Source organism: Diceros bicornis, chromosome 18 (genome assembly GCF_020826845.1).
Source record: "Diceros bicornis minor isolate mBicDic1 chromosome 18, mDicBic1.mat.cur, whole genome shotgun sequence".
Lineage (NCBI taxonomy): Eukaryota > Metazoa > Chordata > Mammalia > Perissodactyla > Rhinocerotidae > Diceros > Diceros bicornis.
Window position 1 is genome coordinate 5570428 of NC_080757.1, and position 144179 is coordinate 5714606.

General features: G+C 40.8%; 1 protein-coding gene and 1 long non-coding RNA gene across 2 annotated transcripts; one reads left to right on the forward strand and one right to left on the reverse strand.

The window, feature by feature from the left end:
- Positions 1–1696: 1696 nt before the first annotated feature.
- On the forward strand, positions 1697–94199 carry HS3ST3A1 (heparan sulfate-glucosamine 3-sulfotransferase 3A1). Its single transcript, XM_058559682.1, has 2 exons — positions 1697–3198; positions 92246–94199. Exons 1-2 carry the CDS (start codon positions 2603–2605, stop codon positions 92865–92867), a joined length of 1218 nt encoding a protein of 405 aa, XP_058415665.1. The 5' UTR covers positions 1697–2602; the 3' UTR covers positions 92868–94199.
- Positions 63297–67255, reverse strand: LOC131416899 (uncharacterized). Its single transcript, XR_009222649.1, has 2 exons — positions 67055–67255; positions 63297–63715 (listed from the first exon to the last, which is right to left on the reverse strand). It is a non-coding gene; the product is annotated as an uncharacterized LOC131416899 (long non-coding RNA).
- Positions 94200–144179: the final 49980 nt, after the last annotated feature.

A 144179-nucleotide genomic window follows, 5' to 3' on the forward strand; every position in this document is an offset into this window, starting at 1 on the left:
GATATTGTGTGAGTGATCCTGAGAACCACCATCTCCTACACAGTGTGGATTGTTAATACCCACGTAAAGGAAATACCCATGCTCGTGATTATAAATACACAATATCCTATCCTGTTGGAGCTAAAAGGGAACTTAGAGGCTGATTTTCCTGATGAGGAAACCGAGGCACGTTTGTAAGCATTTATGGGATTGCATATGCTTTCAGAATGACTTTAAAATGGTCTTTGTTTTTGTGTCTTCATTCTGCAAATCAGACTAAAATTCCTAGAGAAAAACTTTAAAATATATTAAAGCTCCAGGTAGTATTAAAGCTCAACTGGTGTGTCAATATCCAATTTTAGAACACAAAGAGGCATTAGAGCTTGGCAGGACTCACTGTCCATCCTTGTAAAAGCCAATTGCTCTACGGCATCAGAATCTAATAAGCTCTTCACTGGTTCATAGAATAGGTTGGGATTGGTACTTTGTAAACATAAAACCATGTCCCGCACTGAGTATTTATCCAGCAGGGCACAAATACACCACTTCCACCCAAGCACAGAGTTACAACCACCACTAGGTCCCCTTTGGAAGGTTAAAAGGGACTTCCCTGACTTCCCCCTCCGTGGTCAAATAGAGCGCAGGCAGGCAGGCGAGAGGAAGGTTTGGAAGTCCCAACACTGGGCAGCAGGAATTCCTCGTGAGTGTCCTGCACTGGGCCTGCCGCGGGCCCTGGTGTGCAGCCACGGTGGGCCCAGACAGCGGCCTCCACAGCTTGGAGGAGTTGGTGTGAAGCGGCCAGGCTACCGCCCACATTGCGGGGCGTCCTGCCGAGACAAGGAAGCCAAGAAATCAGGAACAAATCGGCCTGGAATAAAAAAACCACCTCACGCAGGTTCCACGGGCCACCTCCCTCCATTAAACAGCAAGGCGATATGTATCCCTTTCTAACCTGGTCTCTGAGGAGGGCACGAAGAGGATAGAGGGTCAGGGGAGGCAAGAGAAAGAGGAAAACCGCTGTTCGTGAAAGGTCATTTAACTCCGTTACCGACGCGCGCGCACACGCACGCGCGCACACACATGCACATACACTAATACAAAGAACATTTAAGAAAAAAATTACTTCTTCAGAAACTGGGCTTATGGATTTTTTTTTAATCTTAATTTCTCCCCCCTGATTTATTTATTGACTCATTTCCTAAGAGGTTGTTCCTTTTAAGGTCCTGGGGAACTCTTGATCATCCTATGCTAATACAAAGGAAAACAAAGAGGAAAAAAATACTGCTGGGGGAGAAAAGGCTTCGCGAGGGCCGGCAGTGGACAGCCGAGTAGGTGGAAGTCAAAGCCAGTGCGGAGGAAGTCCGCTCGCCCCAGACAAATGGGGGCGTGGCGCGCATCGCGCTCCTGGGAACTGCAACCCACAAAACTTCCACAGGTTCGGGCGGCGGGAGGAGGGAAAGGATGTAGCGAGGGAGGCGGGAGGGAAGCAAAGCGTAGGGGACTTGGAGCCGGTCAGGGCTGCGAAGAGCTGAGCGGAGCAGGAGAGGTTTGGAAGCCCCTAATCAAGTGAGTGGGTGGAAGTCAGGCCCCCGGGGATCCGGCCGCCCTTGCTGTCAGTCAGACAAACACGGGAGCCGCCGCAGCCCGCAGCTCGGCTCAGAGGGGGCGAGGCTGCCCGCGGGACTGTTGGGGGGAGAGGGCGGAGTGGGGAAGGGGCGTCGCCCCTGTCGCCCCCGCCCTCTCCGATGTCATTGGGCCGCCGCTGCGGGGTCCACGCCACCTTTTCTCCATCCCAGCCCGCCTGCCCAGCAGCGCTCCTCCCGGGGCTGGTGCGGCCCGGGCCGTTGACGTCACCGCCAAGTTTGCTGCCCTTGGCGCCCCACGTGTGGCGGAGGCGACGGCCCCGGAGGCGGCAGGGGAGCGCCTGCGAGCACAGTGGCCGCGGCCGCTGACAGGTCCCCCGCAGCCCGGCTCCGGCACGCCGCTCACAGGTGGGGCCCGGGAGCAGTTTGGAGCAGCCGGGCGCGCACGAAGAGGCTCCCGTTGGGGCAGAGGGACTCGGGGGGACCTCATCCCAGGGCCCGAGGTTGCGCGCAGGCTGGCAGAGGGACGGAGGAAACAGGGAAGCACTGCCTCTGGCCGCTGTCTGGAGCGCACGGAGCTCAGCAGCCCCGGAGCCGCGCGTCCCCTCCCCGGGACCGAGCGAGGGATGCACGATCGCTGAGCGGAGATCGGCGCCGAGAGGCCGCTGCGGCCGGGACTGAGACGCTCGCCTTCGCCACCGCCGCGAAGACCCCCATTCCGGGGACTCTCAGGGAACTGGGGCGCCAAGCACTCCCCCAAGACTCAGGACTTGGGCGACTCTAAGACGATGGTTTCTTAAGCACGGCACCACGTCCCCCTTCCCGCCCCCTCGACCGGAGGCAGGGATCCCGCGCGGGGCTCCGGGGGCTCCGTCTTTTCTGGGAGCCCCGGCTGCCGCCTCCCTGGGCAGCTCGCACGGCCGCAGGCACGCACGGGCGATGTGGCCTCCGTCCAGCGCGCAGGCCCTCCTGGAGGATGTCAGGGCACCTGGCAGAGCCTAGCATGGCCCGCGCGCTGCCCGACGTCGCCTCCGGCTAGGATGGCCCCTCCGGGCCCGGCCGGCGCCCACCCCACCTCGGCCGAGCCTCTGTCCCGCAGCATCTTCCGGAAGTTCTTGCTGATGCTCTGCTCCCTGCTCACATCCCTTTACGTTTTCTACTGCCTGGCCGAGCGCTGCCAGACCCTGTCGGGCCCCGTCGTGGGGCTGTCCGGCGGCGGCGAGGAGGCGGGGACCCCGGGTCGGGGCGTCCTGGCCGGAGGCCCGAGGGAGCTGGCGGTGTGGCCCGCGGCGGCGCAGAGAAAGCGCCTCCTGCAGCTGCAGCAGTGGCGGAGGCGCCGGCCGCCCGCGCCCCGCGGCGACGGCGAGGAGGCCGCCTGGGAAGAGACCCCCGGCCTGGCCGGGGGTCCCGGCGGCTCCGGGGCCGGGAGCAGCGTGGCCGAGGCCCCGCCGGGGACCCTGGCCCTGCTGCTGGACGAAGGCAGCAAGCAGCTGCCGCAGGCCATCATCATCGGCGTGAAGAAGGGCGGCACGCGGGCGCTGCTGGAGTTCCTGCGCGTGCACCCCGACGTGCGCGCCGTGGGCGCCGAGCCCCACTTCTTCGACCGCAGCTACCACAAGGGCCTCACCTGGTACCGGTGAGCTGGCGCGGGGCGCAGGCGGGGCAGCCAGAGCGCAGGGGCGGTGGGGGCGGGTTAGGTCGGAGGTGGGCTTGAGAGAGCCGGTGATGACCCCCAGTTCACCTCCCGCCGCATTTCATGCAGAAGGCCAAAGGTCGTCAGTAGTTGTCCTCAAGTTTAGGGGTCTCATGCCCCGCCGTGCCTTCTCCTTCCAGGGAAGTGGATGTTGAGGGAAGGAGTGGGGTGGAAACTGTGGCCTTAATTTTTTCTTTAGTCCTTGGGATTCCCTTTCCCCCGCATGGCCGCTCTCGTCTTTTTCTCCTGCTCTGTGAAAGTATTCATGTGGTTAGCCAAAGAAAAAAAAAAAAGTACCTCCTAAGTTAGAAACCTGTTCAATTCTTAGGTTTGTAACCTAGTCGATCCCTCTCCCAAGGAAGCCTGTTTTCATGTCTCCTTGATCTTCTGGGCAACTCCCTGTGGTTAATGCAGTCTTTGCCATCAGGTATTTATTTACCTTGACCCTCTGCCAGATAATTGTCCTAGGTGGTAAGTGATATAGAGACTTAGTAAAAGTGTCAAGAACCAGTGGGGAAATATATGTCCAAGCAAGTGCCGGCAACCAGTCACCGTGTTTGAAAGAAGGCTTCCTTGGTAATAACTTTTGTTTGGGGCCAGGAGTGAGTTTTGTAAAGTGCTTTGTTTATTTATAGGGAAGAGTACCTTTTGTCTCTGGCCTGGCAGAAACTTCTAAAGATCTTCAAACAATTCTCTTTACAAGTGAGGTAGCCAATTTTTTTTTTAAAGGAAGAAAAACGGAAAAAAATAAATAGGGACACTGGTTACATTGTAAAAAACTCCCTCCTAATACTGTTAGGAAACAAGTCTGATTTAGATCTTAATTTTGAATTTGCCAGTCTTCTCAAATTCAGACCACCTTTAATAATAGAATCAGCCAAACTCTAATAAATCCTAGCGTCACCTGGATTTTGTTTGTCATATATCATTTGCCTTTTTTCTTTTCTCCAAGAACAAGGAAAAATCATGTTGCCAGAATTTTCCATTTTATAAAGTTTTGTCTTGTTCATTAAATATGCATTCTCCTTGTTGTTTTAAGTGAAATAATATTACAAAAGTTACAACACCATTTAGATGTATTTCAAAAGCCCACTAAATTAACCATTCATCCCCGAAACAGAAATGGACGTGCTTTGACAAGTTTATTTACTTGAGAGGTCAAGCACACCCTCAGATTAATTTCAGGAGCCAAATTCACAGTAACGTAACTCATGAGAAAACATTTCGTCCTAAAAGTCAAATTCCAACATGAAACTCTTTTAAAACAGTAACTTTCCATTTGTGGGAAAGAAAAACAAACAACCTTCCCTTAATATAGAATATATATCATTTAAAATCATCAGCCACTTAAAAAATTCCCTTGTGTTTCTGTCATTTATGTTGTATCCTCTGGGAAGTTCTTATAAAAATGACCTGTTGAATCTGGAAACAACAGGTCCTTCTTTTTAGCACAAAGGCAGCTCTGTTTTTTCCATCAAGGACACAAAAAAGAAGTGATTAAAGACCCCTCCCTAAAACTCTTATCTAGAGCAGTTTGCGTTGAATTCGGCCTGGTACGGTGCTATAAGTGAACACATTTCAAGCTGGCTGCCCAAAACATCTAAGACAATGTTGGGCTCTGAGGTGCAATTAAATATGGTGAAATATTTAGTACTAAAACTCTTTATTTTCGTTTTGCCATATAGATTTTCTTTCCACAAAGTGGGATTGTTTCTTCTTATTCCAGAAATGAGTATTTGAGGGCACAGTATATCTACAGACCTGGGTCTTATTTTCCGTGGACCTTTCTGAGCTCATGTAAGAGAAGGAAGGTTTCGAGGTAACTAGAAACACAAGTATTAAAAAAAAGAAAAAGAAAGAAAGAAAAGAAAAGAGAAAAGAAAGAGTCATAAACTTTTGGGCCATTCTCTCGTTTAGAAACTGGATGCACGCTGTAAAGTAAATCTCTCCCTGGATTGTTTACTCCAGCAAAGGACTTCCATAAAGCAATTTATGGCGGTTACAAAAATCATTGCACAGTAGACTTCATGGTTTGGTGAATTTAATTTTCTAAGTGTTGGGGCAATGTCTTTGTTTTACCATTTGCAATGGTTTTTTATTGGATGCGTAAATTTAAGTTTAACTCAATTACATAGAAAACCCTTATTAAAAAAAAATCCAATTTATGGAGCCTGGATTATGTGATTATTTAATGAAATTTTGCCACAGTTCACTTTCATCTTGGCTCTGAACTTGGAGTTTGATGTGTGTGAGAATGACTGAAAACTGAAAAAAACCTCTCCCACACAGAATGCCACTTAACTATTAAGTGCATTTTAGCTGCTTGTATTTGTCCAGTATTTTAGAGTAAGGGATTCGGTTAGACCTTCTTGAGTCAGCCCCAAATTTGTAATATAGGATTTCTGCCACACACTTATGACCACACACACACACACACACACACACACACACACACATACACGAACAGGAAAAAAATCCCAGTATTTGCACCCAGAAGTAAATTATGGAAGAGAAAAATCTTTATAATATTTTTAAGATGCTCACTGACATGAGAGAATCATAAATGTCTAGTCCTGTTCTTTTGCCCGACGAAATCTCTCTGTTTGCCATAATAGTTTGTTGTGGCAGCGCCCCCTACTGTCCTGACAAAGAAAGTAATCTTGCTATTAGGAAGTTGGAAGAAAATCCCTTGGAGAATGAGTTTGAGAGTTAGAAATGCCTGTTACTAGGATGTTTCAATAAATTTCTCTCACTAGGAAAATAATAAAGTGATTTATAAAATGCATCCCAAGAATGGTGTAATTGACAGTTTCTGCGGTTGAACAAATTTGTAGCAGTAAAGGCAAAGAAAATGAATTTATCAAAATCTCTATGAAGGAAATTGTCCCTATTGATTTAAGATGTCTAATATTACTCTAAAATAAGTAAAACAAAGGCAAATTTTAAAATGCCAGGAAATTTGTTAATGATAATTTAGGATGCTTCGGTGGAGTCTTCTGGGTGTGGAACGCCGCCCTGATGGAGTTTAAAAAACATTCCACGACTTAATTTAGCAGCCGTGGTATCAGCACAACAAATGTCTGTGGCTTGCATGTCATGGGAAAGCAGTCCTTTGCGATGAATAGTCTCCATTTCCATCGTACGTGTGGTGGTTTCTTAAAGGAAAGCAGGGAATTGTTTCATTAGCTTCAAAACTTTGGGATCCTTTCTAGAAGTCAAAATCAAATGCCTCCACTGTAGTTCGAGAGCAGGTGAGCTTAGAATTTAATAAAAAGGCCCCTCTCTGCCTGTGTATATCTGTGCCAACTAGAAGGTGTGGTTTTTTTTCCTCCTAAAACAAAAGATACCTATTTATAAAGTAAAGATATGTGTGCATTTATATATGTATTTATATATGTGTGTGTATATATATGTGTGTGTATATAAATGTTTGGTTTTTGTAATACTTTAATCCTGTATTTTGGGACAAGATAGTAAGTATTCATCATCCAGTCTCTTATACTAGCACATCTACTTTCTATGCTTGATTCGTTTTCTTTAGTAAGCCTGGACAATTTTAGCAGAGCTCAATATCACTTAAATTATTTTACTCTACAGCACCCAGGAAGATCAAAGATTACTCAACTTGGAGTTTAGGAGTTAGTTCTCCCCTGACTTCATCAGAATTTGAAGTTTTCTGGCCTCTAGTGACCATCGCCTGTTTTTCAAGTCCCCCAGAGAGGCAAACCGAACAGAGGAACTTTCGGTTCCTATCAGGAGACACCGGCATTTCGGAGCAGCTGGGAGCAGCTGCAGAGTACGTCCCTGTGCCGTTTCCCACCCTCCTGAGCCACAAGGCCCTTCTGCCTGAAGGGTTGGAAATGAAATTCGAGCCAAGGGAGCTGCAGAGTCTGGCCACCCATGCAAGGTCATATGGACTGGAGTCCAGAAAGGCTCCTCTGTCCTTACAGCAGAGTTAAGGACATTGGGAAGGGACGAGGGGTGGGAGGAAAGTGGGAAGAAGTTGCTTTGGACTCAGTCTAGGGTACGTGTCTACAGGGGGAGAGGGGACAATTTCTTTCATACGTGTACTTCCCAGGAGGTCTCAGTGACTGGACACTCTCCATTCACTGAGAGGTTGCAAGTAGTCCCTTAAAAAAGCCACAGTGCTGTCATTTTGTTCCCTGAATGTCTGAGCTCTGGGCTTATCCCCCCAGTAGACTGCTCTAGCAATCCAAGTCAAATAGCTGAGTGCCTGTGTGTACGTGCACATGTGCACACCCACACGCATGTGTGTGCAAGAGCAGACACCCAGTAGGTGGGGAAAGTGATGGAATTTATAAGAGGAAAGTTGTTAAGTGGTTGGGGGAACTTCTGAGTAATATCAGACACCCAGGGTATGGAACAGGCTTTGGGACTCTTGAGTCCAGGCATTAACAACAGCAACAACAACAACCGCATTTGGTATAGCCTGGAATTGGAACAGCTCTTGTGAGTGAATATTCCTTTATAATGATGAGATTTATAATGTGCTGATATATTTTACGTGAAATGCATAGCCATCTATGAGTGAAAATCCCCCACAATATGGTAATCTCCTGCCCTCCCTATAAAAAAGAAAACACTCTGGCCAAAATTTTTGTCTCATATAAATAAGTCTGTTGATTGGCCGGGAAAGAATATGTGCCAAATTTGTATTTTGGAGGGGTCATGGGAATGAAATAAGCCTGTGCAATTAATGACAACAGGAGCTAACCTTACACAGACCAGATGCTCACATCGTGAGAAGAGTGTTGCAGAGCAAACAAACCGACTTGACATAAACAACGAAAGGCCTCATATCTCTAAGGGATGCATTTGGACAACTGCAAATTGCAATTAACATCAGTCGAATTGCTGGGCCTGGTCGGGAACTTTCTATACTTAGCACTTCTCCACAGGGGGACATCTTCCTTCACCAAGTAATAGTAACTTGGCTGATAAAGAGTGTCGTTTCTTGGCATGTTTCCTGATGGTATTAGACTCTTAGATTTTTGAAAATTTGTTTCTGCTTAAGCGATGAGTTACAATTGTGAAAATGAGGTTTCTTATTAAAATATATGCCTTTAATATATAATCAGAGGAAATTGCACCTAAGTAATATTTTAGCTCCCTAGTCTTTGCATTTATAAGAATGTCTTAAAAATGCTTGCCAGGGCTTTAAAACTTTTGCTAATTTGATACAGTTTAAAAATCTCTGTGTGGGATATTGATATAGTTAATAAATAAACTTATGTGAAACCAGAACTTAGAAATTGAGGAAATGCTGAGTTAGTGAATTGTAGCATCTTCCTAGTCGCTTGCCTCCCATGATGCAACTCCTGACTTTTTGCATTGCTCATGTGGTCGTGACTGTCAGGCTCTAACATTTACGTGTCCTATGGTCACTTGAGGACTGTATTCCCGAAGTTCAGATTTGACCCTGTTTCAGAAGTTGTCAGATGACAGTAAATGTAGAAAAGAAAAGGGGAAATGTTTATTAAGAATGAAGTTTAGTACTTAGCGTTAGACGTGTGATCTTCTTGCGAAGGTTAAAAAAAAAATGCTACGCCCTGACTCTTGAGAACAGCCCACTTTGAATGTGACGCGTAGCGCCACCTAGTGGGAAGGAGAATCAGCAAGGAACCCGAACGGCTGAACTTTGAAAACCCCATCATAATCAGTATATTTGCAGTCTCAATTTAAAAAAGGGGAGGAAAAGTCGTGTTAGGTAGCACTCATAGAAAGTATGATCTGCTGAGCCTGGCTGAGCTGCACTTTGCCTCTCTGCCTGAGCTCACTTCTTTTAAGCAGGGCGTTTATTCTTTGGAGAGAAATAAAAGAGACTTGCCTTCACAATAAACCTGAGAAACAAGATATAAATGATTAGGAGATTTATATTAGAAATGCACATGACTGAAAGGAATGCCATATGCCCCAGATTAGTTTTGTTAGTGTGTTTTGCCTCTGTTTCTGAAAGCCGGCTTCAAATGAAAATACTTCCAGATGATTTTATTTCAACGTCAGTACTGCAGCCTCTTTCCTTCCCCTGTGTCCTGTGTACAGGCTCTGGAGGAGGGTCCCCTGATTCGGAACAGGCAGCACACAGAAGCCTGTTTAACCCTCAGTGCACCAGAGACACACTATTGAAGATCCTGCCCGCCTGGGACAGTTTCACAGGAAGGTGCTTCCAGAGTTCCAACAGGAGAGGCCCTCCTGGGACTGCAGTCCAGTGCCAGGGAGGCTTGGGGGAACAGGGTGGTGATCAGGTTAAAAGTAAGACGGGAGGAAAAGGAAAAATAGGACCTTTACAGTGGAGGCCCCTGGCAGACCCCACTGTAACCAAGTGGAAAGGTTAACATGTGGAGATTATGTGCCCTCTGGTGTAAGGCAGTGAGGGGGGCACTTCACTTGTGGGGTGTTCTACCCCCAAATCCACACCCCAGTCTCATCCTGAGAAAATGTTAGAGCAACCCAAATAGAGAGCAGCTACAAAATACCTCCCAATGTTGTTCAAAAACGTCAAGATCATAAAAACAAAGTAAGATGGATAAACTGTCCTAGATGAAAGTAGAGAGAAGGGACTGGTCACTAATGAGTAAAAGCAGTGTGGTACCCTTGACTGGATCCTGGAACAGAACAAGGGCATTCATGGAAAAGCTGGGGAAATGTGAATTATGTGTGTAGTTTAGTTAATAGTGTTATATACCAAGCTCAATTTCTTGGTTTTGATCATTATACTAGGGTTATCTAAGATGATAACCTTGGGGGAATCTGGGTGAAGGGGTATATGAGAATTCTCTGTACTTTTTTTTTTACAATTTTAATATCTAAAATTCTTCCACAACAAAAGGAAAAGCCGCAACATCGACTATGAAGGCAGGAGATGCCTCACGGCGTCGAGGGATGAGGGCTCGTACTGAAACGCTCCTCTGCGCCAGCTCCCTCTCAGCCCACGTTGCTTCTTTCCTTTCCTTCCGAAGGCCCCCGGCCCAGGCCTGCCAGCTTCCCCTCCGCTGCCAGCACCTGTTGCTTCCAGACATGCTGACTTTCCCTCAGCTTATTTCATAATAAAATTGGCTCATGGCTCCCCTCCTACTCTCTTGTCCTTGAAACAAGCACAGAGACCGTTTCATTTTTCTTTCTTTCTCTCTGTTACGGCTGGCAAATGTAAAGTGAGGAAGGTAGCAAACATTGCTCGCCCTTAACTGAATCCTTCTTGTGCTGGAGAGCAAAAACTTGGATGTAAATGACAGGTTTTTGAGAACACGAAGAAGTGAAGCAGGGGTGAGAGGGAAATCAGACTTGGGCACCTGGCTTTTTTACTACAAACAGCGGAAGAACAGTTGTCAGGGGTTGGGAAGCTGGTTTCTGGGTAAAGATATGGGGCCATGGCTGTGGACACTTCGTATGGCCAAGATGGCTACACAGTCCAGATTTTCTGCGCCAGCTTAAATATTCTATCTGCCCTGGGGCTTTGACTTTTGGTTTAAACGCTATGGCTTATGAGGACAAGCCATGGGAGCAAAACAGACCCAGAACAATCGCGGTGTTCAACGACGAGGGAGGAAGAGAGAAAATCTGCCTTCAGAGCACTGGAGGACCGGGACCTGGTGTCCTGGGTGGGTCTTCCTGCTGGGACTGTTAAGCCTGGGATGCCAGGGTTATCAGACTCAGAGTTCCTGTCTAGGTGGCGTGCTGGCATTTTCTGCTTCTGTTTTTAAACACACAGTTGTGCATCTGAAATTCTGGTTTAGTAGAGTAATGAAAATCTGCCTCAAAACATTTCCTTTGATATTTTTAACAACTGTAAAAATAGACTTATCCATATTACATTTTCACTTAAGCAAAACAAAACAACACTGGCTACATGTTGAGACTCAAAGTTAACAGCATTTCCTCCTAATGGTTGATTCACTTATCTTTTTTGATCCGTTTTATAAACCTGTTTCATGCAAAGCATGAAACAGTCTACTAATGCTCATGTAGAAAAAATAATTTCTGTGATTTAATACCATTCCCTACCTGTTGTTTGGCATTTTTCCATCTTAGTTGCTATAAACTTTTCTTCATGTATTTTGAAGCTTTTTTAAGACAGCAAAATATTTGAACCCTGAAATGTACATTTGATGAAATCTATCCGTTTAGTCTCTGTTTCATTTATTTCTGCTCTGATATTTGTTATTTTCTTCTTTCTACTAACTTTGGGCTTATATTGTTCTTTTTCTAGTTCCTTGAGATGTAAAGTTAGGTTTGTTCATTTGAGATCTTTCTTTTTTCTTAATGTAGGCATTTGTCACTGTAAACTTCCCTCTTACAACTGCTTTTGATGCATCTTATAAGTTTTGGTATGTTGTGTTTCCATTTTCATTTGTTTCAAGATATTTTTTCATTTCCTTTCTGATTTCTTTTTTGATTTATTGGTTTGTGAATTTTCCGGTTTCTTCTCTTTACTGATTTCTAGTGTCCTAGCACTGTGGTTGGAAAAGATACTTGATATGATTTCAGTCTTCTTAAATTTGTTACTACCTGTTTTGTGGCCCAGTGTATGATCTACGTTGAAGAATGTTCTGTGTATTTTGAGAAGAATGTGTATTCTGCTGCTATTGGATGGAATGTTCTGCGTATGTGTGTTACGTCCATCTGGTCTAAAGTATAGTTCAAGTCCGATGTTTCCTTATTGGTTTTCTGTCTAGAGGATCTATCTATCATTTTAGACATAAGGTAATAATACTTTTGGTGACCCCTCACTATGTGCTGGATGATGCTGAATGACCTGCTGCATGTAGTCTGGATATTTTATTAATGAGATTAATATTCTTAGGTAGGTTCTATCACTTTCTGCCCTCTATAGATCAGGAAACAGAGACTCAGAAAGGTCAAGTAACTTGTCCAAGGTCCTATAGCCAAGGAAAGGGTAGAACTGGTGCTGGACCCAGGTCCACCCGCCTCCAGCACGCCAACACTTCACCACTAGGATATTCTGTCACGTTCTCAGATAGAATTGCCCATGTGTGGTTCCTGCCCAAACAGCAAGCCATCAGTGGCTCAGAGATTGTGGGGACTGAAAGATTGCCCCATGTGATTGGACATGTTTGTTTCTGGTCTTGGACCTTTAGTTAGAAAACTGGGCAACATATCAACATATCGTTGAAAAAATGAATTTCTAAAGGTGTTTAAATATCCTTGTGAGTCTGTGTGCCTATAGGGAATAAGTAAAGCTGCTTCTGTTTTTTATCAACTTCTCTTTTATTTTTTTAGAAGTAATCTGATCACAGAATTCATCCTATAGAGCGTATGTGAAACACTGAGTCATTCAATTGATTTTTCTCTCCTATCCATTAAAAAATAGCAAGAACCATGAAAAAAACTCTTAACTATTAGTGGTCCAAATGAGCAAGATTCCTCCTTCTAAACTGCTGAATGGGAAAGCCAAAATATTGTCAGAAATGCAATCAGAAGACTGCTCACTGCTCCTGGCATTGGGCCAAGGTGAGTTGGCCCATTATTAGTGCCAAGCTCCCTTTTGACAAGGAATCCGCCAGCTGGGCACTCCCCCTGACATGGCTGAGTCATTGCCAAAGTCCATCTTTCTCACTCTTTACTGTATTTGCATCTTTTGATTGACACTCCTTTTTTCATTCTCTAGATTTATTAATACTCCCAATCAGGGCACAGCCCAGTTGTCACCCCCAAGCACTATCCGGTCTATCTTCACTATTATTATTATTAATTTTCATCTAATTAATTTCTTGCAAGCTGGTCGTTATTAGTGCCAAGCCCTTTACTATAATGGTCATTTCATTGCCACATAAGACATGGCTGTTGATTTGAATTTCCTTTGGCTCTAGCCAGACAGAATCATAACTGTAAAGGATGTTGGAGTTAGAAGATATCTTAGAGATAAAGATTGTCTTTTGCTTATGAAGAAACCGAGATGCCTTGCCCAAGGTTAAGCTAAAAGACAAGAACTCAGCCTTCTAATTCCCAGGGTATGATTCTGGAGAATACAACTGGGAAACAATTGCATGCTCCAAATGATGTAAATTTTGTTTTGGAGGGTTTGCAACAGTAACAAAAATGTTCCACAGAAGGGAACAAGATGTAGCATTATTTTTTCTCCTCCTAGAGTGGGTGAATTAAAGCAGTGAATTGAATTGAGTCAGCGGTCAATTCATCTTTAAATTTCTGGTTTCCATGTCAGGTGTTTTCCCCAATATTTGGATGTGTCTAGATTTTGGAACCCGGCTGTCATTATTAGCCTATGGATCCTTGTATGAAATTTGTATGTTATGGTCGTTGCCTTCTTGTACAACGTTAGTGGGAGAAATCCAAGTACACACAGGAAGAAGTTTGCTTTTTCTCTCTTGAGTGTTCAGGGTAGGAAGTAATCAATCACATTATGGGAATAAAATGCCTTTTCCCTTTTTCAGAGTTCTTACTTGGATTAGATCTCTCCTTTCAATTGGAAATATCAAAGTTGCCAGGCTGGTTTGAATGACAAAGTCAAAAACAATGTGTTTGTTACGGTCATAAATCTTTGCAGATTCTCATTAAGAAGTTCAGGTATTTAAAAAGGAAACTAGATTAAGCAGCAACTGAAGTTACATTCCCAGAGCTAACCGTTCCCCTCATCACCTTTCTTAACTGAAGCCATGTTTGCTCCAACGAGAGGTTTTGAAAAGTCCTGGCAGTAGGAAAACACTGCAGGGATGAAGTGATTTCATTTCACAAATAAAGCTTTTGAGTAAACAAAAACTGGCATCTGTTTTTTGTTTTTTTTTTTTTAATTTCCTGGTGGACTGTAATTATTCTTGTAGTTTCTTTCATCAAATGTTGTAGGTGTTTTTTTTTTTTTTTTAAGGAAATAAAAGCCACTTGTTTTTCTTTCTAATGAGGCCTTACTCTTTCCTTTTGGTGTAGGAGGACTGGGGATTACAACAGTATCTGTTAAAAAGGCTTTTCCCAAAGCCAGAGGGTCTACCGGAATGCGCCGCTAGGCTTTAATGATGGAAAGAAAACAAATTGGATCTGTTTTATATTTATGTGGGGGGAGGTCATGGGGAGCTAATGCTTGTGATAAAAATTCTTGGGATTTTCAGGTGCGTTTGCCCTGTGGGGAAGGGTGGCAAGTAGGAAGCAAACATTGGAGAAACTATTTCTCAGCCCCAGATGATGGTCACCAAGTAAGAAAGTGGACTCGTTATTGCCGGGCCCTCTGATTTTTCAAAAGAATCTTGGAATACTGATTTTTTAAACATATTAAGAAAGAATTCACCTATTAAAAACCAAAACCAAAACTAAAACAAAATTCTGCATGGATGAAACAAGTCAATCTCATTTGAAGGTAAATGGTTGCTAGTTTGTAACCTATGGTTTATGGTGAAGACCGGAAATAGATAATGAATAGCTGGGGTGCGCTAAGAGTTTTTCAATCTGTGACTCACAAGATGTTAATGTATAATAAAATCAATTCTTTTTTAAGCGGAAGGGAATATAGTAGGATAAAATGGGAGAGTGAATCTCATGTAGTAAGCAAAACAAATACTATCTTGACAAACTTGGTTCAGTTATGCACATATATAGAGAAGCATGTGCAGAAAGAGTTGGATGTAAACGGTATTTGTTATAATGGATCAATAGAAAACAGTTTGAAGAACACTGGCTAGTGTGAACAGAAGTCCTGTTTGAAAAGACTAAAATGAATGTGCTTCAGGATCCCTTGAGAAACTAAGTGTGAGCATTCTAGGCTATGGATTCTAAACCTCCGTCTTTTTCAGCCTTGTAACCCCAGGGCCTGGCACTGTATCTGTCACATAATAGATTTACTATTTGTTTAATTAAAAAAAAAGAAAAAAAAATGACCCATTAGGCCAGAGGTCAGCAATTTTTTTCTGGAAAGGGCTAGATAGTAAATATTTTAGGCTTTGTGGGCCATATGGTCTCCGTCACAACTATTCAACTCTGCTTTTATAGCAGGAAAGCAGCGTTAGACAGTATGTTAATGAATGGGCATGGCCATGTTCCAATAAAACTTCACTTACCGAAACAGGCCTTTGGCCCACTGGCTATAGTTCGCAGACTTCTAGGGCAGGCTAAAGGCTTCAGATACCTCGGTCACCTACTCTTGCCTTTCTTAACTTATCGTGTTACTCTCAGATGAGTAGCCACCACTAACATTCATGGAGGTGCTGTGAATGCATGATGATTAACTCCCCACTGGAGATACAACTCAGAAATAGCAGAGCTCTTGCCCTCTCTGCATGGCAGTGACCTATAGAACTTTGTGTTCCGAATGATGGCATTCCACGTAATCATGTAGAGATGATTACATGCTCCACCACAAATATTCTGTTTTGGAAGAGACGTCATATAAACACAAACAAGGCAGTCTTTGGTCATTTTTAAAAAAAGCTTAATAATCCATTTTGATGTTTCCTTGACTCTGTACTTGAGTGCGTGTGTAATTTATACATTTCCCCCTACTTTTCCATTTTTCCTTTTGTCTTTTGGACTCCTGGCATCCTGTGAAGCATTTGGAAGGTGGGTATTAGGGGACACAATAGGTAATACTTCATCACCTGACCTCTGTTCTGAGAAGCAATCCCACCATGCAGTTTAATTCAACATTGGGTCTTTGCAGGTGGGGAGCGAGACATCAAGTTGAGATCAAAGTGTGGGGAAAGATCTCTGAGGATTATTAAATGGCATGTTTAGGGAATTTGGACTTTGTTCTAGATCATCATTGTCCAAAAGAAATGAAATGGAAACCACACATGTCATTGAAACTTTCTAGTAGCCACCTCAAAAAAGTAAGAATGAAGAGGTGAAATTCATTTTAATAATATTTTTATTCAACCCAATATGTCCAAGATATTATAATTTCAACATGTAATCAAAAATAAAACATTATCGGGGCCGGCCTAGTGGTGCAAGCGATTAAGTGCGTGCACTCCACTGCGGCAGCCCGCGGTTTGCCGGTTGGGATCCCGGGCGCGCACCGACGCACTGCTTGTCGAGCCATGCTGTGGCGGTGTCCCATATAAAGTGGAGGAAGATGGGCACGGGTGTTAGCCCAGGGCCAGTCTTCCTCAGCAAAAAGAGGAGGATTGGCAGATGTTAGCACAGGGCTGATCTTCCTCACAAAAAGTAAAATAATAATAAAATAAAATAAAACATTATCAATGAGACATTTTGCATTTTTCATATGAATTCTTCCAAATCTAGTGTGCATTTTATGCTTGCAGCACATCTCAGTTCTGACTAGCCACATTTCAAGTGTTCAGTAGCCCCACGAGGCCAGTGGCTACCGTATTAGACAGCACAGCTCTAGAGGCAGGGGCAGGGGAACGGGTCTTCAAGGCTTTCAGTAGAGGACTGATTCCACAGATCTCCTCTGGTTCTGCTGTGGAAGCTTAATCCTAGGTGGCATATGAAGGGTAGAGGATGCTTGCTACACTGAGTGGCTGTTGAGGAATCTAAAGGACAGAGATGGGGGCTTGAACCAGAGCAGCACAGTGGGCATGGGAAGTGGGGGAAAGATTTGCTAGATGTTTGGGTAGTAGGAATTACAAAACTTGGTGTGGAATGCTAGCAGTGAGCAAAGGGTGAGAAATTGGAGAATATATGAACATTTCTAGCTCAGGTGTATTTATTAGTAACTGTGGCTGTGATAGGGCACACAGAAGGAAATAACAGGTATCAAGGAGAACAGACCGCTTTGTTTCAGACACATGAAGTGGAAAGTGTGTCTGGGTAAGCTGGAGCTCACAAATAAGGTCAGACTCGGGAGCCATCACGAGGCCTGGTTGTTGAGGTTGTGCCAGCCGTCACCACAGCCGAGATGTGGAAGTGTGTAGCAGAACACAAGGAGATGGTGGAAAGAGAGCAGCACAAAGACAACACGTTTCTATTCTTGCCCCAAAGGGAGACAGTTTCTGTAGTTTGTGCTTGCAGAAGTGTTTAGAGGAACTGTACTGATGTCTATAATTTACTTTGAAACTCATTAAAAGTGGTAAGATGAATTGATGGATGGATAGAGGGATGGAGAGATATGCAATAATGAAAGTATAGAAAAACATATATTTAGAATTTAGTTGGTGGGTAAATGGGTGTTTATTGTACAATTCTTTCTTATGTTTAACATTTTCATAATAAATGTTGGCGGTAGTGAGGAGGAGAGAGTTTCAAGGCCAGTGGTATCAGACGCTGCAGAAGGGGTGAATAGAGGTCTGAGACAAAAGAATGTCTCCTCAGTTAGGATGTCATTGGCGACCCTGAGACCAGGTGGGCCATTGAGTTGTGACAGAAGCCAGCTGGCAGTGTGTTGATGAGTAAATGGAACTGTGTCAGAAGAGACAGAGAAGGTAATGAACTTCACCCATGTGTCTGTCTGATCTCTGCTGTCTCCCCCTTCTTTCCTGGGCTTCAGTTGACCAGTGGGGTCATCATACTTGCTTTGTGACCATGATGGCTAGTCATCCATGTAAATAAAACTTCCCTATATGAAAGGAGGGTTTAAAATGTGTTGAGTGTGTTGTTGTCCTGGTTGCTGCCTTCGTATGTCCTGTTTTCTGCACTGATGTGGTTACTTATACATGGTGGCTTGGTCAACGGTTTCCTCATCAGAAGGTTTTAGCCAGATTTTTTTTTTAATTGCAGATGGTGCTTTTTGGATGGATGCGTAAGGTTTCCAGTGTTAATTATTGAACACAAGTGGCATCTGATATGCCTATTTCATTTTCTCAAAAATTTTGGTAAAAGCATAGTGGCTATTTTTCAGGGCAGTGCTGCACCAGTGTATTCTAAACTCCATTGTAAGTGTGGAAAGAAAAATAAACTTGCCGTAAGAATCTCCATCTTGGGGCTGGCCCGGTGACATAGTGGTTAAGTTCTCGTGGTCCGCTTCGGCGGCCCAGGGTTCGCCGGTTCGGATCCTGGGCGCCGACCTACTCACCAGTCACCAAGCTATGCTGAGGCAGCGTCCCACACAGAGGAACTACAAAGACCTACAACTAGGATATACAACTATGTACTGGGGCTTTGAGGAGAAAAAAGAAAAAGAAGAAGATGGGCAACAGATGTTAGCTCAGGGCCAATCTTCCTCAAAAAAAAAAAAAAAAGGGGAGTGAGATGGAATTATTGTTAAAAAAAAAAAACTCCCTCTTTTTGAACACTCCCTTGCAAGTTCCACGCGATAATGAAGAAATTTAAATGCTTTGTGTTTTTTCTCACAAACATTGAAATTTTTTTAAAGTTTCAACCATCAGATATTCTTTCATCAGTGACATATTCTTATTTCTTCTCTGTGAATGCCAAATATCAGACATTCTTTGTTAATGCTCCTCATACTTTCCTTTCTCTTCTCTGGAAATGTTGGTGATGATGAGAAAGCATTAAAAAAAGAAGAAAAGAAAGAAAACCCTGAGAAAACCAAACCAATTTATTCCTTTACTGTCTGACTCAAAAATTTATTGCTCATGGCAAAAAAAAAAAAAATTTTTTAATGTTTTGTTTATTATTTAGTGGATAGTGACTGTTTATCTCCAATTCATAGAGGCTCATAGAGAAAGGAGTTAGAGGACATTTCAAGCTGAAAATTGCTTAAAATAAGGAGACTCGCTGTATCTGAATTTGAAAAACTCTCTTCATGGCGTCTCTCTAGATTTAGTATTAGAGTATCGCAAATAATTCATCTATTTTACCATCAGTCTCCTTTCCAGCCCACTCAGAAATGTAAGAGTAGCCCTTTAGCAGCATGGTGACAGATTAAGGGGGATTTATCTGGAGAGGATGAGGAGGGAGGGAAGAGAGGAGACTGTAGGGAGTCCAGAGAACTGAAGCATTAGAAAGCTAGTGGCTTAAGTTTAAACACATATCTGCATGAAATCTTAATTCATCTAATATCCTGATGAAAATGAAGCCAGCTGCCATGTTGCCCTCTGGGTATGTGTTAAAAAACTTGAAGAAATTTCATTGCGTGATCAGAAACCCTACATAATTGGGGCAGAGGAGAAAGTAGCAAACTAGAAGGAAAAAAAAAGACTAGAAAGAGAAAGCAGTGAGAGCAAGTGCTTTGGAGGGCCACCAATAAAGGGGCAAGAAGACCCACATGAAGGGGAATGCCATATGAAAGCAATTTCAGATCTTGTTCGTGGTCAACCCTATGTTTGGGGCAGATACCTCTGAAGGCTTTCGTGAGTTCTGAAATTCTCAGATGTGGGAATGTTGGTACCTGCTCTTCTGCATCTGTCTCCCCTGTCACATGCTTCTCTATGGCCATGGGTTTTCAGTTAATTTCCTCAGACCCTAAATTTATTGCCTTTTCAGTTCCTGCCATAATTTTTGTTCACTTGGTGGTGTTTCTAAAAGAATCATTTCCCCCCATTTCTGGAGACTGAATATTGTCTTCACAGCAATTCAAATTTTCTGCCTCTACAAAATTAACAAACAGCTGATCTCATAAACTGTGCAGTCTCCTTACACATTATCAAAGTGTGTGCGGGGGTTACTCTATATGGCAATGCTAGTTAAAAGAATAAGGCATTCGGAAAGACATGACAGTATTTCAAATATGGTTTCTTATAATAGATTATTGATTTCTCAGGGAAAGGAAGCATGAAAATCATTAATCAAATGATCTAATGTATGATCAGTGCTACGTAATATTATTATGAAATGCTTAGAAAGCCATTGGACATTAAATGTCTCATTCCATGTGCACCCCCCAATTGTTTAGCAAACTACATCAATGGATACATTATATTTTGACTCTATTCTTGCAAGCATGTTGCCCCTTCATTTATAAAAAAGCAAATAAATAATAGTTTATCTAAACAGCTTTATTAATATATTGGCTTGAACATGTGACTTATATATGCCTATTATAAGTCATATTATCATAATATACCAGTACAGTTTTAAAGGTTTGGGTGAAATTATTGCCCTTCAAAACAGGAAGTTCTTAAAAATCAAGTAATAATTAGATATGTAAGCAGTTTCAGTATATTGATTTGGACATCTGACTTATGTGTGCCTATTATCAGAGTTTTGTAGAGTATGCTAGCAGTTTCGAAAGCCTGAGCAAAGTCATCTTCCTTGAAAACAGAAAGTTCTTTTTCTTCCTCCCCAAGGCCTCTAAAAACCTGAACTGTTGAACTCAGATTTGAGTAATGATGTACTATGCTTTGCCAAATGACTCGTTTCCCCTTTTATAACATCCATCAGAAAAAAGGAAGTGTTCATTTGGACAAACTGTTTCCCAAGAAAAGTTTTCTTTTGTATTTGTTTGCTTAAGTCGAGGTAGTTTTAAAATCAGAGGAAAACTTCATATTGTTCTCGGGTGACATTTAAGAAATAAAAAGGTTTGAGTCTGTGGTTATATTCTTTTGGCACAGAAATGCTAAGACAGTAGTTAAAGGAAATAGTGTCTTCCATAATCATAAGGAAGTAATGTAGACTACTTAACGACATATGTTCATATAAAAATGACAGAAATAAGACATATTTCACATATTTGCAGTTTTTTAGACACAACCACAACAAAATATAAAATGTATTTTAAACATTTTTTTTTGAAAGTTTGAAATATTTAGGCTCAGAATGGTGTGACTGGATTTACTTTTATTATATTCAATTTGAAATTCATGGGCTTTCTACCAAAGCTCAGCCCTCTGGGGACTGAACTTGTTTACTCTTATCCAAAAATAAAGTGCCTTATTATTAAGAAAAAAGTACACTATCATAAAATCTCGTTATTAGGATTGGAAATGACCTCCCGGTCATCTAGTCCAATACTTATCTGATAGACCAAAGTTTATTAAAACAGTTCCATAGCTATTCTAGTCATCAAATAATGCTTTTGAGATATGTCTCCAAAACACTGATATAACATAACTTATTTGAAGAGTGAAATATTTAGTCAGTCCATTGCATCTTTTGCCTACTGGTTGCCGAGCAGATTCACATCTGTTTATCGTTTATTCATGTGACTAGTTGTTTTGAGACAGTGTGGAGTGTGTAGACAACTTTAGAAATATGGTTTTATTAGCTCATATTAAAGTTTATTTATTTATTAGGAAGATAATACAGCCAGTTCTGCTATAACACTTGTTTTGAAAACGTGAATTTGTTCCAGTGGAATTAATATAGTAGGAAACCATTTGAATATAATGCCCATTTTGCATTTGCTTAAGCACATTTTTGTCCACAAGAAACACTAGATGAATGCACAAAACTGCACTCAGCTGAATTCAGCCACGCAAGAATACATACACACACACGCCTCGGATATCTACCAGCTCCGTCAGCTTATGCAGGCTATGAGTCACACCCGTCCAGGTCCGGTGTACAGCTTTAGGTCCCATTTTATTTTATTTTTATTTTTGTGAGGAAGATCAGCCCTGAGCTAACATTCGATGCCAATCCTCCTCTTTATGCTGAGGAAGACTGGCCCTGGGCTAACATCGGTGCCCATCTTCCTCTACTTTGTATGAGCCGCCGCCGCAGCGGAGCGCGTGCACTTAACCGCTGCGCCACAGGGCCGGCCCCTTTAGGTCCCATTTTAGATAACCCTCCTTCCACCACTTCACAATAACTCACAAGCTGCCAGCCTTCCAATGCCCGCTTCCACAAGAAAACCTCAGGGCTTTGTCAAGGTGAAGTGTCGTATTTATTGTAGTATTATTAATTTCGTAACCATTGGTAAAACTGTGCTACCATTGTTAATAGGTTCCTACCTTTTTTTTTAATGTGCCACTGGTAAAGTTTTGGAGTGTTGTACTTTAACTCCATTTTCCCCATAAGCCTGGTGGTTTTTGTTGTATAATTTTATACAGTGCCATGATCTTAGGAATGCATATGTTGGAGTTACAGCACAATGGACTATATATGCTCACCCATTACAGAAAATGTAGCAAATGCAGTAAAGACTATCCTTGTAACCAATTTGATGTATCTTCTCCCAGGCGTTTTACTAGGTATCACATATTTTAAAAAATTGTTAACCTACTTAGGCTCAGGGCATATGTACAATTTCTTATAATTTTATCATTTAGGACTGTAGTATAAATACTTTCTAACTATATTGTTTTAGGCCTTTTATAAATATTGTAATAACTTCTGAATCCCCTTTTAAGAATATATCATAATTTACTTATCATTTAACCTTGAAGTACTTTTTAATTTGGGGCTATTATAAACAGTACTTTGACGGATATCTTTGTTTGTAATGCTATTTTTCATACTGAGCACAAGTTGCTTAGAATGTACTCTCAGAAATAGAATCATAAGGTCAAAGGCTATGAACATTTGACACAGATTGCTAAATTGATTTACAAAATAGTTGTATGAATTTTTACTCCCAACAGCATTGTACAGGTAGAAATGTGATAAAGTTTCTATGTTTCCTAAAACAGAGAGAAAATTTCATTTGAATGGAAAAATGTGTTCAATTATACAAATGTTTTAATTTCTTTAAAAAAAAAAGATACACAGTGCTAGGCATCTGGATTTTTTGAAATATATCGTTGTGTGTTACGGTCAAAGAATCTCTGGCTTATCTAGCATTAAAATGTTTTTCTGGGGATTTAGACATGTTGCTCATACATTTTATGTATTTAATGCAAATGGCAAATTTGAGAATCATAATGATGGAAAATCAATTTCTATTTTTAACAAGTGAAATAATTTAAATTTAAATAATTGCCATACTTGCAAATAATTATTCACATTGACATGGTATCTGTAATTCCTCTTACCTGAGTAAGACTTCGTTATTAAGGTGCTCTGGTGTCACACTGAGAATCCAGTTGTCACTCCTTAAATATTAGCAAGTCGCTTTCCCATGCCAATCACTGTAATGGGTACTGGATCTGTGTGGGAGGAGAGACCTTGGGGCCCAGGCTCCAGATTGGATTGAATTAAGGCCTTGGGTGAGGAAGGCATAGCTCTGCAAATACCACTGTGCAAGACCCTGACTTTTAAAGATTTCAAAGATGTTTCACTGATCGCGTGGGTTCAGTGGTCTGGATGTGCCATTGGTCACCTAAGCACTCCTTATTGTTTAATGTCTACTTGATTCCAGTATTTCCCTCTGACAAACAAAACGGTGGTGGACTTCTTGTAACTAAATCTTGAATGCTCACCCATGATTATTTTCTTAGGATAACTTCCTAGAAGAAAAATGTTGGGTAAAATAGCATATACATTTTTTTCAAGGTTTTTGATAGATATTGCAAAATTGCCCTTTGGAAAAGTTATGCCAAATACTCCCACTAGCGGTGTGAGAGGGTACCTTTCATTGGCTTCTAGATTAACAGCCATTAGGTGAAGTCTTTCTCAGTACATACATAACAAAAGGTATTATCAACATTTCTCTTGATCCATAAAATAGTCATCAGACATAAAAGTTGAGTTGGGGCGTGCCTGAACTTGATGCAAATGATAATCATATTGACTGTTTGTAGAAAAGCACTTTCTAGTAGAGAAGCCTGGGATCTCATCCTGGCTTTGTTGTTACTTAGTTAGTGAACTTATACCAGGCACTTGACTTCCCTGTGACTGAGTTCTTTCATCTGCAAAATAAGAATGTCAAATTAAGTGATTTCTGTTCATTCCCTCGGAGACTAAAATTGTACCATTCTATATGTATCCTGTACTATGCTATATAAATATAGACTAAGGAAAGCTTGTGGGCTTTACTATCATGATGAATATTCTCAAGCTCTCACCTTTCCTATCTCCTCGGAGGTATGGTTAGCTTTGCTGGTTCCCTCCACAGCCCGACCTAAAGGCTCTTCAGGGTGGAAGGTCGTGGGGAAGGCAGGCCCTCTGCAGTGAGGCAGCTAGGAAGCAACCCCATGGACCCACTGGAAACTGAGAATCCATAATAGCTTAGAGGCAAGATCTCGTCCAGTCCAGACAAGGCAGAATCAGGGTGAAGTAAACCTTAGTTTCCTGAGTTAATGGCATGCTAGCTAGGCCATCCTACCAAGCAAATGCCTGTTCTGTCATCCAGTTCTAGACTTGAAAATTGTGATTAATTGCACTAATAAGTTTACTGCCAAAAAAAATTTGAGTAGTTGCTTGATCTAGGAATAACTAATTAATTCTTAGGATGTCTCTTGATCTCACATGCTGGTGAGATCTTAATTAAAATGAGATGCTATATGCTACTTTTAAGGGTTGTGGACACCCCCAACACTGCAGTGGTGGTTTGGAAGATATGTCCACAAATTCTTTGATACTCCTTCCTTCAAGAAGTGGAGCTCAATCCTCCTCCTCTTGAGTGTGAGCTGGGCCTAGTGACTCATATCAAAGAGAATACGGCAGAAGTGATAGAATGCTACTTCCAGGATTTGATTATAAAAAGACTGTGCTTTCCAACTTGCGTGTGTTCTTTGTCTTGGATGATTTGACACAGGGAAGTTAGTCACCATGCTTTGTGAGCAGCCCCATAGAGGGGCCCACATGGCGAGAAACTGAAGTCTCCTGCCAACAACCACATTAGTGAGTTTAAAATGGATCTTCCAGCCTGGTCAAGCCTCCATGTGACCGCAACCCCAGCTGACAACTCGATTGCAATCTCAAGAGATACCCAGAGCAAGAACCACCCAGATAAGCTGCTCCAGGATTCCTGACCCTCAGAAGCTCTGTGAGATAATCGATATCTAAGTTACTAATTTCTGGAGTCATTTGTTATGTGGCAGTTGCTAGTACAACCACCAGCATCATTTGCTAAAGCAGTGCTTCTCAAATCTAAGTGGGCATCAGAATCACCTGGAGAGCTCATGAAAACACAGATTCTTGGGCCCCAGATCCTGAGAATCTGATTCAATAGGTTTAATGTGGGACCTGAGAATGTGCATTTCTAAGAAGTTCTCAAGTGTTGCTGATGCTGCCAGTTTGGGGACCATCTTTTAAGTGTGAAGGACTTTATCTGCTGCCTGGAAAACCTTGCTGTGAACATGCTTTCCACAGCAGAATAGAGCTTTTCCATGGCACTATCCTGGGAAATTTTTCTGGCCTTCCCAATCCACCTGGAGCCTCTCTTTGCTATCCAGCATTGAAGGGAATGAAGCTTAACACTTACAATGAAGGCTTTTGAGGCTTCTAAATCTGCTGGTCTGTTGCTAGCCATTCCAGCAATTAGTGTGTTTTTCAGCTCTTTCTTTCCCATTACAATTTCCTTCCTTTCTTAGCTTCTATTGGCAGACTCCTTGCTAACCCTTGGCATGGTCTTGTGCTGTCTGGGAATCTCTTAGACAAATGCAGAAGGAGCTAAATCTCTGAATAAGCTGTAAGCTGAAATGGTGGGAGTTGAAGGTTAAGAATGGTTTTCCCGTTGTTTTCTCTGACACAAGTCACCGTAATTAGAAGAAAGAGAGCAAAAACTCCCCAATTGGAACTAGGAATCAACTAGATGCAGACTCATGCTTATGTCTCTGCGGCTCTTTTCTTCAAAGCACACTCCCGCCTTTATCTGACCAGTGCAGTTTCATTTACAATGTCTTATGAATCTGGCAAATTTTGAAATCAAATGGAGGTTGGGAATTTTATTCCTTTCTGTCCTCAAGCATCATTATCCAACTTTTTTGAGCCTCTAAAAGACCCTTCTTTTCCCTTAGTGCAGGAGCTTGCAGTTTGGTGGGGGCATTGGGAAGGAATCACAGTATAAGGTAGCATGTGCAGTGCCAGGTGAGGGGTGTGGATGATAAGTATCAGAGAATTTCAGAGCTGAGAGAGCAGGAGAGACCTTTGTGTGCTGGGGCACTGGGCGAAAGCCTCCTGAAGGAGATGGGATCATAAAAAATGAATAGGAATTAGATAAACAGAGAGACATTGGAAAGAAATGCTAGGTAGGGGCAACTGCAAAGTGGGACAGAGATATTTAGGTGCTGTTGTGGGGTGGTAGTAACAGGATTAGTGTGACTAGGTGGACATTTCGTCTATGAAGAGTATTGTGAGATAAGATGAGAAAGAGAAATTAGAACCTCATTGTGGGGACTACTGAAAGTCAGTTTAAAAGTTTTGAAATTTTTTTATGGAAATAGGGAAACTTTGTGAACAGGGTAATGATATATACCCTTAAATGTTTTAGGAAGATTGACGTGGAAGTGGGTATAGACTAATTAAGTGAGTAGGTGTTGGGTGTGGGGTAAAGTGTGCTTCAGATGAGAACTCCACCAAGTGGACAACTTCTGTACGGGTAATGGAAACATGATCTGGATGAGACTGGAAAGTAAGAATCAGAGAATAAAAGGAATTAAAAATGACTCTTCCCAAATTATCATCATGGTAGTGTGGAAATGGGTGAAACTGAGAGAGTATGGATAAGGGGTTGTGGTTCTGGATGCACAGAGAGGTCAGGGGGTGAATTCCAGGTAGAACCTTCCATCAGGCAGAGGTATAACACTACAGATGTAGACTTGGAGTGATCTGCTTAGAAGTGAGAGGAGAAACTATGGATGGATTGAATTTTTAAGAGATGGAGAGCAGGAAGCTTTGGAAGAAGCCTTAGTGGGGACACTGGGCTGTGGAAGGATGTTTTAAAATGGGTTCAGAGAGGTCGGATGAGACACAGGGACACTAATGCCATGGAGGCCAGGACAACGGTCATCTTAAATGCTGAAAGGAAGGCTGCTAGGGAGAACCAAGAACACTAAAGATTGATGGATTTGGCAATGAGATGGTGAGGGTAAGCAATCTCATGGACATTCAATATTTTGACTGAAATCCAGATAAAAGGGGAAAACCTTTTTGGGGAGATGGAGTGGGTTGTACTATTTCTCCTGGACCTCCTGAACTCCGGGACTGCACGTAAAAATCCCTTTCTGCCCATTGGGATCGGGCTGTTAAAAAGCAGAGTCTTATGGTGGAAAAGGGTCATCGCTTTTCTGCAATTCAATATATAAACTTTTCACTTATTCCTTTCATGTCTCCCATATCCCTAACAGGATGGTTAGCTCCTTGAGTCTGTTTTGCTCAATTTTTTATTTTCCTGTGGTTTCTGGCCCAGTGCCTCGCACCTGGTAGAAACTCAGAAAATAGCTGTGGAATCCCCCATCTCCTTAATCCTATAAAATAAGAGAATGGGTCTGAAGATCAAGCAGGTGAAATGACCTGAGCGGATTAAAACACGGCCAGGACATCTGCCCTAGGAAGCCCAGCCTCTTAGAACAGAAGCCAGAGGGTCAGCAACAGCCAATTCAATCGTGAGCCCTGTAACAACCACAGGATCCAATAACTTGAAGCAGCTCTCACATCCCCTCTGCCAGCTAAGGGGTTGTCCTTAGCATCCTAATTTCTTTTAAACCTTCATTTAAAATTTCCAAATGCATTGGTTTCCTAGTCCTTCCAAATAAAGTTCACAAGACAGAGGTCCAACTCTTCATCCCTGGAAGGAAAGTGTACGGGACACGGTGTGATCCGGGAGACAGGAGACCTACGTTCTGCCACGCAATGCCTTGATTTGGGAGAAGTCAGTTCCCCTCTTTAGGACTCAGTTTTGTTTTCTCAAAAATGGGTTTGACTCAATGCTTTCTGAACATATTTGGTCATCTAGGGAGAAATGTTCTCAAGCAATTCATAGAGGTAAAAAAGACATGGTGAGGGGGTGAGGTGAAGAGAGATGAAAAAATCTATCCAGAAGCATTTTGTTACTGAAGAAAGCATTTTCCTGTGAAGTCTCTCTGTTTCGTTTTGTTTTTTAATGGCATTTTATGATGAAAAATTTCAATCTTTAGCATAGCTCTAAGAATTTTACAGTGAACACCCATCTACTTACCACCTGGATTCTATTAATGTTTTACTGTCCTTGTTTTATCACATATCTTTCCATCTATTTATCCTGTATGCAGTGTGGATTCTCTCCTGTTTTCATGATCCCTCAGGGCATTTTAACTCTCCTCCAACACACAGGGCTGTGGGAACATTAGGGAGAGTTGCCAATTAGCCATTGAGACAAATTGGAGTTGGCAAATTGGTAACCAGCGCCATCTTGGATACCCTCTGAGGGACATTTTCTTCCTGCAATCTTCAGAGAGTAGAACATTTGCTAAAATAATGCATCAACTGTACAATGTAAAATATGACAATAAGGAGACTGAGTTTTAAAATAAACCCACAGAATTTATAGATCCGAATGAGCAAAGTTCATCAACGCAGTCTCCAGCAGAGGCTATAAACCCATTCCAGTATTGCCATCACACAAAGTATTTTGGGGAATTTTTTCTTTTGGAATTCCCCTCAGAACTCTACAGCTTACAAGAAAACTGGCTTTATTGCTTCTGGATAAGCACACACTGATTAGACTTGTAACTGCTACTTCACAAAGCCATTCTCCATCCCACCTTTCTCTGTTTCAGCCCACCTGTGACTCTTGCTGTCACTACCCATGAGCTTGTGTGGGCTGAAGTAGCACTTGTGAGCTCCCTGGGTCTGCAGACAGCTGAGAAGAGAGCTTTGACGACAACAAGCTTCTCCTGTTTCTCTCTGTGGTGCTGAGCAACTCACCATCCAGTGCCTGCATCTCAGTTTCCTTCTCAATAAAATATGGCCAAGAATTTTTACCTTGCTCTAGTTAGCGGGTTGTTGTGATGAAAGAAAAAAAAGAAAAGAAAAAAAGAAATGGTTAGGAACCTAAAACTCCTGTAAATACATGAAAAATACATGGATTATGATTTTAATTATATTTAAATAAAAGTTGTCAGGCCAAAAAAAAAAAAGACTGAAAGGAAATACATTAAAACGCTAGCAAGCTAGAATTATGGATGAGTGATTATTTCCTCTTCTTGTTTCCAAAATTGTTTATAAGGTGATATTCCCTTTATCATGAAAAAGTGTATTGAGACTAAGCATCTCTTGTTCTTATCATTTTAAGACAAAAAAGCAAGAAATGATATTTGTAGTAGAGAGTTGAAGAAGGAAATGACCAGTCATTTGGGAGAGAAATTGAAATATTATAGAAATGAACCTTCTTTGCCTGATAACACTGACTGCAGGTTTATACCTTCCGTAGCCTAAGAACATTCTTACTTTGCATCCCTGGGTAACAACTGGAATCTCACAAATGTGTTGAGAATATTCCAATGTAGAGGATTTTATCACTTTGGAGCTATAAGAAGACTTTGAGAGGCTAGGTTAGCTGTCAGTTAACCTGCTAACTCCTGTCTTCTGCACTGTGCCACTTTCCAAGCTGGATTAGTGGTGACTCCCAGAATAGAATTTCCAGGTCACAGCGTCTGTGAGCAGGAAGGTGGGAGGAGTGTGGAATGGCTAAAGACCTATTTTAGATTCTTAGAACAGAGAATGTGAAAACCACGGAGGTTACAAGGGGAGGTATCATTGAGATTCTTTGGATGTACTATTCAGAAGGTTTATTTTGCCTTTTTTTCCTACTCTCTTTCCCAAGGGATTCAATTTACATCAGAATTTTACTTCCAGTCTAGTTTGCTGCATTAAAGTTTGAGAAGTTGATAGTTGTGAAAAATGAACATCTTAAAAATCATTACTGGTTGTGCAGAGACAAAGTGGAAGGAGCTGGCAGGGCACCGCCTGGGAACATGAGCAGTGAATCATCTGGCTCATTCTTGTCTCGTCTCGGAGCATCAGGCTCTATGGACTGATAGCATGCCAGAGCAGTCTCCACTGGAGGGCTTGTGTGGTTGTGTGCTGTGTTACACAAGCTGTAGCCGTGCTTGTGGAGGTCGGATGCTTAGCCTCTCCGCTCAGGAGGCGTGGTACCAATATAGCCTCATAATTAAAACCTTTAATTATCTCAGAAACACTTTCAGTGACGAGATGGACTGAGCTGAGGCAAGATGTGATCTACTTTGCACCTCCCTCCGCCCACGAACAATAAACACATAGGAATGTTGTATAAAATATAACCACCACCACAACAAAAACAAGTACACCCAGCCAAAGTTCAAAGAAAGGAAGTTCTGCCAGAACAGTAAGCGGAGGCTGAGGCTGCAGTGACCACAGGAGATGAGCAGGAGAGAGAATCTGCAGGCGGACGGCTGGGGCTCGGGGCTTTGGCCTGCATTGGCCAGGAGGGACAAACTGTGCCCCCTGCAGAAAGCCAGACGCCGTGACAAACCCCATGCTCCTTGACCTCGTGGCTCACTTCCTAGGCTCAGAAAAAAGTGGCGAGGAAGCTTGTCTTGTATGTAGGATTTTGGACAAAAGAAAAAAAATCACCCACAAGGAATTAAAACTGCACCTCTCTGAGCTGTATGCTTGCATGTGGTCTGAGTTTACACTTCCTGTAAAGTGTGAGAAATCAACAGAAGAACTGGTCTCAGGACCATTGAAACCCCTGTTATCTGTGGCAGAAGAAAAACTGAAACTTCTTTGGATGATTTTTCATCACTTGGTTCCCAGGGGACTCCCCCAGAATGAACAACCACAATTGAGGACGAGAGCACCATTAGCCATTTCAATCACCTGAAAAAAGAAATCAGCCTTGAGGGAGAGGCTGTAGACCCCACAAACCCCAAGACAGACCTCAAAAATATAATACTCTGTAAGATACTTAACATGCTTGTTTCAAATTATTAAAGAAATAAAAAGAAATACAAAAATCAGAATGAAAAAGTATGACAGCATAGAAAAGATTTGAAAAAGAACCAAATAGAAAGTGAAATGAAAAACAGCATTGAAATTAAAAACTCAATGGATAGGATAAATTATAGATTAAAAGTTGCAGAAAAACATAGTAATAACTAAAAGATCAATCCGATAAATTTACCCTACAGCAGAACAAAACAGCTGAAAAATATTAATAACTAAAAGATTTGATGAAATTACCAAAGATATAAAGAGATGGGGACTAGAAAAGAGTGGTTCAGAGACATGGAGAATAGACCAGTGAGGCCCAGGATCCATTTATTTAGACTTCCAGAGGAGAGAACATGGATAACTTTCAGATTAACAAAGAGAGAGTTAATTACATGCAGACTTTCACTGAAACAACTACTAAATGACATATTTAGCAAGAAAGACTGAATCCAGAAGGAAAGCATGATGTAGTAAAAGCAACGTTGAGCCAAGAAATGGGTAAGCTTGCTAGTACATCTAGATGAGCAATGACTGTAAAATTAATACAAGTAGTAAATTGGTTGGATTACTAACGAGAATGAGAGAAAAGTGAAGTGAGTGGCAGTGTTAAAGCATTTTAAAGTCTTTTTGTTGATAGCGAGAAGGATAGGGATACTAACTTTAGATTTTCCTAAATTCATCATCACGCAAAACATTTAAATGTAACCACTAAAGGAATAAAAATAACTTCAAACTGGAGAGGTGATAAAACGAATACAAATAAACTTGATCAATCCAATAGAAGTTAAGAAAGGAACAAAGAGACAGACATAGTAAACAGAAAGCATCAAATAAGAGAAAAGTTCAAATTGATAAGTAATCAACATAAATGTAAATGGATTAAACTCAAACATTGAAAGATTCTCACATTGGGTAATTTCCTCAGAAAAACAGGTCTCCATCAGCAAGAACCTGGATCTCTGGAGAAAATCCCTACTCCCTTCAAACTTCCTCCATGTACTTCACTTCTAATATCTTCTACACCAAGGGATAAAAATACATGTTGCTGTGCACAGGCCGAGTAAAGATCAATGTTTAGAAAAAATATCATTAACACATGTCCTGAGGTGCTGCTGATGGGAGAATTGCTTTTCTTGGATTAACATTAAAAACTTCCTTAAACCAATCCTAAACTCTTTAGCTTCCTACACAGCAGTGGTAATGTAGCTTTTTGGTCAATGGGATGAGTCCAAATGTTTCATTGTGTAACAGTAGATTGAGCCATTCATTCATCGATAATTAAGAAAAACTATATGCCTGGCACCAGTGCTAATAGTTGCAATTTTGTGATTTTTAGGTTGCCCTCTCACAGTTAATTAAAAGCACTTAAAAAGTTCAGAAACATATATTCAGGAAAGGAAGCAGCTCCAGCTGTGTTCTCTAGGGACAAATTTCCATAGCCAGAAAGAGAGAGAATAGCAGTCTTCAGTCCAGCATCGGGGACCCGTGTCTTGAGGGAAAGCTGTTTTCCTGTGCTCTGTTGGGCTGAAACCTTCTGGATTCCATCCACTGAGTGATTATTAGAGGCAGAGTGTCAGAGCTGGAAAGAACCTTCTGAATTTCCAATCCGTCAAGCTGCTATAGAGATGAAGAAAACTCAGTGTCCCCCCACCCTCTACTAGGATCAGCAGAATAGCTGGGCATCTCTGATATTTTCTTAGTTCTCCTAGATTCCTACTCCTACTCCTAGATTACCTACATAAATCCTACTCCAGTTGCCTTGCCACTGACGTAAGGTCCTCGTACAGGGTGGTCTGAGTGAAGCATACCTTGGTACCGACCAACACACAGACCCTCTGGGTCACTGGAAGAGCAGAGGATTCGCCATCCCCCTTCTGCGGCAGGTGGCGCTCTTCTGATCTCTCCACTCCCCTTGTACTCCAACTGTAGTTTCAATACCATTGCCCCCTGAGAAGAACGCCCGTGATTGGGACCTGCCCCAGGGTTCCGAGGGCATGTTAAAGAGCTTCATCACTTACTTTCCTCCTTTCCAAATGGGATCCACACATCCCTGGAGGATGTGGGGTCTGGGAGGTTGAGCAAAATGGGTTGCCTCCTCCTGCCTGCCATCTGCAGCATGCAGCATAACAGGTTTGCATTTTCCTCACTTTCAGTGCACCCCTGAGAATCTCCGGGGTCTTGTTTAGGGCCCCTTTTGGTCTGATTCAACTCTTTTACTCCAACAAAATGAGCAAACAACAGCTGGCTGCCTTAGCTTTTCAGGCTCTGTATCCGCTCCTGATACACAATCCCCTTGTAAAAGAAGCTAAGGCCTTCCAGGCAACTGAGGTTAGACAAAAATCATCTTTTTATGAACTGAAGTACTGTCCTGTCATGGTAAATATAAGATGCTTTACGGTCGCAGGGCACGTCGATGGGCTTCATAAACCCTGACTCCTGGAGCTCAGCTGGGTGCCTTGATATTTGACTCTCTGGATGGAGTTTGGCCCGGTGGAAATGTTTGCCAGCGATTTCCATCAATGTAGAAAAACAGGACTTGCAGCCCATAAATTCTCTGCCTGGCCAGGGTGGGGTGGGGTGGGGGTAGGTATGGTGGGGCTGGGGGAAGGGCTGAAGACAGAGGGTGGAGGATGTTAAAGGCCTTCCATCAGGATAATGTTTCTTCAGTTTTCGAATCTGTCTTTCACGCTGGACATTTTTATAGGGCCATTCAATCCCAGGATGTAAGGGAGATCAGAGAGGGCGGGAGGGGGCTGCAATGTCGGGAATTGGATAGGGTTACTGTCCCCGGCCCGCTGTTTCTCCGTGTGTGCCCCGGCCGCCACACTGGTGACAGGATGTGAAGCGTTCACAGAATGGCCTGGGATGTCTGTCTGTCCAAGGCCTCTCACAGAGCGAGTCCCCTGGATTGCTCCAGGCCACGCCTGTGCCTGACTCATCTCCTGGCCTGTGGTAGGAGCCCAGTAAACTCTTGCAGGCTGCAGGGCTCCCCTTTCCTAGAGACAGGGCCAAAGGGACTACTGGCCTATTCCAAAAAAAGGCAGGATGGTAATGGTGATGGGTAGAAGGGAAAAAAGGAGCAGAGTCAAGGCCATCATTTGTTCCCATTTTTGGGCATTTTGAGACAGCACAAACACCGGTCTTTGCCTGCGGCCTCAACTCTCTGTAAGGGACATTTGCAGCGTGCTTTGTCAGCCATGGATTTCTCCTGGAGCTGAGCTCCCTGGCCCAGTGAGAAACCCATCACCACCAAGGACTTCCCTGAGGAAGCTGCCTGCAGCTCCACCCAGACCAGCACTGCATCCTCGTTTTGCTCTTGGTGCCTCCCCTCCTTACCGCCACGATAGGGACATTTGTGACGGCAAATGCACAGCTCTGTCTTTTGGATGCTCGTGTGAGCAAAAGGGCTGCTGTTTGCTGCTGTGTCCCTCTCCGGCTAGAATTCCCCAGCGTCTCCAGCCTGGTGGGAAGTCTGTGGCCAATGCATTTGGGAATGGTTCTAGCCTGGCAGTATCTCAGGGTGAATGCTTGCAAGAAAACTGGCAGCATGGAGAGAAAAATGCAATCTAACATTACCTCCTAACACCAGAGACTTACCACTAGTAGGACGTGGACAAAAATACACAGCTGCAGCCCATGTTTAAGCTCCCATTCCTCCAGGGCATTGGGTCCGCATGATGGCTCCTTGCTAGAATCACTGGGGAGTTGTAAATACTGATGCTCTGGTCTGTCCCCAGAGACTCCTATTTAATTGGTCTGAGGTGGGCTCCAAGGAATCTTTGTGCATCTTTTAAAATTTCCCGAGATGATTCTAATGTGCGCGAGGGATGGGGGCCTCTGCTTAGATCTGTTATGAACAGAAATGAGGGAGACGGGAGTGGTTTGCTTCTGGTCTTTTCGTGGCTCTTCTACACCCACATCCCCCATAGGCTGAGCATTTTAAGGTTTCGTGCTGTGCTGGACAATATTGCTGGAATTTAAGTCTGAATTTCACCTCAGCCTGTAAACTTGAGGAATGCCACTAATTTCCCAAACTTTGGTGTCTGTCTCTCTTAAGAGAAGAAAACATTTAAAAAAGTTTTACTGAAGTACTAGCTACTTTAGTTCAAAGTCAGGTTCTTTATTAGGCACCTGTATTGCGGTTGTACTTTGAGTAAAATAGTAAAATGTTTAAATAATATTTAAACATTTAGACATATTTATTGAATAATGGAGCTGTATTGCTTTGCCCTGAAAGAGGTCAGCTCATTTTAGGATGGGCATAATCAGCAAGGGTGTCCAGACTAATGGAAACCCTGTATTCTAAACCAAAAGTCTGGACACATGTTATGACAAAAAAAAAAAAATTGTCTCAGTGGTAGACATCCTGAATGTGATAAGTGTATTATGATTACTTAGGAGGATGCTTTTGTTCTTAGGAGATGCACGCAGAAGTATTTAGGGGTGAAGTGTCACGATGCCTGCAACTAACTGGATATTATGGTTCAGCAGAAGAATATATCCCTTCGCACACACACAGAGGCAAGAGTGGCAAAAATGAACAATTGGTGATTCTAGGTGAAGAGTATATGGGCAATTCACTCTTACTGTTGTTGTAGCTTTCCTATAACTTTGAAATTTTCCAAAATAAAAATTTTCGGAATCAAAGAATTGATTGAAAAGTTGGTGGCCCAACTGTAAACTAACTCTGAAAAATGAGTATTGTTAATTGCACAATTGAAGCAAAATAAAGAAATAAATGAAATTCTATATTTGCTTATTGTTTACCAGCCTCCTCAGTTTAAGGATAATGCATGCTTACATTCTGTGCCCACAATGTGACACAAAAAATGCTAGTTGCTGCTAGCCATTCTCTGAAGCTATCTGTTAACAATGTGTTCATTTCTAGAATTTTATAAGGCGAAAGATGCCTTAAAGGTAATAAATTGCTTAAGATCTTTATGTATATAATATATATATTTATAAATTGTGTACTATATATAATATATATTTTAATCTAACTTTTAGTGTAGTCTGGAACTAAAAAGTTTGGACATACAAATGTCTGAGTTCCTGGATGTTTAGGGGCGGTATGGTCCATTAACATGAAGTGACCTTCCCCAGGTTGCCTCGGTGACAGTGCCCAGCTGAGGGCCTGGGGACTGAAGCCGTGATGGGCACTGTCACAACGAGCATCCTGGAGCAGGGCTGCAGCGCCCAAGGACTATGTGCTTTTTCAAATTTTCATCAAGGTACCGTATAATTGCAATAAAGAGGTTTTGACTCTTGCTATTAATTCAGAGCATTTGCCCTTAAACTCTGACTTACTTGCTGTTACTGTCCTACTTTAATTACTTGTTTATTAATTTTTGCTTGTTCAACTTCTTTGCCTTTAATTTTACTTTTTAAAGCCATGTGGTGCCACTTTGTTTTAGATATATCTCTTCAGAGCAACATATTGCTGCATTTTTTAAAAAGTACGTATACCAACCAATGGGGCCACCCACTTTCCTTCGTTGATGTCGCCATAAGCAATTTGTTTGGCTGATCATCACATTTCATGGGTTTTGTTGTTGTTGTTATTTATTTTTAACTTTTTTCCTTTTATTTTTCTACACAGGTTATGATTTTTATTAACTGTTTAAAAACAATTTGAATGATATTCATCATATTCTTAGTTCTGCTAATTTTATCTTTAATATTTTAAAAATTGAAAGTATGTTTCTTTTATGGTCAGGATACAGAGAGAGAGAGTACCTGTTTACTCGCCCTCTGTAACATGAACTAATATTCCTGCTTTTACTTCCTGCAACACTTTCTCCACTGGGTCCCGTTTTTTGTTATAATAATAATGCTAATAACTAATATTAATTGAGAATTCGTATGTTCCAGGCTCTGGGATGAGCGATTTGTAGTCATTGTTTTACATGATTGTTATAATTACCTAAGAGGTAGGTGTCATTACTAACCCTTGTACAAAGGGGGAAACTGTGATTCAGAGAGGCATTGCAACTTGCCTAAAGTCACACAGCCATTAGGTGCTAGAGTCAGGCTCTGAACAGAGACCAGTATTATTCCTGAGCTCAGACCTTAAACTACTGCTGTTATACCACCTGGCATTTTATTATTGCTTTTCAATAACATTGTCATTTTTTCAACAGCTACTTTTTTTTTTTTTTTTTGCTGAGGAAGACTGGCTCTGAGCTAACATCTATTGCCAATCCTCCTCCTTTTTTTCCCCCAAAGCCCCAGTACATAGTTGTATGTCATATTGCACATTCTTCTAGTTGCTGTATGTGGGACGCAGCCTCAGCATGGCCGGAGAAGTGGTACGTCATTGTGCGCCCGGGATCCAAACCCGGGCCGCCAGTAGCGGAGCTCGAACACTTAACGGCTAAGCCATGGGGCTGGCCCCAACAGCTATTATTGACATTGGCATTTTGTAAACATTTTTATGACAATTACTTAGACTTTTGTATTTAACTTATTTGATGATCAAGCCTTTTATTGTCTGATCTCTCCATTATTCAGTTCTTTTTAAAAACATATACAATATATCAAGCATACAGATAATACAAATAATCTCTCATGGACCAGACTTGACATTTTGCCATATTTCCTTCAGATGTAGGTACAGATTGATACAGACATTTTTAAAAGAAATAGACCGATGTAGTTACGTGTATGTCTCTCTGTGGCCCTTTTGAATTCTACCCCTTTACTCTCTTCCTTGAGGTAACCACCATTCTGAATCTGTTTTTTTATCATTCACTTGCATATTTTTTATTTTTATTGCTTACATACATGATAAATAATGACTGCTAGTGTTTTTAAAATTTATATAAGATATTTGAAATTTTTATTTTGTTTTATCTGTGTATTCATTGTAGTACTTTCAGTAATGTTTTCAGCATTTAATTATGATTCTTTGAATGTCCCTTTTTTTTAAATCTTCTCTTAATAAATGAAATCTTGGTGGACCATAGCTTTCCTGAGTCATAGATATTTTCCCCCAGAATTCTGCAGAATCTGATTCCCGGTCTTATGTATTGAATGCTGTGAATTACATGCCTTAGACAACTTATCTTGTCTTGCTTTGAGGTGACTTGAAGGACTCTATCTTTATTCTTAAAATTCAAAACATTTATCCAGACACATCACATGGTTGTCCCTCTTCAGTAATTTTGCCTTGTCAATGGTAAACCTTTTCTGTCTCCAGATTTAACTCTCTGAGAGTGTTTTCTGGAACGTTCCATCCCCTGCATCTTGAGGCTCTGTTCTCTGATCTCTGTATGTCTGCCCTTCTCCTTTCCTGTTCTCATCTCTCAGTAGCTTTTCTCTGCAGCCTAAGAGGAGACTTCAAGTTTGGCCTCCACAATGGTAATTAACTTCTCTACTTCTGGATGTTTAGTTTCTTTTAATGATTTCACCTATCCCTTTTCATTTCTATCTACCTCTCAAGAAGCTCCTTCTTAGCCTGTCATTACCCTCAGTAATTCACATCTCATCCCTGTTTTTATAAAGTCCATATTTACGTTTTGTAAGTGTATTGAGCAAGTATGACAAAACTTAGTTCGGGTTTTGTTGTTTGTTATACATCTTTTTTTCTCTCCAAAATGCACCTTTGTTGTCTCTTTCTATTTAGGGCTTTGTTCCTTTCCTTTAATTTTGTGGTTTCTCTTTCTAGAACTGATGTCGGTTGTTATCTGTTGACTCATACTTGAATGTTCAAGGTTTTATTCAAGCCTTTAATTTGCTCAAAAAATAGGGTGCATGATTCACTTCAGATGAACAGGAGGTCCAGTTAATGAAAAATCCATTCTAATTAAGTGATTCAGCGGCTGTGAGAAGGGGAAAAGAGGTTGCATCTCAGAGCACCCACTGGGGAAGCATTTCTGGGCTGTCCCCCGACCTCTGCTCCTTTTTGTGAATCTGCTGGTCTAGGTGGCTGCGTTCTACATGGCCTTTTGTTTGTTGGGAGTTGGTTGTTTTTGTTTGTTTTAATTTGTTTGGCCGAGCCCTCCCTCTGGGTACATGATGGACTGTGTCTGATCTGCTCCCTATGCTGCTCCCTGCTCTTTCCGGGGAAATTTCTGCTGTCCTGAGGATTTCCTGTAGGGGTGCAAGCAACGTTGCCATTGAGTTTGCGAGTGGTTCTCTGTGTATTCTATGATTTCTTCTTGCTTTCTAACTCTCCTTGAATCTAGGGAGATTCAAGGAGCTCTTCTAAGGTAGCCCTCACTTAGTGCTCATCATACTGCCGTTCTAGGAAAGGTACCCGGGTACCGCTGCCTGAGGTACCGTCCCTTCGCTTGATTCCATCTGCGTCATATCCATGGAAGTACCTCGAAGCTGAATGTGGGGATCACTCGTCACTGTTTTTCATGCTGAAGGAAGGTTTCCCACATTTTTATCTTCTTTTGGTCATTTTGCCTAAGATTGGCTGAAGGTATGAGAAGGAGGGATTTTAATGAAGTCAGAAGTATCTTTACCTTCATGATTTGTTCCTTTGCTTAGAAAACACTTCTTCAGGCGTGCCTGCATATTCATCTCTGTTTCAGGTTCTTATATATAATATAGTATCTTCATGCACACAGGTAACTCAAGACAACTGGGATTTACTTTCGTGTGTGGCTGGAAGTGCAGATGGGACTTTATTTCTCATCTCACATAGTTAAATGATTGTCCCAGCGTTTCTGCTGAATATAAATATCTTTCTAATTCTCATTACTATTTCATTAAAAAGTGCCACATTTATGTCTTAGAAGAATGATGTCTTGTTTGGATGTTAGGTCTTGAACCACACATGGAAGGCAAGTTCTTACAGACTCAAACATTGACCTGAGGATCTCTTGTAACGACATCCTTTAAACAAGGAGGGGGCGGGGTATGTTTCGTCGCCAGTTCTCGTCCCCGCCCTGCGGGAACCGTGTGGCAGGTTTATAAGAGCAAGGGCTTGGGGAAGGCTTCCCAGAGTGGATTGGCAGGAAGGTGAGCTGCAGGCAGACAGAGGGCTCTGCAAAGAGGCGTGACGGTTCCGTCTATGCTCAGGGAGCCAGGGGTGTTTCGGATCAGCAAAAATGTGGGTCACAAGCTGGGGAGGAGTGAGTGAGGTAGAGGCAGGTCGCCTGGGACTCCACTGGGGATAACTGTGAGTTCCAGACTGAATGTTCCTTCATTATTATTTGCTAATTGGCCAGGTGCCACTGAATGATTTAAGTAACATTATCCTCAGGGGGCTTAAGGAAGAGTAATTTGACAGCACCGGGATGCAGCATGGACTAGAATGAGGGGAGTCTGCCTGTGGGGAGATCACTCATGAGGGTATGGCCATAGTTTAGTTTCAAGGTAAGAAAGCAAAGTGGAGTTGGGGGTGGACGGATGGTGGAGGGAGGTGGCATCGTTACAACCTCAGGGATGCATCTTGTCCCACCGCCACAGGTTTTGAAAACTTGGATGAACTTTTCCTCTTTCTGCTTGAAAAACAAAACCTTTGCCTTATCTGTCTTTTGAAGGAAGGCTGAGCAAGATTCTAACTAGATTGCCCTCTTACAGTTGAGACTTGACAGTTCTAAGTCACCAACGCTCAGCAGGGAAGGCAGTAATGGGGCTGCGGACTGACCACGGAGCTTCCACTGCACCTCTGCCGCCTGGGGTGTCAGCACCACGCAGGGCCCCACGATCTCAAATGGCAGCTCTGGTAACCACTTGTGTCTGGGAAAACTTTGTGGATTCGCCCTTCCCCTGTGAGCACCTTTATTTCTTCCTTTTATTTTTCAATAAGCTTGATACATTATACATTGCTCATTTGCTACTAAAATTGGAACCAGTAGAGCAATAACTTGCAATTACCTCTTTGAGCACTGTGAGTTCCCTGCTACTTTCCTGCAATCAGGGGAAGGCCCAGAGCTGCTCAGACTGCCGAACGTGGGCGGTGGGCTTTGCAGCGGAGCCTGGGCCAGTAGAAGCTCTGCCTCAGTCCTGCCCGGAGCACAGGCTAGCTACTCAATAGAAACTCTCAGAAACAAAACAAAACAAAAAAACCCTAAACAATAAAACCCAAAAGTAGGATCTATCGAATGGATAAGATATCTTGTTTATGAGGCAGGAAGTCCCCAGTTCTGGTTAATTCACCAAGAATGTTCTTTTTCCTCTTGAATCTGAGTTTCCTTGGAGCCTCCAGCCTCCATACTTGCTGGTGATCATATCGGTGACACTGTTCCCCTATGTTGCTGTCTCATTTTCCTTGCAGATTCCTGCCTAGAGTTTTTATAGGAAAATTATTAGATCATCCATTGCTCTAAAGTCCCTATCTGTAAGGGGTATCAAAGGGGTAAAATTCCTTCTGGACATCATTTTAAGGGAAGTTTGATAAAGATGTGGATAGTTAGGCCATGAGCCTACTTACAGTTTTAAAAGAAAGTAACCGAAAGGGTAAGGGAAGGGAGTTAGGGATGATAAACTTAAATATATATAGTCTGAGAAACCAATACTTGTTCCTGTGCTTAGGAGAACTCTAGGAGGGTTCAGAAAGAAGTATATCAGCTGGCCAGGGGCCTCTCAGAAGAAAAGTCTTTAAACCACAGATTGGGGCAGATGGGAACTGGATTGGTTAGGCATCATCTTAGAGGTATTTAGGGAAGTTTGAACTGCTGTTTATAATTTTGGTGCATGGATAGTTTCTTTAGAAGGTAATCTGATCTGGACAAGTCTTGAGGACCCTGAAGGATCCACAGGTAGAGAAGGTCTTAGTTTTTTCAACTAAGAGAGAAAGCATAGTGTTATCTTCAAAGAAATCCTTCCTGATGCTATTGTAAAACTGCTGGTGCAATGCTGGCTGTGATGGCATCAACATTAGTGGGTGCGGCGGGGGAGAGCTACTCCATTCTGCAAGCAGCTTCTCCTGCACAGGGTCTGTGGAGGTGCCCTGCTTGGTTATCTCCATGTGGACATGGCCAGCAGCATGTTTCCTGTCCTGTGAACTTACAGCGCTCTCTACTCACTCACCTCTCCTCAGCCCTGCACTCTCAGTGCCCACGAGAAGCTGAAGGGAGGAACCGGCTCAGCTCCATACTCAGCCTTGAAGACACCATCTCATTGCCTGTTAATCAGGCTCTGGATTTTGTATGCACCTTTGGGCCACGACGATTCTTGCTTATCACGTAGACTCTGCCTCCTGAAAAACAAAAGGGAATTTAAGTTAACTTAATCCTGGAAAGACCAAGAAGCCTTAGACCCAGGGAACCAGAAGTCCAAATGACATCAAAAGGCCACTTTTCTAGGCAATCGATTGTAATTCTCCTCCCTGCTAAAAGGGAAGCAGTATTAGTCAGTAACCAAAGAGGGAACTACTTGACTGCGTTTACTCAAGGCTTGAGTTATTTGTTTGCTGTGGAGAAGGTAAGGTGTGGGAAGCCCTTCACCTAATCCTCCTTCTCAAGTACAAGGGCTGCTGATGAGGCTGCTTGAGGAAGAGTTTTAGCCGTACTTTTCTTTATCTTAATTTGCATTTGAAAGAGTCTCCCGGTCCCGGCCTGGTGGCGCAAGCGGTTAAGTGCGTGCTCCGCTGTGGTGGCCCGGGGTTTGCTGGTTCCGATCTGGAGCGTGCACGGATGCAACGCTTGTAGAGCCATGCTGTGGCCGAGTCCCATATAAAGTGGAGGAAGATGGGCACGGATGTTAGCCCAGAGCCAGTCTTCCTCAGCAAAAAGAGGAGGACTGGCATCAGATATTAGCTCAGTGCTGATCTTCCTCACCAAAAAAAAAAAAAAAAAAAAAAGTCCCCCAGCCCTGCCTAAACCGTTAATAACAAACACAGCACTCGATAATCCTGAAGTGAGATTTGGGCGCTGTCCTTCCAGCCAGCAGGCAGAGTTCTGGAGAAAAACACATTTCAGTACAGATGGAAACTCTTTTTTATAAATAAATTTACAAATGAGGTGACAGAGCCAAAGCCAACCACCTAAGAAAAGGCAGAAAGAGCCCCCTGCCCCCAACCCCATCCCCACGTTTGACACTTCCTTTCAGGATGCTTTCATGGGGAAGCTGTATTGATCAACACTGCAATCGTATTTTGCCCTGACATACCTGGTGCTTAGATTGTAAGTACCGTGGTCAGCCAAGGGAAAATTAAAGTGCTCGAGAACCAAATACAGCAATTGCCAGTCAGACAGCCGTAAACGCAGGTCTAAATCAAATCAGTAAGTGCCCCTCCATTGGCGTCTCCATGTGTGGGGATAAAACGAGGCCTGAGACGGGAGTCTTTCTTTCACAAAGCATCCAGCTTAGTTGGATGGAGTAGATTCAGACCTAAAATGTTGAATTAAATTCTTGAGTTAAATAATGTATGAAAAACATAAAAGAGGAAAAGGAAACACCACAAGGCCAATAGATCATTATGATAGAGTTGTGTGAAGGAGATAGTTGGACCTAAACTGAGAAGGGTTTGGTAGGAGAAAGAAGGTAAAGAATGAAAATTTAAGAATGAGAAACCATTTAAGCACAGCGTAAAGATAAAAGCAAATACAATTTATTCAAAAGAAAGTTTTAAAAAATTATTTTTTTTTCCAAGAACGAGACTCATTTAAGCAGGGAAAATGGTTTGGAGCCTGAGAGGGAAGGGCTCTGGCTAAGCGGTTTTCAATTATCTCGCAGCTTTGAACAGGCCGGGGATAGGATCAAAGTGGTGCTTTAGGGCAGTTCCCGGGTCGCTGTGTGCTTGTCGATGTGTGCGGTGGAAACCTCTACCACTTAGGGAAACATGGCTACTGGCGCAGATAAAGGGTGATCCTGCCTCTATTTAAAATATTGATAGTTTGTTCATGATGGATACTTTTTGCATCAATTTTGATTTTTTAAAAAATATTGCATTAAGATCTTATTTATCCTGATTACTGAAATTTTTAGTGCTCCCTTAAATTTTTCACCCGAGGAAAATATCTCATTTGTCCCACCCTAGTCCTAACCCTGAATAAATCCTCAAATTTGAGTGTCTACATGAAGAAAAGTTTAATTTTTACTCAGATAACCGGCAGTGCAGATGTTTTTGGTGAGGTGACTGGTCCACGTGGTGATTTAGGGATCCAGGTTTCTAACATAACACATGCCTTGAAGCTTGCTCTGAGGCTCACCTCCTCTCCAGCAGCCAGAAGTGGAAAACAACATACAGGACTGTGGAGGCTTGGAAGTGATGCACATCGTCTGTGCTCTCATACTGTTGGCTGGAGCTCAGTCAGAAGCCACGCCATACGGGGTGGATGGTTGGCAAATGGGTGTCACCATGTTCTCAGGAAGAAAAGGAAATAGGCTGGATGAACAGCTAGCAGACTCCTTTGTCACAAGTTTTGAAAAGAAAATTTAACTGGAAAAAAAAAAGAATATGAAATTTCAATAGTGAAAAAAAAGAAAATTTAAACTAATGCTATTCAAAGTTTGGTTCATGTGCTCTGACATTTTTTTTTAAATACTACTACTAAAAATAAATAGATTCGATTATCAAATAAACTTGTAAATGTTTCATGCTGTTGCACCCTTTGGCAGATTCATAATGCATGTTAGCATTTCAAGGCTCTAAGAATAAATGAAACAAGAGAATTTTAATTTAACCCCACATTCCACAAATATATATGTCCATGGAACCTTCTTTTCATAGAATATCTATCAGTATCCTATGACATTTTGGGAAATGGTGTGTCTGGAAGAAAGGGAACTTTAGAGGTAAATCAATAGGAAATGAATAAAAGGTCCTCTGAGTACCATTAACCATTAGCATTTCCGTTCTATTAGTTGGCAAGAATTTATGGTAGACTATGATAGGCTCATTAGGTGACATTTCTCAGTAACTTTCCCAGAGGCTAGGATGGAAAAAGCATCTGATGAGGGAGTTCCAAGTGTGACAATTGGTAGAGCAAATTGTTAAATCCGTGTGGTGGTTGAGGGGACATGTGGAAGGTAGTGTTGAAGAAGCCAACTCAGGAGCCCAACAGAGTGAGGAGCAACTACTGTCGGAGGAAGACTTTTGGTTCCTTGAAGAGGATTTGGTTTTTTGGGAGGGATCAGTGTCAGGGGGGGTTTCTCTGAGGTCAGAGCTTGTTGAGTAGTGGTGAGCAAAAGGAGTGTAGCAAGAGAAATTATCCACATAAAAGGCAGGAAGTATTTGAGAGCTCAGAGACTGAATGGTGCTGTGCAGTAGCTACGTTTGTGCCTTTGTTGGTGGGTGACAGATGTGGGGTGGAGATTGTTGTGAAGTCTTGGAAGGTGGTAAACCAAAAGTCAACATTATAGATGGTTCATTAACCTGAATATTATCTGGGATGTTAAGAGACATGGTGGATATATGCTATGGACTGAATGTACCCCCAAAATTCATATGTGATGATATTTGAAAGTGAGGCCTTTGTGAGGTGATTAGGTTTAGATAAGGTTGTGAGGGTGGAGCTCTCATGATGGGGTTAGTGCCCTTATAAGAAGAGGAAGAAACCAGAGCCATCTCTCCCTCTGCCACGTGAAGATCCATAAGAAGGTGGATATCTGCACACCAGGAAGAGAGCTCTCCCCAGACACGGTATCTACCAGCCTCCAGAACTGTGAGAAAAAAAAGTTTGTTTAAGCCCCCCAATCTGTGATAGTTTGTTACAGCAGCCTGAACTGATTAAGACAGTAAGCAATCCAGCTACAGAGTCATTAAAGACAATGGAAATGGCTACCGGAAAGCATTAGAGTATGAAAATGAGACAGGGACTTGTTAGTATAATTAAATTATGGGGACTTTAAAAGGAGAGACATGGTATTAGATGCTGAGGGGAGGGATTGAGCTGAAGACTCCTTTTCTTGCCCTGAGATGGATGCGAGTGGAGAGTGGGTCTTTATGTAAGAGACATGGTCATAGAATTTAATAGGTCATAGAATATCTGATAGAATAAGAAATTTGGTAATCATTAAGTCTACTGTGTGTCTGTGAGGAGTTCCTAGGCAACCTGCAAAACATGAATTCCACAGTTCAATATGTTTGCTAAATGTTGCATACCGTGTGATCTTGGAGTTTCATACTGCTTATTAGCACACTAGAGGGTCTGACAAGTCCTAAAGTAAAGATTATAAACACATTTATCTCAACTCTTCCCAAACTTCTTTGTCTATGAAATCCATTTTTTCATGGTACATATATTTTTTCATTCATTCCACCCATATTTACTGAACATCTACTACTTGGCACTGCGCTATGAAATGCTGGTGTTCTAGAGAATGCCGTTTGCGAAATGATCTTGTCCGATCTCTTCATTTTTCAGATGAGGAAATTAAGTCTATGAATAGTCAGTAAAGGGAGGAGGTAAAGAGAAAGAATCTCCATGGGAAAGTCAGTGGGGAAAATAGACTGCAGGATAATGGGAATTGAGAAGAGTGATATGGAGATGGTAAGAATGAAGTTTGGGAGGCAGATACTATTTTTTAAATTTCCGGGAGTGGCATATGAAGATAAAGGAATAAGACAAGATGAAAGTGCACACATCTTAGTGGTGAGGAGAGGGTCTACCTGCTAGATAGTCAATTTTATGACATTAGAGTACAAGGGCTGGAAATTAATCAGAGAAATACACATAGTAATCCCATACTCAAGCAACCCCTAAAACTGGCAAGAGGCCGTAGATAAAGATTCATCTGATACTTTTTGAGGTATTGTGCTTGATGCTCTGGGTGCCACAGACACGAGAAGGGGTGTCCCTTCCTTGGAAGAGAGGTCTCTTCCATGACCTTTTGGAAGACGTAATGCAGCCTCAGATCCAGTATCAACAATCATTCGTTTCCCAAGCACAGCTGCGTTATTTCAGAGATCACACGACCACAACCTCTAGGGCCCAGCAAAGTGTGACAGAAAATATAAAACCTCTTCCAAGCAGAGAGGTGCTTAGCTCCCAAGTATAGATAGGGAGAAGGGAGAAAAGGTTTCTCAGATGGTGGAGGCAAACCAACGGAAGAGAAAAATTGAGAAATGAAAGCTCTGCCATGGTGATAAGCAAACCCTGGGATGAGTTATTCCCGGAAGTGCTCCCTGTGGAGCGAGCAGAGCATTGATGTCTCCATTCATTGTGCACGTCCCTCTCACACGGTTGTCATTGTTTGAACACTATCTGGTGTCATTAAGATATCAGAGTTATTTAGGTATACCTGCATTGGCAGTTTAATTATGTCTGGATGAGGCTCTGTTTTTATTCATGGGTGATCTGGGGGAGTTGCCAGACACCAGCCTGGAGATAAAGACAAGGTGCTGGAAGAATGCTAATGCTCCTCAGCTTACACTTGACAAACACACGTGCCAGTTATTACCAAACTGATTATTTCGATCATTAACAACACATACATCAGCCTCCTTCACCCGAGATTGCCACACACATTCATCTTTTCATAAACAATTATCTGACAAGGGCACTGAGAATGGATGCTCTGGGGGGAATTGCCCACCTTGGGTCAGCCACTAGATGCAGCAAGCTGGACACCCTGTTAGCATCATCATTTCATTAATCAGATTAAGACAGTAACCCCTCGGGTGAGCCCTGTGTTCGTAAACAATAACCAATCAGGGTGCCTTTGTGTTGCCTGTGGCGGTGGCTGCATTTCTTTTTAGAGGATGCTGCTTTGCAGGTCCCCTTGGAAAATCTGCATCTTTGCCCATCCTATCACCCGCCCATTTATAATAATTACTCTCGTTCGGAGGAGCAGGGCTCGAGGAGGGACTCCGGAGTGGTGGAGGCGCCATCTGCTCCTTATTGCTCACCTGAGTCAGAGCCTCCTGACATCACTTCTCCACAGCAACGTGAGCCAAACTGAGCAAATTAAGAGGCTGGGGCTGTGCCAGCCGTTGCAGGGCCGGAAAAGTGATGAATGAAAGCAGTGGGAACCAGCAGACCTGCTCCCAGGCAGAGCCCTTTCCTTCAAAGGGTGACTCACAGAAAACGCAGTTTTGCCTGAATTTAGAAAGGTCGTCCCAGACCCTTATCTAACGTTTGTTTCTCTGCATCCACAGCTTGTTCAGATCACATCTCACCTGTTTGGAGAAGAGAATCCTCTGTCGGATTTCGCTTAGCTTTCTGTTGTTGTTCTCTTCTGATGTAATACAAAGTTTGAGTTTGTTTTTTTTTAATGAATCTAGATGATTGCCTTTTCAATAAGCATGCATTTCTATTTTTTAGCAAGCCCAAAGCAAGAAATATACCTATTTGTCCTTGGAATGGTTTCATTTGGTGGCACATACAGCATGGTGATAATGATGACGACTATGCTTTACCTTCCTGTAAGGCTTCACCAATACAGTCTTTTTTGATGTTCACAAAAATTGGACTTGCTTTTAAATAGAAAGGTTTTGGAAACCAAGGTTACGAGACATTATGCAACTTGCCCAAGACCATGAGCTGGTTGCTAGTAACCCTTGATGATGGTTCTCTTTAATCTTACTTTTGCAACCGTACCATCATCCCAGAGTCATAGTAGTCCAAAATTATATGTGAGGCTTCAAATTCCTGACAACAGTTATTTATGTGAGAGGATCTCAATCCCTTTTCATACATAGCTCATCCTTCTTTTGAATGGCTTTAACAGTTAATTTTTTTTTTTATAATTGAGCCAAACTCTTTACAATTTCCATCTGATTCTAGATTTCCTCCTAGGTGTACAGAGAACAAATCCGATTCTCCATGTAAATATCCTCCATGTAAATACTCTCAGATATTTAAAGACAGCCATAATATCTCCTGGAACTTTCTCTTCTTTAAACTAATTCCAGGTATCGAGGCTATGTGGTACTGTATTCATCTTCTAGGGCTGCCATAACAAAAGACCACAGACTAGTTTGCTTAAACAATAGAAATTTTATTTTCTTACAATTCTGGAGGCTGGAAGTTCAAGATCAAGGTATCAATAAGATTGGTTTCTCTTCTTTCCTTGGCCTTCTTGCTGTGTCCTCACATGGCCTTTCCTCTGTACATGTGCATCCCTGGTATCTCTCTTTCTTCTTTTTTTGTCCCTGAGCTAACATCTGTGCCAGTCTTCCTCTACTTTTTGTATATGGGATGCCACAGCATGGCTTGATGAGAAGTGTGTAGGTCCGCACCCAGGATCCAAACCCGCAAACCCTGGGCTGCCGAAGCAGAGTGCAGGAACTCAACCACTATGCCACCGGGCTGTCCCCACTCTCTCTGTCTTCTTATAAGGACAGCAGTCCTATTAGAGTAAGGCCTACTCTTATGACCTCATTTAACCTTAATTGCCTCCTAAGTGCCCTCTCTCCAAATACAGTCACATTGGGAATTAAGGCTTCAGTACATGAATTGGGGTGGGGGGAGGAGGCACAATTCAATCCATAACAGGTGCAATTAAGTCAAGGCCTCCATTTCTTCAGCATGTTTTATTACATGTACAGGAAACAGAGAAAAATCAGCACCTTTCACGGGTGGAAGAGGTATCTGGAGGTGTGTGAAGGACCTGACCTGCATCTCCTTCCTCAAATAGCCTTCAGAATTTGTGTCCACTGAATGAGCGCTATGTAAACAGCCAACAGAGGGCCATCTGGCCGTGATGCTCAAAGATTCAACCTAAATCAGCATTAAAAATGATCAAGCCTAAGGCAAGGGATATGATTCCACTAAGGAAAGAGACTTCTCAAGCAGCATGTGTCTCTTGGAACTACTTATTCTCTAGCACAGGGTGTAAAATTGGAAGAATTGCCCTCTCAATTCTCACAGAAACTGGACTCAGGCCTTGTTTTTTTATAATATGTTTGGAAAGGTGGAGAGGGTAATTATATAAACTAGCCCTTCCATTTCCAACATGTACACCAAGAGTTAGTGAGACAGTGATGAATTGCCTGGGATGAGGTTAGAATAATTTAATGAAAAGAGGTGGAAATAGGGTCTTTAATTTCTAACCTTTTGAGCTGTGGCTAAAATCCATTAATAGAACAAGGATTAAGAAGTCCAAAGTAAGATTACTCAGCATCACCCACCAGTGAATCACTCTGGCACTTGGGTCAGAATTAGCATCTGAGAATTCTTTAAAACTTTATGGCTGGAAATTTTTTTTTTCCTGGCTTGACTTCTTTTGTAGACTTAGCCTCTTTAGCCAGGGAGATAGGAAATGTTTGGCATCCATTCAAAACTCATTCAAACCACAGGGTAGAACTATAAAGAGGCCTTTGGGGATATGCAGGGTCAGTCTGAATAGTTTATATCATAGCTTTCAATAAAAAAAAAATTCTTTTACAGTATCAGTAGGGAGAATTATATCACAATATGTAAGTAGATTTAGCAAGATTTACAAATCCACATGTGTTCCCTTAAGCAGTAGTTTTCAAATATCTGATGACCTTAGAACTCTTGATTCAAATGAAATTTTACACTAAAGTAAAATTGAACAAAACTGATAAAATGGAAGTTGCTCTGTTTAAATAAGGATATGGGGTCTCAGAGACCCCTGCCTTTCCATTTCACTCTTTTGGGTATCTCCTAACAGAAATGAATGCCAAGATCTCCCAAGAAGATAGACTGAATGCTTTTTCTCTAGGAGGCTCTCATTCTACAGCATCTCCCAGTGAACCACAGAACACACTCAAGTGAGTGAAAACCAATCATTAAGTAGTAAGTCACACCTCTCCTTAAGTTTTGAAAAGTATTTTGAAAATATGTGGTCTTCCAACATAAATGTAGAGATTCAAGGAAGCAGATTTTCCCCACAGCAGGAGCATTTAAAACTCTTTGTTTAAAGCAAACTACTGGAAGAAAAGGTTTATTTTATCAATTGAGCATGCATTTTTAATCCATAGAATCATACACAGTTAAAGATGGATGGGACCCTAGAAATTGAAATCAAATGAAATAATCACATAAAAGTGCTTTGTAATCTGTAAAATATTTTGCAAGAATAAGTGTTGATGATGATGATGTTTCCCCCCTTCCTTTAACTGGAGCTGTCATATTCCTTTGACATTTAACCCCTGGACCCCTTAACTGGAGTTCAGAAAAGGGAAAAAATGTCTTGCTTGTGTCAAGCAGCTAGTCAGTGACACAGATAACACTGGAACATTATAGATTGTTGCTTGAAGATATTTTGATCAGTCATAAAAAGCCTAGTAATCAGAGGTCAATCGGAAATAAAAAAGAAGCCTTCTACTTTCTTTGTACAAAAATGTACCTGAAATGGATTCCAAGGAACTACTTTTTGTTGGAACACAAAAGATAAGTCCATCAGAGTGGACCTGTGGGTTTAAAACGTGTTCATAGAGGGAATTTAGGTTTAGTTACCTAAGCCCAAACTGGGGTGCAGAGGGGCATCCTCTCTTTATAGCTCTGCAGTGATAGTTTGGAATGTATAGAATGGATTCTCATCTTACATGGTTGGTGGTGAGCTTCTAAAATCAGTGTGGAAGGTAAAGAGTCTACAAAAATCAAAATTACCTCTGAGAATCCTTCAGACTCTTAGAAGCTCAAAGACACATCATATATTACTTTTGTCCCTGAAAATTTGGCTGAGATGTTCCTTTTCCTGTGATGTTGGAAGCTAAGATCTCTTTTGAACCGAGCAAGGCAGCATGCATATGTTATATGTTTTGTTCTCTTTGAGCTCAACTGGTTGAATATGCTGAGGAATTGACATGATCTGATTCTACTATACAAGTTTCTTACTTTACCCAAAAATTGACTCATGGTGATAGGACTGATTTGTAACTCAAATAAATTTGAAATGAGGATATAACAACAAATATGCAGTGATGTTTAAGGAAAAAGGTGTTCTTTGACAATGTTTCTAACCTGTGAAGTGAAATTACGGAGAATGGCTGTGAACTTCTCCAACTGACCTCTAGTACCTTCCTCTGAGCTAGGATCTAGGTTTGGAAGAGCATTGAGAGTGGTATGGGATTGTCTTCAATCATAGCCACCAACAATTCCTCCCATCCACATTTGTGCATTCCACTTCTCCCATCAAGTCGAATCTAATTATTTCCTCTCCCCTTGGATCTGAGCTGGCCTTGTGACTTGCAGTGGCCTGTAGAATGAGGCAGAAGCAATGCTATGCCAGTTCTAGGCTTAGCCATTTAGAGGCCCGACAACTTCTGCTTTTGCTCCCTTGGGGCCCTAAGCCACCATATCAGGAGGCCAACCACCTTGCTAGAGAGAGAGGTCAGCCAGCCCCCAGCCCGTCAGCCTCCATGGCTGAGGACCCGGACATGTGAATGAAATCATCTTGGTCCTTCTAGCCCCCGCTGAGCTCCAGGATGAATAAATGAGTCCAACTGACATCACACGGCACAGAAGAACCACTTAGCCAAGGCTTTCCTAAAATACAGAGTCATGAGCAAATACATGGTTTGTATTGTTTTACGCATTAAGTTTTGAGTGCTTTGTTAAGCAGCAGTGGATAACTGAGACAGTTGGCCAGGAGATTTCTGATAGATTTTGTTTCGTAGACTCTTCTCTGATACTTTCATTCCTCCAGAGAGACTCTTCTGCTTTTGTATCCTCTGATGCTGCCCAGACTCCTGGTGAAGAAAAGCAAAACAAAACCAAAACATCAGGAACTTCCTCAGTGGTAGACCCTGCACAATCTTCCCTTCCACCGACACAGATGATGGGGCTAGAGAGTCAGGCTCCGGTGTCTTGATGTGGCTCTCAGCTTTGTAGGAGGGGTCACCAATGAGGGTCATGGCTTCATAAATTTCACATTCCTTATTATTTTACTGGTGCTTGGTTTTCAATTCCCGTTGCAAGGGAAGACAGTGACAGGTAGCACACAGTTATTTTCTATAGGATTCAAAGCCTCAGGGAGAAGGGGACAGTGATAAGGATCAGAAATGGGAAGTTAGATAATTACAGGTTAAGGAGGTAAATGAATTTTTAGGAAAAGAAAGTGCTACCATGAAAATATCAAGAAACAACCTCAATCACTTACAGATTGGTGAGTCCACTTCTCTTGGGCTACTCAGTGACCACTCTGGATGGCTGGCAGTCAATCAGTCATTGAGCCATTTCAGTCAAATGTAAAACAAATTTGTCTTTACAAAAGGTGGAATTACCATCTGTAAACACAAAGGGTAACTTATCCATGCAGTACCACAGTGAGCCTCATTTCATGAAACAGTTGCTGGATGTCTGACGATTAAGTACTAAGATGTGTCACTTCTGTTGGATAGAAAAACACTATGAAATTGATAGGTCACTTAAAATACACAAATGTGGCACTTACAGACCGAATAGATATTTCTTGATAGAAAACACCTTTTAAACCTTGGCAGGGCAAAGCAATCTGCTATAGAATGTTTATTGTATTAGTTGAAAACGCGGTTCAATTCAGTGATGTTGTCGCCTAAGAAAATATCAAAGCCCAAATTTTAACCTTACTGAAATATTGATGGCATTAAGAGGAGGCTGATGAAATAAAGGATTCTTATTACTTTCAGTACTTTGGAATAACCTTCTACCTGTGAACTACAGGAAAATACTTCCCCACGGCCATCTTCCCCCCTCCTCCGATCCTTGTCCTGTACAAGAGATAGCTCTACCCTCAGTTGACAAGTGTCTGGTGGAAATTTTATAAGATTTTTCAGTGAGGCATCAGTTGTCTTTAATACTTGAAAGAAAATTGAAGGGAAGGATTCAATTCCTCATGTGAAAAATGAACCTTCTACCCAAGCTTTGGCCACTGCAAGTATGCTTGTTTTAAAACTGAATTATAGGTGCGATACATTTTCCAGAGACACGGGCATTAATTTTTCTTAAACCATTCAAGATTGGGAGGACAGAATAGGAGGGAGCAGAGAGAAAATAAGATAATAAGAGTTTCACGTTGATTTATTCATCTTTGTGCAAAGTAATGGGGAGAGGAGGGAGACTGTTCCGGGAGTCTGAAGGAGAGCTCGAGGAGCTATAGAGGAAAGCATTGCAGGGCAGCCTGCCAAATAGAAAGTCAGATTGTTGTTCTTAGATGATATAAAATCACTTTATTTCTCTGGCTGCTTTGTAAAAATACATATGCATAAAATATGCCACATGATGCAGCCAGAATGAGCGAACGCCACACTGTTTATCCAGGAAAGGATTGTATTCCTAACCTGCCTGTGTGGTAGCTCATTCCTTTAATAAAGATAGACTGGTTCTGTGCATAGCAGAGCTGAGGCTGTGATTCCAGTGTGTTTGAGTCTGGTAGTGCGAAAGAGATTGGCTCATAGTCAACCCTCGGCAGATGGATGGATTCTTAAGACACAAAGTTGATGCCCCACAGAAGTCTGTGTATGGGAGCTATCTCGAAGACCTAATGTTGGATCACTGCGTGTAGATGGGAGAAGCACTGGGCCAGGAATCTGGAGTCCTCCCTCAGTCACTAACTATCTCCAGGCAGGACCAGGTTCATGATTTGTGGGGCCCAGTGCAAAATGAAAATGTAGGGCTCCTTGTTAAAAATTATTGAGAATTTTAAGGCTGCAATAGCAGAGCATTAAACAGAGGGTGGGACCCTTCTAAATGTGGACCCTGTGAATCTGCACAGGTCTTATGTCCACAAAGCCCATCCTGGCTCTTTGACTTTGGGACAAGAATCTTCTCATTTGGATTGTCAGTTTGCATGTGTGAAATAAACTGATTGGACGGGATTAGCAGCTTTCACCCTACAGATGGGAAACATTGGTGGGGTCAGTTAGCAACAATACTAAGTTGTATCTTCTCTCTAATATGGAATTCAAGTCTTAATTCCAGAGAATCTCTCTCCATCCTGTTCTTCAAACCATGTATCTGTGCAGACTGGTCTATGGACCCTCTTGGGTACCCAGGAGATGGGGGCAGAAAGCTTGTGGTCATTGTCTCATAGGGCAACAGAGAACTTATGATAAAAAAGAAACAGCATATTTTCTCATATCTATCAAATCAAATCAAATCCATTCAGTTGCATTAAAAATTAGTCCTTGCCTTTCTTCTAAAACAACTTAAACCTCTTTTTGCCTCCAAACAGAAATTTTAAAAAATAGCATAAGCTCATTTATCTTGGAACCAACTTTGCAGGCAACGCTGGCAGGTTTATCTATTTGAAAAGAGACCTTGAAACCCGAGGGCCTTCTCTAAAGCTTGGGCTCTGAAGTTGAACTTCTGGGAAATGACAAATGAGAATGGGAAGAAGTATAACTTTTCTTACTTTAACCATAAAAGAATTGCTAAACCTGAGCCTACAGATTTGGTTTGTGAGTTCTGAGAAACATCACTCTGTGCCTAGCAGCTGCAGACTAACTCTGTGGTTCTCCAGGTCACTTAGGGAAGGTTCTAGAGTGGCCAGTTTCTGGTCACTCTTTTCTCAGTTCTTTCAGTTTCTGGTCTTGATGAAAGAGTGTAATATAATTCTGCAGATCTGCTCTTTTTTCCCTTTGCCTGACCCAGAGAGTAGACAATGGGACATAAAGCCATTTATTAGCATAAGGAAAGCAATTTGTCATCTACTTATCATTTTGTATGAATGGATATGTCTCTGATCTATTGATACTTTGCCTTTTTTTGTAAGAAGGGAAAATCTGATTTGGAAGAACAGAAATCCTGCAATACGTTTGGCTTACTTTTACAGGCTTTTAATTTCACTTTTTTATTCATCCATTTAATAAATACAATTGACCTTTGTTATTCACAGATTTGTATTTGCGAACCCGCCTACTTCCTAAAATTTATTTGTGATCCCCAAATTAATAGTTGCAGCACTTTCACCATCATTTGCAGACGTGCACAGGGCAACAAAAAATTTGAGTCACTCGGCATGTGTGTTCCCAGCTGAGGTCAGGCAAGGCAACGCTCTGCTGCTTTCTTTCAGCTCTCCCACTGCAAACCAGCATCCTTTTTGAGGTCTGTTGAGTGTCATGCTTTTCACATTTTGGTGCTTTTTCTTGGTGATGTTTTCCTGTTTACGGGGCCTCAAGCACAGTGCTGATGTCAGGTGTGCTTGAGCACAGGGAGCCTGCCATATGCTCTTTGGAGAAAATACGTGTGTTAGAAAGCTTTGTTCAGGCAAAGCTTTCTATAGCTGTAGAGCTATAGAACTGTTGGCCATGAGTTTAATGCTAATGAAACAACAATATATATTAAATAAGGTGTCTGTAAACAGAAACACACATAAAACAAGGTTATGTATTGATTGGTTGATGACAGTGTAGTGACCAGAGCTCATGGGAACATAGCCCTATGTTTCCCGTAGGAACAACAGTTCAGTATTCCCTAACTCACTGTTCACGGGGACTTTATAGAACATAACTACCTTGAATAAGGAGAATTGATTGTGTGCATTGAGAGCCAGCTCTGTCCAAGTGCCTTGAAGGATGCAAAGTGCAATAGAATGTATCCTATCCTCAAGGAGTGTGTTTAATGACAGTAGTGACCATTTTTGACAACTCATTATTCCAAGCACCTTAAATACAGTATGTTCTTTCATTCTCTCAGCAATACTGTAAGTTGGGCATTAAACCATCCATAAGAACAAAGACTCAAGTTGACACAGCTACTGAGTGGTACAGCCAGGATTTGACCCGATTCATTGACTCCCCAAATCATGCATTCATCCTCCCATACTCTTCTATCTATCTAGTCAAGAAGAAAACTCACATACTGTCACTATTAGGTTGAGAAAAATAAGGTACCAAAATAGATATTTCTGGTTTGTTTTCTCAAAAGCACCAAGTCCATCCTTATTTCTCCCTCTAGCTTGCTTTGAGATATCTATAAAAATATTTTCAGAGAAACTCTTCTGGAATTTACAGTCTTTCATATGTTAAGTCCTTTTTCTTCTGATTTGTTGCATTAAATATAAGGTAGGAATTTTAAACAAGCAAGAAAAGAACTTTATACTCTAGACTATCATCCTTTACTACGATAAATGTCATGCAATTTTTTTTTATTATTGCCGTGTTAAAAAAGAAAGAGCATATTTTCTCATATCTACAAAATAAAATCAAAAGCTTTAGGAAATTGTTTCCATGAAAATAACATCTTTTTATCCTGATACAATCAGATTCCTCCAATATGTATTATTTTGACTTAATGCCCTTCATTGGATTTAATCAACCTCAAATAACAGATACATATGGAGTGATTTTCTCCTGCCTTTAAAAAAATAAATTTAATAATTTTTCAGATTATGAGAGTTCTTTTATTATTTTTTTTCTTGCTTCCCTTTAAAGATCTGGGGACTCTTTTAAAGCAGGGTCTATGTTCCAGATCTTTCCCTTTCAAACAGGACTTAGGACAACGACATTTTTTTCTGGTTCCTTCAAAGTTGGAGGATAAAGTGAAATAACTTATAAAAATCACCTTAAGCGATGCCTAGATTATAGCAGGACTCATTAAATATTAGTTACTTGCCTACTTTTCTTATTAGTTTAATTTCTGGTTAGCATTCGAGGCCATTTATAAGGCTAGTGTGTAAATGAGAAAACCTAACTTGTACAGATATTACTATATATAGAAACGAGTAGAGTTGTCTACGGTTTACAGAGCCCCCTTCCCCCATCCTGGAAATATTTTATTCAATTTAATCCTTACAGCAACCCTGAGAAAAGGACAGAGCAGGGGCAATTGCCTTTTTTTGGTAAGATGATGAGACAGGGGTCTACTGGGGATGAGATTATTCAGGATAAGATCACAGATGTCACTGAAAATAACCTGTTATACTTCCTCCATTTTCATCATGAATCAAAGCAAAGATGTCACCATGTTGCTTACTAGTTGTCAATATTTCTTGGAAATATTCAAAACCACCAAGATTGTAAAACCGCCGGAATCTGGCTCCAGCTTGCTGCTTTTTGATGCTCTTATCTTCTGCTGCCCAGACTTCCCAATTCACACTTTTGTCTGAGGATGATGGAGAATGGTTGTCTTTCCCCATCTTGGGCATCTTGTCAACAGATACTGAAGAAGTCCTGAATTCTCTCTTAAACTCTGAATATCTAGATTCCTTTTCTGTGTCGATCTCTACTTTGTTCCACATTGTTGTGTGTGTGTGTGTGAGGAAGATCAGCTCTGAGCTAACATCCATGCCAATCCTCCTCTTTTTGCTGAGGAAGACTGGCCCTGGGCTAACATCCATGCCCACCTTCCTCCACTTTATGTGGGACACCGCCACAGCATGGCCTCACAAGCGGTGCGTCGGTGCGCACCCGGGATCCGAACCTGGGCCACCAGCAGCGGAGCAAACGCACTTAACTGATACGCCGCAGGGCCAGCCCGCACTTTGTTCCACTTTAATTTTGAACCCTCAGGCTTTAGATTCTCCTGGAAAACTGGTTCCCTCACCATATGCCTCTGTATCCTTGCCAGGTCTTCAGCTTGCTCCTGAAGCGCTAGGCTTCATTTCCTGATTTCTGGACCGTTGGCTGCTTCTTCTGGAACTTGACAGCTCAGGACCATTCATTTGCCAGTTTGAAGTCTGAACTTCCCAGTGGTCCACTCATGGACATGCCCGTGTTCCTCTGCTAACTAGGAGAGTCTATCTATGGCCCCCATGTCACATGACAACCAGGTCTTTTGCAAACACAATTGTAAATGAACACATGTACAGTGAGCACTTGGGAGAGCACGGGAGATCTTTCCACGTGCAGGAGACCACCATAAGTCCCAGTTCGGCAGCACACACTCCAGCCCTAGCAGCAATTGCCAGAGAAGTCACTCATTGGTGAACTGTGTCCGCAGCTTCTCTGTCTCCAAGTGGGCTGTTTCAACTCATCTGGCTGATTGTGCTTGCAAAGAGACTTGATTCTCAACTCTAATTACAGCCGCTAATTCAGGCCTGGCCTTCTGATCATTCATCTTTTAAGTGTTCAGCTTCTGAATCCCATTTGGTTCCCTGTCCCCGTCTCTTTCTTACCACCTCCCCTTGATGTGGCCAGAATAGTTAACTCAGACAATTAGTAAATGCTGAATCATTGAGTCAGTGAATGAAGCAAGTGTCTGTGTGAGGTATACAACTTCCTGAGTGGGTTTAATGGAAGCCTAAAGAGATTTTTCACAGATTCATGGGTTTTCAAAGGAGAAATTTGCATATTAATAAGAAGCTGTTCAGACTGATTCGCTTAATGTGTTTGGAGTAAGTATAATTAAATGTCAAGGGAGATATATCATGAAGTAATGAAGCCGAAGCCAATTTATCAAAAATAAGGTCTAGGGAGAGACGTTTCAAATAATAAACAGTTCTCTAACCTTCCTTTTTAAGGTGATTTGCTTAGTCTGGGCCAAGATTTACATGTTTTTTGAGACTCGGTTCAAACAAAGATGCTGGGAACAGAGTGGGGGTGGGGTAGGAGAATGGACATTTTTCCTATTCAAGTTTATAACATTCAAGGAGGTCTTTCCTGTCTGGAACACTTTTAAAGGGGACAGAACCTATTTAGCTTTTCTCTCTCAGATATTGGGATGTGGTTAGGATTAGCCCCCACTCCACTCCCACACAGACAGCTGCCATTTGCAGACTCTTGTTCTGATGAGAGGGAATGTCATATGTGAGGGCGACTAATCACTCAGGAATTGCACTTCTAACAAAAATTGCTGAAAATATAACCCCCCGTTCTGGATTTTGAAGAGTGAACTATTTACTACCAAGCATGTCTAGGGAGTTGGCCATTCTTTGAACAAATTCAAGCCATGCTTTGCTTTGAATTCACTAAGGCGAGAAGTCATGATAAAATTACACAGCCATCTTTTTATACTTTATTCCCTAACCGTTTGATTGAATTAACCAAGAAATTCAGGCTCATGCAGTAGATGGCTTCTCTTGAATTCCAGATGACGCTAAAGTGACCTCAGGAATAGTTGCTTGACCGAATCAAATGAAAACACTCAATAGCGTCTTGATTCTGTTTATCAGAGCGTGGAAGCCAGTGGGTTCATTCCTGAGCAGACTAGAGTGAACAGGACCTTCAGTGGCCCTCCTCAGAAAGATCTCAGGGGAGAAGAGGAGAGACTTGAGTCAATGCTGTAAAACCACTGGGTGGAAGGAAGGAAATGCCTACCTGCTACTTACTTATCACACTAACAAAATGGAAAGTCGTATTTACAAAACTGAGAGATGGAAGTGTTTCCGCTTGCAATGACTGTGCATCGTACTGACTGGGGCCCCTGGGAGGACTAGGCAGAGAAAGGCAGGATTCAAGCACAGACTCTTTCTGAAGCACCACTTAAATTTTGGGGGATAGCAAGTTCGGCCAAGTTCCGCAAAGCAAGCTGACCTTGAGAATCTCTGAGAACAATCTATTTTGTCCTGTATCCGAACAGATTATGTTATGTAGGGTTTTTTAAAGTTAGTCAGTTTAACGCACTGCCTCTGTATGAGCAATGCCTTTGAAATCTGCATGTCTTGGGTTCAAGTCCCAGGACTCCTCCTTATACCCTGGGTAACTTTGGACAAGCTGCGCATCCCCTCTACACTTTAGTTCTGTCGTCTGGAAAGGTAGAGATCATAACATCTGCCTTGTTTGGGTTTTGTCAGGAGTAGAAATGGTGTCTGTGAACTATCTTGTTATTATTGGTGTGATTTCTATCATTTGACACATGGCCTCATGGAGCCATCATTTTTGGATCCATCATTTGTGGACATTGTTTACACTTAAAGTGATTGGAGGGTACAATTTTCCCTTCACTTTCAAAGCTAAAAATAAGGACTATATTTTAGGTGGGATTGTGCTTGTCTAACCAGGAGGATCCTTTGGAAACTCTGTGTTGCATCTGTTCAGAGCAATGAAAAGGAGGGCATTTTTGTCCCTGGGATCAAGCCCCTCATCATCCTCCTCTTCCTAATGACAGATTTACCTTCCTGTGTGTGTGTGTGTGTGTGTGTGTGTGTGTGTAGAGAGAGATAGATTATAATTGTGGTTTCAAATGTTTGTACCAGTAGAACTCGTTCTTAAAAAAGAAAAAAAAAACTATTGCAACTCTTGCTATCTAACAGAATCTGTGCTGATAGAATGAAGGAGGGAGGGTGTCTAGAACCTACCCGCTTAGCCCACCCTCTTACTTCACTGGGTGACCCTAAAACATTTCCAAGGAGCCTGTACGGTTGTATTCGGCCTAGCTTGAATGCATAGTTCATTGGCTTGCATTTTCTCTGGCTGTACTGGACAGGTGCTTGCATCGTTGTTTTAGTGATGTGCAACTTTTATCACATCACCAAAACTTTAAGCGAACACAAGAATATTGCAGTGTGGTCACAAACACTAAGACAGTCTTGTACAAATATTCCTTAATTTTGCAGAATAGAAAGTTCTTTCTATAGATGACTGTTCAGCAACCCAGCAAACCATAGGTCTTGAACTGCTCATTTCTGCCTTCAAAGTGTGTTTCCAGCTGTGAGCTTTTCTCTTTCGACCACAGGAACAGTAAGTTGGATATTCTCCAGTCACCCTGTTCTCAGGACTCTCCACAGCATGACCAGTCAGAAGGACTATCACCTGGATGGGAACAAATCCTCTTCTTTAACTTTGTTTTGAGTTCAGAGGCAGCAAGTTCAAGAATAAGAGATGAAACTTTATGAAACTAGATGGCAATTCTTTTGCTTACTACTATCAAATTTTGATATGAAATGTTTATGAATTCCTTGAAGTCAGTCATTTGTCAAAATAAAATATATTACCTGTAATGTTACTTCCACAGTGTTCATGGGCGTTATGAAAGTAGGAGGATTTTGTGGTCAAATATGAATGGGAAATGAATTCAGCAACTTACGTGGATTTTCTTACAGTGGACTTTTAGGAGTTGTGTTTCTAAGGTTCACTGTGACAAGTCAAATGGGTTTTGCCATATGCAGTGTTTCCAATGTGACAATGACCATGGAAAGCATTTGTCATGAAAACCCATAGGACTATATATTCCTTGGAACACAGTTTGGGAAATGCTGGTTTTTCCTTTAATTAAAGCAAATTGTGATTTATAAAATGAAAACATTTTTAGGATGGATGAACTTCCCTGTTAGAATTTGATAAGTGTCTTAGGAAGTTATTTTAGGACCCCATACGCAGGTCCTTTCTCCTGAATAAGTAGATGGCAATAGGAATATTAACTGCCAATTTCTTTCCTGAAAACATGTTCTTAGAGACTGAATTTTACATGATAGATTGGTGTTGTGATATGATTGATTTTGCTGTACCATGGGACTAGCAATTCATTTTCTCTCTAACAAATAGCAGATGCTGTTCATTCAAGGAAACCACCTACATAGAAGTAAAATGTCTTTTTTTTTTTTTTTTTTAGGGCTGTCAAAAGTACTATGCTATGGAATTTTCCATGTTTTACTGTTTTAGGTAGCGCATTATTCTCCTAGGATTACCGTTTCCCTCTATCAGCGTCTACAAACCAATAGGACTATATATAGAGAGGACATTTGTGACAGCTGTATATCTTGGATCCTGTATTTTCCAGCTTTATCTCCCCAGTCTACCCTCCTGCCCTCACCACTGTATACACCCATACTCCATTCCCATGTGCTACCTCGGCCCCACATTTTGCATCTTTGTATCATCGTGCCTTTGCGCATGAGTCCATCCCTCTGCTTGAAATGCCTATTTTCTTCTTTTCTACCAAACCCCCACTCATTCCTCAAAGATTAACTCCAGTGCCACTTCCTTCATCACTTTGCTTTCTCCACTGGTTCCTCCAGTGGTTGAATTCATCACACTCTTTTCTGAGTTGCATGCCACTTTGTTTACAGCTCATTCTCTGTCACTATTTGGGTTCTCCGGGAAGCAGATCCTGAGAAGGAGTTAGGAATACAAAAGATGTTTTGGAGAGGGCCACCTGTAAAGGAAAAGGGAAGGAAGCTGGATTGGGCAGACCCGATGCAGACCTGACAGTCTCTGCTGGCTCCACCGGGAGATCTGGAGCACAGATTGCTCATCAGAGGAGTCCCAACTTGGGCAGACTGGGCTAAGCTCTTGTGCCACCACCTTGTTCAGTCATTGACCAAGAGCCGCCTGGAGCCGAGTCTGTGCTCTATAGCTGAGATGGACCTTAAGGACTCCAAGAGCTGGAACCTGTCAGCTGACCACACCTCACACAGCAAGGCTGCAAGTCCTTTCCTGAAGGGGGATCAGAGTAGCTCGTCTCTGTGTCTTCCACCTTTTTGCTGCCCATCAGAGTTTTTATTCCTTGACCTACATAACCAGAATGTTAGAACTAGAGGGCCTTTAGAGATCATGTAATGGAACCTCCACATTTTATACACAAGGAAATGGAGACATTTGTCACCCACACTGGATCATGATTTCCTTCATTGTATGATCCCTATTGAATCCCAAATCAGAATCTACCAGATCAATCCAACCATTCCCATTTCTACTCCCTCATTCCAATGACATCCAAGTAACCATTTTATCTGGCTACTCCAGGAGGCACTGCCTTTTCCTGGAGGCCAAGAGGAGTGAATGTTGATGGATGCTGCGTAAGAAAATGGGGAAATTATTAGTGATATCTGCACTAGGCCATAGTAGTTCAATTACACATAAAAAAATACCAGTATTGAGACATTAAATATTAGGCTTTTTTGACTTGAAGTCCCCAAGCAATTACAGATAATGAAGGGGAACTGAAACCCAGGAAAACAGATCAGCTGCAGCAATAGTTGGGCATCTATGAACAAACTTTTGTTTGTAGAAGGAAGAAAACCAATGAGCAGAGTGGGAGTAAGTCACAGCAGAGTGTTTGTTTTCCTTCCTGTTTATCAATCGCTCTTCATAGAAGCTGCTTGGCTCCAAGCTTGTCTTAGACGTGCTTCCCAGGACTCTGCTTTCACTGGCTGTTGGTGCTTTGTGAGTGGGCCTCCACTCTCCCGTAGAGTCTGCCCCACTCCAGCCATGACTGATAACGCCTTCATTACCAAACCCAGAGCAGGTGATGTGTGTCTTCCTGGTCCTGAGGGCTCTTGATTACTCAGCTCCCTAAAAGGAAACACTTGCCACATCAATAATTCAACAGAGCAATTAGGGGAATTTAAAAAGTGTAATTAGACAGAATCAACTCTGTGTCCCTTGAGCATTCTCTCTCTTTTTCTTCCTCACGCTCCATTCCCTCCCTCCCCTCTTCTAAAGTGTCATTTTATGGACATAGGAGGCCTCCATTCTCTGATTTTAAAGCCCAGGCAGAAAAGAAGAAAAAAATCAATTGAAAGGGATGAACATGAGAAGTGGAAGGTAAGTGCAGGCACTGCGGGTTTCAGTTCTTGGGACTCGCTGTTTTCTCCTTATAGGCAGCCTCAGCTCTTGGGGCTTGAGGAGTGGAAACGGGGCAGTTGTTTCGGGCTGGCACATGCAGTTGTGCAGGAAGACTCTGGGAATGGGGCCCCCTTCCCCAGAATAGTGAAGTGTACAGCCAGAGGCACAATGTGTGCAGCCCAGAGGGGCACCCATAGGAAATTACCCCTGCTAGTGACCTTACACTTCACTTTGATCCATCTAGTGTCCTCAGGTGAAGAGAATCCATTTTTTTCCCTACCTTGAGGAAATTAAAATCACTCACAGACTAACCAGATAATATGAAAAGTATGAAAATTAAAGATGTGTCCTAGTTCAGTATGGTAATGTGATTGTAAGTCACTCTTTCCATGTAAGTCTCCCCTTCTCCCAAATCCCCAGTAAAATGGCCAAAGAAATAGTAGCAATGAGAAAAAAGCACTCTCAGTAATGGAACAAGAACAAGTCACCATCCATGTGCGAAAAAATTCATAAAGTTCTCTAAGATATAATACAGAGAAATCTAGATTCAGGAAAGGGCAGTCATGCCAGGAGCCAGTGAAGGAAAGCTTGGCCTGGGAAGAAAGCAGAAGGGGCCATCTGGAAACCCCTAAACTCAGATCCCAGAACCTGAGGGAGGGTGGGCTGCAGGGCAGTGATGGAGGGCAGATCCCGAGTCTAGCCTGGGGAGGACCAGTGCCGGGATTGAATAAGCAGCATTCACACCTGCAGATGCAAGGTCCGGGCCTGGAGCCTTGATCCCTCCCCTCCAGCGACAGGTGGGGCTCAGCACAGCTGGTTTCAGGTCCCGGCCTCGGTGGGGTAGCTCCTGTGTTCACCCCACCGCCGCCTGGTGGACTATTTGACTTTTAATTTGACTAAGTAATCCCCAAATGGGTAACATTCCTCTTCTCCCTTCCTCTGGCCCTGACAGATTTCGACAGGAACTCAGAAAAACAGAAGCCATTTCAGCCCTAAATGTGGGCAGATATAGATTCTCCTTTGGCGCCCTGTAAGGTCAGCAGGCAGAAACATGATCAAACGTAAGTCTCAGTCGTTTGAAAGAACATAACCGATTGGAGGAATCAGAGGGAATATCCTCCCTTCCTGTCCCTCCATGATATAGAGTTTCAGTACGAAATAGGAGAAAACGGGAGAAAAATCTCTCATTTGTTTTCTCAACAAGATTTCAGTCTTCACTTGAAAAGGTTAACTGAATACCATGCAAAAGTCATGAAAATGGCCTAAATGTATCCTGATTCCAAAAGGAAAAGTTTAATCAAAGGATGAAGAAGGAAAACAAAACAAAACAAATCCTACAATCATCTAGATGCCAAAGACAGTTTCCCTCAAAAGAAGAAAAATGAGGTTAGCGTTAGATGTCTTCCTTATACTTTAAAAAGCATTAGCCTAATATTACAAGTTTTGAGGAGGAAAATTTTGTGACTTAAGGTTTAGCCTCCAAATGATCTCAAATGTTAAGGTAAAGAAAGTGAAGGCATCACAATAAAAATGAAGGAACTGAAATTATATAGTAAAAAAGGGAATTAATAATCTGTGATGGTAATTCATTGTTTACAAGAGGCATACTAAAACAGTTTGAAACAATGTTCACAAATATATGAATGGTCAAAGCTGACTTCTCCGCGGCGTGGGTGTACATACACACACACATTCAAAGAGAAAAGAAAGAAAGTAAAAGTAAACAAGCTGAGGTGACAAAAATCACATCAGACAATGTACAATTCAAGATAAAAGACTTTAAATGAAACAAAAAGATCTGTTTTTTAATAATCAAGACTATAACCTATAGCTTAATATTCGTGAACTTCATGAACCTTTATGTGCTAGATGACATAACAATTTAGCATCAAAATATATGAAGTGAAAGCTGTTAGAAATGCAGAGATTTTTTTTAAATATTTTTTTGCTTTTACTTTTTATTTTGAAATAGTTATGGATTTACAAGATTGCAAATAAATGTACAGAAAATTCCTGCGTACCCTTCACCTTCACCCAGCTTCCCTCAGTATTAACATCTTGTGTAACTATAGTGTAGTATCAAAACCAGGAAATTGACATTAATGTAATTCACAAAACAAGCAGAAATTATTTAAAATACCACAATGCGGTAGAATATTCTAATACCTCCATTTAAATCTTTGCCAGAGCAATTGGAAGAATAGGAATAAACATATGGAACTCTCAAAAATATACTTAATTTTGATTTAATAAATAGGTATCAGAAGGCTACCTATTCTACAAACAGAAAACAGGCAGTCTTTTCAAAAGTCTGTGGAACATTTATAAAAATGTTTATCTACTTGGCCAGAAAAAGCATAATAAGTTTCCTGAAAGTTTAAATAATAGTCTACTCACTTTGACTACAGGTGAAAAGTAATAATAAAAGGAAAAATAAAATTAATAACTACTGCAAAGTTAAAAACTATTTTTTTTTCAATCCTTGAATGAAAGAGGAAACAAAATCTGAAGTTGGAGATCATTTAAATAAAATTCAAATGATAACCACCTGTCACCTTGTACAGTCAGTGATGTAAGTAGAATGAATTCATGTCCTTCTATATTTTAATCTCAAGTTAGAAAAGAATGAAAATGAGTCAAGTCAATATTCAAATCCAAAAACTAGAACAGGAGCAAAATATAATAAAACAGTGAGAATAGATATGGCCAAAAATACCAAAGACATTAGAAAACGTACACTGTATAACTCTACAATGGTGAATTTATTTCAATGGTGAAATAAATTATTATCCATTGAAAGACACAAATCACCAAAACTGTCTGTAGGAAACAAAGGGGACATGAGTTATTGAAAGACAATCCAAATTACATTAAAAAAAAAAAAAAAAAGCAGACAAAAACTGTTAGCAATTTCTCCATGTAAAACTAACTTTCATTTGTTATTTGAGGCATTAAAAAAACGTGCTTTACTGTGGGGGGCACAAATTCTAGGGAGACTGTTCTTTCCAACAGCAACAACAACCTACCGGGTGGCCAAATCTACCATTCCTCACTGTCTTTACTCACGTCTTTCCCGCATTTGATAATTGACACTTGACCACTTTTTAAAAGGTTTATCCTCTGTCCTTTGCTTTTGTTTTTCATTGACACCATCCTTCTCCTTCGCTGCCTTTTTTTCCCAGTGTTTCTCCATGTGGGCCCCCAAAGTTCCAGGCTTTGTCCTACCAGTTGTTATGTCCTTTGTCTCAATTAACTGATCCCGTTTCCTTCTCAAGAAAATAACCGGTCTGGCCACATTCTTTGTCTTTTCCTTGTAATTTCACCTGCTTTCTGCATAACTACGTGACCAGATGTTGAAATCACTTTTTTGTAGAAAGGAACCATGTAAGAGGGAAATGGACAAAACTTCACTTGACGTTTTGCTTGATTCTAGAGTCTTAGATGCAGGACCCTTGAGAGCCAGTCCCTCTTCTCTCCTTTATGAACCTCCCAGCCTGTGTAACTTCTCTCTTTTGACCATACATCCTGCCTCTCGTTCCTATCTTGACCCATTTCTGTTCCCTTTCCAAACACTCAGCATTTCTAGCTCATTCCAGATGTCTATTTCAGCTTGTGAACTTGCTCTACCACTGCCTACAAAACTTCTGTGTTCTATGGTAATACAGACGAAACTAAGAGCATCATCTTCTTCTGTACTCACTTTCTTTTTTTCTGTGGTCTATGAAGCTTGACTTGAAACAGCTTTGGTGGTGTTCAACGTTATTTTACCATTATATACTTGTTTCAGTTTTTGTGAGTTTATGTTGTACATCCCTAACTGAGCAGATACCATTTCCTGTATGACTTGATATTCACCAACAAATTCTTTGTGATCTGTTTGTAAAGTGAGACTTAAATAGACATTATTTAATAGATTGTCTCCTGAAATAGATGATAAACCTTGAGATGGCAGGGTTTGGCCTCACACATTTTCCTTTAGTACATGGTGAAGACTCACTAATCTGTTGGATGACCTATGATGTTCTGTTTTAATAATTTTGTATATCTAGGGTAGAGATAAATCACCACAATTGTCTTAATAAGGCAGAAAACATTATTCGTTGAAAGAAAACCATATTAGATTGAAAATGACCAAACAAAAGCATGCAATAAATTATTGAGAAAAAATTAGAGATTTCTAAGTGGGAGACTAATACCCATCACTTAGCAGTATCACAGATAAACAATTGGTTTTTTGAGTCATGGTACATGATCAGTATTTTTCAAACTTTTGTTTTTACCATGATCCACGTTATTTATGTGCATATACATACAAACAAATAAGTATGAAACACATATTCGTGCAAGAATACTTTCTCTTATCTTATGTGATGCTCTCTAATAATATCTACCCTATCTATTTTATTTTATCTATTCTTTTCAATGCAGGTGGAAATCTTCTAAAGCAGATTCTCAACAGGGGTGATTTCTCCCCTTAAGAGACATTTGGCAATGTCTGGAGACACTTTTGGTTGTTATCATGTCCTGGGGGTGAGGGGAGGATGCTACTGGCATCTAGTGGGTAGAGGCTAGAGGTGCTGCTCAAATCCTACTATACATAGGACAGCTCCACAACAAAGAATTATCTATCCTGAAATGTCAATAATGTTGAGGTTGAGAAACTAGGATCTAAAAGGTTGTGTCCCCAGATCTAAAAACCCTACTATGCTAGGCTTACCAAGAAGAGGGAATATTGCCTATACTAATATGCCAAGTTCTTCCAAGAGGAATAATAAGAATAATTTCTGTTTTTATGGGGACCCTACAAAGTAGACTCATTTTTCCTTATTATAGTGCTTGGCATATTCTTTCTTCAAGTTCATGTCAACTTGTGAGACTTAGGTCTTAGAGGCCATAGAGGCCACTTTGAGGTTAAAACATTAATGAATGCCTCTCTAAGTGTCCATGAAAGCTGATTCAGCGCTCAGGGTGATTAGCAGTGTTGGGTTAGAACTAATGAGCTTCGGGTGCCAGTAGTTGGTATTTGAGCTTAGTGGGGCATTGAGACCCAACAGCACTCAACTTCTTTCTGACCTGCTTGGGCCTCTATTACTTCAAAACCCAGTAGTGAGAAAACTGCTGAAATGGCAGTTTATTCCCCATTAGGCTAATTACTTCTTTTCCCAAGATCAAGACTATGTTTTGAAAGGACTGAGACATCTGAAAGCAGAGAACATCCTGCCTACTGGGGCAGGGAAGCTAAGGCAGTTTTTGTGCCTCTCAAAAGAAATAGGCGATTAGCAAAGAATCTGAAAGCAGAACTTGAAGTGGAAGGATTTCTAATGTAGTCTGTAGACCAACCTAGCCAAGAAACAAGTTGTGACTAAAACTCAGAAGCGTGGTTTGGGAGGTGTGTCACCACAGACAGCTGCTGCTGGGTAGAAAGAAAGGATGGCAAAGCTCAAGGGAATGCATGTAAACGATAGCAAATTTGGAAGGAAGCGTATGCAGTTGCTTTTGGTTAGAAGGTTTGAGGTTGTCTCAGCGAGCCCTCATCAAACTCAACATGTAGGGATGTTGTCCTAATTTTTCTATGAATAAGCGATGTATTTTATTTCTCTAAATGGAAATGTTTTGCATATTATTCAGCATTCTTAGCTATAATCACTACAGACTTGTTCTACAGACATATACTGGTTGGGAAATATTTTAGGGGTTGCTCTGGCCTGGAGGGTAGGATCTTAGATTTTCGTTCCTATTTGATTAGTATAACATTGGGCAAATTATTTTATGTCTCCCAGCCAGGCTCTTCTAATTTTAATGTGTAGTTGGACCGGTATGATCTATAGTTTTGTGTCCCCTTGAACACACTATGGATTTAAGAGGACTGGATAATAATGGAACTGTTCTAAGTATAGCAGATCCTTTATATCTCCACTCGAGCAGACATTAGAAATTAAAAGCATCCTGGAGAAAGAGAAGTTAATAATGAGTTGCAACTTTTTGGTTATAAGAGGTATAGAGAGTACCCATAGCAATAGCATATCAATTCTTCATTGATCTTTTGCTAGGCTTCTTGCTACTTTGAAGGCAGAAGTAGGGAGATGGTGACAAACGATTAAATTTGATTTTTATAACAAGGGTACTTTGATTATTTGCATTAAATGGATGAGGAAACTGAGACACTGAGAAATTAAGGCACTTATGGGTCACATAGTTATTAAGAAATGCAACCAGATACTTCTAGTCCCAAAGCCTGACCCATTTTCATGCTGTTTCCCATCCTACCACCCATAAGTTCTATGCTTCATAGCAGGGGATGATCCTCTGATATTTTGGATTTCTACAGTTATTCTAAATGCCTTGCAGGCAGTTAACAATTTTTGTTGAAGCTTAATGGGGGAGAACAATCCAACCAAATCAATAATAGTTTGTAATTACTTTCTTTTTTTCTAGACTTAGTAAAAGTTAAACAATAACCATATCTTTTTTCAAACAGTTGACATGAATGAATGAAATGACTATACACATTAGTTTCCAGCTATTTATAAAATATTCCATTTATTTTAATCATCTGAAAGTCCAAACTAGATCAATTTCAATGAGTTTAAGAGATCATATGGCAGTTGGCTGTTACTGTGGCTAAAAATAAACACACCACCATCATCATCATCATCATCATCATCATCACCACCACCACCATGCTAAGCACTTTCAGCTCATTTGTACAGCATTTTGGGTAGCTTTAACAGTTTCTCATCATGGCTTTTCCCATTCATAGTAGAAACAACCATTATCTTGGTGACCCCAGCCCCAGCAGGAGGCACTTGCCTCTTTCGAAAGAAAAGTGGGCTAAAATAGAGATTAAGTGGCTCCTTCACTGATGCTCAGACTATCAGTGTTGCAGACAAGAATAAAAGTTGACTATTGTAAAACTTTTGCAAACAAAGTCAGTGTTGTAACCATTTAGACTTAATCTTAAAACCCTGGGCAGCTGGCAGGATTAGGACCTACTTTCTTATCTACTCTACTTTTGGCCTTTTAAGAACAAGTTAAAGAAGGCAAGTGAATCAAATCAGAAGTAGCAATTTTATTCTTTAGAGGGTACAGCAGTACTTTCAGTGTTTGGAAGTACAAGTCGACCAACAATTCCATTCCTTAGAGGTAACCACTGTTAGCTTGGTGTGCGTGTGTCCAGACTTTTGGTAAGCCCATGTCATATATAAATATAGCATATTTGTTATCTTTGGCTAAAATAATCTTTCGTAATATTACTACAAAACCTCAGAGACATATAGTTATTTATTTGACAAGGCTGCAGGGTTCCTCTGATCCAGGTTGATTTGAGATCTCAGCTGGCCTCACTCATGTGTCTGTGGTCAGCTGTGAGTCAACCAGATGGTTCTCCTGATCTTGTCTGGGTATGCTCACATATCTGGGGAATCAGCTGGCTGAAGGTTGATCCAGGGTGGTCTTTGCTGGGATAACTTGGGTGACTCAACCTTGTTCCATTTGTCTTTCATCCTCCAGAAGACTAGTCCCGACATGTCCTCCAATGATGGCCAGGCACAAGAGCATGAGTGGAATATACAAGAGGTTTTTCAAGCCTCTTCTTGAAATAACTGTATACTTGCTAATGTCCATTGGCCAAAGCAAGTCAGATGGCTGAACTCAGTATCAAGGAATGGGAAAATAGATTCCACTCATGATGAAAAGGATGTAAAATTCATGGCAAAGGGAAAGGATAGAAAGAGGGATGAAGAATTGAGGCCATCAACACACTCAATCTAACAATCACTGAAACGTATTTTAACACACAAGCATTGTTTTTTTATTGCCTGTTTTTACAAATATGAGATAATATCCTATCATTTTATGGCTTATACTATTTTAGATCTTTCTTAGTTTGAAACAGATGTGATTAGATCTTTTTAACATTGCAAAATGCTCCATTATGTGGATATACCAGAAGTTTTTCTCCAGTTCCCTAATGAGGGACAGTTAAGTTGTTTTCTGATTTGGAGACTTTTTTAACAGTGCTACAGTGGATGCCTATTTTCATAAATGTTGGTGCATTTACATTGCTATTTTTGTAAATTGAAGCTGTAGAAGTAGAACTGTTACCGAACCAACTGGGCTCGCCTCCTGGTAAGTTAAATAAGACTACACCAGTGGAAGTTGTCTCACAAAGTAAAGTGTATTTGCAGCAAATAGGAGGCCATGAGGAATCATTTCCAAAGTCATGGCTTCCTGAACAAAGGGAAGCAGGAACTTTTATTTGATTGGGGAATGAATATTCAAAAGGGAGAGGCAGGTATTCACTTGCACAGGCTCAGTTGGAGAACATGCTTCCATATAATGAGGCCTAAGCTCCTCCTGGAGAGATCTTTGCACTAAAAATAAGGCAAAGGTCATGAGCATAGCCCTTCTGGTGAGGCTTGGTCAGTTTCAGGATGGTTGGTGGTTACATCTCCTTAACATACAAAAGGAAAAGAAACAACTTGGAAAAACAGTTAATTGCTTCCAAACCCACCTTTGAGTTTCTCAAGGCACCTAGTTGGTAGAGAACTGTGGGATCCCTCGTACTTTATCCTCCAGCAAGACTCGGCCACTTGTAGTTTCCCTGAATGTGCCACAATCTTCTGCTCCTCCATGTTTTCAAATACTGTTTCTTCTAGAATCCTTCTCCTCCTCCTGCTTGATTCTGATAAACTATAGTGAAACCCATGATAAAGTGAATCTACGCATAACTAGTGATTGGCTCCCAGTCTCCATATCAGACTTGCTCTGTGCTATCTCAAGTTCACAGTATATGCAATTGAACTGTTTGGGAGGCCACATACAGCTCTACTCTCATTATCATTCTAATGTCCACTCAAGCACCACTGTATTTGTGAAGCCTTCTCTAAATTTTTTAGGTGGATCAGGTACTCCTCCAAATGTAACAAATATTTCCATTATAATAATTCTACCATTGAAATCCAATGCTGTTATGTCTTTCTATCAAGATGGTAAACTGATTGAGAGCAGGAACGTAGTCTTTTTATCCTTGTAGTTGCATTTTCTAAGAGAGTGCTTGGCCAAAGTAGGCACTCAATAAATGTTTGCTAAATAAAAATCTTACACTAGGGGTCAAACCTAAAAGTAGCCATATAATAACAATTCAGTAAATATTTATTGATTATGAGCAGTGAATTGGATATGTTTGAAATGATAGGATAGGGAGCATGTGAATGTGCCTTCTTGAAATGAGATGGTATTTTTAGAAGTCTGATGAAATTTCAGACTTTTCCCTCAGAAAAATGTATATATGCTCACATTCACATTTTTACATATACTTACAGTGAGTTCACTACTTCCTGATACTCATTCTTGGAATGTAGGTTAAAAACCTCTGCCTTCAGTTGATAAGAACATGGTCCTATGTCAGACTTAGCTATATGAAGGACAGATTTTAGGGACTTGCGGTTAGACCATCCATCTTGACCTACCCATCATAGTCCTTCATTCTTACCTCATGACGAGTGTGCAAGTGACCAGAGTATAGATTCTGTCATATCTATGTCTTTATCTATATTTTAGTTATCTTCTACCCCTAAAATATTTTTTAAGACTCATGTATTATTTTAGGCTATCGATAATTAAATATATACAAATAGTAACATCTACCACAAATATGTCTCATTTGACATTGCTTAACCATAATTCGTGTAAATACATAGATCTATTCAAAAAAAAATCACTGGATAGAAAATATAATTTCTGCATCTTAAAGAACATTTTAAGGTATATTTAGATTAAATGAAACATCAATATCTCATTCAAAATAGGAGCAAAAATGGAAACTATTTAGGAAAAATACCAACAAGAAGTATGCACAACTTGCCTGTAAAAAACTTTACCATGAATTCATGACCTGTGGCTAGGCAAAGAATTCTTAGACATGGTGCTAAATGCATAATCCATGAAATAAATGGATAAATTGAACTTCATCAAAATTCAAAACTTTTGCTCAGCCAAAGACACTGTCAAAAGAAAGACAAATACTGCATGGTATCACTTATGGAATCTAAAAAAAAAAAAGTCAAACTTATACAACAGAGAGTAGAAAAGTGGTTACCAAGGGCTGGAGAGTAGGTAATCTAGGGAGAGGTTGGTAAAAGGGTACAAACTCTGATTTATAGTATGAATAACGTCTGAGGATCTAATGTATAACATGGTGACTGTAGTTGATAACACTGTATTGTATAATTGAAATTTGCTAAGAGAGTAGAACTGAAATGTTCTCACCAAAAAAAACCCAAAAAGAACTGAAAAAAAAGTCCTCCAAATTTAATCATTATGGTTCAGTCTAGCAATCATTAAAAAAAAGAATGAAAAGACAAACTATAAACTGGGAAAATATTTCCAAATCTTGTATCCAACAAAAGACTTCTAGTTACAATATATAAAGAATTTTTAAAACTCAACAGTAAGAAAATAAACAACCCAATTAAAAAATGGGCAAAAAGCTTTATTTAATAAACATTTCAACAAAAAGGCAATTAAGCAAATGAAAAGATGTTCAATATCATTAGCCATTAGGAAACTGAGATACCACTACATAATTATTAGAAAGGCTAAAAAAAACAAAAACAAAAACAAAAGCTGACAATACCAAGTGCTCACAAGGATTGGAGAAAATGGAACCCTCATAAATTGCTTTGCGAATGCATATGGTATGGCCACTCTTTGAAACAGTTTGGCAGTTTCTTACAAATTTAAATACATACTTACCAAATGACCCAGCAATCCCACTCCTTGTGATTTACCCCAGAGAAAAACTTATATTCACACAAAAACCTGTACCAAATGTTTATAACAGTTCTATTCATAATTGCTGAAAACTGAAACCAACTCAACTGTCCTCCAAGACGTGAATGGATAAACAAACTGTGGTTCATCCACGCAATGGAATACTACTCAGCAAGGAAAAGGAACAAACTATTGCTGTATGCAACAGCTTCAATCAATCTCAAAGTCATTATGCTGAGTGAAAGAAGCAGTCTCAAAAGGTTATATATGATTCCATTTATATGATATTCTCAAAAAGGCAAAATTATAGTGAGAGAGAACAGATCAATGTTTGCCAGGGGTTGAAGGGAGGGTGAGATTACAAAGTGATAGCACAATATTGGAGTGATGGAAACTGTTTTATATTCTAATTGGGATCATGGTTACACATCTAGGTACATATTGAATTTCATAGAATTGTACTCCAGAAAAGTCAATTTTACTATATGTTAATTTACATAGAAAATGAAATAAAAGCTTTACTTAGGAATATAGAGGAAAATCTGTATAAATGACAGCCATATCATCTTCCTAGATTAACAGATTCGGTATGAAAGAATGTCATTTCTTCCTCAGTTAGTCCTTACGTTTTACGAAACCCCAATTCCCATGGAAGTGAGGAGAGGAAGAGGACTTGATGGAAATATTTTCTTATTCTTCAGTCCATTTGGAAGAAAACAAATTCAATAAAAATATTCAAGAATAGAATAGACAGGCAATTTCCTGTTAGATTTGAGACATATCATGAAGGTACAATAATTAAAAGAGTGTTCTACTCGTGCCAAAATAAACATAAAACAGAATGTAAAAACTTAATACACGAAATGGCAGTTACTTAGGAGTTTAGTATATGAAGTAGGTGGCATATCAGTACTGGATAAAAAGACAATTATCTGTCTTTTTTTTTTTTGAGAAGATTGGCCCTGAGCTAACATCTGTTGCCAATCTTCCTTCTTTTTTCCTTTTCTCCCCAAAGCCCCAGTAGATAGTTGCATGTCATAGTTGTATATCCTTCTAGTTGCTCTATGTGGGGTGCCACCTCAGCATGGCTTGATGAGCAGTGTGTAGGTCCACGCCCAGGATCTGAACCGGTGAACTCCAGGCCACCAAAGCAGAGCACACAACCTTGACTGCTACACCACCAGGCCGGCCCCTCTGTCATTTTTTAAAAAGAAAAGTATTTAGAATTCAACCTCAGCAGTAATTTAAAATAAATTCCAAAATGAATAAAATTAAAGTCAAAGATGGGTATTTGTTTATTTAATATTAAAATAAGAAAGATCTTACTTAGAAAACATCATAAAGGAAAAGAAAAAGCCATAAAGAAAAAGATTAATAGATTTAAAACATAAAAAATATTAAAAACCCCATAAACAAAAAAGAAATGAGAAATGATAAACAGGAATACTTGCTACTTAAAAGAAAAGGTATAAATATGATTAATATAAAGAAAATGTCTAAAATCTAAGAAAAAAGGTGCCCCAGTAGAAAATAATAGGCAAAAAAAAATACAAAACTAAGAAATGCCTTAAAAATCATATTCCTAATAAATATCTGGGAAAATGCTCACTAGTTCAAAATGTTAAGCATTAAAATATTGAAAAATCATTTTCCTTTGTTCTTGGCAGTAATTGTGCAGTATTATAATACACAGTCTTAATGAGTGCATGAAAAAATATATACTTTAATATACTGAAATAGAACTTAGATATTTAAAACAATATATTAAAATTCAAAGACAAAATTTAAATACATTCATGGAAGGCAGGTTTGCAATATGATTTAAAATATACATGCCTCCTTTCCTCTTCAAGGAAATAATTAAACATGTGAATGAAAATATTTAACTTTGGAAACAACCTAAGTATACAACAATGAGAGATTCACTAAACACTTTATGGCCATTCATATAATGGGATACTGCACAGTCATTTAAAATGAAGTCAATGTGTATTTAACATCAGGAATGATGTTGCCTATTTATTCCTAAGTGCAAAAGCAGTTTAAAATGGCGTATGTGCAAAACGGTCTCATTTTATAAATAACTTATAAAGAACTGCATAGAATAGTCTAGAAGAATATATTTTAAAATGCTACATCTGTGTGATGGGTGGGTGATTTTACTTTTTAGAATTTTGTGCTTCTCTGAATTTTGTCAGTTTTCTACAATGAACCTTTTTTACTTGTGCAATTTGTAAATTTCTTAAAAATTTAATTAATAAAGAGTCCATTTGGATAACAGCTGTTTTCTCCATGGTCTCCCCCTCGAGCCTGTGATGTGTTTTCCTCCACTGGAAAAAGAGAATCCTTCCTGTGCAGTCCCACAGATGTAGTGCAAGCACGGCTGTGGCATCTCTGTGGTGGTAGAACCACGTAGTCCATGTGAATTGCTTCATTGGAAAGTCTAATTCCTGAGAGCCCTCAGGCTTGTTTGGAACCAGAGCCTCTTCTGTCTGCCTCCTTTTTCTTTATAATGACTTCTCTGAGCCCTGGTGCATTCTCCTCAGGCCCACCCTCAACACTGTCAGGCCTCTGAACAAGAGTGCAAATGGAGACCCACATCCCGTATGTCTAAACATTTCAAAAGTGATAAAGCAAGCTAATAAACTGTTGAATGAAATATATGCTCTTCTCCTATTTTGACAAATATTCCTTCATAACAAGAAAACAGAAAAATATATTTAAATCTATTGTTTTTATATGTCTGGAAGCTTTGGCAAAATACCAAAGATGACTAGATTTGATTATTATTGCTCAGCTGGGTATTCTGTTGATGGGCCAGCAATGTTTGCATGAGTAATAAAATGAAGACATACACAAATCATGAACCGTTATGTCTTTATGCAATACAGTTCATTTCTCCTGCTTGATTTCAGCAAAATACTAATTATGTTACAATCAAGATTTTTATATTAATTTTGTTCTATTGTCAATAATGATCTAAAGCAGGGGTGGGCAAACATTTTCTGAAAAAGTCAAAATAATAAATCTTTTAGACTTTGTAGGCCATATGGTCTCTGTCACAACTGCACAACTCTGCTGCTGATGTTCAAAAGCAGCCCTAGGAGGACCTGGCGGTGTGTCCATGAAACTTTATTTACAAAGATACTTGGATTGGACCTGTGGACCAGAGTTTGGAGATCCTTGATCTAAAGGATTTTTAAAGGGCAAATGTACAAATTTGGATATATCTTGATCCAAACTGTAAATTAAAGTGTAAAATTTGAAATTATTTTCCTACGTTTTATTTTTCTAGTAAGGTATTCCAAGTTATCAAAATCCAAAGACAAAATGTAAATTATAATTTTTAAATATTAAAATTTGACACAAAAATTAAAGTTGACTTCATATTAATTTTTTTAAATTATAATTCAATCTTATTAAGCATTTTCATAAAATTAGAACTAGTTTCCATTCTAGCTTTCAATGCCCATCCAGTTGCCCAGGGAAAGAATTCAGTATCGTGCTTCACCTGTTTCACCCAGAACTACATATTTATGAGTTTTTGAGTAGCATCATTTGCTTAATAATGCAGAATGACTCTCCACCTCTGTGCACAACTGTTGTGAGTACCATGCTAATGTGTGAGTACCTCCAGGACCGTGAATTGGAATAGGAGGAGAAGCGAAGAAATGAGCACTCAGTAATACTAGCAAATGATGCTTTTATATCAAGAAGCGATTTCATGCCATCCGATATGAAACCCTCGATAAGTCACTCATCTTTTCTCTCAGCTAACTACTTCCCTCACTCAAACTTCCGGAAACCAGAAGCAGTGACCATCTCCAGTGCTGGCAGCCACACCAACCCATGTGCGTTCTCAGCATTCAGACCTGCTATTTTGAAGACATGGGGCCAGAGGTTTGGAGAAGTGTTTCCCTGGGACCTGAACAGTATTAGTCATGAGAGTGGACGTTTAGGGCTGTGGATTTCACTGTGCCAGCCCTTGAGTGACAGTTTCTTTAATAAATTTGTGTAGGTGAATATGTGGGACTTTCTACATTGGGGGTCTTTGAGCTGGGCGCTTCTTGTCTAAGGGCACTACTGCCGTTTTCACCTATGTCCCTCCTGGAGCGAGGGTTTTCTCCTTCATGGTGGCATGTGTTGCAGCTATGCTGCTGGGCTGTGTCAGTGAACACTCGATTGCTTTCCTGAGGTTTGTTTTGTCTGCATGCCTCATTTCATGATGATGTCATTATTTAGGAGGTTTGTTTTATATCATAAGAGTGAGATTATTTTGGAAGTTCTGTAAGTGAGACAGAACGTGTATCATTTTCTACCGTTCAAAACCAGGGAAGCTGATGGCAGGGTACTGATGGCAAGCTTTAGAAAGAATATCCAGGCAGTCCAAGGCCCCAGAGCATGCAAAATCATAGCTTCACATCACTTTTCCTGTTTTAAACTTAGAAGACATATTGATTTAGCACCTACTCTGTGTCCGGAACCCAACAAACAGACAAAAAAAGTCAAAGAAATTAAAACAAACAGAAAGCGCACCTTTGCCAAAATGTAACAAAGAACCTTTCTAAAATTTCAGATTTTTCCTCATCGTGCTCTCAGCGTGTCTCTCTCTCAGCTTTCCCGCTCTCCTTAAGTCGTCGATTTCCAGGCAAGGAAAGCACATTTCTTCCCTTATCTCCAGCAGCACATATGCAAAGCCCTGATAATTCCAGGCTGATGAGAGAGCCGTGCTCTGAAGCAGCTGTCCACAGTAGCACAAAAGCTGATAGCACAGCTCTCCAACTCATCATTTATAAGACTCCTGTCAGGAGCCAAGATGAGCCCAGATGGGGGTTTGCTGTGGCTGCCACCACAGAGCTGGGAGAGGTGCCTGCCCTTGGCCCATGCCCTGCCCACTTTGATCAGGAATTCCACATTCCCCTTCTAGATGGTTGATCTTATAACATGTTAAAAGTACCAGACAGGATGGAGAAAACCAATTCTCCCTTTCATCAGGGCTCCCATGTAATGTAGCTTTCCTACTGGGGGAGCTCTGCAAGGGAATCTCCCCTTCACGGCTGAACTTTATTTCTCAGGGATTTAAAACTTCAAGGTGGTCACGCCCTGTGCGTATTGTATTTCTAGAATTAGGGAAGAATGCTGTGTCATAGAAAGAACAGTGAACCAAGGGTCAGGAGACCAGAATCTCAGCCAAGCTTTGTGTCCGTGTGGCTGCGTGACTTCTCAGACCTTCCCACATCTGTGAGATGAAGGGGCTGGACTGGGGGATTTCTAAGACCCCTCCCAGTTCTAATATTCAGTGGTGCTGCTGCTTAGAGGGATACAGTCCTCCCCCTTCCCTTTCTCATTCACATTCTTTTCTTTTTTTTCACACCTTCTTGATCTCTTTGTCTCTCTGTAATCTCTCTCTCCTTCGCACACACATACACTAAGGGTTTGTAAATATTTATCAGCCTTTAGATCCTGACTAATTTAATTATAGTTTATCTCCACTATTTATAGTCATTTTTTATAACTAGATTTAGGATCATTCTGTAAGAATTATTTCTATTCTAACTGATTTCAGTTGTTCTCTCAGTTTTTTATACACTGACTTTATGCTTGAGCTTTTAATTTGGCTCTATCTCTGGTTCAACTGAAATAAAACTTCGTTTGGTTTTTTCTCACAATTACATAGACGCTAAACTTTTTGAATCATTGCGTATCTGAAAAAGTCATTTTGATATGACTTCAAATGAAACTTAGCTGAATATAAAAGTCTTTTTTCCTTTAATCCTTTACACCCTTTGGGCACATGTTGCTAAAATCTAAGGTCAACCCACCTCCATTTGTCAGTAGCCTAGTTATTGTGTTATTTTGTTTGCCTTTCATTTTGAATGCCTATGAAAGTCTTTATTCTCAAACTCTGAAGATTTGCTAATATTTTTCAAAGTGTGGATCTTTACCAGGGCTGGAAGTCGGGTGAGGCACCAGCAGTACATAAGGTAAAATATCTAGGAGAAGCTTACTCTCCGGGTAGTGCAAGTGTTGAGTTCTGCACACAGGGTTGGAAGAATAATTGTCACTCTTGAGCTTGGTACATAAAGAATGTCTTAAGTCCAGAGAGAGACCCACTGTGGAGAAGTATGACATGTTCCTCTCTTTTTCCAAGTGGTTTCTTAGGCTCTGATTGTTTTATAGATTCTGACATTATTAAGTTGTCTGTGAACTTAGTTTTTAATATGGTTAGTTGACTTTTTTTCTGGATATTCTTTGATATTTTCATAGGACATTGTGAGAAGCACATCAGTTGCCAAGAGCCAGACACCATTTAAAATAGAGTTTGGGATAATGTACACAGGGTTAGAAATGATATTTTAAATCTAAATACATGAGTTCTCCAGTGAAGTAATCTTAGAAGGAGAAATTCAGAGGGTGATGCAATGAGCCTTGTGAGATATTGGTCTATTTTTGTATTTTCTAAAAGTCAATGGATGAGATAATTTGTGGGATTACTTGGAAATCTCTAAGGTCCTACACGAACATAAAGGATTATTGCTTGAATTTATGATTCAAGATAACTCTTGCCCCTCCCCTTTCATGACTGCTCTGCTCTCTGACCTGGATACAGATATATTTTCCACCCTTTCATGAGGTTCCCCAAAATTATCAACCAAGAATCCTTGACTTTTTTCTCCTCCCCTGGAGTGCCAAGGAATGTTGTGTTGCTTTCTTGAAATAAGCTTTTCTTCCCTTTGTTATAAAGCCTGGTGAGAGTAAAAACCATCTCTTCCTCTTTCTTTGCTTCAATGTTCAGAGTTTTAGAAGGAGTCTGCTGTCAACGGCCCTGGGAAGTGTACCAGCCTTTAAGTTTGATGTTTGACGTATCTTGACGACAGTTTGGTTATTCGAATTACACATCTAGATTCGGTCAGTGTGGGAGCCAGTGCAAAAACATAAGTCTTCCTCTTCCACAGAAGCCAACTCAAACAACAGCTAAAAGGAGTTTTCTTTCCAGCTTCACAAGTCACGTTTTGAGTGCGGTCCCACATGACAACAGCAGGAAAAGAAATATCGACGTGATTGGGGCTTGGCCAGAGGGACAGCAGGCTGACAGCACCGGGGGGGGGGGGGGGGAGTGGGGGGGTTGCAGCAGCTTCCTCTGCTCCAAGATCCCGCCATCAGGGACCCATGGGAACTACCTTCAGGCCATGGCCTTGAAAAGAGCGTGTTTTTCCTAGCATTTTCTGCTGCCAGAGGCTTCCAGAAACAGACACATGGTTCTGTTTGGTTGTATAGACTAAAAAAATTGTATGTGTACATGGGCCAGATTTATTTATTCCTCAAGGTAAATTACCTTTGCATTACAATTCAGAGACTTTCCCTGGAAGCATATTCTTCATTGCAGAAGAAAGCCTTTGAAAACATGCTATGTCTTTTACGTGTTTGCAAAATACCAGACAGAATGACTTGCACTCTGAGATGAATAGGGAAGTTGTGCGTGTAGTGCTCATATGTCTTGGCAGGATGTCAAAGATGGCCACCAACAACAATGCTGTTGCCTGGGTGTTTGGGAAGGTTGAAAGAACATATGCTTTAGAGCTGAATGGACCTGGGTTTTCATCTTCTCCCTTTCACTCATTACTGCGTGTCTTTGGACAAGTCATATTACCTCTCTGAGCCTATTTCCTCATCTGTGAAATTAAGCTAATAATTCTACTTTCTGCTGTTTCTGTGAGACGCAAGAAATAACACATCAGATCTTGGTCTGTGGTAAATGCTTAATAAGTGTTCATTTGCTTCAGTCTTCGTCATGTTCTTCCTAAGACACGTGAACTTGAATTTTGCCTGCCCTGTATCTGTTATTTTTAACATAGCTCTATCCGTGAACTTCATATTCTAGCAGTGATATCTTTTTTTGATGTTTCAGACACAGAGGAAGCATGGGACAGAGATGGGTCTCCTTAGTCACTGCCTTATTGAATGCAGTGAGACCACTCAACTCACGACTTCCTGGTCTTTCTGCTGCCCCTAAGCACTGGGAAAACGCCAAGTGAGCCTTCATCTGAACCAGCCTCAGCACTTTCCCTGGGCATCAGTTATTTGAGCTGTGTTCTTTCAGACCTCATTGATTTTGAAATCAATTCTGTTGATGCAGAATTGCCCTGCTTGATGATTGATACAAATCTTTCGATTTGATTGGTGGAGTCACACTTCAGAACAGAGCAGTTCGAGGTGCAGAGCTTTCCATTTGACAGATTAATGATGAATTAAAGTCCTGCACCATCCGTGGAATCCTAGAGGTGGGAATGCTTTAGAGACACAGAAGACAATACTCTTATTTTGCTTATGAAGAAACCCAGGCCCAGAGAACTAAAGTGATTTGCTCAAGATCACACAGCTTATTAATAGAAGAATCAGGAATCCACACTCCTATTCCCAGTTTTGAGTTTCCTATAAGACTATGTTGTCTTCATGGAGACATGTGATCCATCTGTGCCATATTTTAGAATAAAGCCAATAATGTTTTGTCTCCATTTAAATTCTTAGTTAGAAATCCTAACTTTTTAAAATTATCTCCAACTCTGCTGAAGGAGAAACTTACATTTTTTTCCTTTTTGGGGGGAAGGGGGCCTACTTCTTTCTTCAAAATAACTATTTTTGGGGGGTTTTTTTAAGTAAAATTTTTATCATTTTCCACTTTTAAAACTTTGGGATCTTTTTTGAAAACTTTGACTTCGTTCCCTTCCTAAATCAGCTGTCCAGCCTCCTCAGTTCTCCCTTCAGGTTTTCTCCTGCTCTCCCCACCCCTGTCTTTCCCACTCTCAGCCCCCTAATCCAGGTCGTTAGCTCCTTAAGCTTGGATTATGTTGGAAGAGCCTCCTAAAGTGTTTAACTCCCTGCACTCTTCTTGCTCCCTTCCACCTTGTGCACTGCCCCCAATTTAGTTCATCGCTGACGGTAAACATGCCATCATCTTTTCAGTCTAATTTCATACAACTCTCCTGAGTCAAGCAGACACATTCCTTCCTCTGTATTCAATTCAGACTTTGGGTCTTTCAGGATCTTCACAGCTACCCTCTGGATAACTGTCTCATGTTTTCATGCTCTCCCTCTGTCAAATCTGCTCCATCCTTTCTCTGCTGACTTTCTCTTATCCGATGCAACAGAAGTAACCTTGCACTAGGCTTTGGGAGGACCATCACCTTCCATATGGTGACTGTGGGAACTTGTGCATGCCACTTAGCCTCTGAATCTTAGCTCCCTTGTCAGAAAAATTGGGGATCATAATACCTGCCTCCTCTCTCCTATGGCTGTGTCAAGATCCAATGAGAAAGCAATTGCTACAATGTTTTGCAAACATAACACACTCTTCAGATATCTCTGTACTCATGTCCACACTCTAGAGACACATCTACTATGATGCCGTGAACACCACCGTGCTTACAGCACTGTAAGATTCAGTGGCCCGGTGTGGGGCGGAGCCTGGGCAGCTCCTGTCCCAATAACTTACCTAGGGTGAGGAGGAAGGGGTCACGGAGAGGACCACTGATTCCTAGCTATGGGAGCTCAACTCCTTTCCCATTTCATAAAATGATCTGAATTTCCACAAATTGGAGATGTAGTTGGTTTAGCAAATGCCCTGTTTTGAAGTGCATGTTTTTCCTGGAGAATTATGGAAAATTGGTCCATTTATTTTTTTATAAGCATTGCAAACTTTTTATTGAAGTATAACAAAATTCAGAAAAGGAGACAAATCCTGGGATACAGCTCAATGACTTTTCACAAGGTGGATAAATTTGTGTAACCAGCACCCAGGTCATGGACTGGGATAGTTTCATCTTTCCAGAAGCCCCTTGTGCCTCATTCCGGTCACTAATTCCCCCAAGGGTAACCACTATCCTGACATCTAACACTATAGGTACCCGGTTTTGAACTTTTTATAAAGGAAATCATACAGTATATACATTTTGTGGTTGGCTGTGTTTGTTAATATGTGTTTATGAGATTCATTCACAGATTTTTGAGTCACTCATCCCAATGGTGTATAGTATTTCATATATATACATACATACATAAAACAAATATGTGTATATGTTATATATATACACACATATGTATCCCTCTATTTTTGATGAATGTTTGGGTAGCTTGCATTTTGGCTATTATGATTAATTATAAACATTCGTGAATGTGTCCTTTGGTGAACATATGTACAATTTCTGTTGAGTCCTGGGAATGAAATTGCTGGGCTATGGTGTATGCATATATTCGGCTTTGGTAGATAGTGCCAAAAATTTTCTAAAGTCGTTATGTCAATTGACACTCAAACCAACAGAGAGCCAATTGTTCCACACCCTCACCCACACTCAGAATTCTCTGTGGTTTTTATTCTAGCCATTCAGGTGGGTGTGTCATTGTATGGCATTGTGTGTTAATTTGCATTTTGCTGATGACTAATGAAGTTCAGCACCTTTTCATGCATTTATCTACTTTTGGATTCTGTCTTTTGTATATAGTGTCTACTCGAATCTTTTGCCCATTTTCCTTTTATGCTGTCTAGCTTTTTTAACTTACTGATTTGTAGGAACTCTTTTTATATTATGGACATGAATCTTTTGTCAGATAGATGTATTTTAAATATTTTCTCCCATTCTGAGGCTTGGCTTTTTATTCTCTTAGTGCTATCATTTGATGAATGAAAGTTTTTATTTTTAATATAGTCCAATTTGTTATTTTTTTCCTTATGCTTATTCTTTTAAGAAATTTAAGATATCTTTGCCCCTTCTGCCCAGAATCATTAAGATGTTGTCCTAGATTTCCTTCCAAGTTTTATTATGTTACCATTCATATTTATATCTGTAAGCCATCTGGAACTGATTTTTATGTGTGGTAAGAGATCAAGATTTCTTTTTCCATATGAAATATGGGAGGAATTGACTGAGTACCATTTATTAAAAATACAATGGGAAAGGGTAATTTTTGAGGAAGCAATATCTTCAGAAAGGGCCAGTAGCAGTTCTAGTGGGAGGGTGGGAGAGCAGGAAGGCAATACGAGGGCAGTGGAAATTCAGGGGAGAAATGGCCCCAGTGGATACGAAGGGTGGAGCACATGACGTGGGTTCCTTTTTAATACCTTCTTGAATGTGTTATGTGCACAATGAATATGTATTGTTGAGTGCCATCAAGGGCTACCTCTGGGTGCTGCCCCTAACCATGGAAGTGGTGGTGCAGACAGTGCTAGAGCAGTGGCCATTTTATCCCAAGGGAGACCTTGCCTTTAGGACGGTCAATGGGCACTGTCATGGAGGCAGTTCTGTTATATCAGCAGTGTGGCAGTAGGAAAGCTTTCTGGGTCATCTTAGTACTCCTACCATAAACTACTCACTTGATTCAGGGCTTGAGTAGGAAAAAACCGACTCTTTAGCAAGTCTATCATGGTTCCTGCTTGGCCATTTCTTACGCCGTACACAGCATAGGCAGCTACTCAAATAACTCTAGGCCCGTGGAGACTATTCCCAGTGTGGCTGATCAGATCCAAAATGAAATCCCCAGGACGTCGAGGTGGCACAACTTTACAAATCAGATGGAAGTGTTACCAAACAGTTTCCTTCTGGGCATAACTGTACCACACGGCATGGAAGGAAATTGATTCCCCTGAGAAACTGAGCTCATCTCTTTTACACTGTAACAAGCCAGTCCTTCCGTAGATCTTGGCTTTGCCAGTTCATAGCTTTCAACCAGGTATCCTCACTGTCTGAATGTCATACACAGGGGCCTCAAATGGACAGGTGCGTGGACGTCCCAGGAACATGCCAGAGGGTCTCTGATCTCCTCTGGACTCCAGACCCATGGGCTGCTTCTGGCAGTCAGGAGCTCCAAACACCAGGCATCACTCTCCTAAGAGCAGTTCTTGGTGTATTCACTATAGTAATGGTCATGCCGACACTCCGTTTACAGTCCAGATTTCCCAGACCGCTGCTTGACTTTTCTGGTGAGATGAATAAACTGAGATTAGAGAGGTTAAATGACTAGCTTGTGGTCACACAGCTGGCAGTGGGCAGAGACGGGCCACAAACCTCTTTTTCTAATTTCAGACAGCTCCACAAAATCTCATAAATTATTATATTCCCTTTTGGTCTAGCAAGAGGAAAGCAAAACCACAGCCTCCGTTGGTACTTTGTGCTAGTGTTTAATTATCTGCAAAAAAAGACTCCTTTGTCTAATTAAATTCTATTAATGCGACTGAAGCCCTTGTCTTCTTGGTGAGTTCTTTCTTTAATAAATTATGGTAAAATAGACATAACATAAAATTTACCATCTTAACCATTTTTAGGTGTACAGTTCAGTAGTGTTAAGTGCATTTACGTTGTTGAACAATAACTCTCCAGAGCTCTTTTCATCTCACAAAAGTAAAACTCTCTACCATTAAACAACTCCAATCCCCTCCTCCCTGCCTCTGGTAACCATCTTCCTCTTTTTGTCTCTATGAATTTGACTACTCTAGGTACCTCATATAAGTGGAATCAAATAGTATTTGTCCTTCTGTGACTGGCTTATTTCACTTAGCATAATGTCCTCAAGGTGTATCCATGTGGTAGCATGGGTCAGAATTTCCTTCCTTTTTAAGGCTGAATAATATCCCACTGTATGCATAGACCATATTTTGCTAAACCATTCATCCATCGATAGACACTTGTGTTGCTTCTACCTTTTGGCCATTGTGAATTCTCATGGCATTCTTTGGGGAGAAAGTGCAAATCTATGCAAACTGCCTTATAATAATCCTTAATTTGCTTGTGAATTCCCTTGCTATCCTTGTCCTCTAACAAGCTTCTCTAATTTTTTCTTGTAATTCTGGTTTCTACCCATTTCCCCATCCCCATACCTACAATAAATGTCTCCAAGTCCTTTTCACTATTTAGAGGCAAAGTTGGAATAGCTTAACTGTTAGCCTGGAAATGAAGGCCACCTAGGACCTACTCCTCCATCATCCAATTAGACTTCCCACTCCCCACCCCAGCTTGTTCCACCTTCAGGGGAACCTCGTGTGTCTTCTTTTTGCGTGCACCTTTCTGCTCCTGTAGCCTGTCTGGTATTTCTACAAAGCTTTCATACTACTAGGATGGCTCTTTCACTGCCTATCCAGGGCCCAAGCCCCCATACAGAGTACAGTCACGGTATATGCCTCACTCAGGTAAGAAAGGACGATTCCCAAGTTCTTTTAAATGTCAAAATACAGTATTCCAAATTACATGTGCATTTCATTTTATGTGATAGATGAGCTCTTTTTTGAATGTTAAAATTCAAATTGCAGGGGCCGGCCCAGTGGTCTAGTGATTAAGATCTCACGCACCGCTTTGGCAGCCCAGGGTTCGTAGGTTCAGATGATCCTGGGCACGGACCTACACACTGCTCATCAAGCTATGCTGTGGCAGCGTCACATATATAAATAATAGAGGAAGACTGGCACAGATGTTAGCTCAGGGACAATCTTCCTCAAGCAAAAATCTTTCTCACCAAAAAAAAAAAAAAATTCAAATTGCGATAAGAAAATGAGTAAAGAAATTAAAAAGGAGATTACTATTTAAAGACTCTTGTGTGAGTCCTTTTACAAAGCAATCGTACTTTACAATGCAAGCTTCGTCAGGATTTATTTAGACTATCACTTCTTCTTTTTTGAAAAAAGTACCTTGCAGGCAGCTTATAGTTGACTCCCCTCCAACCCCATGTAAACCAGTCCATTTTCCTCATCCTTTAGATGACAGTAATTAATGTGTTTTTCTTCTGAAATCCTATTTTAGCTGTTTCCTCTTCAAACTCCTTCTATTTTGGATAGCCCTTTCCCCTACTCTACTGAGATAATTTAAAATATGGTTTCTTTTTTCAGCCATATTAGTAGTATTTCCTCTGGCCCAGCACAATCTGCAGCTTTAATCTCTGCTGAAAGGCTGCTGGGGACCTGTGCATCCCCCAGAGACGGGAGGAAGGAAGGCTGGGATTACCAACCAGCAGCTCCCAGGTGACGGATGCTATCTCTGTTTTCCTGGCCAAAATACGAGGTTGAGTAGCTAAAAGTCAGAGATTACAGGAAAGGAGGCAGGAATGCTGACTTTTCTTTAATCAACAAATACTCCTTCTTATCACTTCAATGATATTTGATGTTTGCTTTTAGAGTCCAAAACTTTTTCACACATTTGATCAAATTTCCTTCACTGAGATATTCCAACAATTTCTGGATCGATTTGGCTCATCTTATAAAAGTGTAACCTAAGCTTCCAAAGTAGGCTGGCCTGGCCAATTTCTGAGTTCCATGGAGGGAGTTACATGGTGACGAAATCTGTGAATTCCTATCACACAGTGGCACCAGCATTGCCTAGGCGGTAATAACAATTGGTGTCTCCCTTGTGTCAACACCAAACCCTCTGGTCTCTGCTTAATCTTACCTGGACCTTAAGGTATATTTAAGGAGTGGGGGATGGGACACATTAAAAGTTCTTTTGAGAAAAGAATTGTAGATTTCTTAAAAAAGATAAAACAACAGAAATCAGATATCTAATTATCATTTCTCCCTTCCAAAAAAAAATAAAGATACCCTGACTGAAATATCAAAGAGAGCAAAAATCTGAGAAAACCTCCATCATTAAACTAAGCCAGGGTCAGTGGTTTATCACTACAAATGTTGCAGAATTTGTGCTAGATATAATGTAGATAAGAGTAGGAGTGTTTATGAACCAACTGGTGTGATGCCTGAGACAGATGTCAAAGTACAGTCATGTGCTGCATAACGACATTTCGGTCAACGACAGACTGCATATATGACGATGGTCCCCTAAGATTAGTACAATACGGCCTAGGTGTGTAGTAGGCTATACCATCCAGGTTTGTGTAAGTACACTCTATGATGTTCGCACAACAACGAAATCACCTAAGGACGTATTTCTCAGAACATGTCCCCATTATTAAGTCACCCCTGACTGTAATCCATTTGGGGTGGTGGGAGAATAGACACAGAGGGGTTATGAATGAAATGTATGAAATGAAATTGGCCACCAAGTACTAATTTCTGAAGCTGGGTGTAAGGTACATGCGATTTATGTTACAATTCTCTCTATTTTTGTGTATGTTTGGAATTGTTCGTAATACATAGTTAGTGAATAGTGTAGGTGGGACGCAATTATAGGAAGTCAACAAAGGCAAACTCATCACACAAAGTACATTCTTTTATTACAAAGGCAAACTAGAAATTAATAATGAAATTATAACAAAAACAGCAAATCAAGCATTAGAATTCAAAAATAAAAATACAAGCAATCCTAGATAATGCCTGGACCAAAAAGGAAATAAAAAGTACAAAACGCAATTGCTAAATGTTTGTGAAGTTATGACAAGGACAGCAGTACATGTCAAAACTTGTGGGATTTGACCAGGTCTGTACTTAAAGGGAAAATGTTGCCTCAAGATGCTTTTATTACTTCAGAAGAGAGATTGAAAGGTAATGAACTAAGCATTTGGTTAAATAAATTGGAAGAATGACAAAGCATAACTAGAAGATGGATAAGGGGGTATTAAAAGGTTAAAATACAAATCAGTGAATGAAAAAAATATAATCTAGGGGCCGGCCCAGTGGCGTAATGGTTAAGTTTGCACGCTCTGCTTTGGCAGCCCGAGGTTCCCGGGTTTGGATCCTGAGCGTGGACCTACGCGCCACTCGTCAGGCCATGCTGTAGTGGTGTCCCACATACAAAGTGGAGGAAGACTGGCACAGATGTTAGCTCAGGGCCAATCTTCCTCACCAAAAAAAAAAAAAAATATATATATATATATATTTATGTATATATAAAATCTAACCTAGAAAGCAGAAAGAAAGGCAGAAAAAAAATTACGGTTGAGATTGGGAATATAATTTCAACTACTCAACTGGGTGGTTTTTAGAAAAATATTAATTGCCCAAATTGGCACAAGATGAGGAAGAGTATTACAATTAAACAATAACTGTAGAAGAAACTGAAAAGCTATTTGAAGATCCTGCTGCCTTTCCTACCCTCACACCGAAAACGCCGGTATAAGATGTCCTTGTAGATGACTCCCATCAAATTTTGAAGGAATAGAAAATTATTTTGCTACTTAAACTTCTCTAGGATATAGAAAAATATGAAACATTTCTCAACTCATTTTATTTGTGGAATAATTCATTTTCTAACAATTGATTAAACTATTGATCAAAAGAAAAACTACAGGAACACCTCATTAATGCATAGGGATGAAAAATCCAAAACAAAATAATGATGAATCAGATCTACGACTATATTAAAAGAATAACATACTATGATCAAATAAAGTTTATTCCAGGAATAGAAGTGAATCCAATATAAGAATATTTATAAGTTTGATTCTTCTTATCAGTGGAACAAAGGACAAAATACATTTAGTCATTCCAATAAATCCCCCAAATACATTTATTTTAATATTGATTTGAGCAACATCTATTTCCTATAAGACTTGGAATTAGAAAAACAGTGCCTTAATATTATAAAAATATATATATATATCTCAAATAAATAATGGATTTAATGGCTGTACACTTAACTTGGAAGAGTAGTTTTCTTCTCTGCTCATCTTTTTTGACTAGCCCTGGGACGCATCAGTTCTCAGTAGGAAGGTATGCCTGAACGGGCTAGCAATGTCTGCTCCATCAAGACTTCAATGGGACTTTTTTTAACATGATAAAGTGAGTCTAACATTCATCAGGAAGAATAAAAAGACAAGAATCATCAAGGATGTTTTGAACAATAGAGAGTCAGAACTTACTTTGGTGTACATGAAAATACCCTATAGTATGATAATCACGTAACATGAGAATTAGGCCAGTGTAAAGAGGAATCAAGATAGATTATTGTAATGATGGCATTTCAGATTATTAGATAAAAGATGGATTATTTAATGTCTTGTTGGTTACAGGAAAATTCAGGAATTATAAAACGAAGTATTTTGTGTACTATGCTATGATATGAAGTTAAATATAATGGCTTTGTTTATAAGAAAACTACAGAAGAGGCTCATAGCGTTTTTAATACCATCTCATAGCAGTATAATTGTGTTTATTACAATATTCTAATTCGCCTAAAGAATCAGATCAACGTTATTTTCTTACAGCATTGTGGGTTAATAATAATAAAAAATAAAAATTATATAGCACTTATCCTGTGCCAGGCACTGTTCTAAGCTATTGAGGTATATTAACTCCCTTAATCATCACAACGACCGTATGAGATCGATATTATTATTCTTTACCATTAAATACACGAGCAACCAGAGGTGCAGAGTGTTTATGCGGCTTCTCCGCGGTCACACATCTAGTAAGTGGGCGAGTCGGCGTTGCGACTCCGGCAGTCTGGGTCCAGAATAAACATTACACTCCATCTGCTCCGAATGAGCTCTCTATGTAAATTAGGGGAAGTCGCTCATTTTTCAGGCTCTCATACGCCTTTTTGCTTTGCTCAGGGACCTGATGCCGAGAACCCTGGACGGGCAGATCACCATGGAGAAGACGCCCAGCTACTTCGTGACCCGGGAAGCGCCCGCGCGCATCTCGGCCATGTCCAGGGACACCAAGCTCATCGTGGTGGTGCGGGACCCGGTGACCAGAGCCATCTCGGACTACACGCAGACGCTCTCCAAGCGGCCCGACATCCCCACCTTCGAGAGCCTGACGTTCAGAAACAGAACCGCGGGCCTCGTGGACACGTCGTGGAGCGCCATCCAGATCGGCATCTACGCCAAGCACCTGGAGCGCTGGCTGCGCCACTTCCCGCTCGGCCAGATGCTCTTCGTGAGCGGCGAGCGGCTCATCAGCGACCCGGCCGGCGAGCTGGGCCGCGTGCAGGACTTCCTGGGCCTCAAGAGGATCATCACGGACAAGCACTTCTACTTCAACAAGACCAAGGGCTTCCCCTGCCTGAAGAAGGCCGAGGGCAGCAGCAGACCCCACTGCCTGGGCAAGACCAAGGGCCGGACCCACCCCGAGATCGACCGCGAGGTGGTGCAGCGGCTGCGCGACTTCTACCGGCCCTTCAACTTGAAGTTCTACCAGATGACCGGGCACGACTTTGGCTGGGATGGATGACAATATAATTTAAAAAGAAAAAAAAAATATCAAAATATAATATATTTTTTTACCAATCGGTAGAGAAAAGGCAGTTTAATATTTGTGCTGAAAATATTTGTTTCAGTATTTTTTTCAATGAATGTTGAGATTGTCCTCACCTCCACCCTTATCTTCATGTATAACCTACACCAAACATTTGGATCAACAAAAAAGGAAAACTTCACTCACCTAAATGCTTGCCATTTTCGGTTTTTATTTTCTGTTTTATGTATGCAATCATGAAGTGTGCACAGCAGTTGCCATTAAAACTTTTAAGAAAATCCTGAGGGTAAATCTCTCTCTCTCTTTTTTTTTTTGAACAAGGTCCAGATAAAATTGATATTTATCCTTATGTTTTTCTCCCTTTAACTTTTTTCCTGTGTCACTTTTTAAAAAAACATTTCCCAATTAATAATATTACATTAGTGGTTTGCACACCACCTCACAGTTGTCACCGTGCTTTCAAATAAAACGTCTTTTCTGATCCTTATACTACTATGTGGTATCAGAACTTGGTACCTAGAGATTATTATCCCCATTTTACAGATAAGGAAACTGAGTCTCAGGGAGACTTATCTTAAGGCCAGATGGCAGACCCTGGACAAAACCCTGCTTGTTCCTTGTTTTACGCCACTTTTTACAGGGAGAATGGGGAATAAGACATCTGTACTGCTAGAAATGATTAGCTAGTTTGGGGATGATCTGAGATGGGGCAGAGGGTTTCCTGTTGCTTTCTAAGTTCCAGGCAGCCTTCTGGACTCAGTCACATCACACAGCTGTGCTCAAGGAAACCACTCAGATCTGGACACGTCTTTTAAGAGCCAATCTTGGCTTTTAAAGTACCCTGAGATAGGGAAATGAGCTTGACTGAAGTTGACAGAAATCACTGGATTCTCGTATTGAGACCGAGATGGACAGCCACACCAGGATCAGGGCGAGATGTGGTAGGAGCACAACTTCCCTATTTGTTGTTTTGACCGTCATTTTTTTTTTTTTTAAAAAAGGAAAAATCCGGGTCTGCCCCATGGCGCAGCGGTTAAGTGCCTGCGCTCTCCGCTGCGGCAGCCCGGGGTTCACAGGTTCGCATCCCGTGCACACACTGACGCACCGCTTGTCAAGCCATGCTGTGGCGGAGTCCCATATAAAGTAGAGGAAGATGGGCACGGATGTTAGCCCAGGGCCAGTCTTCCTCAGCAAAAAGAGGAGGATAGGCATCGGATGTTAGCTCAGGGCTGATCTTCGTCACACACACACACACACACACACACACACACACACAAAAGAAAAATCCACTTCAGTCAGAGCTTACAAGTATGAATCTCATTTTTCTTTCTCTCTTTTTAACAAAGAAAATCTGCTTCCCTTTGTAATATCTCATTTCTATCCTTGGAGCTAGTAGTAAAAAAAAAATTCAGTAAACATCTCATTTGCAATGCCCTTATTTTTCACGGGTGGAGGTCTGTCACTTTGTCACTTTGTTTTTTCTCCATTTCCTCTTCATACCAATTATAACCTAATATTCATTAAAATTTGGAAAATATTCTAAGAAATGCAGATGTGGGTAAAATGGTGGTTTTTCCTTTTCTCCTATTTGTTTCTGCCCAGCACCTATTTAAATAGCTCAAATAAATCAATGGTTTATTAACGGTATTCCTTTCCTTCTCTGAGTGGGCATTAACAAGATTAGCATTAATGGGAAATAAATTGGTTTAGAGAGAAACACATAGGCACGAAATATATAAAACGTTGTAATTAGTCTGTCAGCAATATTTTATTACAGGTTTAAACCCAAGAGGAAAACGTCTCCTATCTCATGGAATTTTTCTATATCTGCCAAAATTTAAAGGACCAGACACTCTAATATTCTAAAATAATATCCTTTTTCTTCTCCAATGATGTCAATCAAAAGAAAGTAAAATTGTTTTGAAATATGCAGTACAATTGTGCGTTTGCCATAGACACTCTATCAGGTGAAGTAAATATTTCTTGACAAGCCTAACACAGGATTAAAATGAAGGAATAAAATCATTTCAATTTCTGGATAGTCCATCATTGCTCCAAATCTTTGGATTTATGTGTTAATATCCCATTTTCGGGAGTTAAGTGAGCCCCAAATCCAGGTCCTCTTCTCCAGTTGGTTTCCTTCCCTTGTGTGCCCTCAATTCTCCAATGCAACAGCCTGTTTTTTTTCTACTTGAATCGTCACTACCAGCAACAAGATACTCATTTTAAGCTCTTCTCATCTTTTCTCTTAACTCGTTTTGTTTGTGCTTCTAATTCCTTTATAAGCGTTTGCTTGGCATTATTAAAAGTGGCTTGCACAAGGAAACAAATGCATCTCACAATTGTATTTAGCAACCTTCATCTTTTTGTGTTAAGAAATAATAAAAAAAGAATTGAGTGCAAAGGACCTCATCTTGCATGTAGATTTTTTTTGTTGTTCATATTATTTTAAAAATTAATGACTATACAGCACTTCAGGAAAACCTTCTAACTCCTAAGGTTTCATAAGAGTGTTAGAAGTTATAGATCCCAGCAAAAGGTAAAAGATCTAGAGTCAGTATACTCTAAATATCCTCCTGAACAGAAATTTCCCTTTTCTGCCTCTACGTGATACTTACTCCTGCTACGCATAGACTTGGCCTCAGATTTCTTTTGTCTGTTTAGCTACATCAAATAAGAGGTTTTACTCTTGATCTGAACATCTTAGCCATCCTTCCTCCCAACTGTCTGCTCCACAGCTATGCCCACTCACCTCCTTAACTCTTCTTAGAGGTGGAGAATTATCTCTCCAGGAGAAGAACCAGACGTCTACAGCTTAATTCTGAGCAGTTTGCTTTTGAGGCCACGTCTACAGTGCATAAATTCCCTGGATAATTTAGTAACTTTTAAGGGAATTTAATTTTATTCTAATGACTGGAGATTAAGAAGCTTCTAGAGAATGGATGTTTATTATTCCAGGAGTATTAATCCCACTCTAATTTTTTTATTTTCAAAGATCTTCAAAGTTAGAAGAAACCTCAATGGTAATTTGGATCAAATCCACCTTGGGCACTCGAATCCTTTCTTTAGCTGATTATACGGGGGTTGAAAACGTTGATGTATCTGTAAATTCTTAACTCTTGATTTTGCAGTTGTAAAGAGGATAAATTTCCCCTAAACACATTTTATCCTGTTTTGTCAGCTGAGACTTGCCAAATCTAAAATATATCTAAAATTCGATGTATGAATAAATGAATATGTTTATTAAATAATAATACCTTATATTCATGTAGCAGATTATCCTTTCAAATGCATCATTTCACCTTAAACCAACAACAGCTCTTCACTGTCATTAGTTCCACTTTACAGATGAGGAAACTAACACTTAAGACAGTGGTTCTCAGCAAAAGCCGATTTTGCATCCCAGGGCAATGTCTGGAGATATTTTGGTTGTCCCAAGAGTATTTCTAGTGGGTAGATGCCAGGGATGCTGCTGAACATCTTATAATGCACAGGAGAGCCCCCATAACAAAGAATTATCCTGCCCAAAATGTCAGTGGTGCCAAGGTTCCCAGCTTAAGAAGAAATAAACCAGTCACAGCTAGTGTGGTCTGAAGCAGGTCTTAAAACCAGATTCTAATTAATGCTCGACTGATAATCTTTTCACTCACCACTCTAAGTTCTTCTCTTGAAAACCTTTCTTTCTCTCTCTAACTCTATAAGTGACTCCATTATAGTAAACAGATCAATGTTTAATGTGCTTTGCCAAGAGGAGTACTAAAGAGAAACATCACTGAACTGGGTATTTACAGCTGAGATACAGGAGCAGCTTGTAACAAATGCATAGTTGCATTTGATGAAACAGAATCAGCTTCAGGTGGGAAAATAACATTGCAATAAAACATTTCTAGAGGCTTTTCAAGTTCAAGTCTTGCAGTTTCAATTTGCCTCCACGACAGTGCTATGACAGTATTTCTTGTCACCTGACACAACCAAGTGTCAAGAGATACAAGTAAATGGCTCCACTTCTGTTAAACAGCTAAATTCAGATGGACGTGCTATGGTTTGCAAATGGCCCTGAGTTGCTGAGTAATAGCAGAGAAAGGTGAATTCTTACTGCCGCATTTTCTAGAAACCCTGGAATTTTGGATGCAATTATCACAGACTCAGGGAAGAGAAGAGCTTGTGGTTCCCAAACATAGGAGAGTATGCCTGAGATTCAGTCCAGTGAAAGTCTTTGTGTAGAAATAAAAGACTCCACCTATTCTATTGTGTCCTGTAATCATTGAGGAAGAAAGGGACTTGAAAAACTCAAAGGGGAAACATCAGCATTACTGTAGAATTGGTGGTCCTTCAATTATCTTCATCAACATGAAAACAGATTTGCTATCAGAGTCTCAGTTATGTGGATGAAAAACATTGTTAGGGAAAGTATAAACCTGTTTGTCACATCATGGAATTTTGGAAGGAGAGGCCTTCCCTTTAAAGCTTGATAAAAGGTGAATTTGGGAAAACTACAAGGCATTACACAGAGTAATAAAATAATGGATTTTCATTATGCCAGGAGGAAATAAAACTGAAAATAGAAATTGCTTCTAATATATGGATCCGTTGTGGGATATTTAGGATATTTAGTTAGTATATTTCAGGCTATAACTTTAATTTTCTAGTTCAATTTCTAACTGTTCGTTGTGTTCCTTTAATAGCTATATGCTCAACAACTCTCCCTAGTTTTACTGTCAAAATAAAAGTAACAAAGATAGGGAATATACATTCTGTTGTGAGTCCTTTTCATCCCCAAAGTCCTGGGTCTGATATTTTAGGTGCATGTGAAGGATCAGATATGATGAGAAATGGTCTCCTTTATCAGCGCTGCCTGGCTGGTACATGATTCGGCTAGATTTAGCTTGGTGCTAGCTGATAAATCCTAACGGGGCTTTAAGGTTCTTTCTGGTCTGCACATTGGCAAACCATGGTGCATGTGCTTGGTCTCTTCCAAAGTCACTTTATAGCAAACCTAGAATGTTTACCATCGCTGGAGTCTTGTTTTCATTGCAAAGAGAAGTGGTGTGTCTTTTTCCTTTCCACCTCCTATCTGCATGCTTCCTTCTCTTTCTAGTGCCTTCTCTCCCTGTCTTGCCTGTGTCTAGTGATCCCTAGTCTCCCAGCCCCTACTGGCCTAAGTTCTGCCCTCTCTTCAAATGTCCCGTACTCAATGGTGTCCACGTCCTACTTCAGATTTCTGGGGAAAATTGTGCAGTCCACTTAGGGCAACTGCTCTCAGCTTCAGCTCTAGGGAAGGTAGTCTGATTACCTGATGTAGATACCAGAACAGATGAAGGTCAGATGGGTTTAACTTTCCCCAAGAGTATTTACATTAGGAAAACAGGGCCCAAAGGAAGATGGATGAGACAGAGTATGAAAGTGCGGGGTCACGTTTTGACAGGAGATGGAGGTGTTGTTGGAAGGACACTGACCAGGTTTCCAGTGCCCCACCCCCACCACTGACCTGAAGAACCAGGGTCAGCCACTTGGCATTCCTCTTCTGAAAGCGTGTCTGCCTCTGGTCTGGGCAGGGGCATTTTTCTCCCACCTGTTTTCCCATAAAGCCTTATCTAAGCTCAGATTTCTTTATTTCAAGCCTGCAACAGCTGGTCAACCAGAGAACAGTAGGAAGCAAGAAAACTTTGCAGTCATTTCACAGCAATTTTCAGAGGAAACAAGAGTTCTTGAACAGGTACTATCAACTAGTATCTTTAGGACCAAACTAATTCTTATTTCAGACTACTTGATCTTACTCTTTGAATCCCAGATCAGTTGTTCTTTGTTATGAAAAGTCCAGCTAAATATTCTATAATGACAGTAACTTACTTTTATATAAAATGATTCAAAACATTTTTACACCCTACTTAGTTAGGCTTGAATAGTTTTTCTTTTTCCTTTCTAGATTAAAAAAAATGTTTATATAGTCTATTATAGCTCTTTCCCACTTGCAACAAACTCCACATTTCCCCTCAGCTGAATTACTTACAGACATCTTTTCAGCCTCTTTCTTTCTACCCTTCTTACATATCATTTCTCTTCTGAGTGAACTTTCACCCTTCAGTATTTTCCTGTATCAAAATCCTTATGCCAAAAGTCATCTGTTATATTTTTGTATTCCTCTTTTCTTTACAATTAGACTTTTAGCTGTTACTTTTCCTTTTGTGCAACCATCTGGCTCCAGAATTATACTTTATTCTTCATTTCAAAACTTAGCCTTATTCTTCCTTCTTTGATCTTCTGTACCTTTTCTCAGATTGTGCCTTTCCCTTTTAGGAAAATGTCTCTTTGGAGAAAAATCCCCTTTCCACAAGCCTTTGAGCATATGGCTTTTAAACTTTCTTAGGCATGTAGCTTTCTTATCCCTTCTTACCCAGTAAAATGCAAAAGTACCAAACAGCATTGGCTTCCGACTATAAAACAATTCCGTATTGAACGTGTCCAGCTCTTCTCCCATCTAGCCGTAAATCATGAGCTCTTTTTCAGACTCTTTGGCCCCTGCTTTGTGATGAGGCCATTAATAAAAAGTTCTGTATCAACGGAATGATAAACTTTACTAGCCTGAGCTGTATATAATGAATACACAGAAAAATTGGAAGCAGATCTGTTTTTACCAGCCTCATCCTGTCTTCTGACTGAAGTTGCAAATCTCCCGCATGCTAACAATGCCCAGAGTCCGTTTCTCACATCAATCCTTCAGTGTTTGTCTCTAGGTTTCTCCCCAATCTGTTCTCTGCTTTTCCGTGCCCGTTTAGTCCCACAACATTTTCATTATTTGATTGACTCTAGCTCCAATTTCTCCAGCCTGATCTTCATCATTTTTATTATCATCTCCCTTATTTCTGCTATTGCCTCTCTGATGTTTTCTAGATGTCTAAAACTGTGCTGAGTCTGCTTTTCCCTGAAACTCTATCATCTTCATGAGCACCCCTCCTTCATTTCCTACATTATTTTAAATTTTTCTCCACTCACCATTTGAGGCCAGGCATACAGCCATACTGGTAAATAATATGATTAAATATTCATTAGACTTACCTAGAGCTTCATACTTTATATGCCTTGAAAGGTATATATACCTTTATGGTTCTTCCAATCCAGTCATTTTATTGATCCTACTTTCCTTTTTTTAAAAAACATGATGTTCAGTTCCTCAGCTCTTTCTGTGCCTTAATGATGAAATCCCATGCCTTGTGGATAATTTTGTGAATGGTCTTGATCTGACCACGAATGATGAAGTCTTGCATGAATCATTCAGTACCACTGAACCTTGGTTTTCGTATTTATTAAAAAAAAAAATGCAGTGCTGCCAGATTCATTCCAACTGAAGTGTCTGGAAACGTTTTATGGTTGGGGCTCTCACTAATAATTATTTTTCTTCTGTCTCTTAAAATGATTATCATTAAGTCAATCACTTTCCCTATTTCCCATAGGCCACTGAAAACTGTGACTAAAATTTGCTGTTGTTAGTGTTATCTGGCCACCAAACCTTTCCTTCCTGTATAACTTGGTCACATTTGTCCTTGTTGGAGGAATGGTGACTGCCCTTGAATTGTGTGTTTCTTCCTACTTTCCTTGTAGGCCTGGCATTATCACTCCTCCTTGACTCTGGGGCCATATCTTTTCTGGATTCTGAAAATACTCTGTTAAAAAAAAAAAGTCCTTCAGAGAAAACTGTATTGTGGTTACCAGGGGCAATGGGGGTGGGGGGTGGGCACAAGGGGCGAAGGGACAAACAAAAATGTACAACCCAAAATTTCACAATATTATAAACTATTAAAACATCAATAAAAAAGAAAAAAAAAAGTCCTTAATAACAGTTTCTAAATTGAGGCTGTCTTAATCCATCCATTTTTGGCCCTTTAATTTACCGACTACCCCCCACCTTGAACAGTAAAATATAGCTATAAAGAAACTCATTCATTCTTGTGTTAACCATTGCTTCCATCATCACTTTGATCTGGTCCAGACAGACCGTGGTTTTCCTTTGACATGCGCTATTTTCTGTGAATTTTTATACTCTGATTTTTTTTCCACCTCCTGCACCATTCGCTGCTTTTTCAAAAGAAAGAGGTAGGAACCTTACTCTTTGAGTCCTTTGCTGCTGAGAGAATGCACCATTTATAACCATTTGGAAATGGGGCAGTGCCTCTTGCCTCTTGATCAACCACACAAATGCCTTCTGAGTCTAGAGTTTGCCCACAATTATCATCAAGTGACAGAAAAGGAATTCTCTGTTGCTTTGTGTCCTGGCCTCTATGGTCCTTACAACTAAATCCAGTCAGCTTTGATTTGTGGGCATTTACTTGGTTTCCAAGGTGTCCTTTGAACTCTCTTTTTAAAAAAGAGTCCTTTTTTATTTTGCTAAAATATACATAACATAAAATTTACTGTCTCAACCATTAAATGTATATTTCAGTGGCATTAAGTACATTCACCACATTGTCTGCAACCATCACCACTATCGATTTCCAGAACTCTTTTATCAACCCAAACAGAAAGAGTACCTATTACACAATAACTCCTCCTTCTCCCTTCTTCAGCCCCAGGTAATCTCTATTCTACTTTTTGTCTCTATAAATTGATTTCTCTGGGTACCTCATATAAGGGAATTCATACACTATTTGTCCTTTTGTGTTTGGGTTATTTCACTTATAATGTTTTTAAGGATCATCCATGTTACGGTATGTGTCAGAATTTCCTTCATTGTTAAGGCTGTATAATATTCCACTGTATGTATAGACCACACATTGTTTACCCATTCATCTGTCACTGGACAGTGGGGTTGTTTCCACCTTTTGGCTATTGTGAATATGGCTGCTATGAACATGAGTGTATAAATATCTGCTAGAGTCTTTGCTTGCAATTCTTTTGGGTATATACCTCAGAGTGGAATTCCTGGATCATTTGGTAGTTCTATGCTTAACATTTTGAACAATCGCCAAACTGTTTCGCACAGTGGCAAAGCATGAGGGTTCCAATTTCTCCACATCCTCTCCCACACTTGTTATTTTCTGTTTTTTTTTTTTTCTTTCTTTCTTTTTGGTAATAGCCATCCTAATATGTGTGAAAAAAAGGATTTTTTTTCTGTTCTTATTCCTTAACTTGATGTCTTTGTTTCTGGCTGCCCCTTTACTTCTTCTTGTAATTCTTCTAGAGGACTTTTTAAAAAAAATGATACACAGACTTGTTTCTCATTGTCCTTGCCCTTTCCTATCCTTCTTCCCCATCTCTGTCCCTCAGATACAATCAGCTTCTTCTTTTTCTTTCCACCATAGGAACCTGCTACTCCTCTACTTTCTTTGACTGCTTCCTCTGCCTTCTTTCAAACTTCCCATGCCCCGGAAACCCTCCTGATCGTCTGCCCTGAAAGCCTATGGTGGCTTCATCTGGAAGGATCCTGACTTGCCCAACTCGTTGGGCCTTTCCATCTTGGACTCTTGAGGTGACCAACCTGTACCTTTTTCCTTCTCATCACAGAAAGCACATTGTCCAGGTACCACACTCACTAGCCCCCATGCACACAGCCTTCCCCAAAGACTGTGTTCAATCTTACCTTTATTTGAAGTGTTGCCAGATTCTTGTTTTGCATGTTGAAGACACTTTTTTGATGGTATGTAACACTCAAGTGACCCCTCTGACCTACTCAGGACCTTGAATGAGTGGGCTAGGTCTTTGACTGCCGGCCATAACCACTCAAGTTCCTGATAGCAGACACCATTTCCTTCATGCCACGTTCCTTTTCCACATAAAAATTCACCAATACGATCTTCAGGCTGGCTTGTCAACCTCACCGGAATTGTAAACACAGCCCAGTGTTTCATTACTCAGTCACAATTCCTCCCTTATCCTCAAGGGATAAGCAAAACTTAAGCCTATTTACTAGGGTCACTATGAATAAAAACAAGCTGAGTCATTCTTCATTGTTTCCACTTCAAAAAAAATAAATAAAAGTATCACCACAAATGAGCAGATGTGCATGAATTCTTGCTGCTGTCGTCTTGAAAAATAGGTATCAGAAAAATGCTACCAGGAGCAAATTCAGAACCAGCCCAGGCTCAGAGAATAATCCTGTCCTTAGAAGGCACATCGATCCCTAAATTTTAAATATGCAGCCACACTCACTGAGGTCCCACCTGGCTTGACATTTTGCTCAAATTCTGATAATTAGGCTCATTTCATTTTTCTCATAACCAAGCGCCCAATCTCATAATTCCACCCGGTAGCTAAGTGTTATCTGCTACCTCTATGGCTGGGTGTTAGCCTTTCTTTCCCCAGTTACTCCAGGATCAGGAGGGCAGATGCCCATCTCTTTGACCACATTGCTGGTGTCTGCTTCCAGACCTCCCTTGCTTTATCTATGTAGGCAGGTCAGGAGGTGGGACAATGGTCTTCTGTTTGAATTTGCCCAAGCACCTCACCTGTGCCTGTAGTAATCTCTATTTATTTCATCACCTTAGCGACGTTGTTGCTGATCCATGCTAAAGCCAAGGGAAGCCTAATTCTAAAGAACATGTTCCAGTGGCTGTGGCTCATTTTTTCCTTCATGCATTTTCTAAGACAAACCAGATTTTTCTCTCAATTTCAACATGTTTCTTGCAGAAATTTGAAGAGTAGCTTTGTGGCTTGGTTCCTCCCAATTTCATTGATATTCCCCAGGTGGCTGCTGTTTCTCCTCAAGGGTTTTCTCGAAGAAATCTCCAGTCTCCTTGGGCACACAGACAGCAGGAGTTCCTTCTGTCCTCTCCTGCCTTCACCCTGGGGCAGGTGGATTTACTACGAAGGGAATAAATCTCAAGCTTCAGATCCTCCACTGGCATGAGTCCCTTACAGGATCTTTTTCCCAATTTTACATTTGCAGGTTTGTATTCTTTTTCTTAAAGGAGCACCTAAAATTGTCTGAGCTTCAGGACCCATGAAACCCGTCTCCACTTCTGCCTGTGTGATTCTTGGGGAAGGTAAATTTGCCACACCAGCAGGATGCCATTTCTTCCCCTTTCACCCGCTTCTTGGTTAGTACATCCCAAATTCCATCCTCCCCCAACGCCTTGGTTATATTCTTCACTTCCTCTTCCTCATTCTTAGCATTTGCACTGGCTGGCAGCTGTAACTGGACAAAGAGAGAGCTGGATCTGTGTAAGAAACAATGACAAACCAGTGCAAGGGAAGCCCATTCTCTCAGCACCATTTGAAAGGAATGGTAATGACACATTTTAGTTTTAACTGGTAGTGCCAGATAAAACCGATCAGCACAGACCTAAACCCAGGGTGAGCAGGGACACCAGATACGTTAATATAACTCACAAATCACCTGGCACCCTCCTTAGGCCCTTATAAGCCTATTTTCTAACATAAATCTTTATTACTGAGAGTCAATATGTTTAGTAAGAGTATGGGCGTTCGATTTGAACTCTAGATTTGCCCATTTCTAGCTGTGTGACTCTGGGAAACATACTTAATCTCTCTGTGTCTCGGTTTTCTAACCTTTAAAAAAGGGATGTCAATAATAGCACTCGTGGCATAGGGTTGTTATGAGGATTAAATTATTATGTGAAGTGTTTATATCAACGCCTGGCACATGGTAAATAGGATATAAGTTTCAACTTTTACATTAGCTACTATTTAGAAGCTTTATAGACTTGATCTCTTGGTTCTAGACAATGACTGTAGTTTGCATGAATATGTTTATGTACACCTACATCCCTATCTTCCTATGCACGTCCAGGCCTCTTTGCACAGAGATTATGCAATTTGGGATAATTGCATTATATTTTAAGATTATTTTACCTTGAAATTAAAAGACTGCTCAAATGCACACTGAAAGTTTCCAAATCCTAAAGCTCTCGAATAGCTAAGTAGAAATCGGAAGGAGAGAGGAATAATTTAAACCCACTGACAGAGTCCGTGTTTGTCATTCCATAGTCACATCCCCACATTTTGCAGAAACAAGTCATAGGCAGGAGAGAGCCCACCTAGGTTTCCCCATCGTAAGTCAGCCAAGAGAGAGCAAACACTTGGGGTTACTCGGCTGAGTGACCCATGGGTCTCCCCATTTCAAGGCTGTGAGAATCTGTAAGGAGCAGCCTCTAACAGCCTCAGGTCCTGGAGTTATGCTCTGACACGATCTTGTGACTTTATATAAGTCCTTTGGGGCTCTCAGAATCTCAGTTTGCTCAACAGGGAGTAGATTAAATGGTTTCAAAGGTTCCGGCTCTAAGCAAATATAAATGCAAGTTTCATCGAACTGTTTGCTTGGTGAATCCTAGTGATGACATAGTTCAATTGTAGAACACTTAAGGCTTTGCACAAGTCTTTTGAAGTCTTTTTTTCTTTAGCAGCCAGTGTCCCTAAAGGTGATATTTCCATATTCATCACTGAACACTCCTAATAGCACTGACGTTCAATGACACTTCCTCAGTAATACCTTTGCAACAACACAAAAGAGTATTTCTTTACTTAAAAAGTTATTGTCACTGGCACAGTGATCCAGTAGAATTAGTAGTCTAAGCCACATCCCACTTCTGCAATCATCTAGTATAGAACAACTTAAATTCACATTTTATATTTTCAATAGAAGAGGAAAAAGATGGTGATATGGAAGTTAAAAATACATTGATTTTTCAAGTGATAAGCTTTAGGGGAAAAAGCTTCATGAGAGATGGTTCATATACCAGCAAGGATGTTGTTCAACCTCCACAACTATAAAAACTAGGTTAATCAAACTGAGGTGCTCTGTTTATCAGAATGTTTTGAGGACCTGGAATTAATTCACGCTTACAGTTGTAAAACCTCAACATGATGGAAGTGATCTTTAGCAGCACTTCCATAAGATGAAGATATTTACCATGAAATAGGACTTACATGCCATGAAATAAAACTTTACAAGCCTCCTGGCTTTATAGACTAGGACTATTAACATTTTATATAGCAATCAAATTGGTTAAACAGTTTTAGCTTTCCTGCCTTTTCTTAAATTAGAAAGTTGTAATTTTTCAAGGGTAAATCTGGGCTTCCTAGGGATTTTGCAAATATATTAAGGTTCAAAAAAAATGAGCAAATTAATAGTTTCCCTTGATGGTTTGGTTCAGTTGAGCCAATTGTACATTTTTGTTTATTTTCTTCTCCCTGTAGTGGAAAGGGAACTTCAAGGAGATCATTTGTGGTGCTGGATGTTGATCTGATGCAACTCGTTTGCTCATATTTGTTGAAGAAGAAATTATATTTATGGACATGCTGTATTAAGGAGGCACTCTGAAGTTTCAAGTTTTCTGGTCATATTTGATGATCATTAACATTATAAAAAGCCTTTCAAAGCTCCATTAAAATATTTTTCTATGACTAAGTTATCAAAAAGTGCTTTAAGGGGCCGGCCCAGTGACGCAATCAGTTAAGTGCTCGCGCTCCGCTGCGGCGGCCCGGGCTTCGCCGGTTCGGATCCTGGGCGCGCACCGATGCGCTGCTTGGCAAGCCATGCTGTGGCGGTGTCCCACATAAAGTGGAGGAAGATGGGCACGGATGTTAGCCCAGGGCCAGTCTTCCTCAGAAAAAAAAGAGGAGGATTGGCAGATGTTAGCACAGGGCTGATCTTGCTCACCAAAAAAAAAAAAAAAAAAAAAATGCTTTAAGTCTTTGAATTTGTTTTCAGTATTGCAAATTTTACCCCATCTGAGAGAACTCACCAGTTTCTTTCTCTGAGGAAATATAATTTCTTCTTCTGTTTTATGTCCCTTGTTCTTGATTATTTCTTACAAAAGCTGCTAAATTCCTTTATTCAAAATATTTCTCAGAATTTTCTTAATTCTGTAAATTTTCCATTATAGTAATTTGAACTGGAAACTGTTTAATGTGTTAAATGTAAATTTACTGTGACAAAACTGCCAGAAAAATTATAGACAATAACAATAAATTAAAAATTTAAACTTAAAATTGGAAAATCCCATTTTAAATGGATTTAGTAAATTGCATCACTATACTAGTTTTCTGTTTCTTTCTATGTAACATAAAATATGTATGTTTTCTATGATAAAAGTTTAAAGAGTGTAAAACATCTGTCTCCATATAATATTTTGTTTGACATTTTCCCTTCAGTGTTATTGTTGTTTAAAAAAATAAATTCGTTTTTGTTTTATATTTTGTTTAATAAAAGGCACTCATTTCATAAATACAGGGTCAGTTGCTGTCATTCATTGATGCTTATTTATAGAACATATTGTTAAGGATCCCAAGATCACTGATGGAGTAAACGTTATTTCAATATTAAAGTTAGTCTCATGTTCTTTAAAATGAAAATTATCAAAACTTTCGACTTGTAAAGTCTTTCCTTAAAATCAACTATGTCTAACTTTCTTTTGGTCCAAAAGCAAGACATAGGAAGGCTTTTGGTTTTCTGATAAAGCAAAAATTCATGTTAGTTAATTTATTATTTAAACAGTGTGTTAATTTTATCCTTTTGGATTTCTAAAATACTTTTTTAACAGCTCTATTGACATACAGCTGAACATAATAAACTGTACATCTTTAAAGCATATTGTTTGATAAGTTTTGAGATATGTAAAAACTCTTGAAACCATCACCATATTCAAAATAACAAATATATCCAACACCTCAAAAAGTTTACTATTTCTTCTTATAGTTCTATCAGGTTTTGCCTCACATATTTTGAAGTTCTGGTATTAGGTACATACACAGGATTATTATGTCTCTTGGTGAATTGACCTCTTTACCATTATGAAGTAGTCTTCTTTTTCTCTGGTAATATTGTTTTCTGGGAAATATACTTTGTCTAGTATTAATATAGTCATTCAAGCTTTATTTTGATTAGTGTTAGCGTGGTAAGTCTCGTATACATTGTGAAATGATCACCTCAGTAAATCTAGTTAATATCTGTCACCAAACATAGTTACAAAAAATTTTTTTTCTTTTGATGAGAATATTTAAGATCTACTCTCTTAGCAACTTTCAAATATGCAATACAGTATTATTAACTATAGTCACCATGCTGTACATTATATCCCCAGGACTTAGTTATTTTATAACTTTTGACACCTTTCACTCATTTCACCGCCCCCCCACCCCACGTCCTGCCTCTGGCAATCACCAATCTGTTCTCTAATTATGAGCTTGGTGTTTTGTTTGTTTGTTTGATTGGTTGGTTTTGTTTTGTCTTTAGATTACATATAGGTGAAATCATATAGTATTTGTCTTTGTCTGACTTATTTCACTTAGCATACTGCCCTCAAGATCCATTCATGTTGTCACAAATGGTAAGATTTCATGTTTTATCATTAAATAATATTCCATTGTGTATATATTCCACATTTTCTTTATCCATTCATCCACTAATGGACACTTAGGCTGTTTCCATATCTTGGCCATTGTAAATAATGCTGCAATGAACATAGGGGTGCAGATATCTTTTTGAGCTAGTGTTTTCATTTTCTTTGAATAAATACTCAGAACTAGAATTACTAGATCATATGGTACTATTTTTAATTTTAGTATTTTAAAATAGTATGACCTTATCTTAACTTGATTACATCCTCAAAGACCAAATAGGGTCACATTCACAGGTAACTGGGATTAAGACTTCAAAATATCTTTTAGTAGGGACACAATTCAACCCCAAGAAGTACCATAAATTCAGAGGCATAAAATAAACATTTACTGAGTTACTCTGAATTGATCATAAACAAATTATTTCTCCTTCTTGGGTTTCACGTGTGTGTTGTCTATTGCTGCAGGAAAAAATTGCCACAAATTTATTATCTCATGGTTTCTGTGGGTCTGGACTCCAGGCACAGCTTAGTCAGGTCTTCAGGTCAGGGTCTCACAAAGCTGTAATCAGGCAGGCCTCCCTCTCATCTGGAGGCTGGTCTGGGGAAGAATCTACTTCCACGGTCATTCAAGCTGTTGGCAGAATTTTTTTTTGAGATTATAGAACTGAAGACCCACTTCTTGCTGACTCAGGTGGAGGCTACTCTCGGCTCTTAAAGGCTGCCTGCAGTTCCTAGAGGCCACCACATTTCCTTGCCATGTGGATTTCCTCAACACACCTGCTTACTTCATCAAGCCAGCAAGGAGAGTCTCTAGAGCCAGTCTACTGGCAAGATGAAATCTTATATCATGTAACATAATCATAAGAGTGACATCCATAACCTTTGCCATATTCTGTTGGATAGAAGCAAGTCCTGGTGCCCACACTCAAGCGGAGGGGATTATTCAGAGGCACATATACCAGGAGATGGGGATCTTGGGGGGGATTCTTACAGTCTGTCTGCCACATGTTTCCTCGCCTGAAGAATCAAGGGACTAAAATTGGTGCTCACTCAAGTTCCTTTCAGCTCCGGCATCTAAGGGTCTAGGGACATCCTTCACCCACCAAGTCTACGTCTGCTGGCAACCTCTCCCCTGTCCATCATGTCCCACTTCTGACATGCAAGCACAGAGCTGTTCATAACTGTATCCATGTTTTTGCCAATAAAAGACCCAGGTTCATCTGCTACCTTTGCTGAGATTAGTAACCATTTATAGAAAGGCTTCTTTAACCAATATAAGTTGACTTCTAATTCTTGCATAAAATAAGCCCTTCACTTTCCTCTGACTGAGTAGAATAATTCGAATGTATAACACTCTTGACTTGCTTTTTGTTGATACACTCTCTTGTGTAGTCTCTTGAAGAATAAGAATACTTTCTTTGCTGATCTGAAGTTATCAAATCCATTGCTTCTAAAAAGGTAAACTACAGAACTGTGCCTTTTTGATATAACTTAATAATTGCTAAGGAAGGTCCCCATCATATTGTTTTTCCCTGGGCTGCTTTTATCAGATCCAATCTTCATGTTATTCTTGCTTAGAAGACCTGGTTTCATAACCTTTCTTCTCTCACCTGCCACACGATTCCCTCTGCTTACTCCACCACTCTTTCTTTCTTTCTTTCCTCCTTTCATCTCTTCTTTTCACTATACCATTTATGGTTAAAAACTGATGCTCTCCGGGAGAGAAAAGCTCAGAACTTACATGTCCCCACCTCAAGTCTCCTACTGAGCTGCCACTCTGGTCGCAGTCCATACACATGGGCGGCCTTCCCACTCTGCTCCCTCCCCACCCTCCCCATGACACTAGGTTCTTTAACTCCTGGGCTAGGCTGGCAGAGCAGTTCCTACAGCCCTAGTGTCCCCCTGGCTCCCCCTCAGCCTGCTCTACACTTCACTCCTCACTCCGGCCCGCCTCTTGCCTCGTTGGTGAGAGAAAGGCATTCTCAACCCTGGGACATAACAGTACAGAGTGGATTGGTGGTTACCAGAGGGGAAGGGGGGAGGGAGGAGGGTGAAAGGGATAATTCGGTACATGTGTGTGGTGATGGGTTGTAATTAGTATTTTGGTGGTGAACATGATGTAGTCCATGCAGAAATAGAAGTACAATGATGTACACCTGAAAAAAAAAAAAAAAACAACAATACAGAGCTAGATCAGTGTTACATTCAGATTCAAGTAAAGTTGCAGTGACTGAGGGCCAGTGGCTGTTGCAACTCTTCTTTGAATCTTCAGCCTCACAACAGGGAACCTATTCCTCAGCGCGTTACCATTTGACTGTAGCCCCACAGGATGGATGGGATTATTGTTGGTGGCATGAGGGCAGGAGACAGCAGAGTGCCACCATAGAAAAGCTTCTCAGAATACGTAAGTTGATGAATTACTCTATTGTTTCAGGTCACTATTGAAGTACTGACAGAGGTACGACGGCACTGCTGTGGGGATGGACATTCCCTGAGTCACCTGCCCTGTGTGCTCCCGCCCACACCCACAGAAGACATCGCTTATCGAACATAGCACTCCGACATGTCAAAGCCTGACCTCACCTGAGAATCCTCCCCAACCACATGCTTTGGGAAGCTACCACCAACTGATTGAAGTCAGTGCATGCGATGCACTTATTCACTATCCCTGCTCTAGAGTTCAGGGGACGTAAAGTGATAAAATGCGAAAAGAGGCTTGGAAAGGACAATGGACAAAATCGCTGGGATCTCAACTGACAGTTCGCTCTTTTTACTTTTAACGTTATCACATTTCAGCTTTCCTGTCCTATAACTGAAATACAAGTGCCCAGAAGATATCTGGGTTTCCTAAGATCACAGAGCCAGACTATAGTGTTTTTAATTTGCTTCATTTTCATTTGTGAAATAGCAGTAATAGTGGCTTCAAATCTGGAGAAATGTTGTAAAGATTCAATAAAGTGATGTGCATCAGGTTCTTAGAATAGCGCGTGGTATGTGATAATACTTGATATAGCTATCACTGATATTAACATTACTTAGGATTTCCAAGCAGTTTTCCTTGAGGTGAGGCTTGAGAAACGTCTTTTACCACCAACACAGCCTGTCTTGTGTGGGCTGGGTGGAATCCTGCCTCTGCTCCAGGGACAAGCCTGTGAAGGAACTGGCTGACTCACTTGCCTCTACATTTACCATGTCGCGGCAGAGTGGATGTGTCTGCGGGCTCCACAGCATTGTGTGAACCATAATCAACTTCCCCAATGCAACCCGACCCGGCCCCTCACTGTGCTTCCCGTTAACTTTTACTTCACCTCAGAAAGACCTTCATGGGAAATGTGGTTTTAAAAGTGTTGGAGGAATTTGTCTTCAGGGACCTCTTTAGTTACAGAGCCCACGTGAAGTAACCAGGGCAGGAAATACATCTGTTCCGCAGCACCGAGTTGCCCCAGTGGGTACAGAGCTCTCCAACGCCAGGGGAACGTTTGCACACCAGCGTCCTATATCATAGCCATCTGCCCCAATAAATCTTGCACCGATTGCTAGTTAAAACCAGTGGTATCCAGGGATGGAGTGCTTGATTCATTAGCTACTGATGAGGCTAGGAACCGAAAGACCTGCCTTCTCTTTTCTGCTTCATTACATTCAAGAGCAATGAAGAAAAGTGATTTTGTCAACACGCTCTTGGCAATAAATGTAGATTCAGTGGGCTAAGCTGTAGCCTTGAAGCAAAAATGGTCCTAGGTTTCTATCACGTTTCCATGTTGAAGGTAATGGTGCTCATTGCCACAACCTTTGTGCTTATCTATATCTCTAGTTTACTATCTAAAAAGGAAAAGAATGCTGAACACACTGACCGCCTTTCAATAGAGCAATGAAGGTTGGAGCCAGATGGCCCTCAAGGACCTTGTTCTCACGCAATGGGTCGTGCTTAATGTCTGAGGTACTTAGAGGGATGGTGCTATTCAAACTGACCCAGGGCTCAGAGGCCAAGGGTTTGCCAACAGGACTAAGGGAGCCCTCCCAGGTTTATGAAGTGTCCTGAGATTTCAGCTTCCACTCCAGGCCTTGCAGGTACATCGTTTCCCCCGCCTTGTGCCTTCGGGCCACACACTGCAGCACTCTGAAGGGCTGTAACAGGGAAGGTGGGATGATATCAAAGAATTTGGCAAATCACAGGGTCTTTCTTTTTAGCCTGTGTTCCAAGTACTAAATATTTGAAAGGAATGAAAACAAACACCTCAATGAAACCAGTGAGTCCAATTATTTCCACTTAAACATGTTTTATCATGCTGTAAGCCTTAAACGTATACAACGATGTATATCAATTATTTCTCAATAAAATCAGGAAAAAAAAATGTTCTGCTTCAATCCTAATTATATCCACAACCTGCACTACGTTTCTCATGAAAAATAGAAGATGCATTAATTTTTTAGAGTTTTCTAACAACTGAGAATTTAAAAGACAGCAAAGCAATTTGATTTTTTCCCCAACTCCCTGGAACAAAATCCAAGAATTCAATATCATTGGCCAGGGGCATAAACAAATGCACAGGACAGTCAATGAAATGTCAAATGCAGTGCAAAAAATCTTAGTTAATTTTCAGTTTAATTTAGTCTTGGAATTCAAAGATATCTTTGGGGTTAACCATTCCAGATTCCCTAAGATCTAGACAAAGCCCCCAAACGGTTCCCTTAGTCCTTTACTCCAGTGGAAGTCATAGTGGTCACATCCTGATTTCCTCAACCTTCTAAGGGAACTGAGGAGGTGACCCTTTCAGCCCCTCTTACTCCATTGACTATTTGGAAGTAAAGAGAGCTCTTAGATGGGCATTCCATGAAAAGACAGAAGCTTTTAACTTTATTGGCACAAGTTCAAACTGCACCCTGTAGCACACTGACATAATTTTCTTGAGATTAGAAGAGGTGGAGAGGGGAGAATGCAGTACTTCCACTAGAAGTTGCTGGATGCCACTAATAATTCCATACTTCAGTCACCCCTGGCTTTGACTTCTGGATGTCAATCCAGATCTGCCTTTGTGGGCTCTATAATTTGCCTGAGTAATGTCATTTGGTCTGACTTTCTGACTAATTGCACCTTCACCAATTTGCCCCGTTTCCTGGCACACTATGCTCGTAGCCATAACCTCCACAGTCCACATGCTGTGTAAGCTGTCTGCTCAGCTCTAGGTTCCTTCTGACTTATCTTGACACAGAGAGCATCAGGGCATTCACATGCAGCAGCTGGAGCTTCAGAGTTGGGAGGAGGAAATGAACACTGTTGTATCGTGTAGCATATTGGGCTCAGCTCGAGGGTTGGCGTGAGACATTCTTCCTGATATTAATGCAAACCACATGAGATGTGAGGACAGAGAGGGGTTTGACCCAATTCATAGAACCAGAATCTATTACAAATAAAGCCCTAATATGGCAGTTAGAAGGGTTAAAGATTGAAGGAATTTACTGCATGCCAAACTCACTCTGACGGAGGGCTGGCATGGGTCAGGTAAGAGGAAGCAAAGATCAAATGGAGATAAGACAGTGCAAACAGAGCATTGCCCAAATGGGCGTGGGAAGAGAAGAGAGGGTCAAGGTTGTGAGATGTGTGCTGATTTGATCCGTGAGGCTCTACTCCTTAACTCCTGGTTTATACCAGAATGATATCCTCTCCAGCCAAAAAACATCACCCCAACAATCCCAGAAGTTCCTGGAATGACTGAGGCCTCTCTGCAGAAAGTCATTTATGGGCAGGATTGAGCACCTTCTGCCCAAGTGAGTAACTTGCAGAATTGAATTTTTTTTCCAAACTATCTACACAAGTATTAAGACTAGTAGTAGTAATCTCTGGTAGGTGGGAGGCTGCCCTTATTTAACACTTTACCAAACTCTATAATTATCATTAATATCTTAGGTTCTGACCCTGGTGGATGTGTGCTGGTTTCTTCTGTGAGTCTTCAGTGGTTTATTTCTGGCTCAGGTCTACACTCTGTGCTCAGGCCACCCTAAAGGATGCCTATCCTACAGGATATCTCTCTTCAGTGGTGGCTGCTATAATCTCAGGCACAGTCCCAGGAGGCTGTGCCCCAGTTCTAGGAAATGTGCCTTAGACATCCTGCCTACATTGCCTTCCATAAACCTTTAATTCCAAGCTATCCTGTACCACAAAGCTGAATATCAACCACCACCAAGTCTTTTGGGAGACAACCCAATATCCAATTTTCTGCATTTGCTTTCCCACATATCAAAACTTATGTTTCTCCAGTGTGATAACTTGATCTACATTCTGATTATTCTCTTAGCTTGAAGATTTTCTTGATTTTCAACTATAAATTCTAACCTCAATTAACCTAATCATAGTGGCTCCAAAGGAAGAAACTGAGCTGATGCCTTTATATCATCAGTGAAGTGAAGAGTGTTATTAATGACCGTTCAGCTCAAGGGTTTCTGAAATGGTTCACTTCAATGCCCTTTCCCACCAAAGGATACATGCGAGAGGCTTCTCCACTACCGTTAGCTTCCCTCCTCTCCAGTGTCCTGAGTTTGCCCTCTTATCTGGGCTGATGGGTATTCTAGGACATTGGTCAAGCAAGGAGGAGACAGGAGCTAAGCAAAGGTCTTAGAGCCTAGATGTCCCTCCTGCTGAGTAGTCACAAGATGAGAAAATAAAAGTCTCAACAGTGACCCAAGAAAGCCATGTTTGGTGCAAAGGAGGCCTTCTTGGAGAACTTGCATATTTTAAAACTATATACGAGGCAGGAGGGATAACGTTCCTGTACTCCACAAATCAAGATCACTGGGGACAGTTTTGTTTTAATGCTGGTTTTTTTTTCAGTACTATCTCTAATATTTTGCAGTGTTGTCTGTCTAAATAACACTATGTATCATAGGGACTATTTGGCCTTCATCATAGCAATGCGTAACATTTAAATTCCACCCCAAACTTACTGATTTTCGTGTGCAATTTTTCGTATAGCATTGGTACTACCACTTAATAAATATTCAAATGATATTGCTCAGAGTTAAAAAGGATTTTAAATTATATTTACAATGAATCCTAAAACAGCAGCACAGTGGTCACCACTGTCACTTCAGAAGTTTCCACAACCTGAAACAACAGTAGGGTATAAAGGATGCAGACAACAGGTCCCAAGAATGTCTGTTTACAGATGAAACGGGGCTGCTACTCGGCAAAGATGACAATACATTGGGTCACTTGGAATCATGTGGTTCTTTACTTAATTTTTCCTGCAGTATTTGGAAATTTGGCCTTTTAAAACCTTTTTTTTTTATATAATGTGCACTTGCGCTAATAATGTCTTCACAGAGAGATTTCAATTTGCATCAAATGAAACTGCCGTGCAGTCAGTACCCAGGGAACCATGCTCAACGGTGAAGGTGGGAGAATCCCAGGGCAAGGACTCAGCTCCCAGGACCCCTCGGCTGCTGGGGAGAACAGCCCCTGGTGGTCCTCTGCTGGGTCTCCTCCTCAGGGCTTCCTGAGCAGTGGGGCTCTCCCTCCTTAAGCATCTCTCCTTGGGGATGCTTCTGGGACCCCTGAAGTAACTCTTTTTTCTTCCCCCCCCCCCCAATCCAGGAAAACCTCAATCTAGTTTGGCACCACCACCACCACCACCCCTACTCCACCCAGCAAGCCATTTGGCTTATACCCGTGAATCCTATTCACCAGATTATCATTCAGCTTCTCTCAGCATTTCAGAGGGCAATGGAAATTGAAAAGATGTTTTCACCTCCGTAGAATGGCAATGACTGGAGATTTCCAGCAGATGTCCTGAGAACTGTAGAATAGTCCACATTACTAGGAATTTCTGGAAAAAATTCCAAATGAAGTCAGAAAGAGTACGAGAGAGAACGCCCCAAAATTCTGAGTTCCTCAGAAATCCTATCTCCAGGGGAGGGGGAGAAGAGAACCCCTAAAACTCCTTGTTTGTGCTCCCTTCCCATTGTGCATTCCATACAAACAAGCCTGCCTCCCACCTTCTTGTGAACCAACCATGGCACATCTACTGATTTGGTCTTTTTAAAAGTATTTAGGAGGGGCCGGCCCGGTGGCGCAAGCGGTTAAGTGCGTGCGCTCCGCTGCGGCGGCCCGGGGTTCGCTGGTTCGGATCCCGGGCGTGCACCGACGCACTGCTTGGTAAGCCATGCTGTGGCGGCGTCCCATATAAAGTGGAGGAAGATAGGCACAGATGTTAGCCCAGGGCCGTCTTCCTCAGCAAAAAAAGAGGAGAATTGGCGGATGTTAGCTCAGGGCTGATCTCCTCACAAAAAAAAAAAAAGTATTTAGGAGAGGGCCAGCCCCAAGGCTTAGCGGTTAAGTGCGCGCGCTCTGCTGCTGGCGGCTTGGGTTCGGATCCCGGGCGCCCACCGACATACTGCTTCTCCCGCCATGCTGAGGCCGCGTCCCACATACAGCAACTAGAAGGATGTGCAACTATGACATACAACTATCTACTGGGGCTTTGGGGGGAAAAAATAAATAAATAAAATTATTTTAAAAAAAGGTATTTAGGAGACTGTATGAGGAAAAGGAATTAACTGTTGTTTTCTTCAAAATCCTAACTTTGGACTAAGGGGGACTTCAGGCAAAAAATAATACCATGCTCATTCTCCCTATAACTGGAGAAAGGTATTTTTTAAAAAAATTTTTATCCAGTTTTTTTAATATATAATTGATAGATGACTTTGTATTACCTTAAGGTATGTAACATAATGATTTGATATAGGTATAAAATGAGAAATGATTACCATAATAAGTCTAGTCAACATCTGTCATTTCACATAGTTACAAATTTTTTTTCTTGTGATGAGAACTTTTAAGGTCTACTCTTGTAGCAACTTTCAAATATACAGTACAGTATTGTTACCTATAGTCACCAGGTGGTACATGACACCCCCGGGACTTATTTATCTTAAAACTGGGAGAAGGGCAGGCATTTTTGAGAAAGCTGGACTGAGATGGTAGGTCTATAGGAAACGTGAGAAAAAGCAAGCTTTGAGTGGGGAAGAAGTAGATGAACTGAAATCCTCTCATGAGTTGCATATGCACATTGGTTTAAAAAAAAGAGAGGAGGGCAAATATGTTGTCTTGGAATAAAATCAGCTCCAGAATAGAAAGTGCTGTGGACTAGGAGTGAGAAAAGAGGCCTAAATTTCCAAAGTCACTTTGCTGGGCCAGGTGGTGTCTGGGGCACAGACCTCAGTGGATGCCTCCGTGTTTCTCACTCACTAATGCACACCAGTGCAAAATGAAGCATTCTTCCAAGTTTTGAACTAGTTATAAATGTTGGTGGTGACCTCAAAATGTGAAAAAAGAAGACCTGGCTGATTTAAAAGGCCCACTTAGACAATGAAGGAAACATGTTCTCGGAGGAAAAAGGTAAAGACTGAGGAATTCTTTATGCTCCCGTTAAACAATGCACTGCCAGGGCCAGCCTGGTGGTGGAGTGGTTAAGTTTGCGCACTCCTCTTTGGTGGCCTGGAGTTCATGGGTTCGGATCTCAGGTGCAGACCTATACAGTGCTCATTAAGCCATGCTGTGGTGGCCTCCAACATACCAAATGGATGAAGATTGTCACAGATGTTAGCTCAGGGCCAAACCTCCCCCCAAAAAAATACCCTGCCAAATGCGTTCTCATTCTGTCTTCGCATTCCCCTGGGGAGGGATTTGGCTTTTCGTGGGACAGGGGAAGAAAGGGCATGCTGGGAGATCTAGAACAACCCAAAAGTCCCTATGGGAGCCTAAAGGATCCAGAAAGCCATCCAAGGGTGACTTTGATAGTGATTAAAAACCCTTATTGTCTACAGATTAAAATGGCTTAATTAAGACAATTTCTCTTACAAGCAACAGAGAATGCCCTGCTACAGGTGGATTCTGAGCACGAACACATCCGGCTCCATTCCAGATGTTAGAGGACCTCAACAAACTTCCATGGGATAAAAACAATGGTCAACATTCAGTCAAGAGAAGTCGACAGGTATTCCTGGCTGGTATTTCCTGAGTGCTCATTATGTGTTAGGTACTGTTCCCAGTTCACGTGTGGGTTCGCTTAGGGTTCCCAGCAACATCAACATTAGCGTGTGGAAGAGGGAACTGAGACACAGGGTAGTGAAGTCGTTAAGTTTTCAAAGGGGGCAAGCGATAGAGCCTGCCTACAACTAGACACTCTGGCTCCGGAGCCTTCCCTCTTCACCCGCTGCTCCACCGCCTCTGGGCTGTGACAGGCACATCACCACAGAGGACTTTGTACTTGAGAGTTTCAAAGTCAAAGGAGTCATATTTGGAAAGCATTTCTAAGCAGCCCTTACAGGCATGGTGCTAGATGGTTTTCTACTATTTTTTGCAGCAACCCTGTGATGAATCTATTCCATTTCCTTCCAACCCTGTTCTTGGGAGAGTAGGTTTGTAATAGAAGTGATATTGTTTTCTCTAGAGACTGCACTTTTACAGAGAAAAACCAAAAGCAAAATTTAATAAGTGAATCCTATTATCTCTGCTTTCTTTGGCTAACCATACCTCATTATTGCTGCTGTAGGACCACCTTCCCCAGGGCCAGTTTCCCAAGCCCTGGCAGGAGGTCCAGGCAGAGTCCACTTACCTCCAGAGCTAAGGCTGCACACCTCTCGCAACCTTTACATGGATGCCAGAAGCCGTCTCAGTTGTCATCTTTTAATACAAAGAGCACCCTGATCAGAAAAAGTTTCAATGTCAAGTTGTTTCTGGATGGATCAGTGAAATAGAATCTTGTTTGTTTTATGTTCCTGGCTTCACACTATCACCACGGTAATCTTCCAGAAATTCTTAGAGAGTCTTTCTCATAGTCAAAAATTTTCATTAGCTCATTATTTGTGTTCCTATGATCTGGTCTGGATTATTTTTTTTTCTCATATTATTTTCTGTGATTCCTTCCTTCCTTTCCTGCTCCTCATCTTATAGCCCATGCCTACCTGACTCTGGTACACTGACTCATGCTTTCTGGAACATTCTCCTGTTCTCCCTCGTCCTGATTTCTCTGCAGGTCTCCATACTGCAAATCTTTCAAGGTCCAGTTGCAGTGCTGTGTCTTTCGTAATCCCTTCTCCAATCACTCCACAACATAAGCTATCTCTCCTCTTCTCATAGCCCGTCATCAGAGCCCTTTAGTGACACTTGACAATTTCTATGCTGTTATTTATATACAAAACTTATGTTCCTGGATTGCATTTTCCTTAAACACAGGACTGGCTTCACTCTGGGGCAGAGAGAGAGGCAGACATGGTACTGAAGGACACAGGGAAAGAGAGCAGAGCCCAGCCCTGGCACTACAGGCACCTCACATTTCACAAGGAGCCAGAAAAGCGGCTTCTCACACTTCACAGAGAAACGACCAAGGGCAAATGACTCATCTCTTCCGTGTTCACTTTACATGTATACGTTTTTCCAAAGAGGACCCAATTGGGCCGTTTTGCCACCATGCTGTACAAGTGCCCCTGTTGGGAGGTGTTTGTCCCAGATCACCCCAGAGGCCATTGACCTCCATTATCCCTGCCCCATATACAGTTGCTTTGAATCAAGCACTAATCCTTAAACTAATCAGTGGTGATCAGGGAAGTCCAGTTGGCTTCATGCAAATTTACTTTAGCCAAAGGAGCTTATACAGCAAATTACTAGTGAGGATCATTTTTCTTCAGAGGTAATTAGATTCCCTCTTCTACCTGCCCAGCACAATAGAATCTGGTGATTTCTATCAAGGCTGGATGAATAAGGCTTGGTTCCCAATTCTGTGTTTCTCCATAGTATAGCCAAACCTAAGCAGGATTTTAAGGGCGGGATAGGAGGGCTTCTCCCCATTGTCTGTTTCAACATCTTAAATGGCTGATGAATGGTTCTTCTTACCTCTTTGGTCTTAGGCTGGAGCTTAAATTACATTATATCAGCTAGCTTGGGCTACAGCCAATCATGCCCTACCCTATTCCTGCCCCCTCCATCACTTGGATCAAGAACTGTTTTATTATCTGTACTGGCTTGAAGAATACAGGCCAGTAAGAAGTTCCTATGGCTGTACCCATCACACAGCTTTGTATAATCAACCAACAGTCCTGTGAGTCAGAGGTGTGTTGGAGCTGACTCCTACTGGCTCACTGGAGCCAATTGTTTGCATCTCTTCCCAACCTCATGGACTTTTCATTTAGTGATGTCATGCTGGTGGCTTGAAATTGACCCATGGTGGGGGTATTTACACTGTGGAAATTGGCAAACACTACAAATATGGCCTGTTTTTCTTTCTTTCTCTCTCTTTTGTTTTTTTGAGAGTTGGTTTTACAAATACCACTGAAGTAAGCCCAACAACAAATATAAGACAGAATACCTGCCCATACAGGCATTATCTCATTTCTCCTAGTACAGAAAATATATCTTGTTTCTTTGAGGCCCAGTCCATATGAGAAAGCAGAGGCACAGAGTTGATTGTTCCAAGGGAAAGAACACTGAATGAAGATCCAGAAATAATCTAGATTGCATCTTAGTTCCACTCAGAGCTGGCCTAAGGTACCAATTTTTTCTGCCCCAAAGAGTCAGATGAACCTAAGCAAGATGGGGGGAAAAGGCCAAACGGACCGATTAACTTTTCAAAAAGGGTAAATGAAGTCAATAAATGTTTAGAATAGAAATAGCTGCTCCCATTCCAGGCCTCTAGCAGCCTCTAGTACATTTCCATGTCATGCTGGCTGTAATGGGAAGTGACAGCTGATGAAAGCTGCTATTCATGGTCATCTGAAACAGCTTTTCCTCCCAGATGAAATTCGGTGTGGCATGAGTCTAAACACACAGACCAAAGGCCAGGCGAATGTATTCCCCAGGTCCCCAAGGGCTGGCAGAGGCGACTCTGTTTGTGAAGGGGGCTTCCTGACTGGGCATCAGAGAGGCCCAGTGTAAACAATAGGAGTCTTTATTCCCCTTGGATGCTCAGGCCTGAGATGGTGGTCCTGGCCCTAGACTCTCCCCATCTCAGGCCCTCCGTTTTGTTTATAATCAACCACAGGCACTCGGGGTAACTTTGGAGTTTTGTAACTAGTATTTTCCACCACTGTAATGAACAAAGCCCAGACTTATCCTCACTACCTTCTAGGTGAACCATTTCCCTGTAGGGAGCAATGTTGGGGTGGGTGACATGACGCGTGAACTGCTTCAGTTTTGAGACGACTATTCTGACTCCTTGTCTGGAAGTACCAAGAGCAAATGTAAGTCTAGCAAAGGGGTTTTTGTATGGAGTTCAGGAATGCTGGGTTCTCCTGGCAGCCTGTAGGACTGATCTTTATGAGCTTAAGGCAAGCAAACACTCCTTGGAACAAGAAGCCATAGCTTCTCTCCGTGTCTTACCATCTGAAACTGACATGAAGTTACAAACATATGGTTTCCATCAAAACAGAGTTGGCGGTATTCCATCAGCCTCAGGGAGCTAGGGACTTAGTAACTAGGGTAGCTAGTAGCTTAGTAGCTAGAGGCAGGGCACTTAGAATAACAGCATCTGGGCCAACAGACAAGTCCTTCTGGAAGAGCCAATATAACTACACTAGGGTGAGCACTGGACAAGATAGCAGGATCAGGAGACTAGAACTTAGATATATCTAATGTAGGCCCATAGCTTCTGCCTCTATTCTGAGTTACCTATCAAGACCCCTACGGTTCTCCATCTTTCTTGCTCTGAAGTTAAATTACCAGAAAGTTTGCTAAGAGAGATGAAGCATATTTACATCAGGCTGGCAAGATAGGGCCCTCATGCTAGGGAAACCAGAGCAAAATGTCAATGTCCCTCTTTCTGAGCTTCCTGACTCCTGTCACAGCTCTGAGGTCCCCGGTGAACATATACTAATCTCAGGCCACAAACCCACCTTTGCAAGATATGTGACTTTATTTTCTATAGCTAATCCTACCTTCTCTTCTAAGATCCTATTCCACTGGTGGGTAGAAACTAAATTTCTTGTATATCTCTGTATCCCTGGAAGCCTAAAACAATGATAGAACTCAAGAAGCAAGTTTCTGTGTTTGTGAAGTTTAGGATTCTCCCAATTCTTTTAAGTGTTGTATCTCAGTTTCTTGCCATATGCCAAGGCAGCTGTGTGTGCACACCTATGAGTGTGTGTATGAATATGCGTCTTGGGGCGTGGGGCGTCTGGTCCTAGGCATTGCTGATCAGTACCAGCATTCATGAGCTGCCCTTGTTCCCATCATTTCTCCAGTTATTTGGCCATTTAGCTTGTTGCTTCACCCTTCTTGTCCCAGTCAAAAGGCCTCTTCAAGTCTGGCTCTCCTTCATATTTTCTGTGTTTCTCTGGGGGGTTCAGGGCAAACAGTCATTTTCCTGTACCATTCCTCAGCCTCGAGGACTCCTTAGCCTCAAGGACTCATAGCCGTTCCTAGTCTACAGCTCCATTGCTGTGCTGAGCACCAGGGAACAGGGTTTTTATTTCCCCACGCTCCACAGGGAAGAGAGACACAGATGTCACTGCCTTGCTTTTCTCAACCTACCTGGAGTTGTTATCATGCTGACCTCGCCTTAGGACCAGGTGGGTAGGGAGTAGGGCAGCACCGGTCTCTAACTTCTGTCCTCCTCTCTAGTTCTCCTCTCTCCTTCCAGCCTATGAAACCTGCCCAGTGTATGGGCAGCATAACTCAATTCTTCATCTACCTTCTCATTTCAATGTTTATGAAAACTTTGCTGTGCTTGCCGTGTATGCCCTTGAAACTCATAATTTTGAGGTCCTTGAGACGTAAAAATCTTCTTCCTGTAGACCATTGCTCATGCCAGCAGTTTAAAAATCAATTTTGATCCGGAGCTGAGTCGATTCTTCTTCCTCTTGGTATAGCTGCTAAAATGTCCCTGTCCGGTCCAGATGAAAGTGGAATGTTCTATCTGTCTGGGTTAGAGGAAGCATCACAGGGTAAAGAAAAGGGAGAGAAAACCTTTGGCTAATACTTCAAAATATTATCCCGCTTTGTCCGCTGCTTTTGATCAGATGGATGCAAAAGCTCCCTACAGTCTGTCCTGTCCTGAGGCTGCCACTCCTGTGACTCCAGGAAGGGTTCTGCCATATATTAGCTATACTCTGAGACTAAAGAGGACCTGGAAACTTAGGATCCTGCCAAAAAGTTTGGACAGGAAAGAAATAGACTCTTCATTTCTCCTCCAGTCTCTCGGATGGAAGAGTCTCACCACAGAACGTTTATTGAGGAACATTTGCATCATCTCCAGGCTGTCTGTCATCTTAGCGTCTCACTTAAAGATGATGGAGAGGGGGCTTATATCCAAGAGATATCTTGCATTTTTTGCAAGGTGTATGGATTTCAGGATCTCCTCCCAGTGGTGGGGAAAGAAAATGTAGAAGTTTATGCCAGATGTTCTTTCTCTCAGAACTTTGAAGTGGTTAAGCTTAAATAACCCAGGTTTTGCCCTGTACGTCAAACCCCTTACATGTCATTTATTAGTGTTGCTGGTGTTGCTGGTTTTTATTGTCAGGACATCCATTATGTGCTTTGATGAACAACCAAAGCACTTATAGTCTAACCCAGGAGTTAGTAAACTTGCCCAAGTGTGTGCACATCAAGAGATGTGTGGGTGGGTGGTTGGAGTAGAGTGGTGTGTGTGGTGAGGCAAGGGTAGATATACCTGGATGCCAGGAGAATCCACCCTTTCCAGTCCTCCCAGCATGTCCTCAACACTACTTGACATTCTTCACTTCCATCAACAGAAAGGCTGAATGCAACTGATTGATTTGATTCAGCCAGTATCACATATATATACACACACACATACATATATATGTATAACACCACATAATGAGGTTTCAGTCAACAATGGACCACATATACAATGGTGATCCTATAAGATTAGGATCTTATAGATCCTATAAGATTAGTACCAGATAGTGCAGCCTAGGTGTGTAGTAGATTATACCATCTAGGTTTGTGTAAATACACTCTATGATGTTCACATGATGACAAAATTGCCAGACGATGCATTTCTCAGAACACATTCCCGTCCTTAAGTGATGCATGACTTATAATATACATATCATATATACATATATTTAGTTGTGTGAATTAATTTCTCAGAAAATACGGCAATTTACAATAAAGATTATAAACTAGGTAGCATGGGTGAGAAAATTGAAGCCAAAGGAAATAGAATTACTTATCCAAAATCTAAAGCTAGTTAAAGGGAGCATCCTGACTTTCATGGAAATTCTTTTCCCACTCTATGAGTTTAATCAGATTTCTGGCAGCTGGAATAATGCACACTAATGGAATAAGGATTTTAATAGGGATTTTAGATGAGGAGTAAGACCAAATTTGAATGGTGAGAGTTCTGATTTGGGCATAATAGTTAAAGTCTTAGAAGAATGCCAGAAGGAAGCTTGAAGCCACTGGATACCAGGAGGTGCCAGCGGGCTTATGTAAAGAAGAGTGTAGATGGAGAAACAGCAGACATAAATTTTGTGGGGTCTTTATTCAACAATTATTACAACTATGATAGTACTACTCTAGGCACTGGTAAGGGTAATATAAAGATGAATAAAACATGATCAAGTAAAATTCAGATATGGCAGCATATGAATGTTTCACCCATTTTTTGCAGAGTTCAACTTGATTTTTACTGGTTTCTTGGCTTCATTAGAAGGATTCATCTGTCCTATGAGGTGGTAGAGGAAGGAGTACCCAGACTTATCCTGCAGAGGGTGGGGCCTGGGAAGGCAAAGTAGTCTGTGCGTGTGTGTTAATGATTTAGGCTTAGATAGAATGGGACAATTATCTCTTTCTAACCTTCCACCAGAAAAGAAAAGAAGAAAATAGACCTGTTGTGTGGACAGGTAGAGGATGTGTGGGCAGGAACCTAGAGGAAAACGGAAGAATGAGAGAAGAAGAAGATGGAGCCTAGAAACCAAGTATGTCAGTTGAAGTTCTCCAGAGAGCAGACACTAAAGTGGAATTAAAAGTAGTAGAGATTTGCTGGGGGAAATGCCTGTTTGTCTTTCAATAAATGGGAGATAGAGCAAAAGTAGATGAGAAGTGGGGCCGGCCCCGTGGCTTAGCCGTTAAGTGCGCGCGCTCCGCCACTGGCAGCCCGGGCGCGCACCAACGCACCGCTTCTCCGGCCATGCTGAGGCCGCGTCCCACATACAGCAACTAGAAGGATGTGCAGCTATGACATACAACTATCTACTGGGGCTTTGTGGAGAAAAAGGGGAAAGAAAAAAAAAGAAAGCCTAAAGAAATGGGTTTGGAGGATTGTGGTGTCCTCTTAAAAAAAAAAACAAAAACAGATGAGAAGCTTCAGATCATGATGCAGGTCTGATATCTATGGAAAGAAAGGGGAAACGAAGGAAGATTGGATAAGAAGAGCCTCAAACTGCAGTGCAGCTCCAAGAAGTTCTCTCTGACGGGGAGCCCTAGAGCGGAGACTGCCCACTAGAGAAGCTCCCACTGGGAAGAAATGTCCTGGCTCTTGCCACTCCCTCTCCCTCACTGGACTCAATCATCAGCTGGAAGCAACCTGGGAAGAGTGTGGCCTTGGCATACGTGCCATGCTGGGTCCAAAGGTGGGACAGCTGGAGGCTGGTAGTCAACCATTCTCACTTCAGCAGGTTCACCCAAGGGAAATCTGATCCTCGCCCCTCTATGGATAGCACACCTGGAGTGCCTCAAACCAGGAGAGGGGCCCAAGAGTAGACTGCCCCTTGGAGGTGGTGGGTAAGGAATCCAAGAACCACGGTTTGCTGCTGGCACTGTTCAAGTGCCTCAAAGCTGTGTTGGATCAGAGTCTTTGACAGCCAGCCACCCAAACCTTAAATGACGAGAACTTCACACCCTCTGCATGAAGAAACCCTTGATAGCTGCCTGGAAGAGGAGAAACTTCTGGCCAATGCCAAGTATATTTCCTTATTCACAGTCTAACTGAGTGCTGCAGCAGAGGGGCTGCTGTAGATGTATTGGGGGATGAATGATCCCCCTGAAGAACCTACACAGTAGGCTGTGGACATCCCTATCTCAACTATTTCCTTTTTCCACACAGACCATAGAAACCAGATTATCTCATCTGGCAATGGGATGTGGTGGATCCAGAGTTCCATGAATGAATGAAAGTCAGTTTAAGGGCTACAAAATACATTTGTGAAATGATGTCACCCTAATCATGCCCTCATTAGGGTTAGGATAAGTCAGTGATGCCTGAGAAAATGTTTGCTTCCAGAATATAATTAATGATTGCATGATGTAGTAATTTTATTTGAGGGGAGGGGAAGGGAATGAGTGTGCAAGGGAATGAATGAACTCCTGATATCCATCTGTCATAATTTCTGGGTGTTTGACTATAGGGCAACAGAGGGTTCAGATGAAAATGGTATAATAAACTAGAAATCCTTTATCAAACGTGCAGTTACCACAATGCCACACGCTTTGAGAGAGACCATCCACCACAATCAAAAAGAAAATTACATGTTTTAAAGTAATGGAAGCAGACATGCCTCACGCACACAAAAAGCTGTACTTGGAGACAGGGAGTTCTGAATGAATAATGGATGATTCTTTCTGCTGAATGCACAATGGATTTTTGCATCATAAATAAATGAGCAACCTTTTATTTATCCAGCGAGACCTCCTTTAGCAGACACACAAAACATCATTCTTGTATCATCGTGTTCATTTAAGGACTAACCAGGTGTTTGCTCTGTGTTCTGTGGAACAGGGGAAATGGTTGATGCAAATGAAAATAGCAAATAAGGGTCAGCCACAGGTATTGTGAGGGCCTTGATTTTATGATATTTTCTTAAACTTCACATAAAGAAAAATGGAACATTGCTTTCTGGAAGGTGGATTATTATACATCTGTATTGGGAGAAGTGATATTCTGTAAAATTCTCGCTGTATACTTGGGTTGCAAACGCAGGACTCAAGAAGTGAATTATTTCCTCTCAGGCATTTCGCTTGCCCCTAAGTGAATGGTTTTGCCTATCTGTGAGCCCTGTGGGCCAAATAACAAAGCTCATGCTTCAGTGTCAGGAGATTAAATTTCCAATCAATTAAGTAAAATATCACTAATCAGTCAAGAAAATTATGGCAGTTTGAAAACTTGCCTGCAGAGTTTTGACTCTTCTGTCATGGAGGGGTGGGATCTACGGCCCCTCTGTTGAATCTGGCCAACCTTAGTGATGAGTCAACCCACAGGCTGTGGTGGAAGTGACGCTGGATGACTTTGGAGGCTGGTCATAAGAGAGAGACAGCTTCTGCCTGGTACCCTGGAGCACTCAAGCTAGAGGTCTAAGCTGCCACGCACAAAGTCTTATGGCTCTGAGGACACCACGCTGCAAGGAAACTCAAGGAAACCAATGTGGAAAAAGCACACAGAGAAGCCCTGAGACTACGTGAGGAGACAGAGATGGCTGGCCAGCCCCCCTTTGACTGAAAGGAGAGACCTCAAGCCAGGACTGCCTATCTGAACCCTCTGCAATTTCCTAACCCACAGAAACTGCCAAGATTACTCTTATTTTAAACCACTATGTTTTGGAGTGGCTTGTTAGGCAGCAATAGATAACAGGAATACAAATTCATCATAAAAGTATAGAGAATTGTAGACACGGAGACTACTCACCAACTTATTTTAACTTAATTACAGTCTACTACACAGACCTTCTTCAGGATATCCATGCCATGCTGTGTGAACAACGTCACTCACCTGGGATTTGAAGCTTCGCTGTGTGTCAGGGCTTTCAACAGACCCTTTCTTTTTTGGCAGCTTAAGGCCTTCACAGAGTCTTTTCTGAGATTTCTTCAAGCCAATACAAAGAAAGTTTGCTTTTTCCTTTCTAATTCCCTGCTTGCTATTCCTACATCCATGTAAAAGGTAGAAAATGCAATCTTTCTCCTTAGATAGTGTGCCCCTCTTCACCAGAAATCTAACTGGCAGCTATATGATCTACTAGATTAATTTAATTACTTAGGAAAGAATCCCTCCAAATCCAGCAGCATATTAAAAGGATTATACACCATAACCAAGTAAGATTTATCCCCGGAACGCAACGGTGGCTCAATGTAGGAAAATCAACCAATGTAACGTGCACATTAATAGAATGGAGGAAAAAAGCAGATGATCTCAATTGATGCAGAAAAACCATGTGACAAAATCCAACATCTTTTCATGATAAAAACACTCAAAAAATTATGAATAGAAGAAAATTTCCTCCATCTGGTAAAGGGCATTTATGAAAAAAACACATTTAACATCATACTCAATGGGTGAAAGCCTGAAAGCTTTTCCTCTAAGATCAGAAATAAGACAAGGATGTCCACTCTCTCCCCTTCTATTCAACATAGTACTAGATATTCTAGTCAGAGCAAGAAAAAGAAATAAAAGGATCCAAATTGGAAGGAAGGAGTAAAACTATTCACAGATGACATGATCTTATATACAGAAAATCCTAGAGAATCTATTTAAAAAAAATCCATTAGAGCTAGTAAACTAATTGAGCAGAGTCGCAGGATATAAGATTAACACCCAAAAATCAGTTGGATTTATATACACTAGCAATGAACAATCCCAAAAGGAAATTAAGAAAACAATTTCATTTATAATAGCATCAAAAAGAATAAAATACTTAGAAATGAATTTAAGCAAGGAGGTGCAAGACATATACACTGAAAAGGACAAAACACTGCTGAAAGAAACTAAAGACCTAAATAATTGGAAAAACATCCCTGTTTATGGATTGCAAGACTTAATATTATTAAGATGGCAATATGGTCAAAGCAATCTTTAGATTCAATGCAATTCCTATCAAAATCCAAGGGGCATCTTTTTGCAGAAATAAAAAACTCACATGGAGTTACGAGGGACCCTAAATAGCCAAAACAGTCTCGAAAAGGAAGAAAATATTGAGAAGATCTACACTTCCTTATTTAAAAACTCACATAATCCCTGTCATCCTGCAAGCCTCTTCCCAAGGCATCTTTGATGACCAGCCTAGCTGTGGTCTCTCCTTTCATATCTTCATGTCCTCCGGACCTTTCCTAGAGCCCTCTTTACGTTTTACCAATTTGTATGGTCACTTGTGTACATGTCTTTTTATCTATCAGACCATGGCATAGTGTAGTGTGAAATTCAAGGTCCTACCATGACTCAGCATTAAGCAATATATATCCTCGGGAACATCACAATTTCTGTCTGAGCCCTAGTTTCCTCAACTTAATGATGGTAAAATGGTGCTGCATTACTGGTTCCAAGCCAGAAGGTACATCAGAATTGCCTGTATTGCCATGACTGTATGAAAACATACTGAATCAGAATTTTTAGAGTGGAGTGAAATCCTGGCATGGGCATCTTACGTCTAGAATGTACCCTTAGATCACAAGAAACAGAGTTCCTGCCTATCTTGGCTTATTGTTATCTCCTTAGTTTTCTAGGGGGATACAAGGCTTGGCACATAGTGGCAACTCAGTATTTATCTGAATGAATTAATGAATGGTCTCCGAGGCCCTTTCCATCACTGATATTTATGTCTCTTACTTTGTTCATTTGTGCATCCTCAAGGTGCTAACATAATATCTTCGCTGTACTAGGTGATGACTGAGTATCTGTTGAATTGCATTGAATTGAAAGTCAGAGAGCTAATTTGAGGCACAGAGGCAGAATTCTGAGACTCCAGCAGATAAAAGCAGAAACTTTTCCACTTCGAAACAGAGACATTGTGGAGGCATAAAAATTACCCATAAAATGTTTTTGGAGATTTTTTTTTTTAAGAAAGCATTTTAACACAATATGATTTCAATTCTTAGTCTTACAAATTGGATTTCCACCAAGTTTCAGTTGGTTTTATACATTGGAGTCCTTTTGTGTCCACACTATCATTAAGCCTCCTGGGTCATCCTACCCCTGGGGAATGCTCAGTCTGCATTTTATTTCTAGTCCATTCCTGCAGGCTGAGGTACTGGAATGGATACGGATGCCTGTAAACCAGAAAATCAAACAGCGGGGAGAGAATGTGATGCCTTTTTGGTCCGCTTTTGGTTCCATCCTCCCCCCAGATCCAGTAGGGCTGCCCCAGGCACAGCTCTCCCCCCAGAATGTCCAGCAAAAAGGACAACTTAGAATAGATAGCCTTTGATTCAGCTATTTATACCTCCTTGTCTTCTAGACGCCAACAGTTCTGGGGCCATTTATTCCCATTCCTAACATGCCCTTGTCTTTAGACTACAGCTTGAGGCTTTATCCTGTAATAACTCCAGCTTGTTTTGTGTCTTTAAAAGGCCCTGGGAGGACCTTGTTGATAGTCTCAAGCTTCACAGAGGGTCATTTAAATTCAATCTCTGCATTTTAGGGAGGATAAATTATGAAGAAAAAAACTTTTTTTCATAACTTCCATTTTCTTTGCTTTATTGAACTAATCGGAAAAGTAATCTGCAAACATCAGGAAATATTAGACATTTGTCTAATTTTAATAATCAGTTTGAGAGACCAGGCAGTGGTGAATCCAAGGAATCCTGCAAAAGTTGGAGCTGCTCAGAGGGACCGGCTGGCTGGCAGGTGGTTGTTTGTTGGTTTCGTGGATTGTGTTTGTGTGTTTGCTGTGTTGGGTGCTGCGGCTCCTTTAGCACAAGCAGCCTGCCTTTGCACTGAAGAAGACTTTCAGCATGCATTGGCTGACTTATTGGCCTCAATTGCTGACAGCCATGCTGCAAAATGTTGGGGTCCACATACCCAGAAAGAGAGAAGGTGTCAAGTGGGCACAGACGCTCCCTGAACTTCAGGACTTGTGACTCTGCCAGGCCAAAAGGTCCATACAGCTTAGTCAATTCCGCTGATAGTCAGCCACACACTTATTCATTCACTCAACAGTTATTCACTGAGTGTCAACCATGTACCAGGTACTACTATCCCAAGTATTGGCTATGTGTGGACAGAAAGAAAAGACCTGGTCTCTTCTCATAAGTTGTTTTACTACACTCAAGGGAGACACATGACAGATACACAAAAGAATAACCTAAGAGTAAGCATAAATTAAATATCACCTCATTAATTCAGATCCTCTTGATTCACAACTTGTGAGGTCCCAGACATGGATGGACTAAAAGTTAACTTAGAACTATCTGAAGAGTATACAACTTACTTACGGAAACACATTTTTCAAATTCTGCCCAAGAATTTAAAAAAGTAATTCTCAAAAGTTTGTTTGCACGTAAGTTGCTTCCATGTCTTGGCTATTGTAAGTAATGCTGCAGTGAACACAGGGTGCAGATATCTTTTTGAGTTAGTGTTTTCATTTCCTTTGAATAAATACCCAGAAGTGGAACTGCTGGATCATAGGGTAGTTCTATTTTTAATTTTTTGAGGAAACTCCACAGCTTTTTCCACAGTGGCTGCACCAATCTACATTTTCACCAACAGTAAAAAGACTCACTTGATGAATTTGTGTAAATGTAGATTCTAGATATGTAGGTGAGAGAAAAAAGTAAGGGACAGAAGAGATTATATAGTACGATCCTTTTGTATAGTGTGTGTGTGTGTAATTGTTTGTACGAATATAAAATCTCTGAAAGGATATATAAAAAACAAACAAAACAAATCCTGCTTCTTGTAATTGCGTTGTGGGAGGAGACCTAGGTGGGTGCAGATAGAGTGTAGAAAGATTTACTCTCCTTTGAATCCTCATTTGTATGTTTTGAATGTCGTACTGTGTGGATGTATTTATTACCTATTCTATAAACATGTAAGCTTTTAAAAAGAAAAGAGTGAAATACATGTAATTATTTAAGTAATTAAAATACACATTCCTGGGTCCTACCCCAGACACTTGGATATCATAGGTATACTTGTCATAGTGGGATAGGGTGAGGGCCTGAAAATCTGCATTTTCGACAAGCATTCCCTCTTTATATGATGCATGTGCTTTAAGGACCACACCTGAGAATCATATCTCCAGGAGTGCTTTCCTTTGGGGGTAAGTCATTTGTTCACCAAATAGTTGAGGAGGGTGTACCTATCATGTCCCAAGCCCTGTGATAAACATTGATGACATAGGGATGAGGTGAGAAGTTTGGTGTCTAGAGGGTGGAATTCCACTACAAATATTCCACTACAGTGGTGGTTCTCAAAATTTCAGCATGAATCAGTGTCAACAAGAGAGCCTGTTAAAATGCAGACAGCTGGGTGCCAGCTCCAGAGTTTCTGATTCAGCAGGTCTGGGGAGGGGCCTGAGAATCTGCACATCTAACAAGGCCTCCGGTGATGCTGATGCTGATGACGCTGGTCCAGGGACCACATTTTGAGAAATTGCTCTAAAACATCCCTGAAAAGAAGTTAACTGAACTTACTTGAGTATACAGTCATGCACCACATAATGTCTCAGTCAACGACAGACCACGTATACGACAGTGGTCCCATAAGATCATCACCATAGAGCCTAGGTATGACGTAGGCTTTGCCATCTAGTTGGGTGTAAGCACACTCTGTGATGTTTGCACAATGATGAAATCACCTAATGACTCATTTCTCAGAGCGTATCCCTGTTGATAAGTGACGTGTGGACTGTATTTTACAGTTGCATGAAACTTCCTTCATTAAAGGAAAAAAACAAACTAAAAGGTTCCTCTCTCACTACCCTTCATGCATACTCTGCAATCACACTGACATTGAATCCCGCTACAAATACTTGAAGAAAGCTATCACGTTCTTCTCTTTCCTGTTAAGTATTCTGACTCTCAGGTTAAATGTCTCCGTTTACCTTGGCCAGTCCTCAGAAGGCTTAGTTTTGAGTCTCTTGGGTTCTCTCCTCTGGAGACCCTACAGTGTGTTACTATTCCTCTTACAATATGATTACCAAGAATTTGTGAGGCCTGAATCTGAGATCTCGCCCACTCAAGGTAAATCAATCCTTGATATTCTTTCTTCTGGAGGCAGCAGCATAGGTTGGTGGAAAGAGCTGAGTGACAAGGATCCCAGCTCCGTCTCCAGCACGTGATTTAGCTAAGTTAATCAACCTCTCTGAGGCTCATACGAGTCATGAAGGTTCTGATATCAACCTGAGGATTCAAGTGAAGACTAAGCAAGATAGTAGATGCAAAGGGCCAAGTGTGTTTTACACTTAGTAGGTGCTTACGAATGCCATTTGCCATTATTTCCGACTCTATGAAGGTCAGCTGGAGCCTCTCTCTCTCTCCCTCCCTCCCACAGTGCCTCAGGACCAGCTTCCTTGCTCCTTTTGTCAAAAACAAAAGCCCTCCAGTATACCATGTGCCAACAGACGCAGTCCTAGTTGGGCTCAGCTGTGACACTGTAACATCATCATAAAGCAATAGCTCAATGGGAAGTGACAGCCAAATCCAAAGGGGCCATTTTGACAAGGAAGGCCCGTGACAATGTAAGACACAAGGCAGGAAAGAGGGTATTTCCCACTTCTCTGCTATTCCCAGAGCACCAACTGTTGGGGGCAGAGGTAGGGGGTGGCAGGGTACCTGTGGTAATGCTGCTGAAGCAGGGACAGTGGCAAAGGACCTCCCTGAGATGGCTTTCCTGCACAGACTTGAGTCAGGCTGAAGTGAGGAAAACAGGAGCTGATGTGATCCTGCACATGGGAACTTTCTCTAGTGACTCCCAGAAAGAACCAGAAGAGGTGAGGGAGGGCTGGAGTCCTACCATTACGGTGGTGGGGGCTGATAAGCAAACAGGTTGCCTGCCACCTCATTGGTCCCTAGAGTCGAGTAGTCTCAGGAGACCCTGGGGTTAAAAAGGCACTGCTGATTGCATTTCTCTCTTCTTATTTTTCTCTTATTTACCACTATTGTCTTACTTTTATATCTCATAAAACTAGTATCAGAAACTAATTTTGCAAACCTTGTACCTCAGTCCTCTTTAAAGCAGAGATCGCATAATGATGCCCCTCAGTTGCATTTATTACTATTTATACATGAATATGCACACACACACACATGCAATTTTTAAGACATTTTAAAATTAGATTTCCTATGAAAATTAGGATTTGAGTTTCTCTTTAAGACTCAAAATATCTGGCCACAGTGGGTTGCTAATAGTGACAACTGCTGTTGCAGACAGAGCTACCTGTCTCTTACTGGGGACACCCTCTCCAGTCCCCAATTGTACCCACCTCTCACACTGGGCCTGCCTCTCTCATTTGCATCATCTACCATGGTCCTGTAGTTATTTAATTTGGGGTTTTCTTTTTCTTCCTTTCTTTCTAATATAAGCTACACACAGGCTGTCTTCATGTGTGCACCTCTTGGATTCTGTTGTCACCTTTCCATTCTCATAGGTCTTTTGAGGTTTGGGTCTGAGGGGGTGTTCTGTGCTCGTGTTTGTTTTTTCCTTAGTAAAGACAACTGTTCTAGGTCCCTTCTCACTTCCACAGAACTGATTTGTACCACAATGGAAAGGCTTGAGGACTCAAGATTTGTTTGGTGTTTCTGTGTAACGACACCAGGTCTTATAGCCTGACCGAGGAATTTCCACTGAGAGCTTGGAGGCTAACAGGAGTTTTAACCTAGTGGGTAATGGAACCTCCTGTAAGCTAAGAAAATGAGGCGGAGCGTTCCATGTCATTCCACATTCTGGGCTGTGTTGGCTTTCAATAAGTGTTCAGATAAAATGAGACTAGTGATAATAATAGTTATGGAGGTTAATGTGCTGTTTTCCTAGAACGATGGCGCAAGCTGAGAGAATGATTTAAAGGGCATAGCTTTGGATGGGAATGTTCTTGAATGTGGAACATTTCTAAAGGCCATTATCATTAACACAGCATCATCCTTTCAATGAGTCTCATGTAAAACAGTAACTTTCTCATTCCCAAATACAATACCATAAAAATAGATCTTTGAAATTTATTATATTTTATGTCGAATTGATGATGAGAGCCAAACAGAAATAACCCGACAATCACAACACTTAATGCCTTTTAAACGCAGTTATGAAAATAGATGAAGAACAGCCAGCATCTGCTGATGCTGATCAGCACCATGTGCCTGATGAGCAGATGAAGATCAGCGCAGGGATTTTCAAATTTGATACAATAATCATAACTTTACATTTCTCAGGGCACCCTTCCTAATGTATCAAAAGCCACACAAAATTTAAATAATATAGTCAATCATCTGACAAATTTGATTTGGAGGGACGGTTTTTCATTAGATTGTTTTGGGAGATATCAGCCTAGTAACACCCCTGTTCTCCAGATTCAAAACCCAGACAATGTTTTATTACCAAAACATTCGAGCAGGGGCCAGCCTGGTGGCATAGCGGTTAAGTTTACACGCTGCGCTTCGGTGGCCCGGGGTTGGTGAGTTTAGATCCCGGGCACAGACCTATGCACCACTCATCAAGCCATGCTGTGGAGGCCTCCCACATACAAAATAGAGGATTGGCATAGATGTTAGCTCAGGGACAATCTTCCTCAAGCAAAAAGAGGAAGATTGGCAATGGATGTTAGCTCAGGGTCAATCTTCCTCACCAAAAAAATAAATAAATAAAATAAAAATTCAAGCAGCAGGTTATTATGAACAACATCAAGGAACTCATAATCGAACACTAAAGAACTTCTTGGAATCTATAATACCAACGCGGGCAGAAGATGTAACATGTAAAATAACCAATTTTCAGAAGCAAAATCAAATGGCAAAAACTTAGGAGACTATTTCCATTTGGGTCTAATTAGGCAGTCTTCCAAGTATCATCAGAAACTGGGGGAACAATTTACTCCAGACAGATTTAGAAGAGACAGCTCTATGAAGCATCATATCAATTTGTTGGGCAAAAGCATTTGGTTGAGCAGAATACCCATGTTAGATGTGCACCAAGCCCCTCCCTTTCAGAGGACCGTCACAAATGTGTAACTGTTTCATGACTTGGTTTGCCAGAGGAACTGTCTCTTCATCTTAGGTAATATTGGACGTCATGGTCAAATTCTTATTCTCTATCTCCTATTCTGGACTCCTGGTAGATTGCTGGGATTTTTAACAATAACAACAGCAGCAGCAATAATAGTAATAACAATGGTACTAGTAGTAGCAGACGGCAGCAACAATAGTGGCTTTTGAACAATACAAGATCCAGCTCCTATTAGTAAATTAAAAATAAAAACCAAGGGACCAAAGATAGTGAGGCAGAAAAGTTTATTGTCCGTTGGCTAACCTGATCCCACACAGTGTCTCAGCTCAGGGGGATGAGGTTCTGGGGTAGAGAAATGGGGCAGGTTTTTCAAACCCCAAAGGATGAGAACCGTCTCTGATCCATGTCAAGGGAGCAAACTCTGTGAGTGCTGCGGCTTGGCTGGGGGTACTGGACTGTAGAGGAGGTGAGCACTGGGCTAGCTGGAGGTGACCTGCTGTGAACACAGGATGCACACCTCGGAATCATGATGACCAGCTGCCCAGGCTATGTCAATGATATCCCAGAGTCCGGAGGAGGGACCAGTGTCTGCAGCCTAGGAAGACAAGTCGGGGTTTATACCGGCTCTGGGAATCTGAGGTCAGCCCAGTTTTTCATTGATAGAATGTAATTCCTCTGTCCATCATTTATTTTATATTACTGTAGTAGAGACCTGCTGCTTTACCATCCAGCGTCTGTTCACCACTTCATTTCAATTTCCTTTCAGAAGAATCACTTTATCCTACTCTCAACACCTGTAGCATTGACTCTGCCTTCAGGAGTAGCGCATGACCCAGGCTGGGTCAGTCAGCACGTCTTTGGCCCCGTGCCCGTGTTCCTCTCTCCCCACATTTTGATTGGTTCCACGATGCGCAAAACACAAGTCAGGTTGGACAGAGCCCACGATTTTCAATTCTGAGGCTTTCATTTGATCTATGGGAGAATCAATTCTTCTTCGCTTCGCCTGAGCCTGAAGCTGGGGGCACTGCCACCTAGAGCTTAAACCTAGACACAACCCCAAAGATAATCAATGTGATTCCGGCCATGCGACCACAGCCCTGTGATAAGCCACACCTACAGCTTGCTGGACCTCCTAGATTTTCCAGCTTTCAGAGCCAGTCAAGCCCCTTCCAGCTTAACCCACTTTGAGTTGGGGTTGGGATTTCCATCCTTGGTAATCTGAAGACCCTAACTCTATCAAAGAAAATGTTGGGTTGTCTGCTTTCTTGGTTTGTCACTAAAAGAAGTGTTCATGTAAAAGCACAAATGCATAAAAGCTGTGGTATGTATTTCTTTCTGCTTCCTGTTACCCTTAATCAATGGAAATCACTCTCCCTTACCAGAGAGTAAGCTCCTGGAGAGCAGAAACCGAATGTCTCCATTCCCCTCATCAAGTATACTCTCCAGTAGAAGTTAGAGGGTTTTGTTTGTTCAGCGTTGTGATGGGTGGACACACACAAATTTAAATGCAGAAGCTGGGTCGAGCTGAGTTGTTTTGGATATTAACACTGTATAATTTTCTCTTTTGGGGAGAGATAGTGAGGAATTCAGAGGTGGAGGAGAGAATACAGAAGCCGGCAAAGCTGGAGACTTTTTTCTGTAATCTCTCTCTGCCACCCTCCCAATCTGAGTAAAATAATTAAAAAAAAATGATATGCTTCATGGGAACTGTGGAGGCTGTGCAAGTGTAGCACCAACGCTGTAATGGCAGTGAGAAGACAGCTCTCCGTTGGGTTATACCTGAGAGATTTGACGATATAGAGTAACTCCTGGACTTAGATTTGTAAGTACTTCTTACTTGGGGGGGTGGACCTCCGTTATCTGTACTGTGATTACACTACCGGCTACATCGGGAGGGAAAGTGACTGGGGAGAAGCCCCATTCATCTAGAGGAGTTTACTTTGGCAAATTACCCAGATAGAATGGAAAATAGCCACAGGCGGAGGGGCCGAGAGAGCCTTCAGTTATTGTTTCTGCTGTTGACCTTTGTGCTCCTGAAGGCTTCCCTGAGGAAATCAGACTCCGGGTCAGCTCCATTGCCTTTTTGAGCCTCACCAATTTAAGCGATTACTCCTGTTTGCATGCCACAAATCACAGATGAAACAGAAATGAAAAGAAATTTTCATCAACATTTTTCTTAGAAGAGTGTGTTCTCATGGTCTGAAAAAAGGAACAAATGGAGGCTTCCTTTAAGCTAGCCGGGTCCATCCCCTGTGCCTCACCACGCCCCCCTGTGTCTATTACTCTTTAAAAAGCAAACTGTGATTTTTTTTTTTTTTACCAAAACAATCTGATGGCTCATTAATAAAATACAAGACCAGGGAAGTGCTGAGTACTTTAAGCTAAATCTTAATTTAAAAAATATACAAAGTCTGACTGATACCTGGCAAAGGGAAGTCACCGGGAGCCAGCAGCAGACCTACACTCTATCAAACTAAGTTTCTCTACAGAGAACTAGGGTCGCATCATTATGGCCAAGTAGGCTCAAGCGAGAAGGAGAGCAGTTCTCACTGTGGGTAAAACAAACATGTGCCGCTGAGGCCAGACACCTCAAAGACGAGTGAGAACTGGATATAAAAAAAAAAAAAAAGAAATGACATTTTGGGGACAAGTGGGGAAATGTGAATATTAACTTCATGGATTAAAACTAGGTTGAATATCTCAAGAATGGTTTCTATTGTGATTATATAGGAGAATATGAGCTTTTAAAATAGATACATGCTGAAGTGTTTAGGAGTAAAGTTTTAAGTTGTTTATAACTTACTCTCAAATAAGTTCAGAAAAAAATCCTACAAATGTAAATATAATATAATACAATATACATACATATATACATTCATATATATGTAGAGAGAGCTAACTGAGGAGGACCCAAGAGCTTCCTTTCCAGGATTAAAATATACATAAAATGTTGGCCGAAGGCTCATACGAATGATATTAATATTGTTAAAATATAAGGAAAAAAAGATCTACTCCACTTCTGTTCAAATCTATCAATCAAAATCTATTCTATCATTTGTGAGATTTATAGAGACTTAAATTTTTCTCTGTGTTGTTTTTAATATTATTCCACTCCTGGGCCAGTAGTAAACATCTTAAAAATAAAATTGCAATGTGGTTTTAGATATTTGCTTTATTCAGCTAGAGGAGCTCAAGAAAGCAGTCTTAGGACCAGTTCTGATCTGCTGTGAGGTAGGACAGAGTGAACAACTGGTAAAGGAGCCATCAGATCATTTCCAAAAAAGTCATGCAAAAATAAACGGGAAGGCCAAGCTCTGTGTACGTGTGCACGTGTGTGCACGTGTATGCGTGTGTGTATGAGAGGTGGATGAAGCAATATTTGTTAAAGTTCCTATTACATGCTGAGGACTTGACCTCATTCACTTATTTTATCCTTAGAATAACCATGCAAAGTTGGTATTATTATACTCAGTTTACATATAGGAGACTTAGGCTCTGGGAGGTTAGGTAGCCTGCCCAAGGTTACACAGCTCACGTGTTCAAGAACCAGGATTCAAAGCTAGGATTGTGCTCTTGTCACTGTAGCAACTCAACATCAAAAAGCCTTGTCCAAAGGCCTTGTAATTCAGTCTCCCAGTGGCACTTGAGAGTGGCTCACGTGATGGCAGCAGAGGGGGCGAGGACAGAGCCTGCCTCTGTGCTTGGTCACCTCGATTGGTCACTGGTGAGTCCTGGCTGCCCAGGGTTGCACCGTTTGCTTTTTCTCTGTCTCCCTCCATCAGATTCTCAGCCCTTTCAACAGAGACAGAAAACTTATCTGGTAAACAAACCTGATATAAAAACAAAGGAGGACACTTGGTCTTTCTCATTCAGGTCCTAAAACATATTTATAGTTGTCTTTTAAACCAGGTATCAGCAGCCCGGTGTTTTTTGTAAATAAAGTTTTATTAGAACACGGCCACGCTCATTTGTCTACTACTGAATATGGCTGCTTTCAAGATACAATGGCAGAGTTGAGTAGTTTTAACACAGACTATAAAGCCCCCAAGCCTAAAGTATTTACTATCTTTCCCTTTACAGAAAAAGGTCTAAACATAACAATCTGTCTTTCAAACTCTAATGCAAAGACTCTGGTGGTTGCCATTTCTAAAAGAACACAAGTACCCTTGGACTACCAAAAAAAAGTCAATAGATTTTTAAAAGCTGATATATTATAGATACATTCTCTAATCATTCTCCAATAAAACTGAAAATTAATACTTAAATGAAAACAAACAAAAAAAAACCTTAAATCCATCAAACACACATCCAACCACCTATAAGTTTATTACTTTTTCTTTTAAACATTCTTGAGTCAAAGAAGAAATAAAACCATATGAAACAAGAGTTCCCTGATGCAAATGGTAACCAGATAGAAACTAAGATGAAAGAAAATGTCCCATTTAGGGTAAATGAAGATAAACTACTAAGGAGCAATAGATAAAGATGTTAAAGATAAAATAGTTTGGAATAAACTTAACAAATATGCAGATAAAACTCTTATGAAGGATCTAAAAAGTGCTTGAATAAGTGAAAACATTTCTTTGTTCTTCAATAAGAAGACTCAGTATGATTGTAAGGAGGTCTATTTAGCATAAGTGAATTTTGAAATTCAATGATTTTCTTTAATTTTGATACAATTATACAAAATTTCAACTGTAAATAAATCTGAGACTCTCCAGGAAAAATCTGAAAATAAAGTGTAATGAAGGATAACTACCTCCATCAGATAATGAAACATATTATAAAGCAATAATTGTATCAGTCAGTGTCTAACCAGGAAAGAGTAACCAGTTATTTGAATGGAAAAAGTTTGCTGTAAAGGATTATTAACTATTACTAAGCATTGGAGTAACAAAGCATTGGTTATTAAGAAGTAAAGAGAAATGTAAAGAATATAAGAATAGCAGATATAAGGAACACCCACTATCCGGAGAGCTTAGAGAGATTCTCCAAGAAAGAAACAATGCCCCCATTCCCACCATACACACATGCAATCTTGCTGGGTTGAGATCCAAACCTTCTTGGAGAGAGCACTAGAAAACTACGGATCAATATCACCCACAAATGTAGAAACGAAAATTCCAAATATTACTTTAGCAATGTATAAAACGTGTAATACATCAGGATTAGTGGGTTTATTCCCAGAATGCAAAGCTGGTTTAACACTCAAAAACCAATCAACGTAATTTACCATATCAGCACTGTAAAAAAGAAAAACATATGATCATATCAATAGACACAGAAAAAGCATTTGACAAAGTCCAATATCGATTTCTGGCAAAAGCTTTCTAGAAACTAGGAATAGCATGGCATCTATGAAAAACATACAATCAATATCATACTCAATAGTGCTCCTAAGGTCAGGAAGAAAGATTTCTGCTCTCATCATTTCTATTCAACATTATACTGGAGGTTCTAACCAATGCAGTAAGTCAAGAAAAAGGAGAGGCATCAAGATTGTAAAGGAAATATTGTAAAACCATATGTGCAGATAACATGACTATCCATGTAGAAAATCCAATGAAATCTGTAAAAAGCCTACCAGATCTACTAAGTGAGGTTGGCAAGGCTGCAGAATGTAAGATCAATACATAAAATCAATTGCATTTCCATATATCAGCAATAAACAAAAGAACACTAGAACAATAAATGTCATTTACAGTAACATAAAATATGAAATAGTGTTAACTTTGAGAAAAGATATGAAGGACTTGTATACTGAAAACTACAAAATAAGTCTGAAAGAAGACTTAAATGGAAAGATGCACATTGTTCATGGTTCAAAAGACACAATATTGTTAAGACCAATATTCCATGTATTGATATATACATTCAATGCAATTTAAAGCAAAATCTTAACAGATTTTTTCCCTAGAAATTGACAAATTTGTTTAAAAATACATATGGAAAGGCAATGGACCTGGAATAGTTAAAATTCTTTAACTATTAAAAGGCAATTCAGTGAAGAAAGGATAGTCTTTTCAAAAAATGGTAGATCAATTGGCGGAAGATCAATCGAATATCCACATGAAAGACAAATGAACATGAACTCTACTCTATACCATGCACCATGTAGAAAAGCCAAATAAAAATATATTATATACCTAAGTATAAAACCTAAAGTTATAAAATTTCTGGAAGAAAACCCGAGAAAATCTTCATGTCCTCGGTTTATGCAAAGATATCCCAGGTGCGACAAAAAAACATGATCCATGAAAGAAAAAATAACAACAAGTTGGACTTTATCAAAATCAGAAACTTCTTCTTTTTGAAGGACATTTATTCAAAAGAATAAAAAGACAAGCCATAGACTTGAAGAAAATATTTACAAAGCATGCATCTAAGACATCTACGTATAAAGAATATATTAGCACACACCTAATATAATCTAGTATTCAGAATGTATTCATGACTGAAAACTCACTATAAGAAAACAATTGCACAAGAAAATGAGCAAAAGATCTGAATAATTACCAATGAAGATGTATCAGTAGCAAAGAAACACAAGAAAAGATATTCAAAATTATTAGTCATTATTGAAATGCAACTAAAACTCACAATGAGATAAACGTCTATTAGAATGGCTAAAATGAAAAACATTGACCATGCTGAGTGCTGACGAAGATACGCAGGAACTGGACTCTCATACACTACTGTTGGTAACATAAGATGGGATAACCGCCTTGGCAGTTATTCTGAAGTTTCTTAGAAAGTTAAACATACACCTCCTGTCTGATCCAGCCGTTCTGCCCTTAAGCATTTATTTAAGAGAAGAGGAAGAATGTGATCCTACAACAGCTTATAACAAATGCTCACGAAAATGGAAACAACGAAAATGTCCATCAACAGATGAAGAGGTAAACAAGTATCAAATAAGTATGCTGAACCAAGATGCTAGACAATAAACAGTACATTCTGTATGACTCCATATTTATAAAATTCTAGACAATGCATACTAATGTATAATGATAAAAGGACACTGATAGATAGGGGCTGAGAGGTGGGGGGGAAGATGAAGGAGCACAAAGAAATGTGATGGACATGTTCATTATCTTGACTGTGGTGATGGTTAATGGTGTATATAGATGTCAAAAGCTATCAAATTGTATACCTCAGATATGTGCCGTTTATTGCATGTCTATTAAAGCTGTTAAAAATATTGTAAACAAAGCCATATACAAAAGGTAAAGCCAGGAAAAAAACTTGCAACATATGTGAGAGACTATGGGCTATTTTTTTCTTTTATTTACAAAGGTCTTAGAAATCATATTGGTAATATTTCTAAGAAACTTAAAGATTGTCAGAAGAAAATAAACAGGCAATTCTCAAATAAACAAAAAATAATAGCTGGTGAAAAGATGCTTGTCTTCACTTACAGTTAAAGAAATGCAAATTAAACAGCAAATAAAATATCACAGTTTACCTTTCAATCTGGCAGAAGTTTGAAATTTTGATATACCCAGGGCTGGCCAGTGTCTGGCATAAAACTTCTTCTCATGTTGGAAGGAATCTATTGACAAAATATTATTTGGGGAGTGTTTAAGACCATATCTCTTAAAATTAAAAATGCATCAAGTGAAACCCAACTATTTTATAGGAATTTGCTCTATGCATATACTGGCATACATATGTTTGGTATAACAATATTTGATATGAGAAAACAATCAATCAAACCACCAAATAAAGAAACAGCCTGTATTTTTATCAGCAGAAAGAAAGTTATATAAATTATAGTACTACATAATTTTCAAAAGAAAGATGTTGATGTAAATATGCTGGTATAGAAAGGGTGTGGAATGTATACTATTGAGTGAAATGAGTAAGGTATAGAGCATTGTATATGTAGATGACTCAATTTGTAAAAAATTAAAAAGCTTGTACACACACACACACACACACACACGACCCTGTGCATAAGAATCTTCACAAAGGATGCAAAAAAATAACAATAAAACAGTTTAAAGTGATTAACTTTGGAGAAGGGTTAATTCTGTAATCCTATGTATGGTTTTATTTTTTTTTAAACCAGGTTCTATCACTACTATTGTAAAATCAATAAAACTGAATTCTTGAAACGTGAG

Excerpts from the sequence above, each read along its gene's own strand:
- HS3ST3A1 (XM_058559682.1), top strand. The coding sequence starts at position 2,603 with ATGGCCCCTCCGGGCCCGGCCGGCGCCCACCCCACCTCGGCCGAGCCT. Across the intron at positions 3,199-92,245 it reads AAGGGCCTCACCTGGTACCG|GGACCTGATGCCGAGAACCC; the intron begins GTGAGCTGGCGC and ends TGCTTTGCTCAG.